The 124,422-nt window shown below is 53.9% G+C and overlaps 1 protein-coding gene across 7 annotated transcripts; it reads right to left on the bottom strand.

Annotated features, from left to right (window-relative positions):
• Nucleotides 1–16,335: 16,335 nt before the first annotated feature.
• NTNG2 (netrin G2) lies at nt 16,336–98,417 on the bottom strand. Of its 7 annotated transcripts, none has more exons than XM_055351397.2 (10): nt 98,291–98,406; nt 94,918–95,007; nt 94,421–94,555; nt 93,490–94,185; nt 62,224–62,867; nt 33,816–33,988; nt 30,249–30,272; nt 21,615–21,782; nt 19,841–19,975; nt 16,336–18,997 (listed from the first exon to the last, which is right to left on the bottom strand). In XM_055351397.2, the coding sequence occupies exons 4-10, from the start codon at nt 93,700–93,702 to the stop codon at nt 18,762–18,764; spliced, it is 1,593 nt and encodes a 530-aa protein (XP_055207372.1). In that variant the 5' UTR covers nt 93,703–94,185; nt 94,421–94,555; nt 94,918–95,007; nt 98,291–98,406; the 3' UTR covers nt 16,336–18,761. The 7 variants fall into 7 exon arrangements, with proteins under 7 accessions (XP_055207372.1, XP_055207373.1, XP_055207370.1 ...); XM_055351398.2 differs by lacking the exon at nt 98,291–98,406 and adding an exon at nt 98,077–98,224; XM_055351395.2 differs by lacking the exon at nt 94,421–94,555.
• Between the last annotated feature and the right edge of the window lie 26,005 nt (nt 98,418–124,422).

The raw sequence follows: 124,422 nt of genomic DNA, 5'->3' as shown, positions 1-124,422 counted from the left end.
AAATGAATATGTGCTACTTAAAAACTTGTTTTGTTTCTTTGTATATAATTTGCCTTGGATTTATTGTGCACAGTTTGTTGAGTTGTATGTTTTTGTGAATTATCAGGAGTAAATTTGGCAAGTACATGTGAATAACCTCCTGTAAATGAATTTTATAACAAAAATGTACTGAACTATTTTTTAAAGTTGTGCAGATTAGCAATTTTTTGCTATAGCTTTGACTTTTCTATGCTGTGAATTAATAGCTGCGATTTGGCAAACAGTAGCCCTGTTGTCTTTGTTAAACCCTAAATTTTAAGAGGAAATGGCAGAATTAAAAGCAGAAACAAGATGACGGACATGGATTAGAGGTTATGTATTATGAAGTAAACTACAAGGTACTAACATCATTTCGTCTGCCATTTGGTTTGCTTTATGCTGAAATTACTTGGTGGGGATTTGTGCAATTCAGATATAAAAAGTTTCATTATCCAGCCCGGCCCTCCTTCCTAGCTCCTTTTGGAATCTTCTCTGTACAGTAATGAGGTGCATTGAGGCCAGCTGTGCTGTTTAGTTACAGACTGAAGTTTGGTCCAGCCGAAATATGTGCTGATCATTAGGCTGGAATTGGGGTGGAGGTGAGATAGGAGGAACAGACGAACAGTGACCTGTGAAAGGGGCTGCCAGAAGCACTGGTGGAGGGACAGGGTAGAATTGCCCTGGCCAGGGGTAATTGCTGATGGTTATAGAAGTGGAACATACTTTATAAAACAATAACTTCAGGAAATGTAGTCAGCTTCCCCACACTTGTGCATGTTAAAAGGCGCTTGACCTCCGCCTGTGTGTCTCCTTCTGTACCCAGAAGTGTGTGCACACAGCCCACTTGGCCTGCTTGGCTTGTTCAGTATGCATACACAAATTACCAGGGAGGGTAAAATGGTGTGTTTGGGACTTAGGGGGAGTAATAAATTTGCCCAATGGCCAGGCGAGAGATGAGTGCTGCATGGTGGTCATTTGTGGAATTTGTTACTGCAGCAGCCTTAGTGACGGTTTTTGAAGTCACCAGACATCTCTCTCCTGACCCATCCGCCCCCACAATCGCCCCCACCTCCTGGGTTTCACCATTCATTGTTTGAGGAATAAATAATTCAGGGACGAAACTAAAATTTAGCCTCAGCTCAAATAGAATTGATAGTGTTGTACAGCACCACAAAGGCCGTTTCTGTACACAAGGGATCCCTCCATGACTCCAAAGACCTGAGTTATCGTCACCCTGTCCTACTACACAGAAGGCATTTGCCAAGTCAAATGGCAGAAATGGCATTCGTGGTTTGGGTGTTTGAAACTGCAGGAGGAGGAACTCTGTTGCTGTCCTGTCCGCTCAGTAGACACAGTTATCTTTGTTTTCAAGCAGCATTGCAACAGAATTGTCAGATTGGTAGTTTTCAGCCTTGAGTTTTTAACCTTAGGGAGCACATTGGGCTCACTTGGGGGGCTTTTAAAAAAAATTCTGAGGTCGGGTGCGGTGGATCATGCCTGTAATCCCAGCACTTTGGGAGGCCAAGGCTGGCGGATCACCTGAGGTCAGGAATTCGAGACCAGCCTGGCCAACATGGTGAAACCCCGTCTCGTAAACACAAAATAACCGGGTGTGGTGGTGGGCGCCTGTAATCCCAGCTACTTGGGAGGCTGAGGCAGGAGAATCGCTTGAACCCAGGAGGCGGAGGTTGCAGTGAGTAGAGATTGTGCCACTGCACTCCATCCTGGGTGACAGAGCAAGACTGTCCCAAACAACAACAACCAAAAAAGAAAAAAAAAAAAATTCTGATTGCCTGGGATCCATCCTAGCATTACTGATTTACTGGTTTGGGGATGCAGTCCTTGGTATTCTTGTGGTGTTTTGTTTGTTTGGTGTTTGTTTTTTTGAGACGGAGTTTTGCTCTTTCACCCAGGCTGGAGTGCAGTGGTGCAATCTCGGCTCACTGCAACCTTCGCCTCCCGGGTTCAGGTGATTCTCCTGCCTCAGGCTCCCTAGTAGCTGAGATTACGGATTCCCACCACCATGCCCGGCTAATTTTTGTATTTTTAGTAGAGACGGGGTTTCACCATGTTGGCCAGGCTGGTCTCGAACTGCTGACCTCAGGTGATCCGTCTGCCTTGGCCTCCCAAAGTGCTGGGATTCCAGGCGTGAGCCACCGCTCCCGGCCCCTCTTTGAAGCCTTTCGTAAACATTAACCCTAACAACACCCCGAGGTTCCCTGGATACTTTCCCTTTGCTTAGGAGAGCATTGGTGAGGACTTGGGCTGTGGGCCCATTCACCTGTGGGTCTGTGGCACGCTAGCCCGCCTGGTGCCCCTTCCTGCCTCCAGGAGGACGCAGCTGCACCCAGACGGCCAGAGCAGAGTGGGCAAGATTTCATCCTCCCTGTGCTCTTCAGCTCCTCGGCTTGTGCGGAGAACCATACACACCGCCCCCGGTGGCCGTGGGCGGGACTGCAGCTGCCCCGCCCCTGTTAGGCGGATGTGCCTGGGCCTTCACTTCAGTAACTCCCACGTGTGACCCCAAGAGACAGGGCACGCAAAGCCCATCCTCCTCAAAGGGCTGGAAGCAGAAACCCAGGGTCACCCCCCCACCAGGCTCCCTCAGACACCTGCTTTGTCACTGCTGAACTAGGATCACCAGCCTCCCATCCCCCTGCCCCTCTTCAGACCCCTGAAGCCGTAAGAGTCATTCCCCTGCCTCCTGCCTTAGCAGAACTGGGGCTCACCCTGAAGCCATTATTTATTATACACTCGCACCCACACACATGTGGAGTGCCCCTGCCTGGCTCACTTCTGTCTGCAATTCCTGGGCTCTCCAGCCTAGCCCCCTAGAATGTTCTTCATCCTTTTACCAGGCTCAGCTAGGAGGCCTCCCTGGGGAAGCTGGTCCCTGTCTGAAGAGGCCCATCTGCCACACTCTGACCCTGGCCCCACATCCCTTAGCCGGATCCCAGGACCAGAGCACAGTACGCCTTCCGCAGACAGGTGATGTTTCTTGTTATTTATTTTTTTATGTTGAGACCGAGTCTCGCTCTGTCGCCCAAGCTGGAATGCAGTGGCGCGATCTCGGCTCACTGCAACCTCCACCTCCCAGGTTCAAGCGATTCTCCTGCCTCAGCCTCCCGAGTAACTGGGATTACAGGCACGGGCCACCACGCCCGGCTAATTTTTGTATTTTTAGTAGAGACGGGGTTTCACCATGTTGATTAGGCTGGTCTCGAGCTCCTGACCTCGTGATCCACCCACCTCGGCCTCCCAAAGTGCTAGGATTACAGGCGTGAGCCACCGCACCAGGCCTCTTGTTATTTTTTTAAAGGGAGCTATTTCACGCATACAGAGTAGGATAATAATAGTATAAGGAACACCCTGTACCCACCATTCCTGATTCTTTGCCTTAGATCTTTTACTTTTTAAGGAAATAAATGAAGAACTATAGATACAGTTGGAGCCCTGTGGCATGCTCTGTCCCTCTCTCCCTTTGCAGAAGTGACATGAGCCTGAGACCTCACTACATATGTGCGCAGCCATCATGTTTTCTTGGTGTGTTTTTAGCCCTCATATGAAAAGTGTTATACTGCATCCACCTTTCTGTGATATAGATTTTCCACTCACCACTATGTTTTAAGATTTATCCATGAGGATTCATATGGCTCTAATGTGGTTCTTTTTGTTTGTTTGAGACGGAGTCTCGCTCTGTCGCCCAGGCTGGAGCGCAGTGGCGTGTTCAAGCAATTCCCAGGTTACTCCCAGGTTCCGCCTCCCAGGTTCAAGCAATTCTCCTGCCTCAGCCTCCTGAACAGCTGGGATTACAGGCGGCTGCCACCACGCCCGGCTAATTTTTGTATTTTTAGTAGAGACGGGGTTTCACCATGATGACCAGGCTGGTCTTGAACTCCTGACCCCAAGTGATCCGCCCGCCTGGGCATCCCAAAGTGCTAGGATTACAGGCGTGAGCCACTGTGCCCTGTCTAATGTGGTTCTTAGTTGGGCAATTCTGCCCCCTCAGGGGGACATTTGACAATATGTAGAGACATCTGTGGTTGTCACACGGGAGGATGCTATGGCGTCTCATGGGTAGAGGCCAGGGGTGCTGCTGAGCATCCTACTATAGACAGGACAGTCCCCACGACAGGGTTATCCAGTCCGAAGTGTCAGCCAGGCTCAGGGTGAGGATTCCTCTGCAGTTCACTCATTGTAAGAGCTAGATAGAGAATGTTCCAGCATGGGAGCGGGCCACACATCCAGCCTCTCGGTCCTATGTGTTTGGGTTGTTTCCATTTTTCACTATTTTACTACTTTGGTGATCACTCTTGGCCGGGCGCGGTGGCTTACACCTGTAATCCCAGCACTTTGGGAGGCTGAGGCACGTGGATCACAAGGTCAGGAGTCGGAGACCATCCTGGCCAACATGGTGAAACCCTGTCTCTACTAAAAATACAAAAATTACCCGGGTGTGGTGGCGTGCACCTGTAATCTCAGCTACTTGGGAGGCTGAGGCAGGAGAACTGCTTGAACCCAGGAGGTGGAGGTTGCAGTGAGCCAAGATTGCACCACTGCACTCCAGACTGGGCAACGGAGTGAGACTCCATTTCAAAAAAAAGAAAAAAAGAAAAATTCTCCAAATATTTTCCATGTTAATCTTTTAAGTATCACATATATTTCCAATATTTTATCTCGCTCTGTGGCTTGTGCTTCTTTACTGGTGTCTTTTGTTGTACAGAAGGTTTTTATTTTATTTTATTTTATTTTTGAGATGAAGTCTCGCTCTGTTGCCCAGGCTGGAATAGAGTGGCGTGATCTCGGCTTACTGCAACCTCCACCTCCCAAGTTCAAGAGATTGTCATGCCTCAGCCTCCCGAGTAGCTGGGATTACAGGCGTGAGCCACCACGCCTGGCTGGTTTTTATTTTAATGTAGTTTTTATTTAATGTAGTTGAATTAATCAATCTCCTAAGTGTTTTAAAGCCTCACTTTTCTCATTTATGTCTTTAACCACTTGAATTTATTTTGGGCATGGTATGTGGAAGGGATAGAATTTTTCTCCTCACTTCTCATAAATGCAACCACATCAGTCTAGCTCTATTTATTAATAGTCATTCAACATTTTTTGTTTCTTTCTTTCTTTCTTTCTTTTTTTTTGATACAGAGTCTTGCTCTGTCACCCAGGCTGGAGTGCAGTGGCACAATCTCTGCTCACTGCAACCTCCGCCTCCAGGGTTCCAGTGACTCTCTTGCCTCAACCTCCTGAGTAGCTGGGATTACAGGCACCTGCCACCAGGCCCGGCTAATTTTTGTTTTTGTTTTCTTTTGAGATGGAGTCACTCTGTCGCCCAGGCTGGACTGCAGTGGCACAATCTCTGCTCACTGCAGCCTCCGCTGCCCTGGTTCCAGAGATTCTCCTGCCTCAGCCTCCTGGGGAGCTGGGATTAAAGGCATGCGCCATCACATGTGGCTAATTTTTGTACTTTTAATAGAGACAGGTTTTCGCCATGTTGGCCAGGCTCATCTCAAACTCCTGACCTCAGGTGGTCCACCCACCTCAGCCTCCCAAAGTGCTGGGATTACAGGTATAAGCCACCGCGCCTGGCCTGTTTCTTATCCAAATTTTTATTTTGAAAATTTTAAGTTTAAAGAAAAGTTGAAATAGTACAAGGAATATCTAAATAGCCATTGCCCAGATTCACCAATCTCACCACAGTGCACTCCCTTGTTTCTTTTTTTCTTTTTTTAGAGACGGGGTCTCGTCATGTTGCCCAGGCTGTCATGAGCTCCTCTATGTGTTCAGTTTTCATTGAGCAATCTGAAAGTATGCTATGGTGTCATGCTATTCCACTCCCAAACACTTCACCATGTATCTCTATGGAATAAGGACATTTTTCTTCCTTTTTTTTTTTTTGAGACGGAGTCTCGCTCTGTCTCCCAGGCTGGAGTGCAGTGGCACGATCTCCACTCACTGCAAGCTCTGCCTCCTGGGTTCATGCCATTCTCCTGCCTCAGGCTCTGGAGTAGCTGGGACTACAGGCGCACGCCACCACGCCCGACTAATTTTTCTGTATTTTTTTAGTAGAGACGGGGTTTCACCGTGTTAGCCAGGATGGTCTCGATCTCCTGACCTCGTGATCCACCTGCCTTGGCCTCCCGAAGTGCTGGGATGACAGGCGTGAGCCACCGCGCCCGGCCGGAATAAGGACATTTTTCTACATGATCACAACACTATTATCACATCTAAACTTGATATAATAACATGAGCTAATATATCATCCATAGTCACAATTCTGCAGTGGTCCTAAGATGTCCTTTATTGCTGTTTTTTTTTTTTTTTTTTTGAGACAGAGTCTCACTCTGTCGCCCAGGCTGGAGTGCAGTGACGGAATCTTGGCTCACTGCAACCTCCGTCTCCCGGGTTCAAGCAATTCTTCTGCCTCAACCTCCTGAGTATCTGGGATTACAGGGACGCGCCACCACGCCTGGCTAATTTTTGTATTTTTAGTAGAGACAGGTTTTCACTATATTGGCTAGGCTGGTCTCGAACTCCTGACCTCGTGATCCATGCACCTCGGCCTCCCAAAGTGCTTGGATTACAGACATGAGCCACCGTGCCTGGCCTATTGCTATATATTTTTTTTTTTTAAAAGGATTTGATTTGGATCCAACATAGAATCATACATTGTGCGTGGCTGTCCTGTATCTCTAGTTTTCCTCATTCAGAACAACTCCACTCCCTTTTTATTTTATTTTTTGTTGGTCTTTCACAATATTGGCATTTTTATTTATTTTCTTGTTTTTACTATTATTTTTTCCAACATAAGCCTTCCTGCACACGTATGGGCATTGTTGAGGAGTGCAGGCCGGTTATCTTAGAGAATGCCTCACTATCTGAATTTGTCCGATTGTTTCCTCGTGCGTAGAGTCAGGCTACATATTTGGGGGAAGAACACTGCGTCAGTGGTGGTGTGTCCTTCCTGTGCTGTTGTATCACGAGCACAAAATATGTTTGTCCCATTATTGGTGGCATTGAGTTGGTCACTTGCTCCAGGGGGTGTCCACAAGCTTCCCATCTTTGTAATTAATCAGCCATCTGTGGGGTAAAACTCTGCGGCCATGGGAGTGCCCTGTGGCCCACAGGTCCTTCACCAGTGCCTTGAGCATCTGTCTACGAGCCTGCCTGAATCCGCTGCCACACTGGAGGCTAAAAACTTCAAATTTTCTTTTTTCTTTTTTTTTTTGAGGCAGAGTTTCACTCTTGTTGCCGAGGCTGGAGTACAATGGTGCAATCTCAGCTCATTGCAACCTCTGCCTCCCAGGTTCAAGTGATTCTCCTGCCTCAGCCTCCCAAGTAGCTGGGATTACAGGCATAAGCCACCACACCTGGCTAATTTTTGTATCTATTAAGCAGGCACTCCCCATTCTCCCCTCCCCAAGCCCCTGGCGAACACCAGTCTACTTACTGTCCCCATGGATTTGCCTATTCTGGGCATTTCATAGAAAAGGATGATACATTTTTTGACCTTTTGTGTCTGGCTTCTTCCGTGTGGCGTAATATATATATATATTTTTTTTCAGACAGAGTGTTGCTCTGTCACCCAGGCTGGAGTGCAATGGTGCAATCTCAGCTCACTGCAACCTCTGCCTCCTGAGTTCAAGCAATTCTCCTGCCTCAGCCTCCCAAGTAGCTGGGTTTACAGACACCCACCACCACCCCTGGCTAATTTTTTGTATTTTTAGTAGAGATGGGGTTTCACCATGTTGGCCAGGCTGGTCTTTGTGGGCAGCAAGCCACTCAGGTGCCAAGGCAAGAGACCGAGGGCACGAGCTGTTCCAGTGTAATAAAATATATAAAATAACAAGAATTATACTAGATCTAGATCATAGATATGATTATATATGAATATCATTAATCATTAGTTTGTAGCAATTACTCTTCATTCCAATGTTATAATAATCCTTGCTCTACAATCATAACCTAAGAAAAACCAGGCCATACAGAGATACGAGCTGAAGGTGCATGGTGAGAAGTGACCAGAAGACGTGTGAGCCCTCTGTCATGCCCAGACAGGGCCACCAGAGGGCTCCTTGGTCTAGCGGTAATGCCAGCGTCTGGGAAGACACCCGTTGCCAAGCGGACCGTGGTCTAGCGGCAGCGTCAGTGCCAAGGAAAAGCACCCGCTACTTAGCAGACCGGGAAAGGGAGTCTCCCTCTCCCCGGGAGAGTTTAGAGAAGACTCCGCTCCACCACCTCTTGTGGAGGGCCTGACATCAGTCAGGCCCGCCCGCAGTTATCCGGAGGCCTAACCGTCTCCCTGTGATGCTGTGCTTCAGCGGTCACTCTCCTGTTTCACTTTTATGTTCCACCCTGTACACCTGGCTCTGCCCTCTAGATAGCAGTGGCAAAATTAGTGAAAGTATTAAAGTCTTTGATCTTTCTGAAAAGAGCATAGAAGAAATAATGATGTAAGCTGTCCTCTCTCTCTCTCTGCCTCAGCTACCTAACAGGGAAGGGCCCCCTATCCGGTGGACACGTGACTCACATGACCTTATCAATCATTAAAGATGACTCACACTCTTTACCCTGCCCCTTTTGCTTTGTATCCAATAAATAACAGCGCAGGCAGGCATTCAGGGCCACTACCGGTCTCCGTGTCTTGGTGGTAGTGGTCCACCGAGCCCAGCTGTCTTTTCTTCTATCTCTTTGCCTTGTGTCTTTATTTCTACAATCTCTCATCTCTCCACACGGGGAGAAAAACCCACAGATCCTGTAGGGCTGGTCCCTACAGGTCTTGAACTCCTGACCTCCTCCTGCCTCGGTCTCCCAAAGTGCTGGGATTATAGGCGTGAGCCACCCCGCCCAGCCGGCATAATGTTTTTAAGTTCACCCACATCGTAGGTATATCAGTGCTTCATGCCTTTTTCTGACTGAATCACAGTCCACTGTGTGGCTGTACAGCATTTTGTTTATCCATTCATTAGTTGATGGATAGTTGATAGACAATTTATTTCCCAAATGTGGCTTTTGTGCTGTTTTCCCAGTAGCCTTTGGTTATTGTGAATTGTGCCACTGTGAGCATTTGTGTACAAGCTTTTGTTTGAATACCTTCTTTCCGTTCTTTGAGGACCTGTACTAGGAGCAGAACTGCTGGATCTGATGTGAATTCTGTTTGACTTTTTGAAGAATTGGTCCCCATGATTTTAAAGATAGACAAGGTAGTTGTCAATGTTTGAAAATCCAAAGGTTGACATTAAACTTGAGATTTCTGGTTTTTCTTGAAACATCTAGAGCAGGGGTCCCCAACCCCCAGGCCACAGACCAGTACCGGTCCACGGCCTGCTAGGAATGGGGCCACACAGCAGGAGGCGAGTGGCAAGTGAGCATCACTGCCTGAGCTCCACCTCCTACCAGATTCTTATAGGACACGAACCCTATTGTGAACTGTGCATTCAAGGGATCTAGGTTGCATGCTGCTTATGAGAATCTAATGCCTGATGATCTGAGATGGAACAGTTTCACCTGAAAACCATCCCCCACTCTGATTATTTATGGGAAAATTGTCTTCCACGAAACTGGTCCACGGGGAAATGCTGATCTAAAGAACCGGCAACACCAGGGCTTACGTCCCCCTGACACGTCAGTCTGAACTGAGGCTGCTTCTCACTCAAGACTTCCCTTGGCTGCCCCAGTGGCTGGCACAGGGCTGTCCAGCTTGGCACGCACAGCAGTATGCATTTGCCGTTGGCCAAGCAGGCAGCTGGCTGGCTGGGGGTGGGCCCAAATGTCTCCACTCGTAGGTTTCCTGCTACCCCAGAGCTCTGCCCCTATGTGCACCATGTGACCGTGGGTATTTGTGGCCGGTATTCCAAGAGGGGTCACAGAGGCTGCCTGATAGCTTCTGTGGCCCCAGGGGGCCCCAGGAGGTGAGGCTGGGTATCTCCAGCCCTGCTCAGGGCCTCCCCAACCCCGCCATGGGCTTAAGGGGCGTGCCCCCCAGAGCCTGCACACTCCTTCTAGGCCACCCAGGATCAGAGCCTGGGTAGGGTGACTGGTTGGGGAAGCCAGGCCCAGCCACCCCACCACGTGCTGGCCACAGCTGGAGGAGTCCAAGGGTACAGATTTGAGCCCAGCCTTTCAGGTCACTGTGAAGGGATTGCTTGTCTAGGACTGGCTGAACTTTATTCAACAGCTTGATGGGCGGCTTTAAATATCCAGACACGTGGTACAGGAGCCTCCATCTGTGCTCTTGTCCTAGCCCTGGAAATGCAGGGGGCGCCATGTTGACATCCAGAGGTCGGGATCCTGGTCTCCGGGGTTAGCGCTGCCTGGCTGTGCAAAACTCGAGTCACAGGTCTCAAAGCCACCCCGTCAAAGGCATTGTCCAGGCCTGTACTCCCCAGCACCGCAAGCCTGGCCTGGGCTGTGGGGGGCCTCCAGGAGCCCCATCCTCAATTTATAGGCCCGTCTTCTCCACGGGTCCCTTGCAGGCTCAGCTTCTTGGGAATTGGCCCTGCCTGGCCCTCATGTTCCTGCTGGGCCAAGCCAGGGGGCCCATGCGTCCTTTCTTGGGCATGGGGAAACCTCTGAAGGCAGGTGGCACAGTCAGCTGTGCCTGCTAGAAGGGCGCTGGAAACTCCATTTCCTGGTCCCCAACTGTCCCATTTACACCCCACCTCCCCAGTCCTGTGAGCCTCCTTCTGCCCTCATCCCCTACCCCCCAAACAACCCCATCCCCAATCCTAAGCTCTCTGTGGGCAGGAGGGGAAAGGGGAAGGAGGTGTCCGGGTGTTTGAGGAACAGGCACCGAGGTTTCTGGGGCCTGCTGAGTCGGGCCGGGCTTGGCCAGGTGAGGGTGGTGGGGTGGGCAGGGGCTTCGGGAGTCTTCGTGGTCCTTCTTGTTGGCACAAAAGCTTGGGACCCTCTGCAGATTACTAAGAATCTCAATCCTGCCTGGTGTGTAAGGCAGGTGGCAGCGAGGGGCCCACCGGGAGCTCCAGGAGGGCAGAGCCTGTGTCTGTCTCGTTCACTGGGCCAGGCTGGTCATGTTGAGGTGCTCAGGAATATGATGAGTGAGAAAGGAGGTGTGAGCCTGAACCCTTCTAGCAGGTTTTGGGGAGGGGTGCACAGAGGAAACAAAGCAATCACAGCAGCTGACCCTTAGGGATGGCTGACTTGGTGCCAGGCCCTGTTCTAAACACTGCGCGGCTCAACTCATTCACTCCTCACAATGGCCCCACCCTGCAGGCACTATTTTTAACATCCCCATTTCACAGATGAGACGGCCAAGGCACAGAGAGACTGAGGAACTTGCCCAAGGATGTATAGTTGGCAGGTGGTGGGGTACAGCTTCAAGCCCAAATCAGGTTCCAGAGCTCACCGTCCTTCTGCCTGAGGAGCTGCCCTCTCCTTCAGGGGCAGAAATGCGGGCACTGGGTCAGCAGTGAAAGGCACGGGCTCCCAGGACTCTGGGCCTCACTCCAGCTACTCCTGGCTGGGTCCCAAGGGCCACCTGCTCCATCATCCAGGGAGAGAGCCTCTGGCTGGAAGCCATCTGGAGCACTTTGGCCGCAGGTGCCTCCACCTGGCCGCCCCTGTGGGGCAGCAAGGTCTCCTGTGCCACCAGGAGCACAGGCACTGGGCCAGACCCTGAGGTGTCAGAAGGGTACATGGCAACCCCCTGCCCTGGGAGCCAGAGTCCCACTGCCAGCGGGCCCAGGCTGGGAGGGGAAGAGGGTGAGAGGCTGGGCAAAAAATGAAAGGTGGGGCTTTGCATTTCTTTTTGTTTTTTTTGAGACGGAGTCTCCCTCTGTCACCCAGAGGAGTGCAGTGGCATGATCTAGGCTCACTGCGACCTCCGCCTCCCGGGTTCAAGCGATTCTCCTGCCTCAGCATCCCGAGTAGCTGGGATTACAGGCACCTGCCACCACTCCCAGCTAATTTTTGTATTTTTAGTAGAGATGGGGTTTTGCCATGTTGGCCAGGCTAGTCTGGAAGTCCTGACCTCAAGTGATATGCCCACCTTGGACTCCCAAAGGGTTAGGATTACAGGCATGAGCCACTGTGCCTGGCCTTGCATTTCTTTTTTCTTTTATTATTATTATTATTTTTGAGATGGAGTCTCACTCTTGTCACCTAGGCTGGAGTGCAATGGCATGATCTCAGCTCACTGCAACCTCAGCCTCCTGAGTTCAAGCGATTCTCCTGCCTCAGCCCCCTGAGTAGCTGGGATTACAGGCACCTGCAGCCACACCCAGCTATTTTTTATATTTTTAGTAGAGAAGGGGTTTCACCTTGTTGGCCAGGTTGGTCTCGAACTCCTGGCCTCAGGAGATCCATCCACCTCGGCCTCCCAAAGTGCTGGGATTGTGGGCGTGAGCCACCACGCCCGGCCTCTCTTTTATTTTAAAAGGCCTCCTTTGATAGTCTATATACAGTGCTAAGTTTTATATAGCAGGCTAAAGAAGGATGTGTATACAATGAGGCCATTGTTGTTAAAAATAAATAAGATAAATAAATAAAGGGAAAAAATAAAATAAGAAAAGGTGCAGGGCTGTGCAGCCTGCCCAAGAGAGTGCATTTGAATCCTGGCCTCTGGCTCTTCCTGGCTGTGCGACCCCGGGCAACTTACACACCCGCTCCGTGGTGGACATTCTTTCTTTGTTTTCTTCCTCTGGTTGAGGAAACAGAGCCCACCCCCCTTGCTGGAGTGGCAAATGCTGGACTGGAGGGTGCAGGTGCGTGGTGGGGGCTGTGGTGGGGAGGCCAGCAGGGGGTAGCCCTGGGGGTGAGGGATGTGCCCAGGGCAGCGCCCAGGGCAGCATCTGAAGCTCTGGCTCTCCAGCCACCCTGGGCGGGATACTGGGTGCCCTTCCTGACTCCACTTTACCTCCTCTTTTTTGTTTTTTTGTTTGTTTTTGAGATGCAGTTTTGCTCTTGTTGCCCAGGCTGGAGTGCAGTGGCACAATCTCAGCTCACTGCAACCTCTGCCTCCCAGGTTCAAGCGATTCTCCTGCCTCAGCTTCCTGAGTAGCTGGGATTACAGGCATGCACCACCACGCCCAGCTAATTTTGTATTTTTAGCAGAAACTGGGTTTCTCTATGTTGGTCAGGCTGGTCTTGAACTCCTGACCTCAGGTGATCCACCCACCTCAGCCTCCCAAAGTGCTGGGATTAGAGGCATGAGCCACTGAGCCCAGCTGTTTGTTTTTTTGAGACGGAGTCTTGCTCTTTGCCCGGGCTGGAGTACAGCGGCATGATCTCGGCTCACTGCAACCTCCGTCTCCTGGGTTCAAGGGATTCTCCTGCCTCAGCCTCCTGAGTTGGGGGGACTATAGGCATCTGCCACCACACCCAGCTAGTTTTATTTTTATTATTATTATTTTTTTGAGACCGAATCTTGCTTTGTCGCCCAGATTGGAGTGCAGTGGCGCGATCTCGGCTCACAGTAACCTCCACCTCCCAGGTTCAACGGATTCTCCTGCCTCAGCCTCCCAAGTATCTGGGATTACAGGTGCCCACCACCACGCCTGGCTAATTTTTATATTTTCAGTAGAGACGGGGTTTCGCCATGTTGGCCAGGCTGGTCTCGAACTCCTGACCTCAGGTGATCCGCCTGCCTTGGCCTCCCAAAGTGCTGGGATTATAGGTGTGAGCCACCGCGTGGCCCACTTTCCCTACTCTTACCTTGTTCTCCTGACATGTGTCTGAGGGGTCTGTGATCCTTTAAATAATCTCCTCTGCCTCAAATCACCTGGTGTTTTGTTTCGGTGCTTGTGGCTAAGGTCCCTGGCCAGGACGCTTTCAGAGCCCTGGTGTGTGGAGCTGTAAGATGGCCATATTATATTAATTGATCCCACGCTCAGCATCACTGTAGGGACCCTTGAAATAAGGCATGTCCAGCCTCAGTGCTAGGGCTTAGCAATTGCAGGGGTGGGGGGCGATGTCTGAGTGTGGGTTTTATTTTATGGAAAAACACTAGAAATATCTATCAGAAAACATTAACAGTTATGCTGGGCGTGGTGGCTCACACCTGTAGTCCTAGCACTTTGGAAGGCTGAGGAGTGAGGATGGCTTGAGCCCAGGGATTCGAGACTAGCCTGGAAAACATAGTAAAACTCCGCCTCTACCAAAAATATGAAAAATTAGCTGGACGTGGTGGTGCACAGCTGCAGTTCCCCCTACTCCAGAGGCTGAGGTGGGATGATGGTTTGAGCCCAGGAGGTGGAGGTTGCGGTGAACCGAGATCGTGCCACTGCACTCCAGCCAGGGCGACAGAGTGAGACTCCGTCTCAAAAAAAAAAAAAAAAGTATTAATAGTTATTAGCTCTGGATGAAGAATTGTGGGTGAGTTTAATAGAAAAATTATTATGATTTTGCTTTTCTGTATTTTCGAACTTTCCTACAAGTTGTGACATGTGATTTAAACGGAAAAATAAATAAGTAATGTTTTTCTTCCTGGGGCCTTTTCCTTAACTCTTCTGGCTGGGATGTGCTGGGATGGACCAGGCCCCTGGGGAGACAGGGAGGCGGGCTCAGGTCTGCCGGGAGATGCTGCTGGCTGCTCCCCAGGCTCCCATAAATGCCTCGTAACCGTAAGGCATGAGCTGGGCAGGAAATGCCGACGCAGCAATTCTGCTTATTTAGGGGAGTGGGTGGGGGCAGGGGACAGGCCACGCTGCCGCAGAGGGCCAGGGGAGGCGTTTCCCCTGACAGCAGAGCGGTTCAGATGAAGCTGGGCTCCCCAGGTTCCTTGCTCAGCCTGACCTGGCTGTGGGCGCCAAAGGAGGCAGGCAGCTGGAGGCATGGAGGTGGGGGGCAGCTGCGGCTGCCCGCCGGGGAGTGGATGCCCAATGCCTGCCCAGGGCTGCCTGGCCTGGGGGTGAAACACTGGGCTCTGGAGTCAGTCAGCCCTGGGTTCAACTCTCCTCTCTGCTTCTTAGAAACTGTGACCCCAGGCAAGTGACTTTGCCTCTCCCAGCCTCCACTTACCCTCTGTAAAATGGGCATGACCATCCTTTCCTCCTGAGGCAGCGAGTCTCAATCTAGGACGATTTTGCCCCCAATTTGGCAATTACTGGAGGCACTTTGAGTTGCAACAACTGCGGACGGGGCACATTGAAGTGCCACACGGAAGCCAGTGATGCTGCTGCACATCCCACGTGCACAGGGCAGCCCCCACGCCCTGCCATGGAGAATTACCCAGCCCCCAAGGTCAATGGTGCTGAGGTTGAAAACCTTGCCCTAGGGTGCAGGTGAGGGTTGATGCAGTAATGTAAGCGCGGTGCCTAGGGATGCGGTGATGATGATCCAAGCCGCACAATGGGAGCCTTTTCCTCCTCACCTCCCAGAACCAGGTGTCAAAATATGAGCTCTGGGGACAAGGGTGTGCCATTTGAAAAGAGGATGGTCTAGGACTTTTGGCTCTGCTGACCTTGTTTTCTCCTCCTGCTGCCTGGAAGATGTCAGAGTTTTTCCAAATGGCCACTGGCAACATTCCCTCCACCCTCCGGGGAGGTCAGGGCCTGAGTGTGTCCCTGGGGACTGGGGCTGCCACTCTGATTTACAAAGAGCTCCACCTCCCCAGCCCTGGATGTACAGGCCGGTGCCAGAAAAGCTGACGCAGTGTGGGCCCAGCTGATGGAGGTCAAGGAGGACAGAGTGACTGCCCACAGAGGCCCCCCACCTCCCAGACCCCTCGAGGGTGTTCGGGGACACACCCAGGGTGACATAAAGAGGCATGCCCTCTGCACCACCGTGTGGGCCTCTTCACAGCCCCCAGCCGCCCACCTTCTGCACCAGGGGCTTCTACTGCAGCCCCCATGCCAGCCTGGCACTGGTGCCTGACAGAGGGTGGCCCACTTGCCTCCAGACAAGAACAGTGCTGGGATGTCATTGACGCTCCAGGGCCCCCAGCCTCGTGGATCCGGCCAGGGCTGGCCACTGGGGCTGGGCCCTGCTGTCCCTGTCTCAAGTTCTGCCTCTAGTTCTGCTTCTAGGTGACATTTTATCATCTTGATGACTAGGAGGAAGTGCCTGCTGTTTACCGACTGCGGCCAGCGCTGCTGTTTCTCTGGGGTGAGTTCTGCTCGGCTGCCCTGTGCTCACTAGAAGGCAGGGGCAGTCCTGTTCTGGACAGAGGTGGACTCCTCGGCCTGAGTCATGGACATTCCTCTTCCTGGTGACTTGAGGGTCACCATGGGGGGGTGCGGCCAAGAAAGGGTGGGTTTCAGTCTCTCTCTGGCCTTAGAGGGCTCAGGGGGCCTGGACGCCAATCAGGAAGGGCCAAGGACTTGGAAAGTGTGCATGGAACAGAAAACCCAAATTCTAGTGTTTTAATCACATCACCATTTATTTTTTTTTCTCACACAGTAAGACAGGCAGGCGGTGCGGTGGCTCACGCCTGTAATCTCAGCACTTCGGGAGGCCAAGGCCGGAGGCTCACTTGAGCCTAGGAGTTTGAGACCAGCCTGGGCAACATAGTGAGACCTCAACTCTATAAAAATAAGTAGATAAATAAAAGCAGTGCAGAGGTTGCAGCCAAGGCAGGTGTCCCAGGATCTGCAACTTCCACCCCCGGCTCCACCCTTCACTGTCCTGAGGGTGACACTCTTATGCTCAGTGTCTCAAGAAGGCTCCTTCCCCATCCTGCTGACTGAAGAGCAGAGGGAGGGATGAGAGAGAAAAACCAGAGCCACAAACTTGGACAACTGAGGCTTTGTGGGGCGTGGAGGAAGGGATGACTTTTGAGAACTTTCTGGAAGCCCACCCATCACTCCTGCTTACATCTCACTGCCCAGAGCTGTGTCCCCTGGCCACTCCTATCCACAAGAAGCCCCAGAGAGGTGTTTTATTTTATATGGGCACTTTGGGTCCCAGGCAGTGGGGTTCTGTGCGTAAGGAAGAATATGAGGGTAGAGATGGGCCAGCTGCAGGAGGACGCAGGGCCTGTCGGAAGGCACTTCCGGGTCAGCAGGGTGCTGGGGGTGGGAGCAGAGAGAGGAGGCCAGGAGGGGCTGGTGTGTGGGCTCGGGACACTGTGAGGCCTACGCAGTGTCACGTTGTGCCTCCCCCTCCTTTTGTGTGTTGTAATCTCCTGCTGTCCCCAAGGCCAAGTTTGTTCCACTTGGTCTTAGCTTAGCTTTGGGGACTCAAGGGAAGGACCCAGGTCTAAACCTCGCAGCTGGGAAAGAACAGGTGTGGTGGCAGAAGCCAGTGCTGGGAGCACCTGCAGGTGGAGCAGTGGCAGCAGTTAGCAACCAGGACCGGACCCCCGGCACTGCTCTGAAATAAACATAGGTGGACAGGAGACTGGACCGAGGGGGAAGTGTGGCCCCAGGGCTGGAGACACCAAGCGAGGCTGGGAGAACTGCTGGATCCTCTGAATCAGAGGCCCCAGGGGATGAGCCCTGAATCTAGGAGCTTCCTCTCACCACTCCCAAGCTGCCCCTGTCCCCTCCAGCACCCCTTCCTAATCTTGAGAAGGTAGGGAGGACAGGGCCGGCACGTCTGGGGTCTCTGCACTGCCCGCCTCTGCCCAACTGGCCATCTGAAACTCTGGAAGGAGGTGGTGGCCGAATTGTGGGTTCAGCTTCACCTGATATTGGACTTGAGGCTCCGGCTGCAACAGGTCTGAGATGACACATCCATCGGAGGTGGCCACCGAGACACAGTATAAATCAGAGCATTGGATTCAACCTCTGCTAGGATTATCCCTGAGTCATTTCCCTTGGATTTCTGTAGAAAAGGGCCAATACACTCCGGATTTCTTTTTTGGGAAAGGAGGGAGGCAGCCTTTCAGTGTGGGGAGGCTCCTAACAGGTGGGGCACTTGCAGCCTGGCCGCGGGGTGGAAAACTCTGCCAGCCAAGCCTGCGGGGAGGGGGCACTGTCTGCTGGAATCCACAGAAAGGCCCAGGGAAATGGTGGCCCCAATAGGGAAACCGTTTCTTTAAGGCTGTGTTGTGGATTCCTCTCTAAGCCCCACACCTGCCCAGCGTCCCCAACACAGAAAGAAAACAGGCCGTGGAGGCAGCAGTGAGCAAACTCTTTACTCCTCGGATTCTCCACCATCGGCCCCCGCGGTGACCAGCGCTCCCGCCCCGTCCCCCCTGCAGGGGACAGTGAATACAAACAAAAATAGTTCTCTACAGAACGAAGTTTCCAGGCCCCCCACTCCTTCCTTCTCTCCTCCTCCCCCAGACGGTGAGTTCCGTGGTCACCGGGCCTCCGGTGAGGCCTGGGGTCTGGTGGGTTGCAGGAAAAATAAAGAATAGAAAACAGGACCAAGTCAGCGACTGGAATTGTAGGCAACTGGAGGTCGGGGTCCGCCGCCGCCCGTGAGCCTGGCACAGGCCAGGGGTCGTCGGCCACAGTCCCGTGTGTGTAAGTGTGGTGGGAGGCAGGACGGGGTGTGGGGCGAGCAGCGTTTCTCCCGACCCTCTGGCTCACCGCCAGAAAAAAAAAAAAAAAAAAAGAGAGAGAGAAAGACAAAAAAGGAACTGGGCGGCGGATAATACAAAAGAAAAACGAAACCAAATCGCAGGCGCGGGGACCGGAGTCCCAAGGCGCCCCTGCTGCGGGGGGAGGGCAGTGCGGGCGGGAGCGCGGGCCGGGCGGGGGGCCCTGCTGAGTAGCACCTGGGAGCAGCTCGGGCCGCACCCTTCTCACCGCCCGGCCTCGGACGCCGGCCCCGCCCCGGGACCCCGGGACCCCGGGACCCCCGGCCTCCGGGTGCAGGGAGCGTCCTCCGGGCGGGGCTCAGCGGCCCAGGCGGGCGGCCAGCCCCAGCAGCAGCAGGCAGCCGAGCAGGGTGGCGGGGCGCGGGGCGGCCCCGGGCGCGCGGTCGCAGTCCAGACCGCCGTCATCGTCGGCGGGGTCGCAGCGGGGCTGCTCGCAGCGCACGCCGGTGAAGCCGCGCGGGCAGGCGCAGCGCTGGTTCTGCAGGCAGGTGCCTCCGTTCTGGCACAGCAGCTGGTCGTCGTCGCACACGTTGGCTGCAGGCGGAGGGGGCGGTCAGCACGGGGCGTGGCCCGGTCCCCCCGCCAACCTCCGAGCTCCTGCAAAGCAGGGTGTGCGAGCTCCCGGGGGCGCCGTCTGGGCCGGGGATGTAGGAGACTCCAGGCGCGCTGGGTGCGAAACGTCCCCGCTCGGAGGGTGACGGCGCCCGGGCGAGATCTGGCCCCCGGCTGCCTCCCACCGCTGCCCCTCTCTCCCCGCCCCACTGGCCTTGGTGCTGTTCTTCAGACGCGCCTGCAGTCTCCAGAGCTGTGCACGTGCTGTTCCACGCGCCTGGAGCCTCCTTTCACCCTGTGCCCGCGGCTAACGCCGACTCGGACAGCCTCCCTCCCTCTGTCCCCGCAAATACCTTTCCAACCAACCCCAGCTCGGTCTTTCTCGTAGTTCCCACCAGGCACCACCGTGCCTCAGGTCGCATCAGGCCCCGCCCTGAGCTCTTGGACCCGCCCCTCGGCCCGGCCCCGGACCTCAGCAGCATCCTGTCCCCGCCCACCTGCCAGCTCCGTCTCGCTAGGCCCCGTCCACCGCCCCCGGGTCGGCCCCATCTCACCAGGCCCCTGCCAACTTTCCCAACCCTGCCCCGTTCTCACTAGGCCCCACCCACTGCCCCGGCCCTGCCCCGGCCCTGCCCCGTCTCGCGAGGCCCCGCCCACCGCCGCTTCCCCGTCCCAGTAGGCCCCGCCCACTTCCCCGGCCCTGCCCCGTCTTGCTAGGCCCAGTCCACCGCCCCTGCCCCGTCCCACTAGGCCCCGCCCACTGCCTCGGTCCTGCCCCGTCCCCTTTCCGCAGGCCCCGCCCACGGGGGACCGGCGCGCACTCACGGTAGCAGCCCTGGCGCCAGTAGTGCGTGGGGAGGCAGTCGTCGCACTTGGGACCCGCCGCGCCCTCGCGGCACTCGCAGAAGCCGGTCTCGTTGCACCGGTCGTGCACGGAGCCTATCTGGTTGCAGTTACACTCTGGACGGACACGGGCACGGGCGCGCGGTCAGGGCTACCTGTGGGCGCCGTCTTCTCGGACCCCCACTCTCCCGGCCTCGCAGGGAGCATCTCCACACTCCCCAGGGGATGCTCCCCACACTGGGTCCACGTGAGCCCGCGGCTGGACGGCGGGTGGGGACTTCCCAGGGTGTCCAGGCCTGGAGAGAAGACTCTGGCTTCCTTCCTTGGGATCAAACACGTCCCAGCCCCACCTTCCCCGCCCTGGCACTGGTGTGGCCTGGGTCAGCCCCTTCCCCTCTCTGGGCAACTAGAGGGGTCGCTGTCCTTCCCATCTCCAAAGAGCTATGACTCCGACAGGTGGCAGAAACTCAGCAGAGGCCACTGAGCATGTCTGGGGCTGCTGTGTTGTGGGGGTGGCCCCCCTCCATAGCTCCTTTGCAGGGGAGTGGAGGAACAGCCTATTCCTGCTCCTGGGGTGGGCCCAGTTGGTTGCCTTGGGGCTCTGTGGGAGAGGGTGAATATCCTCCACCCTGAGAAACCTTGCAGCTGAGTGCTGGCTCTGGGGGTGGAGGCAGGGAGAGCCAGGGAGAGGAGGAGGATGCCAGGGTGTGGGCACCTCTAATTGGATCCAAAGGCCCTGCCCTGTCCCTGCAGCTGGCCCCCTGTGACGTCAGCGGCTTTGATCACTTAGAGTTGATGGAATTATCCGAAGGCTGCCGCCATAATTCAGACCGACAGCTCCAGCTTTGCAGGAGCCCCTCCTCTGGGCAGCCAGAGCCGCCTGCTGGGTGGGGGATGGGCGATGGTGTCCCAAGGGGCCTGACTGGGCAGGGTTGGGGGACAGCCCCTGGGGCCGAGACCTGGCCTCTACTGACGACAGGGGCAACCATTCCAGGCTGGTGCGTTTTGGTTGGCGGTCATGGCTTTGGTCTTTGCCCAGGCCCAGGGCCCTGATGGACTTCCTTCTCTACCCCGAAGCCAGTCCTTGAGTAGAACTTGGAAGAAAGCAGACTGGGTGCCCACCAGGGGTGAAGAGCAGCTTTATAGCTGGACCCGGGCTGGTAAAGCATTTGAAGAAAAGCTTCAGACACAAAAAAGAGCTGAAAACCTTTGATCTGATCTGCCTCCCAATTTGATGAATGAGGAAGCTGAGGCCCAGGAATGGGAAGGGACTTGCCCAAATGCACGCAGCAAGGCCATCTTTTGGCCCTCAACTGGGCCCCCGCAGGAGGAGGGATAGGCTGCTCCTCCACCTTTCTGGAAAGGAGCTATGGAGGGGGACCACCCCCCCCACCCCACCAGCCCCAGACAGATGCTCAGTGGCCTCTGCCACTGAGTGCCTGCCACCTGCCAGAGTCACAGCTCTTTGGAGCCAGGAAAGGTCAGTGTCCCCTCCAGTTGCCCAGAGAGGGAAAGGCCACTGGTAAGTTTTGCAACTCCAGTGCCTGCCGGAGAACCGCAAGGGTAGGTTACTAATAGAGCAGTTTCTGGAGCTTTCTGTCCTTAGAGATGCTCAACTGGAGTGGGCCCTGGAGTTAGAATTTCCACAGCCTCCCCAGGTGATTCTGATGCAGGGGGCCCCAGAGGCCACCTCGCAGGGCAGTGCACCCTGCACGTATTCCAGCAAGTTCCCTGTGCCGTGTCCGTGCCCTCTCACCAATGCAGACGTTCTCATCATCCAGCTCTGCCGAGCCGTTGCGGTAGTAGCCCAGCCGGCAGTGCTGGCAGTGCTGACCTCGCGTATTGTGCTTGCAGCTGACGCAGGTCACCACATTCAGGAAGTCAATGTAGCTGCAGCGGTTGGAGTGACCGTAGCATTCGCAGTCTGGGCCGGCCAAGTGGGAGAAATACCAATGGTCAGCGAGCATTCAGGGAAACTGAGGGACAGGGCGAGGAAGGACTCACCCCAGGTCACGCAGGGACGGAGGAAGGCATCTTTGGAAAAGGTACCGGAAGGTGCCCTAGGCCTCCCACCCTTCCATCGGATTCAGGAAGAGAGAGGCCTCCCTGCTTTGAGCCCAGAGGAGAACCTGAGTAGGCTGAGCCCAGGGATTCCCACCTGGCCCTGTGGGCAGGGAACCAGGGAGGGCCAGTGGGCAGCACCTGCTAATGCCTGGCTGGGCACCAGGGCCAAGCGCTCGCTGAAGGATGCCCGCATGCCGGGGTGATTAGAAAGTGATTCATGCAAGGAGGGCAGGGTCATGCCACCTGGCTGTGCACTGGGGGAGGGCGGCGCCTGGGTTCACGGCGCTCACCGTGGTATCCTCGGGTGGATGAATGCATGGATGGACGCTGGACAAGATGCAATGGGCCAGGAGCTCCTGCCCATGCTGCTTTGGAAGACGGCTGGGAGGAAAACGCCCACCTGCCAGACCCTTTCTTATTAGCCTGAGCTTTCTGCAAGTTTGATTGTTTTGCAGGATGCTAAGAGTGAGTGCCACTTTAAAGCAGGAGCCCTGGGAACCTGCATGCCTCCCCCTGGTCCTGGCCCGGCTTCTGACTCGCTGCTCCTGGAAGCACATGGTTTCATACCAAGGACCACCACCACCATGTCCTGCCGCCTCCTGCACCCCACCCCTACGTGGTTCTCAGGCTGACCCCTGCCTAACCAGCTCCGCTCCAAGGACCTGACAAGCCCGTGACTGCCTGGGGCAAGGCTCTCAGGGATTGGAGGTGAATCCCACATTGTCAATGGAGGATTTGGTGAGGAAGGTCACCATCCCTAAGAATGGGGGGGCATCCCTTGATGTTCCTACGAAGGGACACAGTACTCACCCACCCACCCACCCTCCAGCAAGAAAGCCAATGTGGCTGCCCCCGAACAAGGAAGGACACCGGCCACCCTCTTGAAACACCATCTGTGTATCTCTAGAACACCCAGCTTCCCTTTTGTGATGGGATAAGGAGGGAATGACCCGGTGGTCAAGGGCATGGAAGACTCTGGAGAAACAGCCTGTGCCCAGGAGAGACGGTGGGCACTCCCACCTGTGGGCCACCTAGTCCTGCCCCCTTCACTTTGTCCCTCCAGAGATAATGAGGAGATGAGGCATCCTCTAAGTGTCCCAAAGAGCAGCATCGGTGACCCGTGTGTCCCAGATTCTGCTTCAACCAAGACGAGCCCCTGGGCCACACCTCCCAGGGGAGCCGGAATGGGCTATTTCTGGCATCTGCTCTGCCTGCTGTGTGGCCTGCCCACTGTGCCCAAGTTGGCTTCTGACTCATACCTGCTCCCAGCTCCCTTGGGGAGGGAGGCCTGTAGGGAAGAGAGACTCAGTTTAACCTTGACCCAGCTACTCCAGGAGGGTTTTCGGAGCCAGGCATCGGTCCTCTATCCTGCACCGTCTTTTTCCAGTGGCGGTTGGGGAACAGGTGACAGGGAGGGCTGATGGGGCCCCAGGCCCATCCTCTTACCTTGGAATTCTTCAATAGGCATCACTTGAGGAGATTTGGGCTTGAGCTGGAAAAGTTTGTAGCCCTTGGCAGGGGCAGGGGCAGCGGCAGGGTTGCCCACAGCTTGGAGAGATGAGAAACAGGTTCTTTCGTCTGTCATGGTCCCGCTGCCCAGGAAAGAGCCCAGCAAAGGCTTCCAAGCCGCCCTGGGCCAGCTCTAGGGCAGGCAGCCTTGTCGCCTGCTCAGATGTGAGGGAGGGAGAGGCCCCTCTGGCCTCAAATCACACAGCCCCTCTCCTCGAAGAGCCCCGGGAGGTGGGGCCCCTTCCTGAAGGAAACACAGCACATCCCAAGCTTGCAAATCAGCCCTGCCCTTGGTCCCCTCTCTGCGACCATGGACACATCTGGCTGGATTAATCCTCCAAATGACTTCTGTAACCCCTGACACCCCCCGCGCCCTGCTAAGGCCTTCTTGGAAGCCAAACTGTTTTTAGATGGATTGACATCACGTTGCACACCACGCCCGTCTCTTGCTCTCCCCACCGCCTCTCCAAACTTCCTGCAGCATCAAACCCAGAGACTAAACTTGGCATTTAAGGACTTTGGCATCTCCCTTCCTTTCTGAAACACTCTTCCTGCTCCAGCCAAAGTGAATCCTTCGCTGTCCCTGGAGTCCCACTCGCAAGTGCTGTCAAGCCAGGAACATGGACGGCACCTGCCTTCCACTGCCCAGAATCCCACTGGGACCCCAGCGCCCTATCTGTGGGTGAGCAGGCCACTGTCCCGGGATCGTCACTACCTTGGCTTCCCTCTGGGGGTCTGTGGTGCCCTGGTTGGCCCAGGGTAGGGAAGCGATGGCTCCCGCCAGCTCTGTCTCCAGCACCACAGAGGACACCAGGCCCAGGTCCTCCAGGTTTCTAGGAACCGAACCTCAGACGCTCTCTAAACATGCTTCCAGCGCCAGAGCTTCCTGCCAGTAGAGGGCGCTCAAAGCCCTGCTCGCTGCTCAGAGCTGGGGCTGGAGGAAATTTGAACATGTGAGCTGGAAGGAACAGCTCACCTGTTCCCTAGACCTCAGGCCCTAATTCCCCACCCAGGCTTGGTGAGCTGGGGCCAGGGACAATTTCCCTTCTGGAGAGTCGGGCAGGCCTGCGCGTTTCCTTGGCATGTCTGTCTATGGCTACAGATGAGCCCTGTGTCTCCTCCCACGTAGCAGGAGGATGTCAGTGTCTTCCAGGACCCCGCCCTCCCTCCTTTAACCCACACATTTTCCACTTTGTCAGGCTCCCTGCCATCCCACTGCCAAGCCTTTGCCCTGGCTGGCCCTGCGGCCTGGAATGTGCTGCCTTCTCCCTTCACCCGCCACAGTCCACCCTCCGAGGTCTCATGGCCCCCGCTCCTGCAGGAAGCCCCCTCTGACTCTCTCTGATCCAGCAACTGCCCAGGTGTCCTGTGAGCAAGGGCGGCTGGAGAGGGGTTTCCTGTCGTGGGAGGCAGGGCCTCTACCAGACTCCGAAGCCCTCGGAGGGAGTGCTGGTGGAAGGGCTTGGCGTGGGGGTGCCACATGGAACCTCTTGAAGCAGGTGAGCTTGGGGGCAGAGCTGGTAGACCTGCTCTACCAGGCCGCTCCCTCACCACTGTGCCCTAGAGCTCCCCAGGCACCGACATTCTACACCCGTGCCCTCAGTTGGTTCCTGCGGCCCCCTCCAACCTCAGGTCCCCACCATGCACACCTGCTACTTCCACTACAGAGGGAGGGGCCTATGAGTCTAAGAGGGCGCTTCCCCGGGGTCTCAGGCCCATCACAGGCCTTGCCCCTCATACCTTCTGCACGGGTGGCCACCTGGGACCACCTGCTCGAGTGAGGGGCAGCCGTAGATGGCCTGGTCCACTCTTGGGGGGAAGAAGAGAAGAAACCAAGTTATGCGAGGGGGTGGTGCTGAGGGAAGCTGGGTACATACTGAGGCATCACAGCCCCGCACCCCACAGGCCCCTTAGAAGCAGCAGAACTATAAGGAGAGGCTCTGTCTACACTGGCCAAAGGAACTGGGTCCAAATCTACTACATAGGCAGCATCTACACTATTTCAGCCTGTGGAGGGCACATGCAGACTTAAAGCCAGATAGATGAGAGGTGGACCCATGCCTGAGAATCTGCATATTCTTCAGCGAGACCCTTCTACACTCCCTGTGCGGTCCCCATTCTGACTGAAGGACAGAGCTAGACCAGGTCCCGCCTCTGGGCCCAGACCTCTCTGAGCTGATGTCTCTGGCTAATGGCTGCGAAGTGGGACATGTGTTCCGGCCAAGATCTTACATGTGTCTGGAAGTGTCCTGGAAGGCGTCCTTCCCATCCAGCCGCAATCCAGGGACCGGAGCCTCCCCCAGCATCTGACCTGCTTCCCTGATCACTGCCCTTCTACCTTCCTGACCCCTGGCCTGGCCCATTTTCACCAGGGACCCCAGCATGAACCAATGACACAACGCTCAGCCCGTAGACTAACGGGACACACAGCCAGGAAGGCAGGCAGGGCTGGCAAAGAACTGCCCTGTGCCCAAATTTCAAAGGACAAACCCAGAGGGACAGGGGAGCGCTGCTGTTTTCCGCTTCTTGAAGGGATTATACACAACGGTGGCTGTGGGGAAAGAAAAGGAAAAGCTACCAGCTAACAAGTGCGGAAGACTTTCCAGCTGGGAGCGGGGAGCTTTGGACATGAATTGACTTTAATATGATGTTCAGTGGGAAGATGAGGCCGCCAGGCCCAAATTGGCAAGGGCTTAATTAGAGCCACGAGAAAGCCAGCCCTGAAGGCATTTGCTTCAGAGCCTGTCTCCCTCCATCCTCCGTGGCCCAGCCCAGGAAAGGATTAGTGTCTCCAGCGGCGTTTTCCGCCCGCAGCGCTGTCCTCCAGACAGCTTGACATTGGCAGGCGGGAGAAACATCTGGCCCAGGAGTTCAGAGGCCCAGCTGGACTCTGGTCAAAGAACCCGAAGCACCTGTTGGGAGGCACTCGGGGATATTCAGGATCTTTCAGGGACCAGGGTCTTGGGGAGGGAGAGAGTCCTGGCTGGGCTGCCCAGGGACACACTCAGGTGTGTGGGAAGCAAGTTCTCGCCATGGCCTGTGTGCTGTGCCAAGGCCCCATGGAAGCCCGATCTGCTCCTTTGGAACTGGGAAGCCCTGCAAGCCAGGCCTTGGAGACAGCACTACTTGGCCAGGTGCGGTGGCTCACGCCTGGAATCCCAGCACTTTGGGAGGCTGAGGCAGGTGGATCACTTGAGGTCAGGAGTTCAACACCAGCCTGACCAACATGGTGAAACCCTGTCTCTCTAAAAAGACAAAAACTAGCTGAACATGGTGACAGGTGCCTGTAATCCCAGCTACTCGGGAGGCTGAGGCAGGAGAATTGCTTGAACCTGGGGTGGCGGAGGTTGCTGTCAGCTGAGATTGCTCCATTGCACTCTAGCCTCAGCAACAAGAGCGAAACTCCATCTCAAAAAAAAAAAAAAAAAAAAAAAAGGATAGCTCTACCTCATAGCCCCTGGAGGCCTCAGGACAATAGCTTTGGGTGGCTGAGTTGGTGAGCCCTGAGTTCAAATCCTGCCCGTGCCTCTCCATAATTCTGGGACCTTGAGCAGCTGCCTCTTTTTTCTTCTGAAACAGCTTGATTGAGGTGTAATTTACATATCATAAAATCCAGCTGCTTCTTCCTAAGCCTCGATCCCCTCACCTTTGGGACTAGGAAAATAACAGCCTCCATCTCACGGAGGTGTGAGCCCAGAATACAATGATATGATGATACGATGATACGAGCACAGCCCAGGAGAACTCACCCTCAGCTACTGCAATGATCGTTTTCATTAATGGGGGCTCTGGACAGGGGCTTCAGTTGCTGATAGAGGAGGGAGGAGCCCCTAGATGTGGGCTGTGGGGGCCACTGGCTGTCACATTGGAGCCACCTCCTCCCCTAATGTCCCGCTTCTTGACACAGGGCTGAGGGTGCAGAGCAGCACTGTCTTGCCGAGAGGGAGGGTGTGCCTTCTGCTCACTGAGGGGGTCCTGGGGACCCTCACCTCCCCCGCATTTCCCACTCTGGCCTCTGACTTTTCCTCTTTAATTCCCAACTTTGCACAATCTGCCCAGCCTCCCACGGCTGCCCTGGCACCAAGTCAGAAGCAGCTCTGCAAATGGATTCCTCTGTGTGTGTGTGTGTGTGTGTACATGTGTGTGTGCATGCCTGTGTGTGTGTCATCGTCCCAGCCAGACCCGTTTGGAGACAGGCACAGCACCCACCACCACTGTTTTTGCTTCTGTCTGCCCACCACAGGCTCAGCAGCAAAGCACAGGTCCCTTGTGGCTGGGCCAACCTATGTCTGAAGTCCAGAATTCTCAGAGTGACCCATGTCTTCCACCCCAAAGAGGATTCCTGGGTCAGGAGGCTTCCCTGAAATCTTCCAATCTTTTGGCTAGCCCCTGCCTCCTGTAAATGCCTCCCGAAGAAAAGGAAGGATGTAGAAAGAGGTGGGGTGTGCTGCCCCCAGGGGAGCCGCTCTGGATGGCCTAGGAAGGAGGAGGTCTTTCTCTCAGCATTTGCCCCTGTCTGGGGAGCCTGAGTGTCCACCCAGCAACAGGCCGAGGCAGGAGCTGATGGAGGGGACTCTGCCCTTTAGAAATGCCACCCCCCCAGGGGGAAGGATCAGTGGGGCAGGTCTCCTTGGATCAGAGAGATGGAGGGCCAGGGCACTACCCAAGGGGCCAGGAGTCCCCACCAGGTCCTCCCTGCAGGGTGGCAGGGGACAGGGTGTGGCAGGCTATTGGAGCACCCCTCCCTGGCTGGGACCAGGAAGAATTCCCCTTGGTCATCGTCTTCCTGGTGCCCTCTGGGAAGGATAAATCCTTTCAGATCCCTGGCACCTGCACTGCACAGAGTGCAGGGATACTCCCCAGGTGAGTCCAGGTGAGAGCAGAGGCCCACCCCAGCACCCCCAGCCTTGAATACACGTGAATCCCTCCATCGGAGGGGAGCGAGAATCAGGTTTCCATGCTTGTCTGTGGCAGACCCCTGAGGGGGCAGGACGTCTTGCCCTGGCCTGGCCTTGCACTACACACACAGCCTCCACATTCCCAGCAGCCCACGGTGTCCAAACTCAGCTCCAGAGGCTCCCTTTGCCCTGCTGATCAGAGACATTTGCTTTCTGGGCTAACCCTGCTCCATCCATCCCACCGGTGCGCTGCTGAGGGGCTAAGGACAGAGAGGCCCTGGGGGCCAGGTGGGGACAGGGTGTGGGCGGGGCTCCAGGGACCACGGAGGCAGAAGCACCATTGGGAGATAAGGCCAGTCTTTGGCTGCATGTCAGGATGGCCTCGCTGCCCCCAGCCCCTTTCCTCTCAGTTCCTGCAGCCGTCTGGCCACAATGGTCTGGGAGCCCTTCCAAGCAATGGCTTGAAGGGCAGGAGGAAGACGATTTTGGAAGCTGAACTGATCCCTGAATCCCCTGGCTGGGCTCAGGAACAGGTTGACCCAGGTGTCCTCAAGCCCCTTTGGCCTGTGGCCTCCCAGCTCTAGGGTTCTAGCGTCTCTATTCTAAGAGCCAAGCCCCTGCTCTCTGCCCAGGGCTGCCGACCCTCCCACCCTAAGAGAGGCAGGGACCCAGGCTAGAAGCAGGAGAGGGTGGGATGACAGGGGTCACTGTACCCTGGCACCCACCTGTGGGCTGTGGGGTGCTGGGTGCCATGGGGGCCCAGGCAGTGGACGTGGAGGGGACAGGAGTAGTAGGGGCCCCTGTCATGGCTGTGGTGGCCGCAGTGGCCACAGGGCCTTTGGGGTTGGGGTCTTTCTGGGACCTGCTGATGCCTGGCGAGAGATGGGAAAAGCAAGAGAGGGTTGGGGGGTTGCCGGGGTGGGGACACCATAGAGAAGCAACTTACAACGGCTGTGCAGACCAGCGTCCCTGCAGGGTCCAGCTTCTTTCTGGCACCCTCTCGGCTCACTGGCTTCCCAGCCAGGGGCCCCCTGGGTCCAGGAGGGACAACTTGGGTGGGATGTGGGGCCCCACAGAGCCCTGGTGGAGGGTGACGGTGCACCCCAGAAGCATTTCTGAGATTTGGGGTCTGCTCCCGGCTGGCTCTTTGACATTGGCCAGTCCTCTCCTGCTGCCTCTCAGAGCAGATGGCGACCTCCCAGTGGGAGGGGTTTGCAAGGCTGAAATGAGAGACCGTGCCTGGCGCCCTGTGAGTGTCTGGGGACAGTCTCGATGACATTTACTGATAACCTGTGGGCACCATGTCGCCCTCGCCCTCCTGGGGAACTCTCAGGACCCCCACCTCCTGCAGATGCCCCTCCCTGGTCCGACTCCCCTGGGACCTGAGCTGACCTGGACGAGCAGAGCCCTGGGCCAAGCTGGCTGCAGAGGCTGCCCAGAGGGAGGCTGCCCCCATGGTTAGGCTAGGGGGTGGATTCTGCCCCTGGTGGGGGAAGGTCACCCCACTCTTGACTGGCAGGAGAGACTGCTCTCCCAGATCCAGGTGAGAGAAGAGGCGTGGGTGGCAGGAGGAGCAGGGAGCCCACCCAGGGGCCAAGAGACCTGCAAAAAGTCCTGTCCCGTTTTCCAAAGCAACACTGATGGAGCTCCTGGGAGAGCCTGAGAGTTGCTGGGCCGCAGGCCACAGCAAAATGACACATGACACATGGCATATGATGTGAAGTGGGGACGGGTGGAGGGGGGGAGGTGGAGGGGGGAGAGGTGGAGAAGCAGATGGAGTGTAATTAGAGGAGGGAGTGAATAGGCCCAAGTCCCAGAGGGGACACTGAAGCCCCTTTTTTCTCTCCTGCTTTTTCCAGGACATGCAAAGAGGCTCGTGCAGTGGGGGCCCTGGCCGCCCTCCCCCGGTGTGTACTTACTGCCAAAGGAACCTGCAGCGGCACCTGTGGGAGAGAGAGGGGTGTGAGCTGGCTGCCCCAGGGGAAGGGGCCTGGGTGTCACCTCCCTGCAGAGGGGCCAGCAGGGCAGGGGAGCACCTGGAGGTGTCGCTCCCTCAAGAGCACCTGCTCCACCATACAACTGCTAGCAATGATGATGACCTGCAGGGTGTGGGGATGGGGGTGGATTATCCCGTTTCATCCTCACTTCAGCCCTGGGAGGGAGGAACCACTATTGGCCCATTTTGCAGAAGGAGACACTGAATCTCAGAGCCATGACTTGCCCTTGGGGACATGCTGGACAGGTGCCAAATGCTCCCCTGGGAGCTTCACAAGCACTCCTCCTCTTATTTCAGATTTTTGGGCCCTCCAGTGCAGGACAGGGACATTGTATGGAGTGTTCCTGTCTAAGAAGTGCAGTGTGGCTGGAAAACTCACTGAGAAGCCATGGGAGCGGCCGCCTCGGGTGGAGTGCGTCCCACGTGCCAGGCACGGTGTCAGCATCCCCTACATAAATCGTGCCGTCCTCACAATAACCCTATGAAGGAACTTCCTTATGGTCCTGATTCTACAGCTGAGGACACACGGCTTGGGGAGAAATATAGCTGAGAGTGGGCGAGGCCTGACCTGAATCCAGGTGTGTCTCTGTGTGTCCAGGGGATGGGGGAGGCCTATGATCCTGGTGTGGCCAGGGGCCTTGAAATCCCTGGGTGAGATTCATCACAGTTGCAAAAGGAAGGAGCTGGTGCCACAGCTTTCCCCACGGTGTTCCCAAGAAAGGACGCTGTGGGATTGGCAGTGGGATGTGTGGCCCATGGGCTTCTCCTGGGCAAGCCAAGGCTGTGGCCAGCAGGACAGGCAGGGAGGCCTGGGAGGACAAGCCTATCCCCACCCACTCCTTCCTCCACCTCCATGTCTGGGCAGGCACCTGCTAGACCCTGAGGACTCCTTGGGGTGCAGCCACAGTAAGCAAGGGCCAGGACTGGGTGGTGACCAAGTGAGGCTCTGTGGGGACAGGCGGGACATCAGGCAGGGCACGGGGAGGTCCTGGGGGCTCCAAGTTGGGCCCTGGAGGGTGATGGGCTGGCCAGGTGGGGGCAGAGTGGTGAGGAGGTGGGAAGGCATGGGAGTGAGGGCTGCTGCAGGGCTGAGGATGGCATCGGGAGAGACTTGGAGGGGATGGAGGGAAGTTCAAAGAACGTGGCGGGAGGAGGGTCTCCAGTCAAGGTGACCCCCAGACTTGCACTTGGCCCCATGGGTGTCGGTGCCACTTACTGAGGAGGGGTCACGGTAGGGGCAGGGTGAGGGCAAAATTAGCCTCTGTGTCTCTTTGGGCTGTTTCCTGCTGGCACCCCAGAGAAGGCAGGAGACTCGGGTGCTGAGGACAGCAGTGCCTCCAGCCTCACCTGTGACCCTGCAAATGCCAGAAGAAACCCCTCCTTCCTGGGGCTTGGTGGCCTCAAAGGCAATTCCCGGGGACTCCCAGGGAAGCAGGAGGTGGGGCCAGCTCAGGAGTCTCCCCTAAGTAAGGAAGACCCAGCTGCCCAGCCCCTACAGGCCTGTCTATCCATCACTGGCTAGACTGGAGGTGGTGACTGCGGGTGAGGGTGGGGACAGTGGATCCTCCTGGGTGTGACTTGCAGGTAAGAGTCTCAGGTGGCCAGAGATGGGCAGAACCCTCCAGGCGCAGGGGGCAAGTGGAAGAAAAAAGCCAGACGTGGCCAGACGTGGTGGCTCATGCCTGTAATCCCAGCACTTTGGGAGGCCAAGGCAGGAGGGTTACTAGAGCTCAGGAGCTCGAGACCAGCTGGGCAACATGGCAAAACCTTTTCCCTGAAAAAAACATGAAAATTAGCTGGGCCTGGTGGTATGCACCTGCAGTCCCAGCTACTTGGGAGGCTGAAGTGGGAGGATCGCTTAAGCCCAGGAGGTTGAGGTTACAGTGAGCCATGACTGCGCCACTGCACTCCAGCCTCGACGACAGAGAGACTTATCTTTAAGAAAAAAAAAAAGGAGGGTGTGATGGTGGAGAGAACTGAGACAGAGAGGAGGGAAGAGAGAGTGGCTCTCAGGACAGACGAAAGGGCAGCAAATTTGTGAGTCAGGGAGAGAGTGACGGCCACTAAAGAGAGACCTCAGGAAAGGGTTTGGACCACAAAGAGATGGGGACAGGAAGCTGGGAGGAGGCAGCGGCTGGAGTGGGCTGTCAGCCCCCGGAGTGCTCTTTGTGCCTTTGAAGACCCGAGAGTGCTGTCGGGTGCCTGCCAAGTCACCCCTTCAAAGGCCTGTCTCACCGCCTGCTGCAGCACACGCGTGACATGCCTGTCATGGCCTCTGCACGTGGCTCTCAGCTTTGATCAGCCTAAAGTCACATAAATCTTTCACCCGTCGAGGGAGGATGCTCAGATGGGATGCAGGAGCCCCCTGCCCAGGCCTGGTCTGGGCATCAGATCCAGTAGCTGCCCTAAGCCCTGGCGTTGGCATGCAACTCACTGTGAAACCTGGGAGGGCCCCGAGGTTCGCTGGGCCTCAGTCTGCTCATCTGGAGAAGGGACCGTAATAAGGACTCCACCCTGCGGGGCTGTGTGAGGGTGAAGCGAGATGCACAAAGTGCCTAGGAGGGCCTCGGGCACCAACCACACACTTGAGAACGGCCGTAAAGTGGCAATGGTGGGGGTCAGGGAGAGCCCACCCCAGGGACAGTCTGTGGCCTTCTCCACTTGCAGCCCAGGGGCTTCCTGGCATTCTGATTTCATGGAGACAGTGCAGACTATGCTAATGCCCCCGAGTGGGTGGTCCTCAGAAGGGGGTCTATGATGCAGATGTGAGTGGGCAGGCCCTGAGGATGGCTCCCTGGCATGGCTGGGCGAGGACAGGAGAGGGGTGGACAGCGAGCACGTGCGGGGGGACTCTGGTGCAGGCCGTAGAGGACACATCTGTAAAAAGGGATAACAGAAGCTCAGTTCCCAGGGGTTGCTCTGAGGATGGAGGTGAGTGCTGAACACGCAGCACTTGGCCTTGGTGGCTCGCTCCAAACACCCCAGAGATGCTTATGATCAGGGATGATGCTACTGATCCCCTCACCTGAAGTGGGGGTCCCACCCCATCACTCCCTGCCATCCCACGGGGGCCGCCTGCCAGCCTTCAGGGTCAAGAAGGCGAAGGGTTGCAGAAATGCTGCTGAGCAGCTCATCTCGGTTTTCCCTGTGGACCAGGGCTGGAAGGGCAGCTTAGCATTCGGCAGGATGCAGGTATGCTAGAGGGACTTGTTACGAGACCTGGCGTTTGGGAGCTGTAGAACAAGGTGTGTGTGTGGGGGTGCATGCATGCACGTGTGTTTCTGTGCATGCACGTGTTTGTGCATTTATATGTGTGCCCATGCCTGTGCATGTATGCTCGTATGTTTCTCTGTGCACGTTTGCATGCATGTGCACACGTATGTGCCTGTGTGCAGGTTTGTGTGCGTGTGTATGATCCACAGCTCCTGGGATTGACGGGCGGGGAAGATTATAGCCATGTGGGCTCGTGGCCCCGGGGCATGGCACGTACAGGCGTTGGGAGAGCCGTGGGGAAGCGGCAGGTAGGAGCCGGCCCGCCAGGACCGGGTGCGGAAATTCTTCTTGCACTTGCCGCAGTCGGGGCCGGTGGTGTTGTGCTCGCACTCGCACTGCAGGCTGCCCTCGCGCATGGAGCACAGGTTGGCGTGCAGGTTGCACTTGCACCTGGGGAGACACCGAGAGGGCAGAGATGTCAGAGAGCTTGTGGGCAGCCTGGCCTGGCCTCTGTGGAAAGGAGCGCCTCCCAGGAGGGGCCCAGGAGGGTGTTGGGCTACCCAGGAAGAAACCCTGGAGGCCACCAGCCCAACCTTTAGGCCAGAAACTCCTTGATTCCCCTTCCTGCAGAGAGATCAACGCCGTGTTCCGAAGGCCACACCTGCACTCACTGCGCGGCTCTCCTCTCTGCTCTGATGCTGGTTTCAAGGATTCCTCACATCTCAGTTGGGGAGAGTGATGATACTGCCTTGTCCCAGATGCTAGATTCCTAGTAATGCAGCTTCTGATCACCCTAGCTTTTGACTGAGGTGGGTTGATGGGTGACAGAGGCTGCTGCCAGCACCTGGTGTAGACAGAGACTTGGCCATGGGCTGCACTTCATTGTGTAGAAAGGCACCTGGCTTCAGGCTGGACCTCTGCTGTCAGGTTGTGGCCCACAGCCACGCCCTTGAGGGCAACAGATAGAACCCCCAACTCCCACACCCCCGTCAGTTCATTCACACGTGTATTATTCATCCATTCATTCAAATATTTATAGGCGACTCATTATTCTGAAAACTGGTAAATAAAGGGAAAGAATCAAGCATTTATCCTGCCTGTCCTATATAAACTGTACCTCGGGGTAACCGAAAGTTGATGAGGGGAAGCTTCTTTTTATAGAAGCATTTCACGAGAGAATTCACAGTCCCTGATGAATGAATGGCTCCAGGCACTGAGCCGTACCAGCCCAGAACTTCCCACTGAGAGGCCAGCAGACAGTGAGCGTCTCTAGAAGAACACACCCCCACCTGAAGCCAAAGCAGTTGAACCTGAATCAGATCAAGCCTCTAGACCCAGCTGTGAGCGCACAGGAAAGACAGAGGACAGAGCATCACCCTGAACGACACCAGGGGACGCCATCCGCAAGATCCGGACTCGAGGAAACTCCGGCAGTAATGACCCACTTCTTCCAACAGATGAGTTGCATGGAGAAAAAATTGATACGGAAAAAGGATGGACCTAGAGCAAGAGAAACCTCAAAAGCATACCAATTAATGGCAGAAGTGAAGCTCCTCTGGTCCTTGGTTCAAACATCCTGTAAAATCAAACACGCAAACAAATGGAACGTATATTTATGAGATAACTGGAAATTTGGACATTGCCTATATTAGATGATATTAATGTTTACTAGGTGTGATGATGATATTGTGGTTATGTTTTTTAAAGTCCTTATCTTTTAGAGAACCACACAGGCTAGGCGTGGTGGTGCACACCTATAATCCCAGCACTTTAGGAGGCTGAGGCAGGAGGATCAATTGAGCCCAGGAGTTTGAGGCCAGCCTGAGTAACATAGTGAGATCCTGTTTCTACAAAAAATAAAAAAATTAGCCAGTGTGGTGGCACATGACTGCAGTCCTAGCTACTCAAGAGGCTAGGGCAGGAGGATCCCTTGAGCCCAGGAGTTCAAGGCTGTAGCAAGCCATGTTTGCACCACTGCACTCCAGCCTGGGAGACAGAGCAAGACTCTGTCTCCAGGAAAAAAAAAAAAAAAAAAAAAAAAAAAGGGCCAGGCATGGTGGTTTATGCCTGTATTCCTAGCACTTTGGGAGGCCAAGGCAGGCAGATCACTTGAGGTCAGGAGTTCAAGACCAGCCTGTCCAACATGGTGAAACCCAGTCTCTACTAAAAATACAAAATTAGCCAAGTGTGATGGTGCACCTGTAATCCCAGCTACTGGGGAGGCTGAGGCAGGAGAATCGCTTGAACCCAGGAGGCAGAGGTTGCAGTGAGCCATTGCACCACTGCACTCCAGCCTGGGAGACAGAGCGAGACTACATCTCAAAAGGAAAAACAAAGCAGAGAGAGATACACATAGAAATATTTACAGATGAAATTATCTGATGGGCAGAGGTACAGATGAAACAAGAAGATTCACTAGTTGGTAACTGCAGTCGGGTGAGACGTACACAGAGGTTCATCATAGCAGACTCCATCTTCTTTTGTGTTGGAAATTCTCCATAATAAAAAGTGAAAGAGAGACAGAGTGTGCTCTATATTCTGATATGGGAAGATTTCCAAGATATATTGTCAATATTTGGAAAAAGCAAATTGCAGAACAATGGGTTTAGTAGAATCCTATTTTTATTAAAATATGCAAAGAAAAATATTTATCAGGCACCTGTTATGTGGCAGGGGCTCTGAGCTGGGAACAGTGAGTATAATGTCAACAAAGCAGATGGCTCCCTGCCCTGATGGTGCTTCAGGTCTAGCAGGGAGACAATGAACAAAATCAGTGATTGGAGGGGACAGGGAGGGAGGATAAACAGGTGGCACACAGGGATTTTTAGGGCGGTGAAACCATTCTTTATGATGCCACAATGGTAGATATGTGGTATCATGCATATGGCAAAACCCACTGAAGTGTCCAACACAGAGTGAGTCCTAATGTAAATAACAGGCCCTAGTGAATGACACTGTATCAGTGTTAGCTCATCATTGTAACACATATACTCCAAAATCGGGGAGACTGTGCAGGGGGGTGGGGAAATGGGAACTTTCTGTACTATCTGCTCAATTTTCTGTAAACTTAAAACTGCTCTAAAAATAAAGTCTATTAATTATAACAATACGAATCACACACCTCTTCCAGTGTTCATTTCAACTGTTTAAAGAGCCCACGGGTTGTGCAAAGAAGAAGGCATCACGGGAGTCCACGGTTTCCAGGAAGAACAGTTTTAAACTAAGACCTGAAGGAGGATCAAGAGTTGCCAGGCCAGAAGGGGAGAACCTTCTAGAAAGAGGCAAGAGCATGAGGAAAGCCCTGGGGCTGAAAGAAGTTCCACCCGTGAGGTCTGCAATGAGGCTGGGGGGTGGAGGAGGCCAGACCAGGAGACGGAGGCGGGATTTTACTCTGCAAGCCTTTGACTGGTTAGGCGTGTCCTGCTCTGGGCCATATTTTATATCGCTGTGGCTGCTTCATGGAGACTGGTTTGTCTGGGAGACAAAAGCCTGGGCAGGGAGAGATCAGTGAGATCCTGCGAATAGAGGCCTGGACCAGGGCAGGGCACCTGGGCCCACCCGTCCCGCCTGGGGTGTGCGGCATCTTTTTGTGTTTTGAGACAGAGTCTCACTCTGTCACCCAGGCTGGAGTGCCGTGGCACAATCTTGGCTCACTGCAGCTTCCTTTTCCCCCTGACTGGCTCTCGTCCATTCAGAGATTGTTTTGAGGATGTGTAACTGGCATTTTCTTCTCTCTTCATGCTCCCCTTCCACTGGGAGGGGTGAGGCTTTTTGTTTTCTCACCTCACACTCCCCAAATCCTCCTGGACACCACAGGCTGCAGAGCTCCCTCCTCGCGTCCAGCCTCCCTCACATCTCAGTCCTGCCAGGCGCTTCATCTGAGCCCTCCTCCCTCGGCTCTGCCCCGCCTCTGTCCCCGTCTGACTGGGAATGAAGGGTCCCCTGGGGGCCGCCTTCCAGAGCAAGGATCTGGGTGGGGAAACAGTGGCCCCTGCGTCCACCAGCCCTGGGGCTTCCAGCTAACCCCCATCTGCCAGCTTTGGTAACCAGGGCTGCCTTCCTCCTTGGGGTCTTCTCTCTGTCCTCGAATTATCCTGCAGAATGGTTAGGGAAATTATGGTAAATCCAGGCAATGGAGTCTTTTTGCTTTTCGAGACAGAGTCTCACTCTGTCACCCAGGCTGGAGTGCCGTGGCACAATCTCAGCTCACTGCAACTTCCGCCTCTCGGGCTCAAGCAATCCTCCCTCCTCAGCCTCCCGAGTAGCTGGGACCACAGTCGCGTGCCACCATGCCTGGCTAATTTCATTTTTATTTTTTGTGGAGATAGGGTCTCCCTGTGTTGCCCAGGCTGGTCTCAAACTCCTGGTTGAAGTTCAAGCAATCTGCCCACCTCAGCCTCCCAAAGTGCTGGGATTATAGGTGTGAGCCATTGCGCCTGGCCTAAAGTCCATGTTTTAGAAATGTTATTTAGAAACATGAGGTCAGGCCAGGGTGGAGAAGGCAGTGGGTTTCTGAGCTGACGCCTTTCCTCCCAGGAGGAAGAGAGAATCCTGCAGGCCCTGGGTGGGCCATGTGAGAGGGGGCACTCAGGAACCCATCGCTTTAGGTTACATGTATCCACTGTGCCGTGATGCTCAGTTCCCAGGACGAAGGACTTCTCTGGAACAGAATTCTGAGGCAGAGCAAGAGCCCTGGCCAGCAGCGCTAGCCACCGCTGAAGTCTGTGTGATTTTAACTCCATCTTCCCCTGAGAGCCCGGACACTAACCCTGCCGAGGTTTTCCTGCAACACCAAGCTGAAATAGAGCATTAAAAAGCCTGTTCACTCTTTCCCTGGAATTCTCATCCCTCCATTGCCACATGCGTGCTGCAGGACTGCTATGTGCTTAGCTCAGGGAAAGGCACAGAGGGGGACAGCAGGCACCTATTGGTACGGGCGGCCCTTCTTTCTGGAGACGCCAGATCCCAGAGATGGTCCTTGGCACAGAAAGTTTCTGCGCTTAAACCTTTGTGGTCAAGCATATGATGCTGCTCTCCAAATCCCCTGACATCTGCTCCTTGATCCTACCTCACTCCACTGAGGGTCATAATCCATCTCAGCAGATTAAAGGCTCTGACAAGACCTGCAGGGAAGAAACCTGTCTGACTTTGTCTAACAAGAGTTTGTCTGCAAAATCTGACCTGGGGAGGTTTTAATTCGCAACTTCTGAATTCCTATCTAACACCCCCCTGAGCTGGCTGGAGAGGAACACCTCAGCTGTACGGAACCAGGGCTGTGCTCTACACTGCTGGCCTGAGGAAGGGATATTTTTAGATATCAGCTACCGGAAGAAAAGACTGCCATCAACTTTGGGTGATAACATTGACCTTGGCTTAGTAAAGATGCATAGAAGACCGGCCGAATCCAAGAAGCATATTGTAACAGTGATAATAGGTAGCCATTGGATGTCAGAGCTGGACAGGCTGGGTGGTGCAGGTAGGGAGAAGTCGCCCCAAGTCACACAGTTGGTTTCTCCTGACCCAAATCCAGACGTCCCTCCCCAGCTGGCTCTGCCCAGGCTCCATCCTGGCCAGCCCCTCCTATCAGTCCTGTCTTCCTCGGGAACAGGAGAAGATGTCCTGGCCTCTTCAACTCGCTGGCCGAGCCCCAGAACGAGCACAGTGCCTCCTCTTCCAAAGGAGAGAATTGCCCTGTCTAGCAGGGCTGCAGGGAGGAGCTGGCACTGTGTGGGGAAAGGCTGGCAAGGCCGGCACACACATGGCACCTGGTCAATGCGGGTGCTTCTGGTCTGTCTGACTTTTGCAGGTCACTGTGGGTGGCACTGCCTCTGTGTCTGTGTGTGTGGACATGGTGTTTGTGTATGACCTCTTGGCCTCTCTGGCTCTCTCAGTGCCCCTCTCTCCATGTCTCCGTCTTCTCCTGTCTCTTTGTCTCTCTCTCCATGTCTCTGTCCAGCAGATGTTCTGATCTTGCTTTTCTCTGGGCCTTTGCACATGCTGTTCCCTCTGCCTGGAATGTACTACAGGCTCCGCCCCTTCTCCTAGAGCTAATATTTAGAGGTGGTGTCAGATTCTAGGCCAAATGCCACTTCTTTGGGGAGGCCTTTCACAACCCCTACCTCAAATCAGCCCCTGCTACACTCTCCCTCCCCATAAAACTCATCATGATCAGCACTGGCTCCCAAAGTGGGGTGTACAAGATGACTGGGGGAGATGGGCGCATGGACTGTAAAACAGCTCCACAGGCTATTATTTGTTTTTGAATACACAGTATGTTTTTTTTTAATGTCAGACTCATAAGACCTGGGATCACAAAAATACTGCCTAAGTGAAACCAAATTTTTAAAGCATATTAATTTAAAGAAATTATTAGGTAAACAAATAAATAAATAATATGGGAGACCCACATAAAAAGAATGAAGTTGGACCCTTCACATCACATATAAAAATTAACTCAAAATGGATCAAAGAGCTGCAAACTAGAAAACTCTCAGATGGAAACGTAGGGAGCCAGGTGCGGTGGCTCACGCCTGTAATCTGAGCACTTTCAAAGGCTGAGGCAGGCAGGTTACCTGAGGTCAGGAGTTGAAGTTGGTCAACATGGTGAAACCCCATCTCTACTAAAATCACAAAAATTAGCCAGGTGTGGTGGTGGGTGCCTGTAATCCCAACTACTTGGGAGGTCCTGAGGCATGAGAATCACTTGAACCCAGGAGGCAGAGGTTGCAGTGAGCTGAGATTGCACTCTGGCCTGAGCACAGAGCGAGACTCTGTCTCAAAAAAAAAAAAAAAAAAAAAAAGAAGGAAACATAGCAGCAAATCTTCATGACCTTGAATTAAGCAATGGTTTCTTAGACAGGATGCCAAAAGCAAAAGCAACAGAAGAAAAAAAAAATAGATAAATTAGACTTCATCAAAACTAAATATTTTTGTACTTCAGAGGACACTGTCAGGAAAGTGAAAAGACAACCCACAGAATGGGAGAAAAAATTGCAAGTCATGAGATAGCTAAAAAGGAACTTATATCTAGAACATCTAATGAATACTTATAACTCAATAATAAAATGACAAATAATCCAGTTTTTAAAATGAGGAAAGGATCAGCACAGACATTTCTCCGAAGAAGGCATACAAATGGCCAAGAAGCAGATGAAAACATGTTCAACATCACAGCCATCAGGGAAATGCACACCAAAGCCATAATGAGATACCACTTCACACTCGCCAGGATAGGCAGAGTCAAAAAGACGGATAATCACCTGCCAGTGAGGATGCAGAGAAATCAGAACCCTCATATGCTGCTGGTGGGAATGTAAAATTGTGCAGCTGCTTTGGAAAGTGGTCTGGAAGTTCTGCAAAAGGTGAACTTAGAGTTGCCCAGTAATTCTACCTAGGTATATAACCAAGAGAAATGAAAACATGTCCACACAAAATGTGTACATGAATGTTGATAGCAGCATTGCTAATAATAGTCAAAAGGTGGGAACAACCCAATGTCCATCAACAGAAAAACAAAATGTGGTGTAAGCAGGCAATGAATACTATACAGCCAGAAAAAGTAATGAAATACTGATCCACACTATGACATGGAAGAACCTTGAAAACATTATGCCAAGTGAAAGCGGTCAGTGATGAAAGACTACATATTGTATAATTTCTTTCTTTCTTTTCTTTTTTTTTTTTTGAGACGGAGTCTTGCTCTGTCACCCAGGCTGGAGTACAGTGGTATGATCTTGGCATACTGCAACCTCCACCTCCTGGGTTCAAGTGATTCTCCTGCCTCAGCCTCCTAAGTAGCTGGGATTACAGGCGCCCACGAGCACATCTAGCTAATTTTTGTATTTTTAGTAGAGATGGGGTTTTGCCATGTTGGCCATGCTAATCTTAAACTCCTGACCTCAAGTGATCCTCCCAGTTGGGCCTCCCAAAGTGCTGGGATTATAGGCATGAAGCACCGTGCCCAGCCATCTTGTATAATTTCATTTACACAAAATGTCTAGGATAGGTAGATGACTTTTTTTCTTTTTTTTTTTTGTTTTGAGACAGAGTCTTGCTCTGTCACCCAGGCTGAGTGCAGTGTCACGATCACAGCTCACTGCAATGTCTGCCTCCTGGGTTCAAGTGATTCTCCTGCCTCAGCCTCCCAAGTAGCTGGGATTACAGGCGTGTGCCACCACACCCGGCCAGAGTGTCTTTTTAGGGTGATGGAAACGTTCTAAAATCTGCCGTGGTGATAGTTGCACAACTCTGTGAATAACCTAAAAGCGACTGAATTGTACGCTTTACATGTGTGGATTGTACAACGTGTGAATCACATCTGGGTAAAGCTGTGAGTGAATGAATGATCGGGGTGTGTGGAAACAGTGAAGGGCTTACAGCTTCCAGGCTTTTCTTGCAGTATCTCTCCTAAAAATCTTCAGAGATTTGTTTTCCTATTTTTATAAACCTATCACACTGGGGCCGGGCGCGTTGGCTCACGCCTGTAATCCCAGCACTTTGGGAAGCCAAGGCGGGTGGATCACCTGAGGTCAGGAGTTCGAGACCAGCCTGGCCAACATGGTGAAATCCCGTCTCTACTAAAAATACAAAAATTAGCTGGGTGTGGTGGCATGCGCCTGTAATCCCAGCTACTCGGGAGGCTGAGGCAGGAGGATCGCTTGAACCCAACAGGTGGAGGTTGCAGTAGGCCGAGATCATGCCATTGCACTCCAGCCTGGGGGACAAGAGCCAACACTTGGTCTCAAAAAAACCAGAAAAACGAAAAAAACAAAAAAACAAAACGCTATCACATTGTGCCTCAAAGGAAGGCTCCTGGGTAGACAGCTGATGCGTGAGTGCTCACTTTGCATGAGGAACTCTTCTGAGAGTGCCACCCGAATTAGAACATTAGCCCTTCACAGCAATCCTCTGAATGACATGTCATTATTATCTTCGTTGTGCAGATGGGGAAACTGAGACTTGGGGTGGTGAAGTGAGCTGCCTGAGGTTCCACAGCTGGTAAGGGGCAGACGCAGGACTTGAATCCAGGCAGCTCGATTCAGAGCCACACTTAGTGTCTGCACTCCCGGGTGGCCTGTGTGGCAGGAGCCGGGAGCCCCCATGGTGCTGGTGGGCAGGGCTTCTGCCCAGCTCATGGTGCACACAGCTGTGTGGCCTGCACAAATTCTTAGCCAACCTGAGTCTCGCTTTTCTCACCTGAAGAGCGGGAAACAATATCTTGTGTATGCCACAGGCTGCCACGCACACCAGTGACACTGGCCCTGAGAAGCGATATGGACCACACCGGCCACATCACCCACACTCATCATGGTTGGGGTGAAACAAAAGCCCTGGCACAGAGCGGTGCCCACTGGGGTTTGTGTGCCTTCCTTTTGTCTTTCTGGGTGACTGAGAGATGGTAACCCCATCCCCCGGGCCCCACTGGCCTGGGATGTTCTGCCAACGACTGTGTGACCTCAGGAAAGTGGCTGAATTTCACTTGGGCTGTTTTCTAATCTGTAAAATAAGGATGGCAGTAACACCTGCCTCATGGAGTTGTTGGAAGGATCAACTGTGAGACGGTCTATAAAGCTCTTGCATGAGACAAACAGGTGCCTAGGACATGCCAGTTTTCCATTTCTTATACTCAGGAGCTCCTAGAGCCAGGGATCCTCAGAGGTTTCAACAAGTGAAGTTATCACCTCTTCACAGGAACCTTATGCAGAGTATACTATGACTATCTCTATTTCACAGACAAGGAAATGAGGCAAGAGAAGTTAAACAACTTGCCTAAGGCCACACAGCTAGTGAACCCCACTTTAGGAAGTGGGCAGGCAGTGGGCAGAGCCTGAAAAGTCTCAGTGTGCTGGCTCTTGGATAGACTCAGGCTCCTGGAACTGCAGCCACCCCACAGCTCCCCCAGACACAGGCACACCCTTCCCCTCCCTGCCTCAGGCTGCCGGCCTTCTGTGATTTCTCTGCCCTATTCTGGAAGGCCCTCGGGAGATGAAGTAAATGAAATAAATAAGCAAGTACATAGAAATAATTTGCTGAGTGCTCCTACGTGGAGAGACGCCATGCATTATTAAACAAATCCTCATGAAAATGCAGAAGGCACTGTCCTTCCCACTTTACAGGTGAGAATGTGAGGCTCAGATGGGTCAAGGGCCAGGGCTGTGGGTGGAAGAAGCAGGCTTGGCACTTGGGGCTGCATGGCACTAGAGCTGGATCTCACAGCCACCTGCTGCCTGCGTCTCTCTCAGTGCTGGCTTCACGTCCATTCCATGAGGACAAAGAAGGCCAGGAAAGGGGCCACTAAGCCAGATGCCCCCATGCCTGCCGCCCGTGGCCCTGCTTACCAATTCTGCGGCCCAGCCACGGCCAAGGAAATGCAGCCACAGAAGAAGAAAGAAGCCCCCTTTGCCACGTGCCCTCCTGGCACCAGCCTCTGCCTGGATCTGGACCTGGGCGGGCAGTCTGGGCTCCTGCTGCACTCCAGCCCAGATATTTCCCCTTCTTCTGTGGGATCAATTTTCCCAAGCGATCGCTCTCTGAATTTCACCCTCAGGAACCATCAATCTCACCAGAAAACCATCACCTGGGCCACCTGATCCCCCGACACAGCACTTTTCAGCTCATCCATCAGAAAGGATGATTTAATAATGAACATAGAGATAGGGCATGCTGGCCAGCCCATGAGGCCAGCGGACCCCTCCCAGGCCACCAGGGCTGTTCCCTCTCCACCCCTGCCCCATTGCAGAATCCCACGGCTTTAGCTCTTCAGATGGCAGCAAGAACGCTCCATGGGACACACACACACACACACACACACACACACACAGAGAGAGAGAGAGAGAGAGAGAGAGAGAGGCTGAGTCAGCAGCCAGATTCTTACTCAGGTTTTGCTACTGATTTGCTAGGTGACCTTGAGCAAGTCACTTCTCTGGGTTTAATTTTTGGTAAATGTCTAACACGCTGCCTGGCACACAGTAGGTGCTCAATGTTTGCAGAAAGAAGCAAGGGAGGAAGGGGATAATGCATGGGAGCTCTGTATGCAGCATCCGGCATGGAGCACCTGCTGGGTTAAAGGCCGGTGAGTGTCACGGCTGGGCTGCAGCACCAGGTGGCGCGGTGGCCAGACAGTCGGGTTCAAACCTCTGACCCCTCAAGCTAGGCAAAGGCAGGAAGGTGACCAGCCTTGGGGAATCAGTCGGTGTCCTGTAACCCTAGGAAGTGGCTGTTTCCATGTGGCAGGACTGTCAGGGGTCAGGGAAGGGCAAGCTGAGCTGGTACCGTCGAGGGCTCAGCACTGGGTCTGGCACAGAGCATGCCCTCCGGAAACGTCAGCTATTATTATTGTTGCTATTGTCAACAGCCAACAGGTGATAGAGGGAGGGACGGAGATGAGAGTACAGGGGATCCCAGGTGCCAAGATCGGCCTTACCTGGCAGCCCTGAGGTGCCTGACCCCAAGGGCAGGGCCCCTTATTCATGCTGTCCCATCCAACACCCACCCCAGAGCCTCTCTCAGAGCCTGCAGCTCCCCAAAATAGAGATAATCAACCTATTCTCCAGGCCCCTGGGGCGCCCACAAGAGGTGACACACCCCCTGGCCTCTTGGAGGATTCAGTAACATATTGCCAGATATTTATCCTTTATTTGTTTACTTATTTTGAGACGGAATCTCGCTTTGTCATCTAGACCGGAGTGCAGTGGTTCGATCTTGGCTCACTTCAACCTCCACCTCCTGGGTTCAAGCAATTATCCTGCCTCAGCCTCCCGAGTAGCTGGGATTACAGGCGCCCGCCACCACACCCGGCTAATTTTAGTTTTTTAGTAGAGATGGGGTTTCACCACGTTGGCCAGGCTGGTCTCGAACTCCTGACCTCAAATGATCCGCCCACCTCGGCCTCCCAAAGTGCTGGGATTACAGGTATAAGCCACCACGCCTGGCCCCCACTGGCCTCTTGGAGTCATTTCCCCACAGAGCCCCATGCCACAATGGTTGCCAGATTTCCCAAATAAAAATACAGGACACTGAGTTACATTTGAATTTTAGGCCTGGTGCAGTGGCTCATGCTTGTAATCTGGGCACTCTGGGAGGCCCAGGCAGGAGGATTACCTGAGAACAGGAGTTCGAGACCAGCCTGGGCAAAAAAGTGAGACCCCCCCTCCCATCTCTACAAAAAAATTTAAAAAAAACCAAAATTTATCAGGGCATGGTGGTGAGCATCTGTCGTCTTAGCTACTTCAGAGGCTGAGGCAGGAGGATCGCTTGAGTCCAGGAGGTTGAGACTGCAGTGAGCTGTGATTGTGCCACTGCACTGCCCTTCAGCCTGGGTGACAGAGCAAGACCCTGTCTCTAAAAAAAAAAAATTTTTTTTTTAATTTTAGATAAATAACTAATGATTTTGTTAGTACAAGTATATTCCATGAAATATTTGGGACATACTTACCCTAAAAAACAATGATTCCCTTGTTTATCTGAAATTCAGGTTTAACTGGATATCCCATATTTCATCTGGCAGGCCCACCTGCTACCCGGCTCACCCGTGTGGCTGTCTGGCCCCTCTGCTCAGACCCTGACTTCTCTCACGGCCTGACATGGGGCGCACTCACTTGCTTGCTGGAAGCTGGCCCTGCTGCCAGCAAGGACAGAGCCACAGCCACCTTCTCAGCTAAGTTTCCCTTTTTCTTGAATGGATGAGTCCCTAGTAAGCCCCTGGAGACCACAACTGTTAGTAGGCAGCACCGGGCCTCACCTCCAGGGGAAAGCCCAGCCCGGATAACACCAGTTTTCTGGGAAACGTGGCAGGCCCAGCTGGGGACCCGACAGCCACATGAAGGATGACAGGGGCCCTGGCCCGTGCCAGGCAGGAGCGTGCCCTGCGCTGCAGGGAGGGGCAGGCAGTGCCTGGGAGCTGCTGCGGGGGCACCATCTGGACCCGGGCCTGGCACCGTCACTCCACAAAAATCGTGAGCGGGGCCCTTCCCTCCTCCCAGGGAGAGAGGAGCGGGGGGTTTGGAGAGTCTCCCAGACAGGAGGGCGGGTGGAATGTAGGTCAACTCCTGGCTGCCGGAAAGAGTGATGTCATCCACTCCTTGGGGGGAACGACGGAGGAAGCGGTGAGTTTGGGTGAGCGAGCCAGGGATGGTGCTGGAGCTGGGCAGGGAGGAGGAGGCCCCAGGGCTGGCTCTCTGCAAAGGCAAAGCCCCACGGGGATTTCAGAGTGTTCACAGCAATGGCTCTGAACTAGGGTGGGCAGGTGCTGGGCTGGGAGAGCTAGTCCCCAACTTGTCTCAAAGCACCTCTTTGCAGGACCATGGGGGTTCCTGGTCATTAATCACATTGCCTGGTCCTTCTTTCCTGGTATGTTACCACCCGTCCCCACATTATTACATGTCGTGTATACTGAGACTGGCCTCACAGAGCTCTGGTACCTTGGGGGCTAAAGTTAGACTACTACTTTAACGCAGCCAGCAATGTTTTCCAATTTCTCTTGCCAGATAGCGCATTTATCTTTGGGTAAAGAGTGTTCTTTTGTTTTGGGAAAAACATTTTTCATGAGCCTCTGGGTTATGGGCAAAATAACCTAAAGCAAATCCCAGATCTTACGGTGGCCTAGAGATGCTCACAAGGGAGGCTGGCGTGTTCTGCAGGATGAAGGAGGAGGCTGAAGCAACAAGGGCGCTCGCTTTCTGAGGACTCACAGAGCTGGGGTTGGGGACCTGGACCGCAGTGAGGAATGATGCTGCCCTGGGAGGGGGCTGCGGGCTTACATGGCCAAGGGGTTTCTCCTCCCCAGCCGGTGGGTGGCCGTGGCCAATGGATGGACGATGGACGGCCTCAAGGTTGGTGATGGCTAATGGAAATCCTCTCAAGTTGTTCTTCTTCTTTTTTTTTTTTTTTTTTTTTTTTTTTGAGATGGAGTCTTACTCTGTCATCGCCCAGGCTGGAGGCTGGAGTGCAGTGGCACAATCTCAGCTCACTGCAACCTCCGCCTCCCAAGTTCAAGTGATTCTCCTGCCTCAACCTCTTGCATTTCCAGGATTATAGGCATGCACCACTATGCTTGGCTAATTTTTTATTTATTTTTGTATTTTTAGTAGAGACGAGGGTTTTACTATGTTGGCCAGGCTGGTCTCGAGCTCCCGACCTCAGGTGATCTGCCCTCCCAAAGTGTTGAGGTTACAGGCATGAGCCACCTTGCCCGGCCTCAAGTCCTTCTTTTCTACATGGTAATTCCCATCTGCTATGCCCAGGCCTAAGTCAAGACGTCATGAAACACTGTGGCCTGGGGATCTTGGTCTTCTTTGGGGGGTTGGGAGAGATGTGTCCTTGGCTCAGGCAAGCAGTGTGGGGAGATGGGCAGCAGCCAGAGAAGAAACAAATGGTCAGGAGGGAAGCCTGCAGAGGCCAGCTTGAGTAAGAGGTGACAAGTGACCAGAGGACACACGGATTTGAGGATCATGGTGAAAGGAACATGGTAGCAAACTGCACTTCTAGCTAATTCATGGGATGGGGAAGCCTTGGGCACTAGAGGGAAGGAGGCTGTTGGATGCTGGAGAACTTGGGACTGTTTGGGTCAAAGGACTGCCATTCAAACCTGAGACCCTGAGAAAGCGAGGAACCAACAACAGAGCCGTGGGGGCAGAGGGGAGGTCTGGGTGGTCTGGGTTGGTCACCTGGCGCAGCCTGGCTTTTCCAGGGTAACATGGACAAATGCTGGCTGCCGCGCCTCCTGGAACGCAATCAGGCTGGCAATTGAGTTCATTGGCTAAATCAAATTTGGGCTTCTGTGCGAAGCCCTTTTCTATTAAGTGCTTTAACATACCTCACCTCCTCAGTCTATTGATAAATCCTATTACCCATTACAAAGCCAGAGGCAGCTTCCTTGCATACAACACAGAGGCTGACGGGCGGGTGCTGGGAGGCTTGGGTGTGCGGCTTAGGGGTGACACGGTGGGTATGGCCAGGGCCTGCAAAGGCACCCCCAGCCTAAGCAGCCTAGCTGACTTCAGCAAGGTTGCTTCTTCCCCTGCAGGAAGTCCCAACACCCCCGAGGGAAGGACCAGGCCCAGGTGGTAGCCCAGAGAGGCCCATTTCTCACACAAGGAAAACAGGAGAAGGAGCAGGGTGTGATGGTGGAAGGGTGGGAGGCGACAAGGGTGGGTGCTAGCAAGCCCAGCTGGTCCTGCCTCTCTGCCTCCTAGCGCCTATATTCCAGTCTCTTTCTTCTCTGGAAAGAGTTCCAGATAGTAAGACTTCTTTGTTCATGTAAGTTCATTTGTTCATGAATGAATAAATGACTGACTGACTGACTGAATGAATGAATGAATTCCACACTATACAGCACGCCTACCTGGTCCTGGGTGCTGGTGCTAAGGTGAGAACAAGCCAGACCCCATCCCTGCTCCCTTGGAGCTCAGAGCCTATGGGGGCGGGTGTCAGACGTGTACGTGCATAGCTATGGTAGCTATGGCAAGGCTGTGGAATTGTCGCAAGCCGCCAAGGCTGGAGAAGGGGACCGAGGGGCTGGCTGGTTGCACAGGTCTCCAGCCTTCAGGAGCTCCAGAGAGGTGCTCTCTGAGCCAAGTCCTGAGGGGTGAGGAGTTTGCCAGACAGGAAGGCTGGGGAGGGCTAGGTCATGTTCCAGGCAGAAGGACTAGCCCCTAGGCCAGCCCGAGAGACCCAGCCTTTGGGGTGGCTGATCTTGGGAGTCTCAGAGCCCAGGCTACTGAAGGAGGTGAGAGGGAAAGTCTGTGGTCACAGAGCACAGACTTGAGTCTAAGGTCAGTAGAAGACCACTAGAGATATTGTGCAGAGAAGTGACTGGGTTTGTGTTTAGGGACAAAAAACTACAGGAAGGGCAAGACTGAAGGGAGGGAGGGAGGCCAGTCATGTCCCGAAACCTAATCCTGACGCCAGCCTGCACCTCTCTTCTAGGGGACAGGGCTGCTGATAGGGGGTCCACCTTGGGACCTAGTTCAGGCTGAGAGTGGGATGGAGGGACGGTTAGAAGCCCAGAGGGGGCTTTGTCCCACAGAGTGGAAAGAGGCCTCCAGGAACCCAAGCATGAAGTGGGTGCCTCAACATGGGGGAGAAGCACAGAGAAGCCCTGAGCCCAGGGCAGTCAAGCCAAGGCCTCTGGTGAACCCTGGGCTGCTGCGGAGGCCTCCGCTCACCCTGCGGGTCTGCGTCTGTGAGCAGGGGTGCAAGGCAGCCATGTGGAGTGTGATGTGTCTATGACTGGGTGCTTCTGGAAGTGGATTCTCGTCTGTGGGTGGGGCAGGTGTGTGTTTATGTGTGAGTCAGGGGCATGTTACAGATGAGTGAATGGCTGCGTGTGTGTGTGACTTGGCGGGTACATCTAAGGGAGCATCTGTGAGTCTAAAACAGGCTTCACATGGGATGAAGGGCCAGGGATCCTCTACAATGACCCACCCCACGCTCCCTCTGCTGAGATGTGGAGGGAGGCAGCCCAGCCCAGGGGAAGAACAAGGCCTGAGGATGAGCCTGGATGTGGCCTGTCCTCTCCCCACTCAACTTCCCCTCTCCAACCCCATCTGTCCTGCCCAATCGCAGCTGGTGAGGCCCAGCAAGCCACAGAGCTGGGGTCGGGGGGACAGGAGCCTGCCGGGTGTCGTGGCCACAGACCCAGAGAGAGTGGCCCAGGCAGAACTGGGTGGGGCTCAGTCCCCCGTCCGCTGTTGGCAGCAGCACTCTCCTCCAAAGTCCCTTTGGCTACATCTACTATGAACTGAGCTTCTCATTCCTGCATGACTGTTGACTGATGAAGGGACAGAGGACAGAGCTGGAGCTAAAGCCAAGGAATTCCACTCAGCCCCAGGTGAGTGACGGAGGAACATGGTCTGTGTGTTCAGGTGACAAAATACCGACTCCTTCAAGGGATCAATGGCTCCCCTTCCTCAGGCACCTCCTGAGTATTGGGACTTGAGCCGGCAAGTCTCAGACAATCTTTACAAGAGCGGGATCCCATTTTACAGGTGGGGAAACTGAGGCCTGGAGAAATGGAAGAGACTTGCCAGAAAAGAGCAAATGGAAAGAGCTGGAATCTCAGGCAGGCTGCTTGCTGGCACCGTGATGTGCCACTCTTTACTCAGGACAAAGGGACTTCTGTGAGCCACCAGGGTGGGCCACCTTGGGTTGTCAAGATGGACATGGAGTCTCTAGAAGGTGTTAGAAGCAGGGTTTCTGACCTAAATATGCAATCAGTCAGCCTTTCCTCCTTACACATGCTGGTGGGCCCTCTGTCCCGTCAGCTCTCCGCCCACCCCGATCACTTCCTCGGCTCCTGTCCCCAGCGTCCCTCCCGCCCTCCCCACAGCTATCTTCAGTCCTGGTGGATTCTTCCCATCCCAACGCCAACGCTGCGGCGCCTCCCGCCTTTCAGGAAGAGCCCTCTCCCCTCCCCATTCCCCCGGCAGCTCACACCCCATCTCCCTGCTCCCCTTCCGAACAAAACGTTTTCAAAAGCTTGCCTACACCCCCTCTTTTTCACCCCTATTTCACTCTTTTAAAAGTGTTGGCATTCACCCCTGAAACTACCCCACGACGGCCTTCATCCCGGACTCCCGGGCTCTGCTCTGGGTGCGTCTACTGTGACCTCCATCTTCCCAGGTCCATGGGCCCACGCTGGCCTCCTCCACTTGGACCCGCCGCAGCACGGACACAGGTGGCCGCTGCCCTGCAGGAACCACTCCCGCGTGGCTTTGGGGCACCGCCCTGCCAGATTCCCCCTCTCTCTGATCTCAGGGCTGCAGCCCGCCCGGCTCCCCGGCTCTCCTCTCGGAAGTCTCGCACGCCCCCACGGCGGGCGTCATCGTCACCGCGGAGCTCAGGACTCCCCGCGCCCAGTCTCGCCTGCGCTTCACACTCAGAGGCCCAAATGCTCCGGATGCCTCCAAAACGCTCACAACCAACAGGTCCAAAATAGAAGTCAGGCTTCCTCCAGTGCACAGCCGCGCTGGAAGACGGCCTGGCAGTTTCTCATGAGTTAAACACGCTCACCAGACGACCCAGCCGTCCACACCTGGGTGTTTACCCAAGAGAAGCGAAAACTTATGTTCACCCAAAAACCTTTCCACGAATGTTTATAGCAGCTCTACTCATAATCGCCCCAGACTGGGAGCCACCGAAACGTCCTTCCACGGAGAATGGGTAAACAACAGACCCACGGTGTGCAGTGCACACGGCACAGTCCTACTCAGGAGTGAGGATCCCGAGCCACGCAGGCGGCCACGCCATAAGCCTCAGAGGCACAGTGAGGATGAAGGAGACCCCTTGAAAGAGCCACCTGCCGCACGACTCCACTTACAGCAGATTTTCAGGGAGCAGGATGGGGGCTTCCAGGGGTCTCGGGACGGGGGCAGGGGGTGGCTCCAAAGGGTAGCACAGGGAGTTTTTGGAGAGACGGGCTGTTGTGGACCCAGGCTGTGGTGGCGGTTGCATGACTCTATCCACGTGCTAAAATTCCTAGAATTGTACCCCCAAAAGGTCCATTTTGCTGTATGAAAATATAAAAATAAAAAATTAAGAAATAAAAAAAAAAATTCCCCTCCAGAAAATCCCCTCACCTCTGTCCCCATTTGACAAGGCAAAATTTCCATCCACCCAGTGTCTCAAAGCCAGACGCCTGGGAGTCCTCCATGATGCCTCCCACCGCCTGCTCCCACCAGCTACTCAGCAACACTGCCACCAAAGACCACCTCCAGGCGGCCCACATCACAGCCCCTGTCCCTGCCAGAACCCGGCCAGGCTGCTGTCAGTCTTGGTAGGACCCGCCCGGTCTCCTGCAGGCCTCCAGCACTGCCACCCCCAACTCAGATTTCCAAACACCGGAAATCAGATCACACCTCTCCCCTGCCTGTAGCCCTCCCACCAAACTTCAACCAAAACCAACTTCCTCCCGCGGCTGCAGGGCTGGCGTGATCTGGCCCTGCCTGCTCTTCTTTGGAATCTTACTCACCCACCACAGCCTTATCACATTGAGTCCTTAGAAGGCACCGCACCTGTCCTGCCTGCTGCCCCCTGCCACAAATGCCGTGCCCCCATTCCCCCTTCAGGTTTCTCCTTCAAAGCCCCCTCCCTGGAGGGCCTTCCCTGACCCCTGGGTCCAGGTCTCAGGTTGGTTCCCAGCTCCACTCCCATATTGCCCTGGGTTTTGAGATAGGGTCTCGCTCTGTTGCCCAGGCTGGAGTGCAGTAGCACAGTCATAACTCACTGCAGGCTTGATTTCCTGGGCTCAAGCAATCCTCCCACCTCAGCCTCCCAGGTATCTGAGACCACAGGCGCACACCACTATGCCTGGCTAATTTTTGTATTTTTTGTAGTGATGGGGTTTCACCATGTGGCCCAAGCTGGTCTTGAACTCCGGCGCTCAAGCAATCCGCCAGCCTCAGCCTCCCAAAGTGCTGGGGTTACAGGTGTGAGCCACCGTGCCTGGCCTTGCCCTGGTTTCTTTCTCACCGTGCACCTGTGGGAACTTGGGGGTACTGGGTTTGTTGATTTCTGCTCTCCCACTACGGGAGCGTCCGCCCCTCCATGCTCTTGGACCCTGGCACCCTGCTGTGTCCAGCACGTCATAGGTGCCTGCTGTGGGCCAAATCGTGTCTCCCGAAAAGATATGTTGACATCCTGACCCCCAGTGCCTATGAATGTGACCTTACATGGAAATGGGGTTTTGTGGATATGATGAGGATGTAAGTTAAGCTGAGGTCATGCTGGAGGAGGGCGGGCCCTTATCCGATGTGATTGGTGTCCCTGTAGGAAGAGACACGGGGAGACAGCGTGTAAGACAGATGCTCAGGGAGCGGACAGCCGCAAGACAAGGCAGAGACTGGAGTGACGCAGCTGCAAGCCCAGGAATGCCAGAGGCTGCCGGCCCCACCAGGAGCGAGCGGAGGGCGGAGGGTGTGGGACAGATTCCCCCCTGCAGGTTCCACAGCGAAGCCAGCTGCACCCTGATTTCAGACTCCTGACCTCCACCCAGTTTGTGGCACTTTGTTATGGAGGCTCCAAGAAACCAAGGCAGTGCCCATTAGAAATATGTGTTAATTCATCCCTGCAAGGTCTGAGAAAAAACATCTGTTGAGTGAATTAATATGATGGCGAGAAAGCTCGCAGAGGAAATGCCTTCTCAGGCAAGAGAAGAGGGAACCCCGATTCTGCCTAGTGCTGCCGGGAAGGCGTTGCTGTGCGTGACTCTCTCCCAAGCACCTGCAGGGCTCCCCAAGCCTCCTGTGACCCTGGCCAAGGCCGAGATGCCCCTCCTGCCCTCTCCGCCCCACCCAGCAGTGGAGCAGAGCCAAAGACCAGAGGAGACCCCAGGTCCAGGGGTCAACCACCCGCCTTGGCAGTGGACCCCACACCCCCCAACTCTTCGGCATAGTCTGGCCCCTTCCCAACACCGGCACTTCTCAGTGGAGGCCGATGTGGTCTGGAATCGTGCATGCCCGCTTTTTGGTGGGAAGCAGTAGCTCAGGGGGCCTGGGAGATGCAGTTGAAGGTGTGTGAACTGTACTTAACAAAATGTCTGTCCCCAGAGAGCTGGGTGTCCCCAGAGAGTTGGGTTTATTTTATTTATTTATTTATTTTTTTGAGACGGAGGCTTGCTCTGTCACCCAGGCTGGAGTGCAATGGCACGATCTCGGCTCACTGCAACCTCCGCCTTCTGGGTTCAAGTGATTCTCCTGCCTCAGCCTCCCGAGTAGCTGGGATTACAGGTGCACGCCACCACGCCTGGATAAATTTTGTGTTTTTAGTAGAGACAGGGTTTTACCATGTTGGTCAGGCTGGTCTTGAACTCCTGACCTCAGGCGATGGGCCTGCCTCGGCCTCCCAAAGTGTTGGGATTACAGGCGTGAGCCACCACGCCCAGCAAAGAGTTGGGTTTAAACAATGAAAAGCAGAACACAAAGCTGCCTTTCCAGGGACTCTCCAAATATTTTGGGATCATGGACCCCCTTTGAGAATGGAACAAAAACTAGGGGCTCTCACCAACTGACTGCACACACACGACACTTAGCATATATTTCAGGGAGTCCATGGATGATTGAAACCCACCCTTTGCGCTCCTAAGAGCCCATAGGCCCCGGTAGAAGAACCTCCAGGCCCTCTGTGATCTGCTGTTCTTTCTCCGTAACCCTGACAGTCGTGGCTCCTCTCCCTGGATGGTCTCACTTAAACTCCAGGGTGATTGTCTCCATTTTGTGGAGGTGGGAAGGAGGCAAAGACAGGTTAGACAACTTGCCCAGGGTCACACCTAATCCAGAATTTGCACCTGGACAGTCTGACATGGAGACCACCCACCCATCTATTTCCTTCATTTTTTAGTGTGCTAAAATATACGTATATATTTATCACCTTACCATGTTTTTTTCTTTTGAGATGGAATCTCTCTCTGTTGCCCAGGCTGGAGTGCAGTGGTGCGATCTCAGTTCACTGCAACCTCCACTTCCCTGGTTCAAGCGATTCTCCTGCCTCGGCTTCCCAAGTAGGTGGGATTACAGGCACCCGCTACCACACCTAGGTAATTTTTGTATTTTTAGTAGAGATGGGGTTTTGCCATGTTGGCCAGGCTGGTCTTGAGCTCCTGACCTCAAGTGATCCGCCCGCCTCGGCCTCCCAAAGTGCTGAGAATACAGGCATGAGCCACCGCACCCAGCCACCTTACCATTGTTAAGTGTACAGTCTGGTGGCATTAGCACATCCACAGTGCTGTGCAAGCACTGTTACCATCTCTCTCCAGAACTTTAAATCATCCCAAACTGAAGCTGTCTCCATTAAATACTAACCCCCATTCCGCCTTCCCCCAGCCCCTGGCAGCCACCATTCTACTTTCTGTCTCTATGAATTTGATGACTCTGGGGACGTCGGGTAAGCAGAATCATATGGTACTTGTCCTTTTGTGTCTGGCTTATTTCACTTAGCATCATGTCCTCAGGGTTCATCTGTGTTGCAGCGTGTGTCAGGTTCTCTCTCCTTTTTAAGGCTGAATCATATTCCATTGTATGGATGGGTCACATTTTATGTCTTCATTTGTTGATGAACAGTTGTGTTGTTTCTACCTTTTGACTACTCTGAATAAAGCTGCTATAAACATGGGTGTACAAGTATCTGTTCACGTCCCTTCTTTCAGTTCTGTTGGGTCTATACCTAGGAGCGGAATTGCTAAATCTATATGTAACTTGTTCAGGAGCCACCATACTGTTCTCCCCTGTGGCTGCACCGTTTTTGTTCCCACCAGCAATGCATGAAGGTTCCGATTTTTCCACATCCTTGCCAACACTTGTTATTTTTTGCTTTTCCAATAATAGCCATCCTCATGGGTACCTCCATCTATTTTGTTTTCATTGAGATGGGGGTCTCACTATATTGCCCAGGCTGGTCTTGAACTCCTGGACTCAAGAGATCCTCCTGCGTCAGCCTCCCAAAGTGCTAGGATTACAGGCACGAGCCACCACACCCAGCCCTTCCATCTATATCTCAACCTCCTGGCCTCAGTTTCCTCATCTGTGTCATGGGGACAATGATCCTCACAGGATAGGACTTAATGAGGAAATGCACATAAAGGACTCGGGATGCTACCTGGGCTATGGGAATTCTCAGTGAATGACAGTTAATATTGCTGAGGGAGGAGTCTCTGCCTTCCCAGAGTTTCAAGGAGTCAGTGCAGGCAGAATAACATCACAGAATTCCCTTCTTGCCCCTGTTTTTCCTGTAGAGCAGCTGAGAAAGAGATGCAGGGAGGGTGGGTACAGGAATAGGGCGGCTGAAATCGCCTGTCTCTGCACTCCCCTCCCCGCGCCCACCTGCCCACCCTCCATGGTTTTCTTCCCTCTGCTGTTTCTATTCTAGTCCGGTGTCCGTCCATCTCCAGTTACGGGGCGATCAATAGGGACAGGACGTTTATGGAAGAAAACAAGAAGGCAAGAAAGAGGGGAGGGTGTCAAGGGAGGAAAAAACAGGTTGGGGGAGGCCCAGGGACATAGAGCAGCTAGACCCCCGCAGGGTCTGGGGAAGCTGGGTCTGCAGGAGCGGGGCTTGGCCAGTCTGGAGCTCAGATCTGCCCGTCCAGGCCCAGCTCAGCCTCTTGGAACTCACGGGTTTCCTCTCGCTCAAGGACTTCAGCCTCCTCCTGGGCAGAAAGGGGGTGAGGATGCAATGCCTGGCACGTAACCCATAGGTTCCCAATAAATGGTACCTGCCTTTCCTGTTCCCTTAATCCACATTTATTCCTTTTGAACAGAATGGGCACACAAGACCTTAATTTGGTGCAAAGGACCTCCCTTCATCATCTCCCACAAACATCACCCACTGGGCTTGAATACCTCCAGGAATGGGGAACTCATTCTTCCTTTCCTGTTCCTGCTGGCAAAGGACCCGCTGGGCTGCCTTCCTGGAGCTTCCTGGGTTTTCTGGGCAGAGGAACTTGCGTGGGATGATGCCCCCTTCCCTCTGACTCCCAGGTCTGGAGTGGGCAGGGCTGGTTGGGCTGTTTTGCTATCTTGCCCGTGCCCTGGCTCCAGTGTGTTGGCCCTGCCTTGGGCCCGTCGAATGCAGCTGCTACCACGGCTGCAGGAGGACACTGAGCATTTCAGAGCAGGGGTGCTCCCTGGCAGCTCGTGAGCTGCCGTGGGCTGCAGGGGTATTTTGTTTTCCTTGCACAGAGTTTAAACAACTTTTTGAAGTAGGTGCCAATATTTTTGAAAGCAAGAGACTTTACATAGATACTTCTGTGCACCTTCCTTTGTAACCACAGAAGGTCTGGAATGTTTGGTCCACTGTCTTGTGAGGAGCCTGCTGTCTCCATTTCTCCCCAGGCCACACCCTTCCCTATCGCTTCTGCTGATACCATAGGTACCCATGTACATTATCTTCTTCTCATTATTTTTATTATTCATTTGAATTTATTATTATTATTTTTTTAGAGACAGGATCTCTCTCTGTCACCCAGGCTGGAGCGCTGTGGTACCATCATAGCTCACTGCAGCGTCAACCTCCCAGGCTCAAATAATCCTTCTGCCTCAGCCTCTCAAGTAGCTAGGACTACAGGCACACACCACCATGCCTGGCTTCCACGTAAGTTGTGTTTCCAGCCTCTGCAGACATTTGGGATTGCAACCCCTATGAACCCAGAGGCATACTTCCACACTCCTTCTAGTACCTGGGGTGGGTGCAGGAATGGCCTCATATCTAGGCAGCCCTGATCCCAAGCCTCCCCCACTTCCCTCTCCCACAGTCTAACCAGAGGAATGAGACACTGGGATAAGCTCTTTGAATACAGCATTTCATCGACTCCTCACAGCAGGCAGCTGAAGTCTTTACTATTTCTCCATTTTGCAGATGAGAAAACTGAGGTTCCAACATGTTACAGTCATCCATCTCCATGGATGCAGCAGCTTCCACCTTTCCAGCTCACTTGAGGAGCTTTGCAAAGACACAGACTTCTGGACCTCACCCCAAGCCTCCCGGTCCCAAAGCTCTCAGTGGTGGGGCTGGGGAACCCTGTCTTAAATGGTTCTCCTGTGAGATGCTGGGTCAGGTTTGGACCCCGCTTCTCTTAATGGTTGTGTGGAGGGGGGGGGCGGAGGCCCCTCCCGCTCCAAGCACCATAAAGGGATGATCTCATTCCTCCTCAAATCCAGATTCTGCCCCAGATTTGCTGCACAGTCTGAAGCCAGCCACTCTCCAGGCTCCGCACCTGAGTTTCCCCATGTGTGGAAGGAGAAAATAGCTCCCACCCCCTGCCTGCCTTCCAGGAATGGGCACGTGGAGCAGGCTCCGCGGGAGGCAGGGAGGGGGTGTGGCTGGGACTTTCTGGTGCCTGTGCTTCTCTCAGAGCCACCGGCAGCCCACCTGCCCCCTGTGGGGCTGCAGCTCAGTCTGTCCCCACCTCTTGTCCCCCTCACCATTTGTACCAGTCCCTCCTTCCCAGGGCCCTGGGCTGGCTGCAGCTGCTCCAGCTCCTCCTCTGCAGCCAGGTGCCTCTGTCCTCCCCTCCTGCCTACATCGCTGCCTGCCACTGGGGTCCCCCTTGGAGCTGGAAATCACTGACTTGAGTGGCAGAGCAGGGAGCCACCACCCATCAGAGAACCTTCGATTCAAAGGGGAGTCCCGTGGGATCGCCCCATCATACAGGCTACCTGAGCTCCAGGTGGGCTCAAGTCAGAGCTGGAACCAGAAATGAGGCAGCCACCAGGCCAGGGCTAGGGACAGCTCGGTGGCTGAGTCTGTCTTGAGCCTGGACATGCTTGTGTCTAGATGTTAGCTGTCTGCCATGTAGTGGCACTGTGCAGTCTCCTTCTATTCTCTGACCTCAGAGTCCTTGGTTTCTTCATCTGAAAACATGAGGCTGGGGGAGCGCTGCCCCCGCAGGGAGTGCTCCAGGGGGCGGGGATCAGGTCTGGCTTGCTCAGTGCCGTGTCTTTGGCTTGTGGGATCTGAGCCATTCAATAACCACTGGGGAATTAAACGGCTATTGATTAAACAAGAAAATACACATGAAGCCGTTAATAACAGCGCTCAATAGCAAATGAGCCTGCAGCAAATGCTCGATAAACGTTTGCTGTTCTTGTTAGTGGGCCACAGCGGAGCCACTGGGCAACATGGCAGTCACGAAATTCTGAGGGAATCCCCAGAACAGGTTCAGTGTAAACTCCCAGAGCCTGGGAACCCCCAGGGGTCCCTGGTGCCCACTCAGGAACTTCGGGTCCCACATCCCCCTTTGCCACCAGTCCTGTGTCTCTGGCTTCTCAGCATGGCTGGACTTTCCCAGCAGAACTGAAGAGAGAAAAGGGGAGGTAACCTCAGTCCTTCGCTGAACCGTCTAACCCAACCGAGTTCAACGACAAGCCCAGCTGCCGCCTGAAGAGTGTTTACTCTCTCTCTGAATTGATTGTACACTCTCGCCACCACCTCGGCTCCTCCCCACCGCCTGCAGAGGCTGGGTGCCAAGCGGAACCACCTCCAGGGAGACATGGGCTCCAGGCAGCCTCAGGCCTCTTGTCACAGATGGGAAATCAAGGCAGGATGCAGAGAGGCAGGGTTTGAACCCCAGGTCACCCTGCTGGGGTTGAAGGGGCACCACCAGGCCCTGAGCATCACAGTCCCAGTCTGGATCCTACAGCTGGCCCAGACATGAGGGCCCCACATGAGCCACCTTATGAAAGGTAAGGCAGGGTCCTTGAACAGTTGCCTGAAGATGAGGGTTTCCCTGAGCAGTCCAAGGTCAGAAGACAAGCCAGGAGCCTGCAGGGCCTGGGGAGCTGGTTCCCAGCCCTGAGCTGCTAAGCCCAGTGGGACTGCAGGGATTGGCAGGTGTCTAGTAACAACCAGACAATTGCATCCCGAGGGCAGAGGTCACGGAGATGCCCAGGGGCTGAAAGTCTGGACACCAGTTCCACAACAGTGCCTATATATGGGGTGGTTTCCAGAACATTCTTGATTTTGAATATCCTGTCCCAATTGGAGGTGGGTTAGAGATCACGGGTGTCAGAACCACGGGCCCCTGTCTGCACCTGCTTCACTCCCATCTGCCAGACTTGAAGCTGACTCCAGCTTCATGAACGACCTGCCTTTGCCTTTGCCCACCTGGAATCCACACACACTGTCAAAGTGAAACAAAATGCAAATACAAGCTGGAAACAGCAGCACCACAGCGGCCTGCCCAGCCTCACGGTGCAGGCATCACCACAGCACATGGCTGGCAAATGGGCTTCCAGCCTTTCTCCCCAACCCATGATGTTTTTCCCGGTCCTGTACACACTTACAGCCAACGTCTGTTCAAGACGCAGAAATGATATACAAGGCATATTATATATTTTACAAAAACAGGATTATGCTCTACCTGCCATACAGCAAATCACTTTTTCCACTTGTCAGGAATTACAGATTTGGGTGGACATTGAAAGCCTGCAGTGGAGAGATGCCCACAGTGATCATCCCAGCTGGGCTCCCCAGGTGCAGCCCCTGCCTGCAACTGCCTAAGCCAGGCTCCTGGCCCGGACTGCCCCAGCACCCCTGGGTCTCAACTCTCTCCTCCCTCAGCCCGCCCCAGCCCTCTCACTCCATTATTTTGTCCAATTTTTTTATTAAACACTTTTTTTAGTGCATATTATGTGCCAGGCACTGTTCGGAGTGCTTCATCAACTTTAACTCATTTAACCCTCACTACAATCCAGCAAGAGACTTATGCTTGTTACCATCCCCATTCTACAGATGGCCCAGGGTAGATGGCATTGCCCCCACAGACTGGCATATTATCTACCAAAAGAACAAATGACCCAGGACAACACAGAACCATTTAATCATCCACAGTCTAAACAGTTTTTGGGAGGTAAAGGCTGCTTTCATCTCCTATGACAGTCTTTTGCCTTCCTCAAAGTTTCCTCAAAACACATTCCTCTCCAGAGCTGGGCAAGAAAGAGCTGCTGCAGCAGGCCTGGGTTGTCCACACCCTGCACATTCCAAAGAAAGATCTGACTCCGGCCTGGTTTCTGCTAGGTGACCTCTAATCCATAAGCTGTTGGAGTGTCCTGTCTAGGAAGAGTGTCCATGTTTGCCTGTGGGTCTTGGGCCACATCAGAGAGCCTATGCCTTGGGCCATGTAGTATCAACTCGACCTCTGGAGGGATTGGAGCCAAAGGCCAGCCAGATCATCAGCAATGCCTATACCATCATCTCCCAGTAAAAACTCTGAACACTGAGGCTTCAGTAAGCATCCCTGCCTGGCGATAGTTCACAAGCATTGTCCCATGTCACTGCTGGGAGAATCAAGTGCTGCCTGCACAACCCCACTGGGAGAGGACAATGAGAAGCTTGCACCTGGTATCTCCTGGACCCAGCCCTGTGCACCTTTTCCTGTCACTGATTTTAATCTGTATCCTTCATTGTAATAAACCATAACTGTGAATATGGCAGCTTTGCTGAGTTCTGTGAGATTTTCTAGTGAATCATGGAGCCTGAGGCGGTCTTGGAAACCCCTGAACATGAGAGCCCATTCACTGAGTCAGTGGACAGCCTCAGAGCACTTCTCTCAGTCAGCACCAGGAGTTAGCCCAGCTCTGCCCAGACAGGCTCCACTCCTGCCCTCCACACCTCCAACACATGCACTTCCTTCCTCCGACATGTGCACCTTCTTCCGTGGAAAAGCTCAGGCACTGGGTCTGTGCAGCCCCAGCCATCCTAGGCAGTCCCTATGATGTAATATCAGGTAATGTCCTGGGAACCAGGTAATGTCCCAGGTGCTAGGTAACCTCCCGGAAACCAAGTAACATCTCAAGAAGTAGATAGTGTCCCAGGTACCAGGTAACATCCCAAGAACCAGGTCATGTCCCAGGTACCAGGTAACATCCCAAGAACCAGGTCATGTCCCAGGTACCAGGTAACATCTCAAGAACCAGGTCATGTCCCAGGTACCAGGTAACATCCCAAGAACCAGGGGATGTGTCATATACCAGGTAACCCCCAGGGAACCAGGTAACGATGTATCACATACCAGGTAACCCCCGGGGAACCAGGTAACGATGTATCACATACCAGGTAACCCCCGGGGAACCAGGTAACATCCTAAGAACCCGGTCATGTTCCACATACCAGGTAACATCCCAGGTATCCAATAACGTCCCAGGTAACAGCTAGCATCCCAGGTTGCAGGTGACATCCAGGGCTTCCCCCGGCCTTACCTGCCGATGACCTCGATGTTGGAGATGGCGTAGAAGTACTTGTAGAGGTTCTCCCGCTGCACGTAGGTGCCGCCCAGCGCCGGGCGCAGCAGCCGCATGCGCAGGTCGGTGAGGGTGAAGAACTCCTTGAGGCCCTTGGCACTCTCCAGCCGCGTGTAGAGGTTGTCCATGTTGCGCAGGTCGGGGCCGGCAAAGATGGCGAAGCGGTCCCGCACCTCGAAGCGCACGTGCTTCTCCTTCTTGGAGCCTGCCCAGCGCGAGTACTCCTCGGTGCAGAGCACGCGGTGCGCGCTGGAGGATGACATGTCGCGGGCCCGGCGGGCGGACATACCGAAGGCCTCCATGCAGTCCTCGGCGTAGAACTGGTAGGGCTGCCACGTGCGCCCGTTGTCCAGGGACTTCTCCAGGACCATGACCGTGGGCCGGCCGTACTCGAAGGTCATCACCACGTCGTCGGTCAGCTCCACGGTCTTGTTCCACGAAAGGGTGATGTTGGCTTCCAGCGGGCTGGGGTAGCGGCTCCAGGTGATGCTCTGCCAGTAGGTGGCCAGGCCCTCCTCCTCCTTGTCGAACATGAGCCTGGGCGGGTGGGCCAGGTCCGGGTTGGAGGCGTCACACTCGTTGCTGCATAGGTAGGGATTCTCCTGCAGCGGGGAGAGGGGAAGGGAAGGGTGGGTGCTGGATGCTCGGGATGGCCTGGGAAGCCTCTGCGCGACCTAGCCCCTGCCTGCGAGCCGAGACACCTGCTCTGTGGCTACAGGGCCTGTGCTCCGGTGCCCAGACACAGCTGGGAGATTTGTGCCCATTTCCTCAATGCGTGCAGAGGTGTGCAATCCCATGGCTTCCAAAGAAAAAATGCATACTTGTCCCTGCTCTAAATACAGACAACCAAGAAGGCTGGGTGTTAGTCCCCTGCTTTGAAGCCCTCCATGGCTCCCCGTTGCCTGGAATACACAGTCCTGACTCTGTAATATACCAACCCCAACCCGCCCTCCCACACCTGGTGACACTGTGCCTGGGCCTCCCCAGGACAGCTGTCCTCCTGCCCCTGCCTGGTTGTACCTCTGAGCCTTTGCAGATGGCATTCTGTCTCCTTCATGTGCCCTTCCACTCTGTCTGCCTCAAAAATTCCCATTCACATTCTCGACTCTCTAAATATCTCCTTAGCTGAGTCACCTTCCTGAGCCTTTTATTTTTTAATTTTAATTTTATTTTTTTATTGAGATGGGGTCTTGCTATGTTTCCCAGGATGGAGTGCAGTGGGGCGATCTCGGCTCACAGCAACCTCCACCTCCCAGGTTCCAGCAATTCTCCTGCCTCAGCCTCCCAAGTAGCTGGGATTACAGGCATGCACCACCACGCCCGGCTAATTTTTGTGTTTTTAGTAGAGACAGGGTTTCGCCATGTTGGCCAGGCTGGTCTCGAACTCTGACCTCAGTTGATCCACCTGGCTTGCCCTCCCAAAGTGCTGGGATTGCAGACGTGAGCCACTGCGCCCGGCCCCTGAGCCTTTTTACCTGTACCCTTAGGATTGGTGAACACATTGAGGTGCTCAAAGAGGGCCTGGAAGCTCTGGGTCTCTCCCCGATCCCTTACTCTGTGAGTCTCTTCTATCTGGCTGTTCCTGAACTTGATAAACAGGTAAATGTAGGGAAAATGCCTTTCTGAGTTCCGTGAGCTGTTCTAGCAAACTATGAAACCTGAGGGAGGGGTCGTGGGAACCCCCAATTTACAGCCAATTGGACAGAAGTACGGGAGGCAGGAACTTGCAATTGCATCAGAGGTGGGGGAAGTGTGGTGCGACTGAGCCCTTCACCTGAGGCTTCTGATGCCAGCTCTGGGCAGTGTCAGAATTGAATGGAATCATCGGACACCCAGTGGTGTCCAGAGAGCTAGAGACTAGGTTGTTGGTGTGGAAAACCCATACATTTGGTGTGAGAAGTGTCATTGATGGAAACAGGCCAGAGGGATCTGAAAATGTCACTAACGTAGTGGTCCCCAGGGTCAGAGGGATGACTAGGCCGAGCACAGGGCATTTTTAGGACAGTGAGGCTATGCCGTATAATACTGCAGTGGTGGATGCATGCCATTATGAATGAGTCAAAACCCATAGACCCGGGCCGGGCGCGGTGGCTCACACCTGTAATCCAGCACTTTGGGAGGCTGAGGCGGGCAGATCACCTGAGGTCAGGAGTTCAAGACAAGCCTGACCAACATGGAGAAACCCCGTCTCTACTAAAAATACAAAAAAATTACCCGGGCGTGGTGGTGCATGCCTGTAATCCCAGTTACTGGGGAGGCTGAGGCAAGAGAATCACTTGAACGCGGGAGGCGTAGGTTGCAGTGAGCTGAGATCGTGCTATTGCACTCCAGCCTGGGCAACAAGAGTGAAACTCTGTATCAAACTAAAACAAAAACAAACAAAAACAAAACAAAACAAAAAACCCCATAGACCTGTACAACACAGTAAGTGAACTCTCATGTAAATTATGGACTTTAGTTAATAATAATGTATCAACAATGGTTCATCAGACATGACTAATATGGTGGCTCACACCTGGAATTCCAACACTCCGGGAGGCCGAGGCAGGAGGGTCACTTGAGCCCAGGAGTTTGAGATCAGCCCAGGCAACACAGAGAGACCCTGTCTCTACAAACAATAAAAAATAAACTGGGTGTGGTGTGGTGGCACGTGCCTCTAGTCCCAGCTACTCGGGGGGCAGAAGTGGGAGGATCACTTGAGGCCAGGAGTTCAAGATCAGCCTAGGCAACACAGCAAGACCCTGTATCTACAAAAAAAATTTAAAAATTAGCTGGGCATAGTGGTGCACACCTGTGGTCCTAGCTACTTGGGAGGCTGGGGCTGGAGATTGCTTGAGCCCAGGAGTTTGAGGCTGCAGTGAGCTATGCAGCACCACTGCACTGTAGCCTGGATCACAGAGGGAGACCCTGTCTCTAAAGAAATTCCCCAAAACAAAGGCCAGGCGTGGTGGCTCACGCCTGTAATCCCAGCACTTTGGGAGGCCGAGGTGGGTGGATCACGAGGTCAGGAGATCGAGACCATCCTAGCTAACACAGTGAAACCCCGTCTCTACTAAAAATACAAAAAAAAAAAAAAAAAAAAATAGCCGGGCGTGGTGGTGGGCGCCTGTAGTCCCAGCTACTCGGGAGGCTGAGGCAGGAGAATGGCATGAACCCGGGAGGAGGAGCTTGCAGTAAGCGGAGATTGCGCCACTGTGCTCCAGCCTGGGCGACAGAGCGAGACTTTGTTTCAAAAAAAAAAAAAAAAACGAAAACAAACAAAAAAAGAAATCCCCCAAAACCTCAAATATCCCCCACTAATGCAAGATGGGGATAATAGGCAGGGAAAGATGGTGGGTGGGGGAGGGTGGCATGGGGTTTTAGGTACTTTCTGTACTATCTGCTCAATTTTCTGTAAATCTAAAACTGCTTTAAAATATAAAGTCTATTAATGAATGAAAGAAAGAAAGAAAGAGAAAGAAAGAAAGAAAAAAACGAACACTGTCACTAACAACCACCCAGTGCTCCAGACCACTTGTGGCCCTTTTTGATGAATGTTTCAGGTGTCTGGTTTGCTCAGAGACAAAATGGCTTGGATCTAAGTTAAAACCTCTCACTCTCAAATGAGCTGTTTGGCCCCCATGGGGGAAATGGGGCCCACCGCCTTCTGAGGGGCTGAGCCACACCCCCGCGGCCCCCACCAGGTGCCACTGCAGCAGCCGTAGCCTGTGGGCTTCGATCCTCTAGGGTGAAGGACAGGTCCCCCAGCTGCCTGGGGCTCCTCGGTGGCAGGGCTGACCCTCGGTTCATTGAGGCAGGTTCCACAAATCCCTCTTTGACCAAAATAGCTCTGTCCTCAGGCCCCCATGCAACCTCAGGGTGGCAGGAGCTCACCATAGAGTCCAATATTTCCTTAAGCAGATGGGGGGACTGAGGCCCGGGCCAGGGTAGGACTGGCCCCAGCCTTCTCGAGAGCAGATGGCACCTCTGAGGAGGAGTCTGCTGTTACCATCAGAGATATCCACACCACTGGCAAGCCCACCATGCCAGGACAGCAGAGGGACATGGGGCGGGGGGGTTCCCAGCTTCCTCACTCACTGGCCGGGTGACTCTGGGCAAGACACACCCTGTTCTGTGCTGTTGCCTGGTATGGTGAGGGACTGAGAGGCTGTGGGGATGGCCCAAAGGCCTGAGTGGGTAGCAGGTGCTGGGCTGGAGGAGGCAGGCTTGACCCGTGAGGGAGCCAGCAGCCGGGAAGGGTGCCGTGAGCCTGGACGCAGAATGGGCTCTGTCTGTGCCGCTCGGGAGGAGGAGTGATGGGCAGATGCTCCAAGAACTTGCACCTGGGCTCTGGCACCCAGGAACATGCCCCCCTTCCCCCAGCCCAGCCATCACTCCCTTCCTGAAGTCCCAGTGCTGCTTCTGCTGCCCCTGGGGACTTCCTAGGGGCAGAATGGTGTCCCCCAGATTTCTATGTTGAAGCCCTAACCCTAGTATCTGAGAATGGGGCTGTATTTGGAGATAGATTCTCTTTCAAGAGGTGATTGAGGTTAAATGGGACCCTCAGGTTGGCCCTAGTCCAATCTGACTGGTGGCCTTGGAAGAAGAAGAAGTTTGGCTGCCGGATGAGACGCTGGGGCCCATGTGCACAGAGAAAAGGCCGTTCGAAGGCACAGTGAGAAGGCGGCTGGCTCCAAGCCAGGGAGAGAGGCCTCTGCAGAAACCAAACCTGCCAACAACTTCGTCTTGGACTTTCAGCCTCCAGAACAAGGAAAGACATTTTTGTTGTTTAAGCCACCTGGGTCTCGTGTGCTACTTTGTTATGGTGGCCGGAGCTGACTAAGACAAGCCTCATGCCAGGTGAGCAAAGAGGGAACAGGCCGGGAGGAATGGCTCAGAGGGGTAGAGACGAATTGGGAGTTTTTGATCCTGTTTCCCCAGAGGATGTCTCTGGGGTCTCCTCCACCAGCCTGGTTTCTCAGTACGCTGGCACCAAGTGGCGTCACACTGCATCACCTACCCAGAAAGCTCTTATCAACCCAGCACTGAAGCTGTGCCATTTCCCAGGCCACTTCGTCCCCTCCCACCTCAGAGCCTGTGCTCCTTTGGCCACTGTCTGTCCTCCTGGTTTTCAGAGCCCTCCCACATGTGCCTCCTCCAGGAGGCCCTCCTGACTTGAATCAATCTTTGAACCCCATTCTCTCATCATCCATCATAGAGTTGTTAATGTGCTTATTGGGGACAGTGTAGTGAGGCCTGCATATTGGGCCTGGACCTCAGTAACCACTCACTCAATTATACTTATTATCATCATATTAATAAGCTATTAATAAAATGACAGTGATATTGACATATCTCCTATTGAGTGTTGATAGTATTCCCGTCAACCCCAACTGCTGAGCCACCCACACTTCACCTTTTCCCTGGTCTCTCTTCGTCTTCCTGCTTTACTTAGCCCTGCCCTGCCCAGGCCCCTGATGGGTTCTATGGGGTGGGGGCATTGTGGCGGGCGACAGGGTATCCCTCAAAGCCCCCAGTTGCACCCGGCCTGTCTGTCACTGGGAAGACTGACACAGCTGGCTCTGGCTGGAGATGGGGGCTCCAAGCTGGCTGCTCCAACCTATGGGGCACTCCAGCCCCTGCCCCGGCCCGGGAAGCAGATGGTCAGAAACTAATGAATCAGCCTGTGTGTTTACAGGCCCCTCGCCTGCTGTGGAGCGAGCTCAGTCAACAGCAAGTACAATAAATAAATCCCAAGCCGCGGCCAACACAATTTTCTCTCTCCCTCTTTCTCTTTCTGTCTTTCTCCTTGTCCCCCTCTGATTTTGCTCCCCAAGGTCTCAGAATTCCACTGAGCTGGTCAGGAGTGTGGAGCATCCCAGCAAAGGCACTGTTGGCGCTGGCCTGACCTTCCTTTTCCTCTACAAACACAGTATTGCTTCCTCTCACTTTCCTTCTATTCTTGTTTTGTTTTGTTTTGTTTTTTGAGACAGAATCTTGCTCCATGGCCCAGGCTGGAATGCAGCGGCACAATCTCGGCTCACTGCAACCTCCACTTCCTGGGTTCAAGCGATACTCCTGCCTCAGTCTCCCAGGTAGCTGGGACTACAGGCGTGCGCCACCACGCCTGGCTAATTTTTGTATTTTTAGTGGAGACAGGGTTTCACCATGTTGGCCAGGCTGGTCTCGAACTCCTGACCTCAGGTGATCCGCCCGCCTCGGCCTCCCAAAGTGCTGGGATTACAGGCGTGAGCCACTGCACCTGGACCTTCTATTCGTCACTGGGGGAATTCTGGGGACCCACCGGGGTATTAGAAGACCAGTTTACCCCAGTCCCCCCCACCCCAGTCCCCAGTCAGCATCTGACAGCTGATAACGTCATGGGGGTGGGGCTGAGACTGGGAGTATCTCCTCTGAGTGGGGGTGAAGGTTTGCCAGCCTCCTCTGGGACTGCGCGTTTCCACTCATCTCCAGGACAGCAGATCAACTAATCACAAAAACTGCAGTCAGAACAAAGTGGCCTAATACACGGAGAGACTGTTAGGCACACCTCTAGCCTTTCAGGATGGCTCCAAAGCCGCCCTTTGATAGTATCAGAAGTAGTAGCTGCCTCTTTAAATATTTCATGAAAATTAAAACAACAACAAAAATCATACCCCTGATTTTTAAAAACAGTCTTGGGATTTTCTCTAGAAAGATGCGGTAATGGCCGGGCGCGGTGGTTCACGCCTGTAATCCAAGCACTCTGGGAGGCTGAGGCGGGTGGATACGAGGTAAGGAGATCGAGACCATCCTGGCTAACACAGTGAAACTCCGTCTCTACTAAAAAATACAAAAAATTAGCCGGGTGTAGCGGCGGGCGCCTGTAGTCCCAGCTACTCAAGAAGCTGAGGCAGGAGAATGGCGTGAACCCAGGAGGTGGGGCTTGCAGTGAGCCGAGATCGCGCCACTGCACTCCAGCACTCCAGCCTGGGCGACAGAGCAAGACTCTGTCTAAAAAAAAAAAAAAGAAAGAAAAGAAAAAGAAAGATGCAGTTAACATACCCATTTTCCATACAGTTTTGGGCCCTGGAGTCTGAAAGCCCTGAGTTCCCTCTCAGCTCTCTCCTTTGAGGCTCTGTGACCTTGACGAAGTCGCTTGACTTCTCTGAGTCTCTATTTTCTTATTGATTGCCATGTGAGATGGTCTGTGTCTCACACTACCTAGAATCCCTAGGAAATGTCTCCAAACGGGAGCGATTATTTTGAAACAGCAGCTTCGTATTAACTCAGGGACACTCCACTCCCAGCAACCTTCCGCAGGAGGAAGGGATGAGGCTGAGACCACCAGGCTTGTGCATGAGAAACCCTAGAACTTCATGGTGTGGACTGTCCCGGGAACGGCTGACTCAGAAGAGTGTGATGATTGTAACATTCACTGAGTGCCAGCCCTGTGCCCGGGCTGGGTTGGGCACTTCACAGCCGCTCCTCCCTGCGCCCTCTCAGCAACCCACAGGGAGGCAGGTGCTACAGTCAGCTCCACGTCTCAGATAAGACACTAAGTACCCATGGCCGCACATCACTTACCCATCCCCTGGACTCCATGGGACCCAACCTTGAGGAATCTTGGGGAAACCAAGCCCGTCATGTCTACAGCTTTCCTATCTCTCTGGACACACACAGGCAAGTCACCTGAAGGGTCAGGCAGTGTGGCTAGAAGTCAAAGGAGGGTGGGCAGAGGGAAGGGAAGGCAGCCAGCCAGGCCCATAGCACCAGAGAACCGGGTGAGGAGGAGCCTCCTACACAGACGCCAAGCCTGAGCTCCTGGCATGAAATATTCTATGGAGAAACCATTTCATGCCATGCTTTTCAAGCCTCGTCATGGGCGCTTAAATGCTTTTCCTTTTATGTTATTTTCTGTGCAAAGGGTACAGTCAAAGTCAGAGGCCAGGTTGTAAACATCATAGGCAAGCTGCAGGCAAAAAACGTAATTGAATGGGAAAGTGAACTGTTAGCAAGAATGGAGGTAAATGTGCCCGTGGGAAGCCCAGCCATTTGAACTTCCAGGCCCCTGACTAAGGAGGCCGTGGAGGGGCGGTCACTGGAATGGTCACCAAGTCTCAGGAAGAAGAACAGACAACGTCATGCAGCTGGCCTTGCACCCAAGCCTGCGCTGGGATGAAATCTCAGAGTTGGGATGAAATCGCCAGGGTGTCCTGGGCAGGGCTCTGTGGTTTGTGGAGGGATGCACTGGCTCACTCCCTCAGCAGCTCCCCAGCTCCACAGGCTTCGGCGAGTCCCCCAATTTCCTTGAGCCCAATGAGGCCCAGGACATGCTACCCTAAAACCTTCTTTTTTTTTTTTTTTTTTTTTTGGGATGGAGTCTCTCTCTTTCGCCCAGTCCGGAGTGCAGTGGCGCTATCTCGGGTCACTGCAAGCTCCGCCTCCCGGGTTCACACCATTCTCCTGCCTCAGCCTCCCGAGTAGCTGGGACTACAGGCACCCACCACCACGACCGGCTAATTTTTTGTATTTTTGGTAGAGACGGGGTTTCACCGTGTTAGCCAGGATGGTCTCGATCTCCTGACCTCGTGATCCGCCCGCCTCGGCCTCTCAAAGTGCCGGGATTACAGGATAAACCTTCTTAAAATATTTTAGGCTGGGCACAGTTGCTCACGCCTGTAATCCCAGCACTTTGGGAGGCTGAGGCGGGCCGACCACCTGAGGTCAGGAGTTCAAGACCAGTCTGGCCAACATGGTGAAACCCTGTCTCTCCTAAAAATTAAAAAAAATAAAAAATTAGTTGGGCATAGCGTTTCGTGCCTGTAGTCCCAACTACTCAGGAGGCTGAGGCACGAGAATCGTTTGAACCTGGGAGGCAGAGGTTGCAGTGAGCTGAGATCACACCACTGCACTCCAGCCTGGGTGACAGAGTGAGACTCTGTCTCAAAAAAAAAATTTTTTTTAAGCTGAAGGGATTTGAGAAAACCACAGAAGTGGAAGGTTACTCTTTGACCTTCCCCTGCCCTTCTTCCCTGAAGCAGGACATGAGGCTCATTTGAGAGGTGCCCTCCCAATGCCCGGAGGAAGGAACATTCTCATCTCCAAAGATGCAGGGTCACAGAGAGGGACCTGGACACACAGGTCTTGCAAAATTCCCACCAGTTTATCACCAGGAGATGATACTTTTTTTTAAAGCCAATCATACTTCTCCATGACTATTTCTCCATTAAACCTAGCATACAAAATAGATGTTCACCAATGTTTTGGGTCTTCATTCCTTACGAAAGCTCCCATGAGGCCAGGCAACACAGGGAGATGCCATCTGTACAGAAAAAAACCTCAAAAAACAAAAAAGAAAACTAGCCGGGCATGGTGGCACACACCAGTGGTCCCAGCTACTTGGGTGGCTGAGATAGGAAGATCCCTTGGGCCCAGGAGGTCGAGGCTGTAGTGAGCCATAACTGTGCCACTGCACTCCAGCCTGAGTGACAGAGTGAGACCCTGTCTGGAAAAAAAAAAAAAAAAAAAGAAAGCCTTAAAGCCTTTTTCACATAAAACTTATATTAAATCCACTGGTATGCTTTGGTCGTGTTAATCTGTCTGTTATGTGGGCCCTCAGCCACTAACATAGAATGGGGGAGGAAAAGATCTTTCTCCTGCCCGAGAGCCTCAGCTGCTCAGTTGGAGGGGAGGCTTCATGCGGGCAGCGACCACATCTGATCCTGTCCCCACTCCAGCCCCAGCCCCCAGCCCTCCTCAGGGACTCGGGAAATCTTCGGAGAATGAATGAACGCTCAATGAGGTTACTAGCACTGGCTTCACAGGGTTGTCATAGGAATGATGCCAGGTGCACCATGGCAAGTGCCTCGGTGGTGCCGGCTCATGGGTGATGGATGCTGGGAGAACATTCATGGCCACTGTCTGGCCTGGTGCTTCAGCAAACAGCAGGCCCTGCCGTTAGGGAGCATGTCTTCCACCTCGGCCCTGTGCTGGGTGCCCTGTGTGCGTCAACCCCACCTCCCATGCTCCCAGGGATCCTGGAGAGTGCGATCCTCAGGAAACCGAGACTTGGAGAGGCTGAGCAATGTCCCAGGGTCATGCGGCTCAGCAGCAGCCGAGGTGGGATAAGAAGCCAGGGGACGGCCCACTGAGCCGGGCCCTGAGACAAATTGGGAAATGGTGCCCTTCACCCAAAAGGGAAAGGACGCTGTTGCCTGGGCCGCACTGTGCTCCTGCAGACTCGGGTTCCACGGGGAGGCAGGCGGCACGTCTCTTGACTGCTGTTGCTGATTTGCCAACGGAACCCTTCTCATCCTCGGCCCCTCAGCCTCACCAGGGCGGGAGGCTGCTGCTGCATATGAGGTGGAAGGCTGGAGGCTGCCCAGGAGAGGCCCTGGGTGTGGGTGCCCAGGTAGAGGGCCAGGACTCAAGCATGGGGGAAGCAATCATGGGGGAAGGCAAGGAAAGGCAGCCGAGCTAGCCCCACCCTCCTCCTTGGACGTGGCCTCTGCCATTTTGGGGGAAACCCTATGGCTTGGGCAGGTGCATAAATCAATAGGTGCCCTGACCCATGGGGCCATGGAATTAGGACTCAGGGGACTGCCCCTAACACCATGTGTGACCTTGGCCAGGGCCTTGCTCTATCTGTGCCTTGGTTTCCCCGTTCACAAAATGACCGGGCAGGAGTGGGCTGTCCGCCTCTGACCCTGACATCCTAAAGTCTCAAGTTCTGCGTGTTCCTCAGGCCCCCATGCTGCTAGGGAGGAAGGGCACAGAGACACATCCTCCTCCCCTGACTCCAGGGAGAAAGCCGGGGTGCTAGGGGAATTCTCTTTAACAGATTACTTCCTATTTATTGGTAAGAAAAGTTGCAGAGGGGATAAATTATTAACAAAGCGGAAACGGAGATTCTGTTCAGAGCTGATTCTAATTCTAGCGGCCCTGACGGTCTCTAACTCTCTGAGCTCTCCCTCCCTCCCTCCCTCCCTCTCTTTTTCTGTCCCTCTGTCTCTCTCTCTCTTGCTCCCTCTCGCTCTCTGTGTGTGTGTTTCTCATTCTCCTTCTATGGTTTCATTGATCGCTGTCCCTCTTGCTCTCTGTGCTGCTAATTCCTTCCCCAGTGTGCAGGCTTCTCTCTCCTTCCCTTTCCGGATTCTCTTCGTGCACAGGCCCTGGACGACAGACAGCAAGGTCACCCTCCCCGCTCGTGAATCAGCGTAAACCGACCTGGCATTTTAGGGCTGGAGCTGCAGCTGGCCAAGGCGGCTTTTCTGTTTTGTTTTCTGGTTGGAGCAATTTTCCTCCCAGCTCCAAGCAATTACTCAGGCAGGGGCAGGCAAGCGAGCCTCCAAGCGCTGCCTCCCCAGGGACTCACTTGTCCCAGCAATGAGCCTCCCGAAGCCACGGCGACCGCCCCCACTCCTCCCCCAGGGGGGCCACGGTGGGCATGGCCTGGGCACAGGTCCACCTTGAACCCAGAGTCTCTGGCTGCCTCTCGAACCTGCCTCGGCTCAAAAGCAGACCCAGAAAATGCATCTCAGTTCCTTGGTTGCTCAGAGCGGCTCTCCTCACCGCCCCTCACCCCGCATTATTTGGGAGGAAAGGGAGCACTTTAGGTCTTTCAACCCTGCCCACAGTGTTCCTCCTTCCAGAATCTTCTGTGAGTGTGAACTCTGGGAGAGCAGGGGCCTCACCCACCTTTGTGCCACACTCCCAACAGCTGTTTGCACACAGTGGTATATGACAAACATTCCCTAACTGAGCGAGGACCCTCTGCAGTGGCTCCAGGCAGTTCCATCCAGGTAGGACGCTGCCTGGGGGAGAGGCGGTGGGCATCCGCGGGCCTCACTCCACTTTGGGGATGCTGTTCCAGCAGAACGACTGCTTAGTCTTCTTACCCCAATTCGGGTTGCCCCCACAGAACACCCTGAAATCCTTTCGGAGGACCTGAGGGCATTGGGCTGCCCTGATGGACGAGCTGCCCGGGAGAGGGTCTACTGGGAAGCCAAGGTCAGAAAGCAAGGATGAAATGCCAGGCATGGTGTGGGCACCCACTGCTCATCAGGACCGCAGACTCCTGAATGACTGATCTCCTCCGTCAGCCGAACCACCAGAGTGTGGTGGGCGGGGAGGCATTGCCATGGCTCTAGCTAGACAAGGGTTAATCTCTCCAGGAACTTAAAAATGTATTATTGTTTTTTTAAAGGACACATTCTGCTTTGCCCTGGGCATATGTGGATTCTTCCCACAGCCAGATTTCCAGGAATGTTTGGGGCAGGAAATTCTATCCCAGTTGAAGAGTGCCCGTGCATCCCTGGGGCACCCCACAGGCGACTGACAAAATGGACCAGACACATGGGCATCTGTCTCAGACAGGGTAAGGCTCCCCTTCTCTTGCATACCTCTAGCGACAGGGGTTTCATTACCACAGAAGGCAGATAGGTCAAACCCCACTGCTCCCTCCTTCGAGTGTGGGGCTGAAATTTGGCGGGTGCTTTGCATCTTTTCTTCGTCCCACGTTCCCTATTTTTCTCTGGCTATGCTGTAAACATTTTCTAATTGATTAGAAAAAGGAGAGAGGGAGGCTGGGTGAGGCTAAGCCCTCCTCCTTCCCCACACCAGGAGCTCAGTGATCCTCAAACACTTCCCTAGCAGGGCCAGCGGGAGTGCTCAGCCGCTGCTGCTCCTCCTCCTTTCCCTCCTCCTCCTCCTCCCACTCCTCCTCCTCCTCCCTGCACACACAGGGGCTCAATCTGGCGCCTCCCTTCCTGCCCACTCCCTACTCAAGGCTTCACTGGCCACCCAAACAGCTCAACACTTTCATACTTTTTAAAAAAGTAAATGAAAGGAGAGATGGAAGGATGAAAGAACGGGAGAGAAGAAAAGGGAAAGAAAGATAAGGGGGTGGGTGGGGGAAAGGCACCGAGAGGAAGAGGGCTACATCCGGAGAAGCCCAGGAAAGTGCATTATTGATTCAGGACTTAGAAAATGCTTAGAGAGTAGGAACAGCGCCCTGCTCTTTAAAAGCTTGTGCAAAGCATAAGCTAGACCCAGGCAGCCTTCCCAAAGAGGGCCCACTCTGCCGCCATGAATATTTTATCACGGAGGGAGGAAAAAAGTGGCTGTGAGGGTTTCAGTGCCGGGGTGGGGTGAGGGGCAGGCCCCCCTGGCTGGGGCGCTCGGTAGCTGCCTCTCCTCGGATCCCCTCCCCAGATCTTGGGGGCCTTTTCTGGGCCCCCTCTCCTCTTCTCTGAGAGCTGCCCTGGGCTTTCTTGCTGATCAACAGGGCCTCAGCCAGGTTCCAACAGAGGCCCAGGGTGGGGAAGGGGGTCGGGGGAAGCATCAGCTGAAAGAGGTTTCCGGATGGGCTGAGAGTGAAGCCTGGTCCCCAGCAGTGGTTTCTCCTTAAGGCTCACTCTGTTCTCCCCTGCCCCGCCTTGGTGGGGGCCTCCACCGACCCCTCCAGCCTCCCCACCCCCAGCCCATTCTCAGCCTGCAGCCAGACGCCCTTCCCTTCGTAAAACACCCACGTTGTCTCCAGCTCCTCCTCAGAGCCCCAGCGCCTTCCCCTTCTTAAGTCCAAACCCTGGGCCTGGCTCTGCCACCAGCTCTGCCTCTCTCTCTTGTCTTTCCAGCCTTGTTTTCTTTGAGACAGAGTTTCGCTCTTGTTGTCCAGGCTGGAGTGCACTGGTACGATCTTGGCTCACTGCAACCTCTGCCTCCTGGGTTCAAGTGATTCTCCTGCCTCAGCCTCCCAAATAGCTGGGATTACCGGATGTGCCTCCACACCTGGCTAATTTTGTATTTTTAGTAGAGACTGGGTTTCACCGTGTTGGTCAGGCTGGTCTCGAACTCCTGACCTCAGGTGATCCACCCGCCTCGGCCTCCCAAAGTGCTGGGATTACAGGCGTGAGCCACCATGTCCGGCTTCTGGCCTCGTTTTCTACTGACCAGTCTCTCCCGCCCTTTGGATGCCCCCTCCACCCCGCTGAGCTTTCAGGTTGAGCCATCTTCTGTCTACAGCTCTCCCTCCAGCCTTTTGCAGGTGTCTGCTCAAATTTCTTTTCCTCAGGGAAAACACCCCTGGCCACTGTCCCCCAGTCCCAAGGGAGCGCTGGGTCACAGTTTTCCCCAGTGGCTTCTTCGGTTAATGACGGGTGTGTCCCCTCCCCACTGTGCGCTTCAGGAAGGCAGGGGCGGAGCCTGACACAGCCAAGTGACTCCCCCTCCTCGGCCCCTTCCCTCTCCAGGTGTTCCATACTCAGAACCAGGTCTTAGGAGTAGACACAGCACCCGATGGACGGGGCCTGCCCCTGAGAACAGCCAGAAGCTGCGACCTCCGAGGGTTTCTTCCTGCTGGTCTCTGAGGAGTTAAGAGGCGGTGGGGCCGATGAAAGAGTAAAGTTACTGGGTCTGCCCACACCTGGGGACACCTGGACAGGTACACCCCTCTGTGGATGAACCCTGGCTGGCCGTGGGGGGTGGGTGCGAGTAGTGAGGCTGGGCTGGTAAGTTTCATTGATTTATTCATTCACTTATTCATCAACTATTTGTGAACATCCTTCGTGCACCAAGTAGCCCCAGAGAAGCAGCTCTTAGATTTGGCCACCCATGAAAACATGACAATACTTGGGGATGGGAGGGGTGTGGCAACATTCCTGGGCCCTAAGGTCAGAAATTCTACTCCAAATTGAAAGCTAACAAACAAACCAACAAACTAACCAATCGAGTAATTAACCAACCAACTAACCAAAACCCTCAGCAGGTGACTCAGATGTGCGGCCAGGTTTGAGAGGCTGGTCCAGGTGGTCCAGGGAAGGGCCCCCACACGATGACACTGTGCCTGTTATTTTACCTACAGGTGGGGAAGCCAAGAGCCCCTGAGCCAGATGCTTGCTCAAGGTCACACTTCTGGTGACTCGGGCAATTTGCTCCCTTTTGGGAATGTCGACCGTTCTGCTGTGTCCACCAGAGAAGTCACCTGTGTCCTGGTCCCCATAAGTGGCACAGATGACAAGCCCTGGAGGTGACGGGCTGGGGCAGTCAGAAGGCTTCCTGGGGGAGGTGGGATTTCATCTGGACTCAGAACAGGTGGAGGGACACTAGACTAGTCTGGGAGGATGGTGCTCTAGGTCGACTGAGCAAAGGGCCAGGCTGGACACACAAAACATTGCAGGGGGGCAATGGGTTAACGCATGCACGCTGCTGAGCCAGGAGCTTGGTGGGGAGCGCAGGAGAGAAGGCCAAAGGGAGGCCAGGAGCCAGATGGGCAGCTTGACATTAAGCAGCGCCCGTGACAGCCCTAATGCTGGCCGGCCCCCTCCTTCCAGGAAGGCAGGTGAAGAGCCTGGGAACAAAGTGTGAGGGCTCAAGTGGCCCTCTCCCAAGCCTGGAGAGCCGGCACCCCTCGGCACCCAGGAAGCCAGAAGGAGAACAGAGCACCTGCAGCTCAGATGTGAGAGAGGCTCCGAGAGAGCCGAGGCAGGCCATGGAATTCTCCCTCCTGGTCTTTCAGTTTTAAGACGACAAGATGCTTCAGGCTGCAAGGGCTCCAGGGCAGGCCTGGGAGAGGTTTCAATCGGTGCTTCTCAAACTTGGCTGTGCACTGGAACCACCTGGGGAGGTTTAATGCCTCCTCCTGCTGGGCCGCCCATAGAGGCTGCTGAAGCTGGTCTTGGGGGCAGCTGAGGCAGGGGGGGAATGAAAAGCTCCCAGGCAAGTCCAGTGTGCACCCCGGCTGAGAGCCAGCCAAGTGGCTTAGAGGGCAGCCTGGTCCCTGCCCGCTCCGCTCCTGGTGGGGTCATACGCTCCGCTCCTGGTGGGGTCATAGCTGCCCGCTGGGCTTGAGGCCTTCGAGAAGACTGCCCCAAGTGTTGGGAGATGGAAAAGAGCCACAAAACCTGAAACCTCCCTTTCCTGCTGGGAGACAACCCGTACTCCGTACCCAAGGCTGCAGTTCTCAGCTGATGCCCGAGCCCCTTGGGGGAAGGTCCTGGGCATCACGGCTAGTCAGGGCTGATGAGGCGCAGCTGCCTCCAGGACCCCCTGGGTGGGACAATTTTCCATTTTGGAGCGGGCAGAGACAGCAAGGAAGGCCACCCAGCCCCCCACCCGCTTGGGCCTCCTCCTTCCGGTGCCCCTCCTCTAGGCTGAGAGGCGGCCAACCCAGCGCAGGGGAGGGGAACTGGGCAGGAGGGTAGGGCTGCCCCGTGCCAAGCAGACAGGCCTGGAGCCCTCCCTTGGCAGACGGCACACTCCTCCACCCCCTGCACCCTCCACCCTCTATTTTTAGGCCCATTATTGTCCATTGTTGGGTGCAATTTTTTTCCCCACTCCTTCCCCAGAAAAACAATCAGGTTCCTCCAGGCAAAGCCATCTCGCCTTCCCCAGAGCTGGTGCGTGGGAGCACGCTCGCTGCCAAATAGACATGAAATAAGTGAATTATCAAGTAACTGGATTAGCAGACTCCATCGTGTCTCAAAGGGCAGGGGGTGGGGAACACCACCGTCACTCCTCCGGGCCCTTCCTTCTCTGGACTGCCGGGGTGTGCTGGGGGAGGAGAGGCTGACAGGGACAGTATGCTCACCAGCACACATGGCTGCACGCACGCACACACACACAGATGACAGCCGCCTCCGTCTATCAGGCGCTTTCTGAGATCCAGAGCGACTCGTGTCAGCTGAGCAGCCTGTTTAGGAACCTGGATGCCGGGCCGGGCGGCCCAGGCTGGAGGTGCCAGCCTCCTCTACTTAGAAGCTGTGTGGCCTTCGGCAAGTGGCTTAAATTCTCTGAACCTGAGATTCCTCATATTCAAAACGGATCTAAATACAAGCTCTACCTTAAGTCTTCTGTGAGAGTTCAAGAGCTATAGCTTAGGTTAAGGGCTTGGTATACATGAGGCACCCAACAAATGCTCGATGTTTCTGCTCTGAGGAGGAGAAGGATATAGAATCAAGAAAGTCTGGCTATGGCCAGGCACGGTGGCTCACGCCTGTAATCCCGACACTTTGGGAGGCTGAGGTGGGCGGATCACTTAAGGTCAGGAGATCAGCCTGGCCAACATGGTGAAACTTTGTCTCTACTAAAAATACAAAAATTAGCCAGGCATGGTGGCAGGTGCCTGTAATCCCAGCTACTTGGGAGGCTGAGGAAGGAGGATTGCTTGAACTTGGGAGGTGGAGGTTGCAGTGAGCCAAGATCATGCCACTGCCCTCCAGCCTGGGTGACAGAGCAAGACTCCGTCTCAAAAAAAAAAAAAAGAAAGTGAGCCCAGGAGTTTAAGACCAGCCTGGGCAACATGGCAAAACCCCATCTCTACAAAAATACAAAAATTAGCCAGGCACGGTGGTGCATGCCTGTGATCCCAGGTGCTCAGGAGGCTGAGGTGGGAGGATCACTGGAGCCCAGGAGGTCGAGGCTGCAGTGAGCCAAGACTGCTTCACTGCACTCCAGCCTGGGTGACAGAGTGAGACCCTGTCTCAAAAATAAAAGAAAGTCCTCAGACAATTGGACCAGACAATTACAGGAAACCAAACCCTGATTTCCCTGAGGGTAAAAGAGCCCCCAGAGGGCAGAACCTGCTCAGGCCAGATGATTGACCGAAAGTGACCACGGATGGACTCAGAGTAATCTGGGAAGTCCCTGAAAGTGTTTGCAACCTTATATGTGTGTGTGTGTGCCTGTGCAAGAGCCCAGTATTTGCACACACGTGTGCACATGCGTGGTTCTAGGAAGAGCACCGTGGATTCTCAAGTGGGGCCATGACCATTAAAAGTGAGAAGCTCCCGCTCCAGGGTTTTCTGGGTAGGTTCCCTGCATTTCTCTCCTCTGGGTCTTCGTGGATGCTGGGAGGTTATTGCATCTCTCTATCGTTCTTTCTCTCTTTCCGTCTCCCTGAAGCAGAATCTGGGGGTACAGTGGGACTCTGAGGTTGACCTGCAGACTCCCTCATTTTACAGGCAGGAAGTCTATACCCCGAAATGGGAAGAGACTTGCCCAGGGCCACCCAGTTCCTGGCAGCCAGTGCCCGGGGGAGCCCCGTCCCTAGGAGCTGAGCCCCAGGACAGTCCCAGCCCCAGAACTGTGGGCAAAGGTTTTGGATGTTGCCTGGGTGGGGACAGGGGCAGAGACAAGGTGCGTTCTGGATTAACAGCCTTCTCCACTTGCTGCCACCTGCTTTTGGCCATCTCTTGATCCCCCAGAGGGAGGGACACCTCCCAGAAGGACACTGCCTTGTTGTAGGCTGGCAGCAGAGGATGGCCTGCCTTGGCGGAGGGCAGGAGCGCCGTGGGCTCATCTCTCATTGGTCTCTTCTTCACCTTTTGCCCGACAGCAGACTTCTGCTTCGGCCAAGGGAAAATGCCTGGTCGTGTTTCATTTCCTTTTATTTCCCCAGCCGACTCTTGGAGTCAAGTGGACAAATGACTTGGGCAGCAGGAGGGAGGTGGAATGAGGGGCTGAAGAGGCCCAAACGGTCCCCAAGGGACCCAAGACAAACTGCCCTGGGACAGAAGGATGCCAGGTCCTTCAAGACAGGCCTGAGTCCCTTTCCACAGGGTGGGCAGTTCTGGAACACTCCAGGGTTAGATTCACAGGGATCCACACACCTGGATATTCCAATACAATTCCCTCCTGCCAACGAGACCCCAAGAGGTCAGGGGACCCCTCTGTGGCTGCCCAGTGAGATCCCAGCCCCGCTAGCTCTCAATTTCAGAATGACCATTCAAACTCCTGTGTGACAGAAGGCAGGACAGGACAGTGACGGAGGACCTGGAGACTGATCCTAGTTTTGGCTGTGCAAACTTGGGTCAGCATCTCCACCTCCCTGCACCTTCCTCTCCTCATCTGCACTCTGACCTGGCTCCGTCCTGTTACGAGAGGGCAAAAAGCTGCACACACGGGGTGCTTTGCACAGCGTCTTTCTCTGAATTGCCACCAGTGCATGGCACTACGGAAGCACGTGTGCCCCAATCTCTCACTCATGAGGCTGCCAGGCGTCCAGCACACCACTGAAACCCAGCACCATGATCGCCGGCATTGCTGCGATCGCCAGCATTCCAGCCACCATCCTACCCGGCCTTGCCCTCCTGGCACAGAGCACTCTTTCTGTCCACTTTCTGTGATGCTGCCACCACAGAGAAGACCACAGCTGGCAGGTGGGTTTAGGGGACTCTCTTGATCCCCTCAGGGCCCCCAAGATCTGGCTCTGAGCCATGCCAGTCACCAGTAGTGACACATAGGCGGGAGCTCACCTAAGCAGGCTGGGAAGTAGATGTATCACCCTCACTGACCCTGAAGAGGCAGCTCCGGCCCCCACTGGCTGCAGGTGGCATCCGGGCAGGCATCCCGTGTCCCCCACCAGATGCCATCACGTGAAGTCAGATCCAGGGCATGTGTAGATGGACAGAGACCTGGTTGGGGAGGGCCCCTGTCCTCATGGCTCCAGTCTACCTCTGGGAGAGCCCTTGGCCTGGGGTGGAGCCTCCAGGGTCTGAAGCTCCTCATGGGGGGCTCAAGGAAGTCACTCCAACCCTCTGGGCCTCAGTTTCTCCTTCATAGGAAATGAGAGGGGATGTACCTCATCAGCAGTTTTTTTTTTTTTTTTTTTTTTTTGGAGACCGAGTCTCACTCTGTTGTGCAGGCTGGAGTGCAGTGGCACAGTCTCGGCTCACCGCAACCTCTGCCTCCGCCTCCCAGGTTCAAGAAATTCTTCTGCCTCAGTCTCCCAAGTAGCTGGGACTACAGGTGTGCACCACCACAGCCAGCTAATTTCTTTTTTTTTTGTATTTTTAATAGAGATGGGGTTTCACCATGTCACCCAGGCTGGTTTCGAACTCCTGAGCTCAGACAATCCGCCCGCCTCAGCCTCCCAGAGTGCTAGGATTTACAGGTGTGAGCCACCACACTTGGCCTAATCAGTGGTTTTATATTGTCTTCACAGGAGCCCAGGACTTCCTAGTGGTGGACTGGGGAACTCAGGGGCCTGGGGCAGGGTAGGGGGACACCAGCCACCTGCTTCTGGGGTTCCCTTTCCTGGGCGCAGTCAATTTCACTGTAACATGCTTATCGACATTGGGGTTTTTCTGGCCTTAGACAATCCCCAGCATGCCTTCTAAGTTGTGTGTCTCTATTTGAAATGATGGATAATTATCTTCAGCATTTATTAAGTACCTGCTACATGCAAGCACTGACTGTGGGACAAAGAGGACAGAACAGTGCCTGGCTGCGTGGGAGAGGGACGGAGGTGGAGTGGAGGCTGAGGAGGTATTTGGAGGCCAGAGAGAAGTCACAGCATCTCCTTCCAAGGACCCTGCTCTGAGAATCCAAGTCCACATCCCAGCCTGAAAGAGGGAGAAGAAAATGAGGGTGGGGAGGGGAAGGGGAGGGTAACCATTGGGATTTTTCCCCTCCTCAGGCCTCACTGTGGCCTAGTCATTAAATGACTGGGATCTGAGTTTGAGCCTTGACTTCACTTAGTTTTGGAGTCTCAGTTTCCTCATCTATAAAATGGGCACAACAGGAGAGTAATCGTTTCTACTGTGCAGAATATCCAGGAGGGTTTCATGAAGTAGTGCACACAGAATGCTTGATGCTTCAGAGGAATAGATTTGAGGCCAGGCGCGGTGGCTCACGCCTGTAATCCCAGCACTTTGGGAGGCCGAGGTGGGCAGATCACTTGAGTCCAGGAGTTCGAGATCAGCCTGGCCAAATAGTGAAACCCCATCTCTACTAAAAATACAAAAATTAGCTGGGCGTGCTGGCTAGTGCCTGTAATCCCAGCTGCTTGGGAGGCTGAGGCAGGAGAATCGCTTGAACCCGGGAGGGGGAGGTTGCAGTGAGCTGAGATCGCACCACTGCACTCCAGCCTGGGTGACAGAGCAAGACTCTGACTCCAAAACAAACAAACAAACAAAACCAGAGATTTGAGAGTCCAGAAGTAAGTGCATAGATTATGCTCAACTGATTTTCGACAAGGTTGCCAAGAACATTTAGTGGGGGAAGAATAGGCTCTTCAACAAATAGCGTTGGGGAAACTGGATCTCCACATGCAAAAGAATAAAGATAGACCTTTTCCCTTACACCAGATACAAATATTAACTCAAAATGGATCAAAGACCTAGATATAAGAGCTAAAACTATAAAAGTCATAGAAGAAAATATGGGGGTAAATACTGCTGACCTTGGATTTAGCAATGGTTTCTTAGATATGACACCAAAAGCACAAGCAACAAAAGAAAAAAATACATACATTGGAGTTCATTAAATTTAAAATAGGCTGGGCGTGGTGGCTCATGCCTGTGGTCCCAGCACTTCGGGAGGCCCAGGCGGGCAGATCGTTTGAGGCCAGGAGTTCGAGACCAGCCTGGGCAACATGGTGAAACCCTGTCTCTACTGAAAACACAAAAATTAGGTGGGTGTGGTGGTGTGTACCTGTAATCCCAGCTACTTGGGAGCTGAGGCAGGAATGATTTGAACCCAGGAGGTGAAGGTTGCAGTGAGCCAAGATCGTAACACTGCACTCCAGCCTGGGTGACAGAATGAGACTCTGTCTCAAAACAACACAAAACAAAAACAAAAACAAAAAAATGACTAAGAAGCACACTGACATCATTAGCCATCGGGGAAATGCAAATCAAGACCATAATGAGATACTGCCCCATACCCACTAGGCTCATCCTAATAAGACAAAACAAAACCAGAAAATAACAAGTGTTGACAAGGATTCAGAGAAACTGGAACTCTCGTACATTGCTGGTGGGAACGTAAGAGGTGCAGCACCTGTAGAAAACAGTTTGGTGGTTCCCCAAAAAGTTAAATTACCTTGTGACCCAGAAACTCCACTTTTAGGTAGACACCCAAGAGAAATGAAGACATACACACATGCAAAAACGGAGACCCAAATGTCCACAGCAGTATCACTCCTAATAGCCAGAAAGCAGAAGCAGCTCAAATGTCCATCAGTTAGGAAACGGATACACAAAATATGGTGTGTCCACATGATGGCATATTATGCAGCCATAAACAGGAATGAAGCACTGAGTCATGCAACACTGTGGACAAACCTTGGAAACATTTTGCCAGTGAAGGAAGGCCGTCACAAAGAGCCTCATATTGTCTGATTCCATTTGTATGAAATGTCTAGCATAGCTAAATTCATGGAGACAAAAAGTAGACGTGTGGTTTTCAGGGGCAGGGGAAGGAGATGGGGAGTAACTAACGGGTGCAGGGTTTTCTATTGGGGCGATGGAACGTGTTGGGACTAAGTAGAGATGCTGGTTGCACAACATCGTGAATGTACTGAATTGTATATTGTAAGATAGTTTAAAAGGCAAGTTTTATGTTAGACACAATACGACTTTTTTTTTTTTTGAGAGATGGGGTCTCACTACATTGCCCAGGCTGGTCTCAAACTCTTGGCCTCAAGTGATCCTCCTGCCTTGGCCTCCCAAAGTGCTGGGGTTATAGGTGTGAGCCACTGCACCCACCAAAACGTTGTTTAACTGGTTAATTTTATGTTATGTGAACTTCACCTGAGTTTTAAAAATGTTTTAAAATCTTTTTAAAAATGATTATTGCTATGCTGAGCCCGGGGTATACATCTGGGACTCCTCTGTCTGCACTGGAGTCCACCGTTTTGTGTGGTTTTGTCTCTGACCAATCTGGATTTCCCTAAACTCCCAGAATGTACCTGGCAATCAGCAGGGAACATTGAATGAACTGGTTAATCTAGCCAAATCTTCCCCGGCTGCTCAGTTGGGGAAACTGAGGCTGGGGGCGTATTCTCGCTCTCTCAGCAGCCAGGGCCTAGCACTCTGACTCCCGGTGGCATTCACTCTGCTCCTATGCACTGCTCCCTCCCCCCGCCAGCAGTTGGTGTGTGCTCGGGGAATTAGAAACACATTTTCATATATTTAAGCAAATCTGCTGCTGATGAAAAACAAATCGGATCCTGCAAACCAAAGCCGAACAGACCGGTTCCCGCATCATCTGCCGTTTCTCCCGTTCCTCATGGCCCGGCCCCTCTGGGAAGGAGTCCTGCATCAGTGCTGGCCACAGGGACTCTGGCCAGGTCAGCCCCGGTCAGGGGCCACGGCTCAGCATCCACGTGGTCCAGCCTGGTGAGCTCTGGACCAGCCCCACGGCACAGGGCTTCCATGTTCTGGGTTCCTCTCAATTGCCCCTCAATTGCCCTCCTGCCCCTCTTGCTCCTTCAGAGCCCGTGCCGTAATCCTTCCTAACCCTAGCGAGCGGTCAGGAGCCAGACACAGGAAGGCTGAACCCCAGCTCCTACACTCAGTGGGCTCTGAGAAGTCTCAGAATATTCACCGGTCAGATGCACAGTAACAGACCTACAGGGGCTTGGATGAGGTGGGCAGGGGGAGTGGACTGTCTCCTCTCTGTCACCCACACACTTTCCCCTTGAATCACCCGGCCCCCTTCCCTGCGTCTCTGCACGAACCATTCCTTCTGCCCACATCCTCACTCTCCTGACCCTTCCCATCCCGCAAGACCCACTTCTGAGCCCACGGCCTGTGCCTCTGGCTGTGGGTTTGGCCTATGGGGTCCTCTTCTGTCCCTCAAGCTAAATTCTAGAATTAAAAAGGATAAAAATAAAAATACACTTTTTTTTTTTTTTGAGACAGAGTCTTGCTCTGTTGCCCAGGCTGGAGTGCAGTGGGACGATCTCGGTTCACTACAAACCCCACCTCCCAGGTTCAAGTGATTCTCTTGCCTCAGACTCCCAAGTAGCTGGGATTACAGGCGTGCGCCACCACATCCGGCTGATTTTTGTATTTTTAGTAGAGACAGGGTCTCACCATGTTGGCCAGGCTGTTCTTGAACTCCTGACCTCAGGTGATCCACCCACCTCAGCCTCTCACAGTGCTGGGATTACAGGCTTGAGCCACCGTGCACCCGGCCCTTTTTTTGAGCATTCCTTTTGTGCTGGCACCCAGCTGAGGGCATCACACGCCTGGTCTCGTCTTATTTGTACACATGTCCTTCGAGGTTGTGTCCAGCGCCATGCCCAGTTTCAGATGACAAAACCAAGGCTCAGGGTCACAAGGGACTTATCCAAAGTCCCACATCGCAGAAGTGCGGGATGCCCCCGGGCCCCATCTCCTCCCTCCAGAAGCCCAAGTTCTCATCCGCAGCATGGTGCGGCCTGCCTGTCTGTCCGTCCGTCCATCTGTCCGTCTCATCTGCAGCATGGTTCGACCTGCCTGTCCGTCCGTCCGTCTCATCTGCAGCATGGTGCGGCCTGCCTATCTGTCCGTCTGTCCGTCTGTCCATCTCATCCGCAGCATGGTGTGGCCTGCCTGCCTGTCCGTCCGTCTGTCCGTCTCATCCGTAGCATGGTTCGACTTGCCTGCCTGTCCGTTCGTCCGTCCATCCATCTCATCCGCAGCATGGTGCTCCTGCCTGTCTGTCCATCTGTCTGTCCATCCGTCCATCTTATCCGCAGCATGGTGCGGCCTGCCTGCCTGTCCGTCCATCCATCTATCCGTCTCATCCGCAGCATGGTTCGACCTGCCTGCCTGTCCGTCCATCCATCTATCTGTCTCATCCGCAGCATGGTTCGACCTGCCTGCCTGTCCGTCCATCCATCCATCCGTCTCATCCGCAGCATGGTGCGGCCTGCCTGTCTGTCCGTTCGTCTGTCCATCCATCCACTGCCTGCCCCATCGCAGGTGGGATTGGAGGCAGCTTGTCATCATACCCACAGTAAATGAGAAAAAGGGAAATGGATGAAACATCAGAGTTAGGAAGCACAGAGGAAGACAGCCTGGGAAGGTGGGGATGCACAAACCGGAAAGGTCTGGGGTCTCTGAGTCTCTGACATTCTTTGGAAAGATGTCCCGTCTGGGCCCTTTCACACAGCTGCCTGCCTTCCACGGGGTGTCTGGACCCAACCTCATTCCCTCAAGGGAAGTCAGAAGCAAGGGTCTCACTCCCTGGGCCCCGGGCCTCGGTCTTCTCATTGTCTACTGCCCAGGAGGGAGACTTCACTGTGCAACAAGATGTCATTTCACGGAACTATTCTTGTCCTAGGCTGGGCCCTGCCTCGGGCATTTCAAGAGACTGAGTGGCTTTAACGGCTGGTGCAGCTCAGGTGCCAAAGTCACTTGCAACTGACTTAAGGACAGAGTTGTGCAAACCTCCCGGCTTCATCCAGTCGCAAATCACACAGAACAGGGACTGCAGTGGAGAGAGAAGCAGGGGCTTCCAGGGTCTCCTCTGTCCTGACCCAAACCCCAGTTTTTCCTTCAAGACTCAGCCCTGGCCGAGCGCGGTGGCTCACTCCTGTAATCCCAGCACTTTGGGAGGCTGAGGCGGGCAGATCACGAGGTCAGGAGATCGAGACCATCCTGGCTAACACGGTGAAACCCTGTCTCTACTAAAAATACAAAAAATTAGCCTGGCGTGGTGGCAGGTGCCTGTAGTCCCAGCTACTGGGGAGGCTGAGGCAGGAGAATGGCGTGAACCCAAGAGGCAGAGCTTACAGTGAGCCGAGATTGCGCCACTGCACTCCAGCCTGGGCGACAGAGCGAGACTTTGACTCCAAAAAAAAAAAAAAAAAAAATACAGCCCTGATCCTGCCTCCTCCGAGAAGCGTTCCTGGATCACACCATGCTTCCTCCCATGCATCCATTCATTCAGGAAATGCTTACTGGGCACTGATCAAGCCCAGAGGGAGGTGCTGGGGATGCAAAGATAGCGAGACAGCCCTGCCTTTGAGGAGCTCACAGTCCAGGGGGAAAGCAGACATCTAAAGTTACAGAATTGGTCCCAACAGCCAGCACGCAGTGAGCACCTACTATGTGCCAAGCACCGTGCTCATGACAGTCTCCTATGCACGTTCTATTAATAGCTCCCATTGAGAAACTAAGGTTCAGAGAGGTTAGGTCTCACATCAGAGATCACACAGCACGGGATTCCAAACTCTCCATTCCTAGGGCCAGAACTCTTCACTGATAGGCCAGTCAGTAAGCAGGATGATGACCAAATGAGGGCCTCCTCACCCCACTGGGCAAAGGAGTCAGAGAAGGCCTCCTGGAGGAGGAGGTAGGGTCCAACCTGAACCTTGAAAAAGGAGCCAGGGTTATCCAGGTAGAAGCAGAAGCCTTGAAAACAAAGGAAGGAGGGGGCAGGCATTCGGGTGGAGGAGACAGCACGGGCCAAGGCTGGAGCGCCCGGAGAGTTCATGGGGAGGGGCACGCCCTCCTCCTTCCCCAGCTCCTATCATATCAGGCCCCGGTGTCACCATTTGTGGTTAGCTGCATATTGTCTTCAATGTCTGTTGTGTTTTTCTCTTGTTTTTCACTTAATTTATCTCTAGTCATCTCACTTTCCCATCACAACGTGCCTGGCATGAGGTCATACCTGGAAACATCTGCCGACTGGAGGGGTTTGATGGCGAGAGGAGGGAGGCTGGGGCCAGAAACGCAGAGGGGGAAGGAGACCAGAGCCATCGGGCTGGTCAGCTCTGCACTGTTGGATGGAAACATTTCATGATCCTCAAGGTCTGGCAGGAGGCAGAGTGTCTGTGACCTTGATTCTGCATGTGGTGTTCAATGTCACAGTGGGGAGTGGCTCAAGGACTCCAGGACCTGCCTGCCGTCTGCATTCAACAGCCCAGCAGACCCCCTGGGGGAAGAATGGGACCATTTGCTCTGCAGCTGGGTAAACTGAGGCACAGAGAAGCTAAAGCAGGTTCTAACTGAGTAAGATGTGTGTTCAAAGATGCACGTTCACAGCCTGCCCTTGGCTTTCCTGTCCACCAAAGCCAAGGTGCCTCTGTATGCTGGAGACTCCAACATGGCTGAAATTTGAATGTTCACCCATGTCAATGTAGAAATGTCAGGCTTATCAAGATTGGATAAACAATAATATTCAAGCCTCACACTAGAAAAGAACTTACAGTCTCTGCCAAGCACCTTCCGTTATGTTGTGAGAGGCATTTCCTCTCCCAGGAAGTCAGTGAGGTGGGCAAGGCAGTGAAGATCATACCCCTTTTACAGATAGGGAAACTGAGGCTTGGAGAATTTGAATGACTCACCTCAGACCACCCAGCCCCCAAGTGACAACACTGGGATGTGAGCTCAGGGCTTCAGATTCCAGGCCTGTAGCTCTTGTCAGGAGGTAGTGCTGCCTCTCTCTGGAACCTTCCACTGGCTCCTGCTCAGAAGCACAGACCCCCCGCCTTGGCAAGCAAGGCCCGCATCTGGGAATCTCGGCTCCCAGCTCCGTCCTTCCATTCCCAGGACCCCCTACTGCTCTCCTGTTGGCTCCTGTCTCCCCTCAGCAATGCCTCTCCCCTTAACCTGCACAGACCCCATGGGACCCACAGACCTCTGGCCCCTTCGTCAACGGCAGGCTTCATCCACCATCCTGGACCAACCCCACCCCAGCGCTCCAGAGACTTCCTGTTAAAAGGCAGAGTCTGGCTCGGCAGTTGTGGGGCAGGGTCTGGGATTCTGCACCTCTATCAAGGTGAGGTCAGCGCTGCTGCACTGAGGCGATTGCTCTGAGGGGGAGTGGCAGGATTCCCTTGGCACCCCGCTGCCTGGGCAGTAGTTCTCTCTCTCTCTCTCTCTCCTGCTCGTCAGCTCACCCCTGAGTCTCGGGTGGCTAGCTTTTGTCTCCAAGGCACAAAGGAAGGGTTTCCCCCTTCCTCTCACGGGGACCACAGGTGGCCGGCAGGAGACCTATCTTGCAGAGCGCTAAGGGGCACCTCCCAATGCCAGTCACGCCCTCCCCATCTCCAAGGGTCCTGCAAGCAGCAGTTGCCCTGTGAGGGGCTGAGATGCCTTTGCCCGCCGCCCTTCCTGCCTCCTCCCCGGCCTGCAGCCTTGCTGGGCTGACCTCAGGGGCAGGCCCTGGGAATGTGGGTGCGGGCCGCCTCTCTTCTCCCACAGCCCTCATTGCAATTTTGTCCTTGCCCAAGAATCCTCTGTTGAGAGCTCATCCCTATTAATTCTCATTGTGCATTTAGAGCCAATAGGTTTTTATTTATTCATTTATCTTGTCTTTCAGCCTCCTCCCCTTCCTTGCAAGGCTGGAATTTACAATTCAGTTCTCAGGTGGCCTTGCTGAAGGACAGGAAGCCTGGGAAAGAGAGAGGGTCTGCACCCCGCATCTGAAAAGGCCGTCCGCCCCTGGGTCCCTCCTGTACCCTCGGAGTGCAGCCGGGCTTGCGCTCCCGTGGGCTGGATGTTGGGACACACCTAGCACCTGCCGCTGAAGGGGCGATGGGGAGCAAGGACCCATGGGCGATGGCAAGGCTAAGGGGGCAGTGGGCATCTGGCCGCCATTAGGGCGCCCCCTGGTGGCTGGTTAACAACAGCTGCTGGGGCTGCAGGCGAGGAAGCTCCCCCAGCCTGCATCTTCCACATGCTGCCAGAGACTAGCAATACAAGGCGTGGCGTCCCCAAGGCTGGGGAGAGGCAAAGGACCCCGGGGAAGAAGCGAAGCCAGGAAAATCACCGAGGCCATAATCACAACAGTGATAAGCTGGTGACTAGTATTGCACACTGAGTACCTACTATGTGTCCACACTTACCACGGCAGCACGGCCGGGCTGTGCCGTCCCGCCAGGACCGTGACACTCCTACATTATGGTTTCTACTGGGCAGAGGAAGACAGTGAAACTCAGAGAGGTCAGAAGTGGAGAGAGGGGAGGCTGTGCCGCCTGGTGGGTGGGCATGGGCCTTGGCTACAGGCAGTTCCCAGCCTGCCTTCTCAACGGAGTGATGTTGGCAGGATTTAGGCAACACTTTCTAATCCCAAAAATGAGATTAGAATAGGACCTACCTCAGAGCATCCTACTGCCCGGACCCTCCCAGGGGAAGCCACAATAAACTGTGGCATCAGGGTTTGAACCCAGATCTATCTAGAAGTAACCACCCCCTCCAAAAACCACCCCTCCAAAAGCCAGCCCTCCAAAGCCAGCCCTCCAAAAGCCAGCCCTGCAAAAGGCTGCCGTCCACCTGCCACGGCGGCCTCCCCATCCTCATCGGACACACATCTGTAATCAAAGCAGAGCTGGATGGATGGCAGCCCATGATGAAATATTTAAGTCCATCACACAGGTGGCGAGACGCCGAGGACTTGCCCATGTGGGAGATTGTGGAGGGACTGTTCTTTCTCCCCTGCCTTCCCCACCTGTCTGCTCAGGAGAGGAGCAGGGGATGGGGATGGGAGAGAGCACTCTTCTAGACCCCAGGGCTTGAGGCTGGCTGCCTGGGATGAGGCTCTGCCGGCATTGGGACTGGGAGGGGTGACCACCTCCCCAGAACAGCCACCCACTGCACTGGGTTCTCTGTCTGAGGGTGGGGGCAGGGCAGAGGTCCAGGGCCAATGACATCCTAGACAGCTTTGGCAAGGAGAGGGCCTCGGACTTGCCTCTGAGGGTCATCTCCCCACCTCAAGCCCTCGACCCAAAGCTGGTCCTAGAATTATGATTTAGCTGCTCCCCCAAGCACGTTAAGGCAGTGATTAGTATTTAAGAGAAAAAATACAGTTGAGACTCTAATACGAGAGACAGAGGTTGACCGTGCCCGAGAGCGTGTGGAGAACCCTCCCACCGGCTTTGAGATGTGGACTGAGCACCAGCCCCTATCCTGGCCTTCCTCCTGGCTTCCAGAGCCCAGCCCCCTTGCTCGGCCCTGCGGTCCCCGGGGCAGTTATGGCCACAGACTATCCAGCCCCAGCTCCTGGCTTCGTGCCGCCTTCTCCTTCCCTCCCTCCCTCCCTCTCTCTCTCCCCAGCTGGCCCTGGCCCAGCCACCACCCACAGTGACAGCCTCATCACCACTGACAAGCCTGAGTAAGAAGCTACCTTCTCAGGCTGACTGCCCTGTGATGTGAGCAGAGCCGGCCCATGAGATCAAGTCCTCAGGACTCTGAGGTGGGGGCACTGGGTCAGCCCCACCACAAACCCAGTGACCTGGAGGCTCCTCCAAGGACACGCAGAGGTACCAGCGGCCTGGGGATGGCATCAAGCCCCTCCTGTGAGCTTCTGCAGCCTGGCTGCCCTACCCAGCTCTGCCCTGCCCTGCCAGGGACGGCCTCCGGAGCACTGCCCAGTGGGAAGCAGCTTAGCTCAGAGACATTGGAGCCACTCTAAGCTGGAATCACAGCTTCACCACCTCCTGGAGTGTGACCTTGGCCAGATGCCTTTACCCGTCACCCCTGGGCTGCCTCAGTTACCCCACCTGTATGACCAGAATGACAACGGCTAACATCTGCGTGCACTTACTCTGTGCCAGGTCCTATTCCGAACACTTTACCTACATTAATTAAGCCACAAACTCCTCACAATGACCCTAGGGGTGTGTGCTCTTAGTGTGCCCATTTTGCAGATGACAGAACAGAAGCCCACAGATGTCACTGGGCCAGAGCCCTCCCCTGACGCTCCTGCTTTATACAACACAGAATCCACCTGGCTAGCTGAGGGGAGGACTCCTCACAATGGCATCAGGCTCGGCCCACACACTCAGGCAGCTCGCACGCAACCATCTCTGCTGTTGTTGTTGCTGTTAACATTACTTGAGTACTGAAGTACTCCGTGCCCCTAGGACCCCTCCTTCTCTAGCTAGGGAGGCAAGGGACAATGCCTGAATGTCTGCCTTCCCCCGACTTACCCAGGCGCTGCCATCACTGCATGTAGGAATGGAACTGGAAGGGGACCCAAGCTGCACTGTCTGTCCCAGCCTAACCCCCAACTTCATCCTGCGTGAATCCCCTCTGCGCCTCCGTCAAACCTCCCCATGCAAAGGGCCAGCTCAGTGCTTGGCATGCTCTAGCTTCACGGTACCATCTGCTGGACTGGACTGAGTGGGCTAAGAGGTTGCACCGCAGAAAGGATGAACAGAGGGAGCTTACAGTATCATGTTGCAGGTAGCATCTTGCTCACTCGCCCAGAATGCTGACTTCCTACACAGGAGGTGGGGCTTAGCCTCAAGGCTGCGGAGCTGAATACTATAGGCTTCCCGAGGGAACTGAACTAGTGGCCAGCTGGCCGAGAATGCCCCTACCCCAGAGAACAATGTCACATGACCCCAGTGTCCTCAGGGTGTCCTCTGTTTTGACACATTTCCAAGGTGGGACAAAGACCTGGTCCAGGTCTGGTCCAGACCTGGTCAAGAGGCAGGAAAGTCAGCCTTGCGTCTCAGTCCTCCAGCTCTGCTCATCCACCCCAAGGATCTACTCCAGACCTCCTCCCACTTGGCCTGGGCAAACAAAAGGCAGTAAGTGGACTTACATGGGAGCAGAACCTCTCAGGGGGGTCTCCACATGTGATGCCTGAGGGCTCCACCTTCACCTTGACGTAGTCCTTCAGGCGCATCACCTTGGGCTGGCAGGCGTAGAACTCCCAGGTGGGGCCCTCATCTGTGGTCACCCAGGATTTGCAGATGTCATAGTCCCCAGAGGCCAGAGGGAGGCAGTGCAGGAAGAGCGCCAGCAGGTGCAGCATGGCTGCGCAGTCTGCAGAGGCGCGGCCCAGAGAAGCCCTGGAGAGGCAGCGACGGGGTCAGGCGGGACTCGCGGCCTCAGCATGGAAATGCCACATCTACCAGGCGAGGGTGGCCGGGGTGTCCCAGGGACCCGAGCACTGAAGCTTTGCAAACAGCGAGGAACTTGTTGTTTCCAAAAGGCCGACACGGAAAATTCAGAGCCAGCGTTTCTCAGACTGCTGATGGACAGATCAGAAAGTTGCCCATAACTTCACGTCCTCCTAACCTTGGCATCACACCTCCCCTGGAGGTGAATCTGATCAAATCAGGCAGATTCTCAAATTGTGACAGTGGATGGAAATGGGATAAGGAGAAATTCCGCAGGGATCCTGCATGAGGCTGGATCAGATTGCTTTTAATTTTTGTCCTTCCAATCAATCCAGGTCTTTAAAGGGCTCTTAATGGGTGACGTGCTCAACACAACGGCAAAACAACCCTCCAGCCTGCATTGTAAAGATAAAATAAAATCAGGAGGTGGGCATGTTAGCTGGAAACATGTTCCCTCTTTGGGACTGGACTTGGGTTCTCAGACCAATAAAAGAGATTTCTTTCATATGAGCTTAAGGTGGCAACAGCTGTGTGACTGGACTAGAATAAAAAGCTGCTGAGGTGTTCACTGGGGAGAAGGCTATTTGGTTCTGCTTTGGTGGGGGCCGGCACTAATGGGGCCCAGCTGACCTTGGCTGGTAGCCATCGGCAACTTATTATGAAGTTTCTGAGATCTCAGCTCTCAATCCATCCAGGTACCTGGGGTCTGACTTGTCTTTCATTGTAAGAGGGGAGGAGAGAGAGAGAGCTCATTAGCAACAACACCTGCAACAAATTAAAGAGGGGGAGAATAGAGACGTATAAGAACAAAAGCTCTCCGGCAAAATGTGCAAAAAATGAGGCTGCATTAGCAAAGTCTCCCGAGAAAACTGGGTTATTTTTATTAATATCAGAGTTGCACATTTGGAGATCGGGCATGTTATTTAAAAGGTGGTGCATTTTTCTCTCATTTATGGGAATGTTAGTTCAGCAGAAGTGCCCCTGCTTGGGGGTCAGAGACTTTCGAAAGCATCCCCAGGAGCCAAGATTTAATGGTTGCTTTAAAATACCATGACTGTCAAGTCAGAATGTCAAAGTTGTTAAAGGCAAAGATGAGCATGTAACTATAGGTGCAGATGGACCCATACCTATATGTATAGATGAACAGAGTGCTCCACGTGCTGGCCAACCATGAAGAGCCAGGCACTGAGAAACAGCTCCCCAATCATAGGAACAATCTGAAATGGCAAATTTAATTTTTTTTTAACTGTAAGAAACTAGGGATATTGAAGACTGCCAAAGAGGTAACAATGCTTTGTGAGTTCAGATTTTTCTGATCAAGGCCAGCATTTTGCAAATCATTCTTAGAGGGTATGTCTATAAATGGGTTACGATTATTGCTGTGCTATTTTAAGCTTCTGTTAATTATTTAAAATCAAAATAGATATAATTAATATATTATATCAAAATAGATACCAGTTACATGAATGTTACATTGGGAAATAACACGACTGCAGTACTGTGGTGTGTTCCAGACACTGGATACGTCACCCGGAGAATCCAAGTCCAGCCAGCATGGGATTCTGGCCAAAAATATTGGCCAATAGGGCAAAGGTTACTGCAGTAAGTTACAGCAGAAGTGCCTGCATGATTAATTATTCTGGTTAATATGTCTCCGATGTTTGCATTTGATTTCCCAAACCACCCCAAATGTCCAGTCTGGACCTGGCTCTCCCCTGACATCCTCTTCACCTCCTGTACTTGCAAGGCCCCTGAAGAGTTAACTGTGTTTCCGTGAAACTCCATTCTCCACCCAGACAGAAAAACGCTCCTGCCAAAAATGACAAACCGAAGTGGCGGACACTTGCTGCCCTGAGCGCCCTGAGCACCTCAGGCTCGGAGCAGCCCCCAGCCAGGGCCCCAGGGCTCCAGGCATGGGACTCATTCATCTGAGTTAGGGCGACCCCTGCCCCTCTCTCTGGGTGAAGGACTGCTGATGGAGATGAATGAGAACCCAGCCAGGACCATTTTCCCCGTCTCACCTCTGGCTGTTTAAAAGGGAACCTGTTACAGAGCCTGCCTGGCCTTGAAGGCGCTCCTTGCTAGAAAACTCTAAGAAAGAACGTGCCCGGTGTCTATTTTTGCAACCTGAGAAAATGTAGTAAAAATAAAATAGCGCGGCCGGCAAAGGTTTGGATGCCTCTACCCGAGCTCGCGCTGCCCAGAGCACAGCACGTTCCTAATTAATTCTTCCAGCAGTCGACTCCTAACTGTTCACTAACAGGTAGGGAGCTCCTGGCTGCTGGGACAACCAGGACGCCGGGCTGCGGCTTGCAAGGAGGGCGCAGCTGCAACCTTCCTTCAGCTGCAGGACCCGCGGCTGCTCGGGGCTTGCAGGGCGCTGGACGCCGCCGGGCGTGGGGAGGCAGCGAGGCCCGGAGGCCGGGAGGCTGGGGCGAGCGGCGCGCGCGGCGCAACTCGCAAATCTATTAATTGCAGTCCTGCTGGTTTAAATGCCACGCATTCCCTGGAAAATAAATAAATTTTAAAAACCCTAACAACAACAAAATCTGCCAGGGGAAAAATGTGTTTACAACTAGTCAATCAATTGGGCGTTGCTGGCATCGCAGGGGGAATTACGAGCTCAGCACACGAATATTGCAGGCGGGTTCTGCCAAAAAGAAAAAAGAGAAGGGGGAAGAGAGGCAGGAGTCCCCGGATAACGAGGAGGAGCGCAGAGAGTGAGGAGTCGGCAGGGAAATTTTCAGAGTAAGAAGCTGCATCCCGGAGGATCGTTTTCTCCGTGGAAAATTTATCTTCACCTGATATTATTAAGAAACTGCAGCTCCCAGAAACAAATAGAATCAATGTGCTTTATTTTCTTTTAAGAGTCCTCAGGAACCGAGGGGGGCTGATAGCCAGGGTATTAAAACTCGAAAATTAGATTTTATCAGGATTTCTGAACTCAGATTTCTCTGTCTTATTGAATTAGCGCCTCCCGAGCTGGCTGGGCTCGCCAGCAGGTTCCTCTTGGAGTTGCCTGCTGCGCCCTCGCCGTGTGGGAAACTTGCCGCGGCGGGCGCGGGGCCCCTGGGGGCACGGGAGGGAGGGCGCTGGGGGCTCCTGGGGCTAGGGGGGACTCAGCCCACCCCGGGGTTCCCTCTCCCTCCTCGGCAGGGGCGGCAGAGGGGGGTGAAATCTGCCTTCAGGGGAGAGTGGGGGTTGCCGGGAGGGAAAGGGAGCTTGGCCGGCGGGGTCACCTTCCCGTCCTCTGCCCCGGGAGGGGTCCAGCGGGCGCCCCGCGCTCCCTGTAGCCTCGGCGGGCGTCCTAATTCCGGCGGCCCCGGCGTCCCCCTGCTCCGGAGCGGGCCCTTTATCCGGCCCCTGGGTCCCCGCCCGCGGGAGCCCTGGAAAGTTGGGCGCGGGAGGCGGGGCGCGAGCAGCAGCCCCCGGGTGGGTCCCGGCGGGCGGCGGGCGGGGTCGAGGCCGGGGCCAGGGTCGAGTCAGTGCTTCGGGCCGGCTGCGAGCCCTGTGCCTGGGACACCGACGACCCGGCAGCCCCGCAGCTGCTTTTCGTCTTCCCAAAGTTGCGTGCAAGCCACGGGAGCAATTAATAATTAAGCCCGTAATAAAGGCCCGGCCGGGACTGAGGTGCCCCCTTTTTCGGCACTGCCTCCCTTAATTAAAAGACACAGAGCAGGGCGCCCAGGAACTGGCTGGATCCTCTGCCCCGGCGCTGCCGCCTGTGGCGACCCGGCCGCCGCCGCCCCCAGCCCAGACGGCCAACTTACTCCGGAGCGGGCGGACCCCGCGAGCCCGCGGTCCTCTCTTCCCGCCTTCCCGCCGCCTCTGCTCCCCCCACCTGCGCGCCGCTCAGTTCCAGGTTCGACTCCACGCCGGCCCCAAACCAGTGCCTGCGCCCCCTCACCTCCCGACCCCCTCCCGGCGCCGGGAGAAGTTTCCAGCCGCGGCCGGACTGGCCGGGAGTTTCTCTGTGCAACTCACAGGCTCCCAGTTTGCAGAGAGATGGGAGGGCACGGGATGGGGGTGGCTCTAAGCGGTGGCGGTGGAATTGGGGTGGGGGAGAGGCGCGGGAGCAGGGTTAGTTTCCTTTTCCGAGACACATCCGAGCATCCTTGCAACATCCCTCCCCGACACACACACACACACACACACACACACACTCTCTCTCTCTCACACACACACACACACACACACACACTCCCTCTCACACACACGACGGAAAGGACCCGGGGGAACTGGCCAGAAAGACAAGCTACCCCTTTAAGATGCTGCTAAGAACGCACCCTCACACACCCCTCTGGGGCGACTCCAGTCCTCAGCTCGCAGCAGCCGCCACCAAACAACTTTTGCATCCGAGCCTTTGCCGGGCCGCTGTAAGTGGCTCCCGGGCCCGGGCAAGCCTGCATGGTCACCGAAGCCCTTTAAAAATGAAACCAGCCTGGCCAAGCTGCAGCCTCTCCCCCCGCCCGCCTCCCGGGCTCTCCCCGCCCGCCTTACCCCGGCTCGGAGCGGCTTCCCGGCGCGGGGACCCGGGAGGGCCGAGGACCGCCACCCTCCGGCGCTGCGCCTCCCCCCTCGGGCTGGCGCTGGGTGGGGGCGCGGGCCGAGGGCTGCGAGCCGCTGCTCCTTCCCCGCGCCGCTCCCGCCGCTGTGGCCGCCGCCGCCGCCGCCGTCAGATCGGGGCCGGGGAGCCCTCCGGCCGCCGGGGGGGCCGCCCGCAGCCGTCCCGGAGACGCGGGCCGGGGGAGGGGGCCGCCCGCGCCGCCCGCATCGCCCGCCCGGGCTGAGCGGGAGGTCGCCGCTAACAAGTGCAAACTTTTTGGCTCCCCTGGGCGGCCCGGGGAGGACCCGCTCTCGGGCGCCGGGCAGCCCCCGGCCCGGGTGGGCTTCGCGGCGTCTCGTCGGGGAGCCGGGGCATCCCCCCGGCGCGGCGCGGGCCAGATGGCGGGCGCTTCACTGCCCCCCTGCACTCCGCTCCAAGTTAATGCCGAGGCTAAATCCTCTTGCCATCACTCACGATCACCATCGGGGCTTTTATCTCTCGGTCTGATCCGGGCTGCGTAACTTCCTCTGTGTGGCTTTAACACACCATCCCACCACGGAGCAACGGTCTTCTTAAAGGTGCAGGAAGGAAATATTGCGCGGCTCGGGGGACGCGCCACGGCCCGGGGAGGGGCGCGGCGAGCAGGGGCGTCCCGGCGGGCCCGTGGCCAGGGTGGCCCCGGCAGCTTCTGGGGGGTCGCTGCCTAAACATCGCCTCCCGGCCTGGGGGCCAGCGGGTCCCTGCGCCCAGAGCGCATCCTCAGCCGGCTCCGGTCAGGCGCAGCCGGGCTGCAGCTTCCTTTTCCAAAACCCGGGGGCCTGCCGGGGTGCCAGCGCCCATGGGTGTGGGGGCTGCCCCATCGGCACGAGGGAGGGGGGCCAAGTGAGTCAGTTCCCCCACCCCCCACAGCCAAGGGCTCAGGGCTGCTCCTCGGTCTCTCTCTGTGAAGTGCTGCCACCCAGAAGGCCCCAAGCAGTGGGTACCGGGGTGGGTGGGTGGATTTGGGGAGATGGGGAGGGGGAGCGATCTGAGCGCACAACCAGAGCCTGAATACCAGCTGACACATCGCCGCCTCCACCCTGATGGGCCCTGCTTTTGACGAAGCCAAGCCAGCTCTGCAGGGAGTGCAGAGTAGTGGGGCAGGAGGGGCCTGGCTGAGGGGTTCTCTGTCTCCCTCCCCTGCAAGCATGGGAGGCAGGTGTGGGAGGGTTCCGGTAGCAGCAGCCCCGGGCAGAGGCCACCGGGCAATATCACATCCGGCAGCCCTGGGCTCTCTGACCCCCGGGAGGTTTCCTGCCAGCCTGCCTCCCAGGGCTTCTGGGAGAGTTTCCACATCTTCCAGAAGCACATGTGGTTTTCGGACACTCCTGGCCTCCTGGGGTGGGCTCACTGCAGCCTTGAGCAGCCAGCGCTGTCATTTGGATGCATCAAGAACAAAGGGCCTGAGGACAGACAGAGAGACAGGCAGAGAGAGAGAGACCAGCCCAAGGTCACAGAGGGTGTTGGGAATGGAGCAAGACATGGCACCTCAGTGCCCCGCCCTGCTGCCACCCTTCACCTCCACCTTAACCCTTCCCTGTTCTCAGCTGCCCTGAAAACTAGAGACGGAGTTATACTGCTGAATAATATTTGGAATCTTGTGACAAAACAGGAAGAGGATGCGGAATTAAAGACTGTCATCTGCTGTAATAATAATAATAATATATTTATTGAACACCTGTTTTATGCCAGACTCCATGCAAACCAGTTTGTGTGCATTATTCACTGAATCTTCGCCAAAGCCCTGTGACTTCACTGCTGGTAGCAAAGCCTTAAGTTAGAGATGTTAAGTAACTTGCCCAAGGTCACATAGCTAAGGATTGTGGCCGGGGAGGCAGGGCTCTTGGGTTTCTGGGTGATGCTCTGTCACTGGCCTGGCTGGCTGGTGAACTTGGAACACGGCCCAGACTGCTTTGGGGCTCAGTTTCCCCATATGTGAGATATGAACGGTAAATCCTTCTTTTTTCAAAGAGGGGTCAAAACACGGCCATTGTGTGCCTCTACCTGCACATGCTCTCAGTTGCCTACCACTGGAGATGGGCCTGTCTCACCAAGCAGCCCAGGAAGGCAGACATGGGCCCGCTCCTGGTTACCTGTTCTATGCAGGAGGAAGCTCCTTGGGAGAAGAGAACAGATCTTGGTGGTTTGATTTTTAAGCATTCAGCCTGCAGGCAGCAGTGAAGGGCAGGGTGTGGGGCTCCTGCACAGAGTGAGTGATGACCAGGGTCAGCCCTCAGCCTGCTGTCACCCCAGGGCATGGTCATCAAATCCCTGGGAACCGCCCTGCTCCTCCATCATCACTGTGGACTGGATGCTGTCAGGAATGGCCAAAGAGACGGAGGGGCTGCTTCTTACTTGTAGTTCATCTAAACACAGTGGAGGAACCAGGGGTGCCTCCTCCCTAGCACTGCCAGGATGGTTTCAGTGACCCATATGCAAAGATATGTGCCACTAGAAACAATTTTTAACATGCCTCCCCGCCAGCCCCCACCTCACCAATACTCCTTGCCTCTGCAACAAGCTGATGCCAACAGGCTTTTTTCGGGGACCTATGCCAGAAGCTGTCTTCTGGTTTCCTCATTTCCAGACCCCAGGATAATGGAAAGAGCACCGCACTGAGAGTTGGGATAATGGGCTTTTCTTGGCTCAGCCCTTACCACGCTGTGTGGCTGGGGGAGATCCCTTCCCTGCTCTTGGCTTCAGTTTCCCCATCTGCACGATGAGGGGATTTGTCCAGGAGGGTGGTCCCTCTGCTATGATCCTGAGTTGACCGCACTCCACAGCAGCCTCCAGGAGACGATGTTCCTTTCAAGTGAACCATAAAACACTGATTTTCCAAGATAGGGAACAAATAGGATTTCAGCCTTGCGGGGACCAGGTGGTTGACGGACGTTCATTTTTAAACTTCATTAAGGTACCTTCTGACAAATGACCTTTTTCTGGCAATGAAAAGAAGCTGAGCACCAGGGGCAGGAAAGTGTTAATGAATCTCCCTGAAAATAACCGCTGGCTCCCCTCTCACCAGCAGCCTAATCGTCCTCTTCACTGGTGGGATTTTGGCTCCAATGCACAGTTTTAATTTGAATTGTGTATGTGGAATTTGCTATCAAAAAGCATCTGCAGAACAATGCATTTAATTTTATTCCATCTATATTTTAAAAAAGGATTTGTGTATAACCATACATATATATGATTATATACATATGATTGTATATAAGTCCACTATATATATGGACACATCCATTATATATGTGGACAATGAAGACATACACCAAAGTATGAACAGGGGAGATGAGGGGGCACCGATGTGCTTTATTATAGATATCCCCTCTGGGTTGCCTGACTTCTTTACAATGAGGAAATTTGCATGGTATAGATGAGTAACAGGAAATTATAAAGTCACAAGCAAAAATAATCTACTAGCTTTGCAACGAGAGGTAACAGATGAGGTCCAGGCCCTCTGGGGACTTCCAAGAGAAGGCAAGTCCTGATGCAGACAGACAGACAGACAGACAGAAGAAATGAGCTCACATTGCTGATTTAAGTCAAGTGCAAGCTCAAAGGACACCCCCTACCAAGTTCTCACCCCTCTCCTCGCTCACTCTGTTCACTTATGCCAGGCCACGATTTTGATTCTTCGACAAACTCTTTGTCCCCTTGACCTTGAGCAGTTGAGATGCAGCTGTTAGGGAGGTGGTAAGATGCTGTGCCCAGGACCATCTAGGGGTATTCAAGACATCCTGGGGCCCCTTCTACTGCCAAGGTAGGCGCAGGGGGAACCTGCCTTCCCCAAGGTGACACCTCTAGGCAGTGGCAGAGGCTACTAGAAGCACTCTGACCCCTCCCTGTCAGTCCTCAGCTCTAATCTCTAGACCATACTCCCATTAATTATTATGACTGTATTAATCATACATGTGATTAATTCAGTAATGGTGATTCATAATTGATTGCATTTTATATGGCGCCTTTCATCCACACATCTCCCAAGATGTGCACTGCCTACAACAAGAGACACATAAAGTGGAACGTGTTCTTTGCTTGCCTGCATTTTGTTGGATAAACTTCTCTTCGGAGACGCAGGGGGCTAATGGCCTTCAAGCACACTGAGCTTGCCAGTCCCCGCTCCGTGCCCATCTCCCTGAGTACTGCAGCTCAGCGGCACCCTGCTTTGCCCGGTGGCGGCCATACCGTAGGAGTCGTGCAGACTCCACCCCCTTGGCAGGCAAGTCGACCTAGGCCCCAGGCTGCCGGGCAAGGCCAGCCTGCCCCGGCTGGGAGGCAGTGCCACAAAGCGGCTTGGATGAGGGCTCTAGAGCCTGACTCTCTGGGTATGAGTCGTGCCTCTCCTGCTAATTAGCTGTGCAACCTTGAGTAAGGTACTTCCCTCTCTGCCTCACTTTACCCAAATGAAAAATGGGATTGTAATAGTCTCCATCTTCCTAGAGTTATGGTAAAGATCAAATAAAATGATGGACAGAAAGCAATTCGAACGTGGCAAACAGTAAGTGCTCGATAAATGTGAGCAGCCATTGTGGAACCTTAGGCCTGGTTCCAGCACCAGCAGCTCTGTGACTCAACTGGGCTCTTCCCTGCTCTGGATCTCAATTTTCTCAGCTGTGAAATGGGATGGTGGCTGAACCTTGTTGGTCCTTCCAGATCTTAAATGAGCACTTAATACAGTCACAGTTGAAATTTGGGGCTTCAGAGTCAAGCAGCCCTGGGGTCCCATTCCCGGCTGTGTGACTCACCTTGCCAAGGCTCATTTGTTTCACCTGGAAAATGGAGGTTAGAATGGTCTCCAATACCTAGGCTTGGTCTAAGGATTTAGTGAACTAATACTTGAAATCGATTTGGCTTCTAGAAAGTGCTTAACACAAGGTGGCTCTGGTATTACACACTCAGGCACCAAGCACAGCAGTTTACTGACAATCTCCAATTTCTGCTTTAACCACCGTTCTGTGAAAGAGACTCTTATCCTGGCCATTCTTCAGACGAGAATACCAAGGTTGAAGGATGTGTCCTAGGTTATTCCGGGAAGGCAGGGCTCCTATTTGAATACAGGCCTCATGGCTGGGCTCGCTGATATATGGTCTCAGTCCCAAGCTTATCATTCCAAGATTGTTTCTTCCCAACAGCCCTGGGAGGGAACCGGCATTGCAGTCTCCACTTGCCAGCAAAAGATACAGGGACTAGCTGGGCGCGGTGGCTCACGCCTGTAATCCCAGCACTTTGGGAGGCTGATGCAGGTGGATCGCTTGAGGTCAGGAGCTTGAGACCAGCCTGGCCAACATGGTGAAACCCTATCTCTACTAAAAATACAAAAATTAGCCAGGCGTGGTGGTGGTGCGTGCCTGTAGTCCCAGCTACCTGGGAGGCTGAGGCATGAGAATCGCTTGAACCTGGGAGGTGGAGGTTGCAGTGAGCTCAGACTGAATCGCACCACTGCACTCCAGCCTGGGTGACAGAGCCAAAAAAAAAAAAAAAAAAGATACAGGGACTGGGAGCTGGGAGTGAGTTGGTGCCTTCTCCAGGGCTCATGGCAAGTGAGCCCTGGGCAGGTGAGAACAGCCCCTGTGGACTGGGTGGAAATACTACTGAGCCACTGTGCCTTTGTCTGCAAAGTTTCTTCCACCAGAAGCCTGGCTGGGATCCCTCCAATCCATGAGTTCCCATGGAAATGTCTCTTTCCCGAGTTCCAGCAGCATGACAGGGAGAGGAAAGCAGCAAAGCTCAGCCCAGAAGAGCCCAGGCTCCTCCAGGCAAAGCTGCTCAGCTCCCTGGCGAGGGGTGGCTGCTGTGAGAAGGAAGCCCACCTCCTCCACACTCCATGGAGCAGCAGACAGCCAGCCAGGCAGCCGGTCTCTCGTCTGGAAGCCCCAGAGGCAGGACCCATCGCTGCTCACTGCCATAAATTCCGGAGTCCCTGAGGACTCCTCAGTCTCAGGAGACAGGATGCAAAGGAGCATTGGCACCCCTTTTTCAGTGAGAGCAGGTAACTGCCCAGCCCTGCCAGCTTTGAGCTCAGGGGGCATCTTCTGGGCAATTGTGGCCTACCCACTGAGTACCTACTGTGGGCCAGCATCCCCCAGCCCTGGGGATGCCCATGGTAACAGATCCACTGGGTCCTGCCTTTGGGGTGCAGCAAGTCTAGTGGGATTATTCACATCTCATGGACCAGGCTGCCTGTGCACCTCACAAAGGTTGTCTGAGCACCTACTATGTGCCAGACACAGGCCAAACCAGGGAGGTGGTGCAGTCTGAGGAAGTGTGAGTGGGTATGTGTATGCCTATGCACACACATGCATGCAGGCAGAGTGTGAGCACGCTGGCCTGGCAGTATTGCCAAAAACACTAGACAACACAAAGTCAATGGTGGAGGCGAGTCCTACCTCTCAGGATAGGAGACAAGGAAAGCTCAAACTAGGAGCGCCAAGAGCAATCCCCAGGCTTGGTGGGAACCCAGACCTCCACTCCCACCTCTCTGGGCCTCAGTTCCTCACCTGTCAAGTGGTGATAGTCATGGCATCTACCTCCTGGGATTGTTGGACGGATTCACTGAGAAAATGTGTAGGAATTATTTCAGGTAGTAGATGATCAAGAAATGTCGGCTCTGATTAGTCGTCATTGGCCGAGTCTCTCCTCTGGCCAAGGCTCTCTGTTCCATGATGATGGGGAGTCCAGGGGAACACTGCTCCGTGTCAGAAGAGCAATGGGGTTAGACTAACTAGTGTCACCTGGCCATCAAGCCTGGGAAATAAATGGGAACACCAGCCCCAGCTCTCCTCCCAGCCACAATGTCTCTTTTCACATATGAACAATTCAGAATCTGCTCTTGAATCCGAATCCGAATTTCCACCCTCACCCCACCCATTCCTCTCCTGCTTTTGGGACAGTTCTCCCGACTCCCAATGTGGGGAGCAGGAGAAGTTGTGGAAGGAGCCGCAGCTGGCCGAGTCATGGAATCTTTCTCCTGGGTCCGCCTCATCCTCTCGCCAGGTGTGCAGGCTTCTCACAGCCTCCCGCTTGGGGCAGCAGGGGCATGTGGAGGTGATTGGGAAGAGGTTTGCATCAGCAAGGAGAGCAGGAGCTGAGGAAAGGCTGCAATCAGAAGGGAAAATGCATTATCAGCAGGAGGAAGCTGCCTCCCCCTCCCACCCGGCGACTCCTCCCCTAGAGGAAAACATCTTTCTTCCTTATTGGGCAGGGGATCTGGGCCTCCAGGACAGCAAAGCAGATGTGGCCTTCCTCTCAGACATGTGCTGATCACTAAATAATTGACCCACTTATAGAACTACCTGCTCTGTGCCTCAGCCCTCTGCCTCCCACTGCCCTGGGGAGCTCACGAACCCTGCAGCGGCCTTCAGAGCACTGCACCCCCACACCCTGCTCGCTTGATCATTGTCGTCGTTCAAAAAGAGCCCCATGTAGGCCCCACCCCAAAAGCACCCATTTGCAACCATGCAAAGTCCTACACAGATGAACGACAGCTGTAGGCAAGCTGGGCGCAGCAATCTTTGTAACGAAAGGCAGCTGAAAATTCTGAAAGACGACCCACAGCAAGAGAAACTGATCAACAGAAGAGTATTCCCTGGCTGCCTCCTTCCTGATCTCACGTGCGCATTCACACATGCTGTGTTGTGTGCAACCATTTCCTCATTAAGTTGTCACCATTGGCATACAAACTCTTGGTCCATCAAAGCACTGAATTCTGAGTCCTGTGACCTTGGCCCTGGCCCTTGTTCTGAATCCTGCCAAAAGGAAACACTGATGTTTCCCCAAACATCCCCACATCTGTGCTTTCCAGCAGTCCAGGCTGTAAGACACGGTGAGACAGGGTCCCTCTCTCTTCCTCGTCCTGCCTCCCTCTTGGTCGATCTTTTCTATTCAAAGGAAGGCCTTGGGATCAGGGCTCCCTAGAAGGTGGCAGGTACCATCGCTCACAAAGTCAACTCCTGATCTTGGGAACCAGCTTGGATTTCTTGTTTCATGACACTTGACCTAATGGATGGAGACAGCTCCAGCTGCCACTGGTCTCTCACTCCGTGGACTTGGCTGGCCGTTGCCTGCGACCTCTAGGATGTCCACACTTAGCCCATGCTGCCCCCATTTCTGGGGGTGGGACTCCTCCCCCTCCTGGGGGTCCCGGTGAGTTGTACGCCCTGGAGATTCCTCACAGAGTCTTCTGCCTCCCATCCCTACCCTTCACTCCTTTTTCACTGGGTTCATTTTTTTTTTTTACTGGTGGAGTAAACACAGATGTGCAGGCTGGGAGGGAAAAGCAGCCAGGGTCACTTGGCCACATGCTTTGCTTTTTGCGTCACCTGGGAGTTGGAGGGACATGGCTTCTCACATTCAAAAGGACTCCCAGGAGATTTTTCTTTTGAATCTGGGAAAACAAAAGTTCTGGGCCCGACTTCCTCTCTTCTTCGTTCTGCTGGTTCTGGAGTCCAACTTGGCTGCACGATGCAGTTCTGTGGTTATCTGGCCCACTCCCTGCCCTGCCCAGAGGCTCCTCCAGGACCCCTCTCTGTAGTTCTGATGACCCCAGCTTCTTTCACTGCTTTTGGAGATCACCTTGAGGCCGATAGGACTCTGGGCCAAGCACGTGTGGCATGGTCACCTGGGGACGCTGAGACGGCCCCAGGATGGTCCTCCAGTGGCCTATATGATGGTCTTTGGCCACATTCGTGGTAAGCTTGACATTTATGAGCCTGGCCTCAGAACCTGACAGCCCAGGCTGAGAGTCCCTGTGCTGCCACTTATATCTTTGGGCACACCTTCTCACCTCAATTTTCCATCTGTACAATGGGCACAACAGCACCACCTCTCAGGGTTGTCGTGAGAAGTTAAGAATGCAATGATGACTGCAGAGTGCTCAGAGGGGTGTAGAAGCCCCGCAGGTGATCAGCCTGCCGGCGGCAGGTGAACCCTTGACCCTGGAAAGTGTCCCCAGCCTGAGCAGAAGGGCCTCCCCTTACCTAGCACAGCCTTTGGGCCTCTAGCAACAGGGAGTGCTCACCCCACCTCAAAGGGGGAAAGGCCACCTTTGGCTTTGAATTCATAAGATGGTGAACTAGGGCAACATTAGAAGGCAAAGAAAATATACTTTCCTGTCAAGTAGAGGGATGTATCCCTGAACTCCTGTTCAAATGAACTCATTCTCTGAGGTCAGCTTACAACACCCATTCGCTGTGCAGCCAAAAGCACCACCTCTCTCTTCCAAACCCCTACTCGCGCCCCACATAACAGAACATGTGCCAGACCTGGAAGCAGGGGCTCTTCTTTGTCCCCTCCTTACAGATAGGGAAACTGAGGCTCTGAAAGGTGAAACAACTTGATCCAAGTCCTACACCAGGATCCAAACACACGCCTGTGACCCCACGGCCAGTGCCTTGACCCTTCCCCGCCCACATTTCTCAGAATTTCTTGTCCCAATTCTGTCCCCTGAAAGCTTTGGGACTGTAGCTGAGTCCCTGACTCCATTTCTGGGGTTCAAGATCTTCATCCATCAAGGGAGGAGTTTGAGCTGGTGGCACCAGAGGGTCCTTCCAGTGCTAACATTTTCAGATAAGCTGCTGGCCTCCCAGGTCCTCTCCTGACACAGGAGTCTCAGCTCACCCAGTACAAATGTTTCCCTGAACGATTAGCACAATGACAACTCCCTAAGGAGAGGAGAGACATGCGTCAAGAACAGGATTGTTAGAAGCCTGACGTTAACACAGCACGCACATGGCACAGGTGACGCCCTGGGCAGCCAGCGGCGCGGCCACTGGGGAACGCAGAGGCGGCGGGCCGGGTAGACAGGCCTGAGCTTCTGGTCTGCACTTTGATTTTTAATTTTTGTCAATGTGAGCTCCAGAAATGCCTTATGGTACACTGGGAAAAACTCTCCTTTTGCAGCTAAATGGCCAAACATGTACCAAGCAACTGCTCTGTGTCTGCAGGGCCTTGGGAGCCCAAGGGTGAGGCTGGAAACTCTTAACCAGGTATGACCAGGCAGTTTCCAGAAAGAACCTCTTGGCATGAGGCATCCATATGTGGGGCTGCTGCTGTCCGGCTGGTCTGCACGAGGGCCACCACTCCCATTTGTTGAAACATTGAAATGCTTCATGCATTTACTGTCGGCAAAGAGCCACTATTCTGGGCCCCTGGAGGGTCTCCCCATCCCACTTCCCAGACCACTCAGCACCCTTCCTTGGGAACCTCTAGATAGCTAGACCTCCCCCAAACCCAGCAGCTACCTGGGCTAGTGCCTGGCACAGCAGCAGGACCTCTAGGTCTCACTCCTGCACTCACCTGGCACCTGCCTGTCCCCTTGGGCGGCACCAATGGCCTGCTGGTTGTTCAGTATACTGATAATCACTGCTGACCTCAAACACACATGTGCACATGCCCGCAGCCCAGAGTTTGAGGTGATGTGGTTGTCTGCTGCCCTTGGGATTCCCTAGGGTGTTTTCAGGAAGACCCCGCTCCCAAGCATCCCCCTCAGGGCCCATGTCACTGGGGTCGGGCCACCTTGGGGTCCTCCCACAGCAGAGCAGGAAGGCAACTTCTGGTCCTATAGAGCCTATGCTTTACTGTCCCCAGTAACCTTCCCCCAGCTAAGCCCACCCACCACTCTGCATTTTATAACCAGAGAGGAGAGTAGCTTCTGCTTCTGGAAGAGGGGGCTCTTCTCTGGCTGCCGTCGTCTGTGGTCTCTCAGACTCAGATGGAGAAGTGCAGCAGGCAGAGTGGGTGAAGAGGGGGAAAATTCCAAGTATCAGTGTTGACCAGGGGGCTGTGCTGAGCTGGATCCCAGGTTATCAGGACAGAGTGCTGTGATTGACTAGTCATGGCTGCCTGGCGATGGATTCGCCATGTCTGTCTGGATGGGGGAGAGGCACATTGGACTCCATGTTCTCCCTGTTCTAGAGGATGAGGATGAGTCTCTACCCACCCTATAGACAGCCCAGGGCCACACCAGACACACACAGTACTTGAGAAATGTGTTCAATTGAGGGCAATGTTAAACATGAAACAAGCAACCTGTGTGTATTATTATTATTATTAATATTATTATTATTACTACTACTATTTTAGACAGGATCTCACTGTGTTGCCCAGGCCAGAGTGCAGTGGTGAGGACGTGCCTCTACCTCCCAGGTTCAGGCAATTCTCCCACTTCAGCCTTCCATGTAGCTGGGGCTACAAATGTGTGCCACCATGCCTGGCTAATTTTTTTTTTTTTTTTTTGTAGAGACAGGGGTCTCACTATGTTGCCCAGGCTGGTCTCAAACTCCTGGGCTCAAGTGATCCTCCTATCTCAGCCTCCCAAAGTGCTGGAATTACAGGTATGAGCCACCATGCCTGGCCAACCTGTGTTCATTGAGCACACATTATGTGCAACAGGATGATAAAGTAGGGAGAGGAACTGGGAGGGATGTTTCTGGGAAATTTGAAGCTTTGTTTATGTATCCATCCATCCATTCATTCTCTCCACAGTTATTTATTGAGTGCCTTCAGTGCACCCAGCTCTGTGTTAGGGTCTGGAGATACAGAGCAGCATCTGCTCCAAGGAGCTTCCAGGGAGCTCCCTGTGTGGGGAGCCAGGCAAGGTGAGCACAGTGGAGTGTGAGCTGCCACCGGCGGCAGGGAGGGCGCACAGCCATGCTGTTCTCCTCCCTGGCAGAAGTGCCCTCCCAGGACCAGCCAGGGTTATTAATATCCTGCTGAGTCAGGGGGCTCTTGAGTTTCAGCATCACAAGACGCCAAGACTGGGCGCCGCGGATATTCCTGCCTCCAGACTGCCCTCTCCTTCCACCCTCCTTCCCACCTGCCCTTCCTTCCCTCACCTCTACCTGGCACAGGCTGTTGAGAAGGTGGCAGGTGCTGATGGAAGCAGGTCTGGCTTTGGGAGAAGGGGGAATGGGGGGAATGAGATCTTGGGAAAGAAGTAGTTCCAATCCCCACTCTACAACTCTCTCACCATACAACCTGATGCGAACAATCTCACCTCTCCAAGTCCCCTTATCTACAAAAAGGAAATAGAGACAGCAATGATGCAGCATGAAACAGGCCGGTCATGCCAAGGGCTGTGCCTGAGTAGGTATTAAAAAGTGATGTCTATTCATCTAATAAGTACCCACCAGGGCCGTTCCATGTGCCTTATCCAGAAGAATGACAGAACAAGACTGATATAGTTCTACCCTCCTGAAACCCAGATGGGTCAGGAGGCGGACAGTCAGAGGGTCAGAGGGAGCCGATGCTGGGGGCGCCCAGGCCTCCGCAGCTCCCACCTGATCCGATGTTTCCCCTGATACAGAGCCCTGCCCACACCATGCTGTGACTTCCTGGTTACTGGGGCCCCCTCCTCACACCTCCACCAGACTGCAAGCTGCATAGGGGAAGGCTTTGCCCGGCTGGCTCAGTGAAGACCTCTTGTGCCTTGCACACAATAGACACTCAATACATGTGTGCTAGCTGAATGACCCGACAAGCAATGAGTAAGAAGAGGGGTATGTGCAGTTTATATTAAATGACTCCTGTGTGCTCAGGTAAAGCTAAGTAATTAGTGGATTAATAGGATCAGCATCGATGCTAATTGGCATATTTAAAATCAAATTTGGCCAGACAAAGCGGCTTGCACCTGTAATCCCAGAACTTTGGGAGGCCAAGGTGGGAGGATGGCTTGAGGCCAGGAGTTTGCAACCAGCCTTGGGCAATGTAGCAAAACCTCATCTCTACAAAAAATAAAAATAAAAATAAATAGCTGGGCATGGTGGCCTGCGCCTGTGGTTCCAGCTACTCAAGAGGCTGAGGTGGGAGGATCAATTGAGCCCAGGGCTTCGAGGCTACCTAGTGAGCCATAATTGCACCATTGCACTCCAGCCTGGGTGACAGAGCGAGACTCTGTCTTAAAATAATAATAATAATAATAATAATAATAATAATAAAAGTGCATTTCCTTCTAGTTCTTGCTATTGCACACTCCCCCCTCTCTCTCTCTCTCTCCTGAATAGGATTGTCTTACCTGTCAGCTTTTCCCCCTCACACACATAGTGAGACAATCACGGCTCTGAAATATATTCTCCGTGTTCAGATGAGAAGTGCAGAGGTCTGCGTGTGGGTTAGTGGGTATGACTTCTAATGAAAACAGTCCGTCCAAGTTCTCCCGAGCTGCCTGGAATTCCCACAGCGGATGAAGAGGGGTGCCCCCCTCACCACCCGCTTTCCACTCCTCCCACTTCCAGGTATTCCTTGGGGTTTTACCTGCCCTAGAGGAGGAAGAAGAAGAAAAAACCATGGCAACTGGAGACAAGGGGCCAGGTCGGGGGGAGGGGGTAGACGGTGCTGACAGCGGTGAGCCGCCCCCAATCGCTGAAACTCCCCACGGCCCCCTGAGCACCCACAGCATTCGCTCCTCCACTTGACCTCAGCGAGCTTGTATGTTAGTTGGGAAGAATGTAACAGTTCAAGGATACAACAGATGAGTAAATGGATGACCATGAATGCCCCTCAGCAGACAGTCCAGTTCCTGACTTGTACCTTCGATGCCATCATCTGAGCCTCACACCCCTTCTGCCCCATTCATTCCATTCCCTGGCCACCCTCCGTTTCTCATTGCCTAGAGAATGAGGTTTGCAAGTGGCCCTAAAGTGACGCTAGCCCAGCTTCCCCCAACAGCCGCTTCATGTTACTCCCTCCTGCCCTCCATGCTGCAGTCCGGGGGTCCAGGCTGTTTCCCATACACACCTGCGATGCCCCTGGCCTGGACGTTTCTCCCTTGGGAACAAAATAGTGGGCACTGAAAACGGTGGATTCTGGCCCCCAACCCAGGCCTGCCGTCGCCGTAGGTCTCCAGGACATCCTACAGGGCTTCAGGGGCTGACCCTGCTGCTCCCTCCTCTGAGGAGCCATCTCTGGCTCTCCCCCCTGGAAGAACTAATGCCAGCCCCTGACCCTGAGGCCCCGGACTGCTCTTGTGGGAAGGGTGTGGTAGTGACAAAGCTTACTGCTCTGCAGACAACCAGCTTGAAACCCCAGCCCCCACCCTCCCGTAGACGTGTGACTTCGATGTATTAGTGAATCTCTCTGAATCTCCGTCTTCCCATCTGCAAAATGGGAATAAGAATAGCCCCTCCCCCATGGGATTGTTTTGAGGATTAGAAGAGATCCCATAGGCCGGGTGAGGTGGCTCACGCCTGTAATTCCAACACTTTGGGAGGCCAAGGTGGGAGGATCACTTGAGCCCAAGAGTTTGAGACCAGCCTGGGCAACATGGTGAGACCCCGTCTCTATAAAAAAATACAAAAATTAGTGGGGCATGGTGGTGCCAGTTACTCAGGAGGCTGAGGTGGAAGGATCACCTGAGCCCGGGGAAATAGAGGCCACAGTGAACCGTGATTGCGCCACTTAACTCCAGCCTGGGCAACAGAGTGAGACTCTGCCTCAAAAAAAGAAAAAAAGAAAGAAAAAAGAAAGAAAAGAAAAGAAAGATCATGTACAAAGTGCACTTAAAACCACATGTACCGGTAGCGCCTGGTCTTGAAACTGGGAGGCAGAGGTTGCACTTAAAACCACATGTACCAGAAGCACTTGGTCTTGAACTTGGGAGGTGGAGGTTGTGCTCGGTGACCACGGGCCGTGAGTACAGTCTCACAGGCATTGCAGCTATTTGGAAATATGTATTGTGCCTTCTACTAGGCTAAAAGCACACATTTAGCCTTTTACCCACCCCCTTCACCACCTCCCCAACCTCATGCCCTGTCCTTTTGTCCAGGAAGGAGGAAGGGGGGAAGGAAGGAAGGAAGTAGGGAGTGGAAGTAGGGAGTGGTCATGGGAAGAAAAGGCGATACTGCTGCCAACTCCTGTCACCGCGCGGTTAGTTTGTGCTGGGCACTGGGCTTTACAGCCTTTTTCTTTATCCCCCAGCTCTGAGCTGTAACCAGTTGTTTCCCTTGTTTACAAATGAGGAAACTGGCCAGGCGCAGTGCTCATGCCTGTAATCCCAGCACTTTGGGAGGCCAAGGCAGGTGGATCACTTGAGGTCAGGAGTTCAAGACCAGCCTGGCCAATATGGGGAAGTCCTGTCTCTACTAAAAATACAAAAAATTAGCCAGGTGAAGTGGCAGGTGCCTGTAATCCCAGCTACTTGGGAGGCTGAGGCAGGAGAATCACTTGAACCCAGGAGGCGGAGGCTGCCGTGAGCTGAGATCATGCCATCGCACTCCAGCCTAGGCAACAAGAGCGAAACTTCGTCTCGAAGAAAAAAACAAAAAACAAATGAGGCAATTGAGGAGGGCCAGAGTAGTTAAGTCACTGGCCCAAGTTCACCCAGCTTGTTGGAAGCTAAGTCCAGGTGCGGAAGCCAGGGCTCACACAACCTCCACGCGCCGCACGGCCGAGAGGGCCGCTGGTTTGTGTACATGCCCAGGCAAAGACTCCTGGGAGTCCCAAGCCCCTCTTTTCAAAAAGAGACTTTTTAAGCCAAGTTTTAACAGGAGTGAAGGGTGTCTAAGGAGCAGTTTGGGGACCGCTGTCCTACTGAGAAGGAAGAGCTGCTGTTTGGCATGTTGGACCAATCCTGCCCCACGCTCTACTCGGATGCTATTTTCACACACAGTGGGAAAATAACAATTTCATATGCCTCCCTTCTCAGAAGTGGTGGCTTGTAAACACATGGGGACTGGGGACGATAAAGCACAGAGCGCCTTGACTCAAACTGTCCTCTGTGTGCCAGTTTTCTATGCAGATTAAAAAGATAATCAGTGGTGGAACACGCAGAGGGAAATGAAATTTGGATAGAGGGAAAAACACAGCCCAGAGCAGCTTCTCCTCTCGGTAATTCCTGCACCCTGGGTATAAGGCTGCATTCCATGGCAACAGCATTCACACGTCGCTAAAATAAAAGCTGGCACCAGCTGGACCCGTTATTAAAGTGGAGCCCTTGGATCAGCCTCGTCCCTGTGAGTGACAGGGTGGCACCGGCTGCCCGAGGCACAGGAGTCCCTGGGAATCATGAGCGGCGTCCGGCCTACCGCAGAGACTCTGCAGCCATTCTGTCCAGTGTTCTCCACTGCCACTGCACTAGGACGCACAAGGACAGCGGGAACCCTTTCATCTGGGAGTGAGTTGAACCTGGTGGTTAAGGACGAGGCACTGGGGACAAAGGGAACTGAGTTCCAATCCCTGCTCGGCTAGTAACTGGCCGTTCCACCTAGAATGAGTCAATTCTCATGTCTGTGACTCCATTTTCATATCTCTAAAATGGGCGTGACAGCACATCCCATCAACAGTTGTGTACTGATCAAATGAAGAAATATATGCAAAGCATTGAGCCCATAGCAGGCAAGGGATACATGGCTACTTTTTTTTTTTTCTTTTTTTCTTTTTTTTTGATGGAGTCTCTGTCTATCGCCCAGGCTGGAGTGCAGTGGTGTGATCTTGGCTCACTGCAACCTTCGCCTCCTGGATTCAAGTGATTCTCCTGCCTCAGCCTCTGGAGTAGCTGGGACTACAGGCACGTGCCACCATGCCCGGTTAATTTTTGTGTTTTTAGTAGAGATGGGGTTTCGCCATGTTGGCCAGGCTGGTCTTGAATTCCTGACCTCAGGTGATCCTCCCACCTTGGCCTCCCAAAGTGCTGGGATTACAGGCGTGAGCCACCGTGCCCGGCCGATACATGGCTACTTTCTAGTGAGCTCTTCTACAGAACTACAGTCAACTTTTTGGGAATATACCTGTTGGATAAAGTGAGGGATTCTTTTAATATTTGGCACATTGTTAAAATTGTTTATGTTAGCCAATTGCTAAATATGGGTAAAACGCTGTGTGTGCACCTCTGTGTGAGTGTGATGTATGCATGAGAGCGAGAGACAGAGAGAGAGATTCATGATGCAGATGAAGTTAGAGCTAGCTTTGGAGCCAGGCTGAGGGCTTGAGTCAGCCTTTTCCACTTACTAGCCATGTGACCTTGGGTGAGTCATTTCACCTCCTCTCATCTCAGTTTCCTCGATAACACACCGTCTTTGCAGGGTTGTTGAGGAAATTAAAATGACACAAGTTTGGAAAGAACCTAACGTCCATCAGTCTCTTGAAAGATCAACAGCTGCTGCTGAGTACAAAGTGAGATCCTGGAACAGAAAAAGGACATTCGTGGAAAAATAGATGAAATCCAAAGTCTGGAGTTTGGTCTGTAGTGCAGCAACAATGCTCTTTTCTCACTTTTGACAGGTGTACTGTGGTTACGTCAGATGATAACATTAGGGGGAACTGGATGAAGGGTTATGGAGAACACTCTGTTCTATCTTTGGAAATTTTCTGTAAATCTAAAATTTTTCCAAAATTAAAATACATATATATATATATACACACACACACACACACACGTATATATAAGGTACACATATATGTATATACATATATACATATGTATATATATGTGTGTGTATATATATACATTATATATATACATTATATATATGTATATGTATGTGTGTGTATATATATATATATATGGGCTGAGGAGCTGATCTAGACTACAGGGGCTGACGAGGCACAACCCAATGTAATGTGGGGTCTTGGACTGGACCCTGGGTCAAGGGAAAAGATAAAATCACTGAAAAGAGGAGTATTGGGAAAATTAGCAAAACGTGCACAGGGACCATCTCCCGCATAGGGCAGTGGTATGCTATCAGCATTAAATTTCTTGAATCTGATCATTGTCCTGAGGCTGTGAGTGTCCCGTTCTTAGATGACACAAGCTGCAAGTAATTCGTGGTGAAGGGGCATGATGTCTGCAACTAACTCTAGAAGGAGTCAACAAAACTAAAACAGTATAGACTGTGTGGAGAGAGACAGCAATGTGGCAAGGTGCTCACAAACTGGGAATCGAGGGAAAGGTACACAGGAATTAATTTTGCTATACTTGCATAGGTTTGACATTTTTTCAAATTACAAAGTAAGGCCAGACGTGGTGGCTCACGCCTGTAATCCCAGCACTTTGGGAAGCTGAGGTGGGAAAATCACCTGAGGTCATGAGTTTGAGACCAGCCTGGCCAACATGGTGAAACACCATCTCTACTAAAAATGCAAAAATTAGCTGGGCATGGTGGTGGGCACCTGTAAACCCAGCTATTCAGGAGGCTGAGGCAGGAGAATCATTTGAACCCGGAAGGCGGAGGTTGCAGTGAGCCAAGATCATGCCATTGCACTCCAGCCTGGGCAACAAGAGCGAAACTCCATCTCAAAAAAAAAAAAAAAAAAGTAAGAATTACGTTTAAATTAAAAGAACCTGCTGCTTGCTACATAGGAAGCACATTAAATATTATGCACACAATATTAGAATTTTTTCTTAATAGTTATTATTCAAATATGCCTTGAATCCTTCTCCAAGAGGGGCTCTGAGCTGGGGGCCCCAGAAAAGGTGGGGGTGAGTCAGCCAGCCCCAGCTTCAGTCAGGGTGAAGGCCATGTCCTGGGACTATAGCCAGGTGACAGTAAGACTTCATCTCTGATGCCCAGCCCCTGGCAGTGTGCCCTCACACAGGAGATGCCCGCTAGGGAGCTGCAGGATGATTACACAAAACAAACCAGTGGATATGAAGCCAGATGCTTTGGATGCCACAGAGCGGTCCGGGGCCCAGCCAGGGCAGGAGGAGGTCTCTCGGATGGATGTTCTACCCTCCCTGTCCTTTGCAGCCACTCAGGAGCATTTAAGGGCAGCTGAAGCTCCTGCCAGCATCTGAGGTCCCGGCCAGCACAGCCATCAGGTTCTGGGCTATTCATTATTTAGGACAAGGTCTGGGGTTGGGTGGGGTGGGAGAGAGGAGTGGCTTGGGGGTCACTGCTGGTTCCCATTGAGCCCCATAGACACCTCCTTTGCCAAGTCGCCGGTGTTAACGACGGCAATTGGGTTAGGAGGGCATAATTAGATAATTCAATTGCTTTCCGCGGAGAGTTGCTGTTTAATTAAAGGGCACTGAAGACAGAGCTGGGAGGCTGGGGAAGACCAGACTGATTGTCTAGAGGGACTGGGGCAGTCTGGCAAGATGGGGAGTGCCGAGCCAGGCTGAGCTGTAGCTGCCCCAGGCAAGGGCGGTGCAGGGAGCACCAGCTCGCTTCCACAACAGGGGTTGAAGCCAGTCACAGTCACGTAAGAGCAAAGCGGGAGATCCCGTTTACGTGCAGCAGAAGATAGTCGGATCCTCTTGAATGAACTTCTAGCCTCAGAATCAAAAGCTTTCAAATACATTTGCATTTACGTAAACACCATATCCTATAGTCTGCCAGTCTCTAGCTGTGTGAACCTGGGAAGTTGCTTCACTTCTCTGAGCCTCAGTTTCCCCATCAAGATCACAAGGTAAGGAATGTACCTGCTGGGTAAAGTCAGCTTTGTGCAAACTTTTTTATATTAGCTAATCACTAAATATGGCCATGAAGCTCTGTGTGTGTGGTGTGTGTGTGCGGTGTGTGTGTGGTGTGTGAGGTGTGTGTGTGTGGTGTGTGTGTGCATGTGTGTGGTGTCTGGTGTGTGGTGTGAGTGTGTGGTGTGAGTGTGTGGTGTGTGTGTGTGGTGTGTGTGCGTGTGGTGTGTGGTGTGTGTGCGTGTGTGTGGTGTGTGTGGTGTGTGGTGTGTGTATGCGTGTGGTGGTGTGTGTGTGTGGTGTGCGTATGGTGTGTGTGTGTGGTGTGTGGTGTGTGTGTGCGTGTGTGTGGTGTGTGTGCGTGTGTGTGGTGTGCGTGTGGTGTGCGTGTGGTGTGTGTGGTGTGTGGTGTGTGTGGTGTGTGTGTGTGTGTGGTGTGTGTGTGGTGTGTGTGGTGTGTGTGGTGTGCGTGTGTGTGGTGTGTGTGGTGTGTGTGTGTGTGTGTGTGTGTGGTGTGTGTGGCTGGTTATTATTCGGGACATACCTGATGAAGTCATGCTCCTAGTGGTGGGAAGTGCAGCTACTATCACACTTCCATCCCGGAGCATGTGAGGATGAAGCCCTGAGACCACGCCCAGTGCCTGTGCAGCACCCAGTGAATGTCAATTACATTTAAAGAAGAAAAGTTACGTAACACATCTCAGACCTGGAGAAGAAAATTCCTGCAAAATACCTGGTGTAATCACATGTATTATGAAATATCAGCCCAAGAACCCCACTCCCAAGACAAATAGACATGTTTGAATGTTCTCTTCCCCTCCTGATCATTTTTAAAGACAATTGAGAGTTGCTTGTAATTAAATAGGGCTAAATAACCGAATTATCCTTCATCGAGCATTTATTGAGCGCCTGCTGTGTGCTGGGCCCCAGCAAGCAAAGTGGACGCGGTCTTTATCCTCACGGAGCCCTCATAAGGGTTGATGGCACTGCAGAGAGGAGGCCCTTCCTAAGAGGCAGATGGAGAGCAAAGATGCCACAGGGGCAAGAAACAGGTAAAAAGTGCTAGGGAGTGATTTTTGCTCCCACCAGGACAGGCAAAACAATGAGCCCGACTGGGTTCTCTGCACTTCCTTCTCCTACACATCTTCCTCAAAGCACAGAGCAGCTGCTCCGCCATGACCAGCGTCCGCGTCCGGAGCCCTGCACAGGGGTTAATATTTTTAATTGGCGCTTTCCCAGGTTGCGGTTGGCATGTTCCCCAGCTGGAGCTGCCGTGGAGCTGACGGGCTCCTGGGGCGCCTGCCCCTGCGGGCTTCTCACTCTGCCTTCCCTCGTGAATGGTTTCCTTTCAGCTGCCCTATTGAAGCGGTCCCTTCATTCTCTCTGTGTCATCTTATTAGGGAAAGCTAAGCCCTCTCCCGTGGGGTCAGGCATTGTCCCCTTCTTCCCAGAAACCACCGTTTTGTTCAGCTACAAAATAAAACTGTAAAAAAGGCTCATTCTGCCTGCTACCTGGCTGGGGTGGGAGGGGAAGCACTTTCTGAGCTGACCGGCGCGGGTGTCTGGGGAGCGGGTAAACAATGGTGACAGTCCTTAGGCAAGTGAGTGGCAGAAACTCTGGCCCAGTTCCCTCCAGAGGGAATCATTCTGGGGAAGAATTCATGCTTCGGAGAGCTTCAGGGTAAGGGGTGAGCCCACACAGTAGCAAGTACAGAAATAAAGAGTAAGTGGCTGTGCATGGAGAATGTTTAAGGGTCATGAATATTAATAGTGTTGTTCCTCATAGACCTATGAGCAGGGCTCTAATTAATCATTTTTAATGGCAGCTTTGTTCCCATTTTCTTTCTTTCTTTCTTTCTTTTTTGAGACAGAGTTGTGCTCTTGTCACCCAGGCTGGAGTGCAGTGGCGCGATTTCTGCTCACTGCAACCTCTGCCTCCCGGGTTCAAGCGATTCTCCTGCCTCAGCCTCCTGAGTAGCTGGGATTACAGGCATGCACTACCAAACCTGGCTGATTTTTGTAGATTTAGTAGAGACTGGATTTCACCATGTTGGTCAGGCTGGTCTCAAACTCCTGACCTCAGGCGATCCACCCACTTTGGCCTCCCAAAGTGCTGGGATTACAGGCGTGAACCACCGCTCCCCGGCCTGCTCCCATTTTCATACTGCATTTTGTTTTATCAACAAGTCTCCCAAGGGCCTTTCACCACTTGGGATAATCACTGCAGGTGGCTTCTCCCGTCTATTAAACGAACCTCGCTCCAACCTGCAATCTGATGATCACTCCTGGGTCAGAAAACCTATGAAGCTGCCACAAAGTCCCAGTAATTGCAGAGGTGATGGCCACCTAGGTAATCAACAAGCATTTTAAAGTGCCTCCTGTGCACCCAGGATTGTGCTGAGCTCTGAGGATACAGCTGTGGCTGGCACAGGCACAGCTGCATCCTCATCAGGGAAGACATTCACAAGCAGTGATCGGCACGTGCAGAGGGCTTGCTTGGGGATGTCCAGAGTGTCACGGAACCCCTCAGGAAAAGGAGCACCAGCCTTGTCCAGGCACAGCAAGGAGGCTTCCTGGAGGAAGTGGCATGAAGCTGAGCCCTAAGGAGTGAGTAGGAGTCAACCAGGGGGATGGGGGCACCAGGGCAGAACCAGGAGAGGGGATGGTTTTGAGAGCTGCAATTCCAGCTGTGATGCAAATCAAGAGTATTTGAGTTGCACACCCGTGTCCTCAGCAGCTTATTCTCAAGAGACAAAAGGTAGAAGCAATCTAAGTGCCCTCTGACAGGCGATGGGTAGACAAAATGTGGTCTATCCAGGCAACGGAATATTATTCTGCCTTAAAGAGGAATGAAGTATTGATCCGTGCTGCAACCAGGATGAACCTTGAAAACATTATGCTAAGTAAAAGCAGCCAGTCACGAAAGGTCGTGTATTATATGATCCCATTTATATGAAATATCCAGAATAGGTAAATCCATAGACAGAGAGCAGATTGGTGGTTGCAGGAGGGAGAAGGGAAGTAGGGAGTAACTGCTCATGAATGGATACAGAGTTTTACCTTGGGGTGATGAAGATATTTTGGAACTAGTTAGAGGTTGTGGTGGCACAACTTTGTGAATGTACTAAATGCCATGGTCACTTTCAAGTGGCTGATTCTTTGTTATGTAAATTTCACCTTAAAGAAAAAAAAAAAAAGACAAAAAAGAGTGAGCAAGAAGCCAGGCAAGAAGACACGAGCTGCACGCGGTCTTTAGGCACCCCCAGCAAGGGGTCCTTCGACACTCTCATGGTCTGGTCACTTGCCCCACTGCTTTGCTTTTCCCCTCCCCCACCCTCCCCTCCCCTTTCTTCCCTTTATTTTTTTAAGATGGAGTTCAGCTTTTGTTCCCCAGGCTAGAGTGCAATGGCGCGATCTTGGCTCACTGCAACCTCCACCTCCCAGGTTCAAGTGATTCTCCTGCCTCAGCCTCCTGAGTAGCTGGGATTACAGGCATGTGCCACCATGCCAGGCTAATTTTGTATTTTTAGTAGAGATGGGGTTTCTCCATGTTGATCAGGCTGGTCTCGAACTCCCGACCTCAGGTTATCCACCCGCCTCAGCCTTCCAAAGTGCTGTGATTACAGGCATGAGCCACTGCACCCAGCCCTTCCCTTCTTTCCTCCCTTCCCCTCCCCTTCTCTTTCTTCTCTTCTTCACTCCCCTCCCCTTCCCTCCCCTTCCCTTCCCTTCTTCTTTGATATAGGATCTCACTCTGTCGCCCAGGCTGGAGTGCAGTGGTGCAATCATGGCTCACTGTAGCCTTTATCTCCTTGGGCTCAGGTGATCCTCTCACCTCAGCCTCCCTAGTAGCTAGGACTACAGGTGCATGCCACCCCACCTGGCTCATTCTTTTTTTGTGTGCATATAGGGTTTCACCATGTTGCCCAGGCTGGTCTTGAATTCCTGGCCTTAAAGCAATCTGCCTGCCTTGGCCTCCCAAAGTGCTGGGATTACAGGTGCGAGCCACCACAACTGGCCTGCCCCACCATTTCTAATTAAACTCCCAACATCACCCACCAAGAGAAATGCCGTCAAACTCCACAATGACACCAGCCACATTCTCACATCTGCAAGGAATTTTCTAGAAACTGTTGTGATGAATGGCTAGCCATCATATTATTGAGGATCTAATGAGCTAGTGCACAGAAAAGTACTTAAAACAGAGCCTGGTGACGAGTGAAACAGAGTACTGGGCTCTGAGAATACAGGGGTGGCCGGAGCTGACACAGCCCCTCCTTGTCAGAGAAGGCATGCACAGGCACGTGTAGAGGCCTTGCTTGGGGATGGCCAGCGTGCCATGGGGTGCAATGTCTGATGGAGGGTCAGGCATTTTGTACAGTAACAATAACACGAGTTAGTAATAAGAAGGAGGGAGCACTTCCTTTGTGCCAGCTGCCTGGACCAGACTCATCACCTGTGTTATCCCAGTTAAGCTCCCAGCAGGCTGCCCCACCAATCAGGCACTGTTATCATCCCCAGTTTATGCATAAGGAATTGTGGCTCAGATATGTTAAGTCATTTGCCGAAAATCACACAGCTATGAAGCAGAGTAGCTGGGTGTGAAAATTCAAAGCCCCTCGTCATGCCACTCCATTACTTCCTAAATTACAAACTATTAAAAATGATGGACTCCTTCCCTGGCCCAGCTCTGTCCCCTCTTGCCGTGCTTTGAGATGCTTTCCCTCTGCTTCAAAAGCCTGCACGAGGCCGGGCGCAGTGACTCATGCCTGTAATCCCAACACTTTGGGAGGCCAAGGCAGGGGGCATCGCTTGAGGTCAAGACTTTGAGACCAGCCTGGCCAACATGGAGAAACCCCATCTCTGCTAAAAAAAAAAAAAAAAAATACAAAATTTAGCCAGGCTTGGTGGCACATGCCTGTAATCCCAGCTACTTGGGAGGCTTAGGCAGGAGAATCACTTGAACTCAAAGGCGGAGGTTGCAGTGAGCCAAGATCACGCCACTGCACTCCAGCCTAAGCGACAGAGTGAGACTCTGTCTCAAAACAAAACAAAACAAAACAAAACAAGACAAAAAAGCCTGCACGGGCCTCTTTTTCACCCTCATTGCTACATCATCAAGCTGTGAGTCAGGGACGAAATGGGTAGGGGCTGCCATGGGGCTTGCAGTCTCTGCCGTGTGTGTTTCTGGCCTGTTCCCGTGTCCTCTTTGGGGATGCGTAAGCCCAGCTCACCAGTGGTTGTGTTCCTTTCCAGGCTGTAAGGGGCTGTGCTGGCTGCCTTGAAAGCAGCCCTGGGGCCAGTGTGAAGTTGAAGATGACATTTCTACCACTGTATTGACGACCGGAGGAGGCGCCTATTAGAAAACGTAAACCGCGGGCAGCAGATACCATGACTTGGGTATTGATTGGCCATTAAGTGTGTTCCATGTCCCCAGCACAAGCCTGTTCTCCCAGACCAGCCAGGAACAGGCACATTCAGCTTCCTTTAAGTGCCATGAGTGTGTCTCTTTTTTGAAGATGCCCCTCGGGGCTGTCACGGAAGGCGTAATGCAGGGTCCCTGCTCTTCAGAGCTGGTTTCCCAGCACAGGCTGGAGGCCACTGTGGGGTGCTTGCAACAACTGGGCAACTTGTCGGGGCATGGAACTGCAGCCCCCGGTGTCACGGGAAAGGCAGGAACAGCTACAACAGAGGTAGACATTGCAATCGTATAAATAAAAGATGTTGCTGTATGTGAAAACAACTTGACTCACATGACCAGCAACTTCCCTGGCTCCATCTCAGAACCAGCCCTTTTTAATACTACACTTTTTTGCAACTCATCGGAGGGTAATCAATGGGCTTCAGGCCTCACATTGATCTGAAATATAAATACTAAAAAGATGAGGGCGAGGTGACACTTTTATTGACTTGATTGTAAAGGAAGTCAGAGGAGCTAAGGCAGGCAGCCAACACAATGGCACAAAGTTGCCATGAATTTGAATTCCATAGCAACAGACCAGCCTGAAAACTGCCATTTCCCGAAGTCGAGGAAATCCAGAACGTTCACAGGTGACATTTTTGGGGGTTCTTTGGCAACAACAGGGAGAGAGAGGCTAGGGCACGGCCACCCACACCTGAGGGCCACACTTGCTTGGACCCATGAGGGAGGAAGGAGGGGCTCAGCTGGGCTCAGGAGAGGGCTCCAGGGCTTGACCCCAGCGTGGGGGTCACCAAGTAGCCCGCAGCTCCTGGGACAGGTGCTCGGCAGTCAGCCATCCTTTGTGACAGGCAGTGGCTCAGCCCTCAGCCCCCAGCTAGCACTGTGGCTTGCTTGTCCCCTCGTTCCCCCTTAGAGGAGCGCCGCTCTCAGCTCTTCCACCCTCTGGTGTTGTTCAGCTGAGGGAAGGAGGCCTGAAGCAGCCATGGCCCAGAAAAATGGGGGCTGGAGGAGGGGCAGCCGGCAGTGAGCACACAAGAATCCCATTAAGGAACAAAGCTGATCAATACTCACAGCAGCCAGGCAGGTTTAAAAGCCTCTCCACGCAGCCTGCTCCCTGTCAAGGCAGGAGGAGAGGCAGGAGAGCTATTTGGACCCTTCCCTGAGAAGCACCCACTTGGGCAGGGGAGGGAGTCGCAGCCCGCAGGGTGTGCTGCCGGAGCAGGGTTGGTGGACCCCAGGGGATGTGGGGACTCCAGCCGGTCCATGGGAGCCCATCCTAG

Source organism: Gorilla gorilla, chromosome 13 (assembly GCF_029281585.2).
Source record: "Gorilla gorilla gorilla isolate KB3781 chromosome 13, NHGRI_mGorGor1-v2.1_pri, whole genome shotgun sequence".
NCBI lineage: Eukaryota > Metazoa > Chordata > Mammalia > Primates > Hominidae > Gorilla > Gorilla gorilla.
Note: the sequence above shows the minus strand (reverse complement) of the source record. Positions and strands in the feature narration are given on the sequence as shown.

Coding starts and splice junctions, on each gene's coding strand:
- NTNG2 (XM_031014892.3), bottom strand. CDS start 93,702: ATGCTGCACCTGCTGGCGCTCTTCCTGCACTGCCTCCCTCTGGCCTCT. Junction 30,273..33,815: donor CCACGGCTCTCCCAACGCCT/GTACGTGCCATG, acceptor TCTCTCCCACAG/GTGCCGCTGCAGGTTCCTTT. Junction 18,998..19,840: donor CTGGCGCCAGGGCTGCTACC/GTGAGTGCGCGC, acceptor CTCCGCCTGCAG/CCAACGTGTGCGACGACGAC.